The 140,217-nt window shown below is 31.6% G+C and overlaps 19 protein-coding genes, 2 long non-coding RNA genes and 2 other non-coding genes across 40 annotated transcripts; 11 read left to right on the top strand and 12 right to left on the bottom strand.

The window, feature by feature from the left end:
- Positions 1–28: 28 nt before the first annotated feature.
- Positions 29–99, bottom strand: TRNAG-CCC. The gene has a single exon. It is a non-coding gene; the product is annotated as a tRNA-Gly (tRNA).
- A 239-nt stretch (positions 100–338) lies between these two features.
- LOC8263491 lies at positions 339–1,019 on the top strand. The gene has a single exon (XM_002523269.4). It carries the CDS (start codon positions 534–536, stop codon positions 798–800), a length of 267 nt encoding a protein of 88 aa, XP_002523315.1. The 5' UTR covers positions 339–533; the 3' UTR covers positions 801–1,019.
- A 9,633-nt stretch (positions 1,020–10,652) lies between these two features.
- On the top strand, positions 10,653–13,487 carry LOC8263490 (laccase-6). Its single transcript, XM_002523268.4, has 6 exons — positions 10,653–11,096; positions 11,203–11,354; positions 11,488–11,732; positions 11,866–11,994; positions 12,148–13,089; positions 13,196–13,487. The coding sequence occupies exons 1-6, from the start codon at positions 10,977–10,979 to the stop codon at positions 13,324–13,326; spliced, it is 1,719 nt and encodes a 572-aa protein (XP_002523314.2). The 5' UTR covers positions 10,653–10,976; the 3' UTR covers positions 13,327–13,487.
- A 1,733-nt stretch (positions 13,488–15,220) lies between these two features.
- LOC8263489 (pyridoxine/pyridoxamine 5'-phosphate oxidase 2) lies at positions 15,221–19,405 on the bottom strand. 5 transcript variants are annotated; one of them, XM_048371871.1, is made up of 7 exons: positions 18,718–19,405; positions 18,590–18,639; positions 18,468–18,525; positions 18,010–18,042; positions 17,771–17,866; positions 16,737–16,904; positions 15,221–15,404 (listed from the first exon to the last, which is right to left on the bottom strand). In XM_048371871.1, exons 1-7 carry the CDS (start codon positions 18,865–18,867, stop codon positions 15,342–15,344), a joined length of 618 nt encoding a protein of 205 aa, XP_048227828.1. In that variant the 5' UTR covers positions 18,868–19,405; the 3' UTR covers positions 15,221–15,341. The 5 variants fall into 5 exon arrangements, with proteins under 5 accessions (XP_048227828.1, XP_048227835.1, XP_048227825.1 ...); XM_048371878.1 differs by lacking the exon at positions 15,221–15,404 and adding an exon at positions 15,436–15,957 and having other exon boundaries at positions 18,718–19,374; XM_048371868.1 differs by lacking the exon at positions 15,221–15,404 and adding an exon at positions 16,317–16,665 and having other exon boundaries at positions 18,468–18,507; positions 18,718–19,324.
- On the top strand, positions 16,950–17,325 carry LOC125369449. Its single transcript, XR_007215110.1, has 2 exons — positions 16,950–17,077; positions 17,182–17,325. It is a non-coding gene; the product is annotated as an uncharacterized LOC125369449 (long non-coding RNA).
- A 408-nt stretch (positions 19,406–19,813) lies between the features above and the next one.
- Positions 19,814–25,124, bottom strand: LOC8263487 (WD repeat-containing protein 44-like). 4 transcript variants are annotated; one of them, XR_007215106.1, is made up of 9 exons: positions 24,729–25,123; positions 22,981–24,211; positions 22,797–22,887; positions 22,518–22,675; positions 22,379–22,430; positions 21,836–21,915; positions 21,628–21,721; positions 20,623–21,465; positions 19,814–20,510 (listed from the first exon to the last, which is right to left on the bottom strand). XR_007215106.1 is itself a non-coding variant. In XM_048371859.1 (9 exons), coding segments are annotated over exons 2-9 (1,809 nt in total). In that variant the 5' UTR covers positions 24,166–24,211; positions 24,729–25,124; the 3' UTR covers positions 21,047–21,183. The 4 variants fall into 4 exon arrangements, 3 of the variants coding, with proteins under 3 accessions (XP_048227812.1, XP_002523311.3, XP_048227816.1); XM_048371859.1 differs by lacking the exon at positions 19,814–20,510 and having other exon boundaries at positions 21,047–21,185; positions 21,319–21,465; positions 24,729–25,124; XM_048371855.1 differs by having other exon boundaries at positions 19,814–21,465.
- Positions 25,125–38,367: 13,243 nt separating this feature from the next.
- On the top strand, positions 38,368–40,699 carry LOC8263485. Its single transcript, XM_002523263.4, has 3 exons — positions 38,368–38,844; positions 39,854–40,105; positions 40,260–40,699. Exons 1-3 carry the CDS (start codon positions 38,488–38,490, stop codon positions 40,542–40,544), a joined length of 894 nt encoding a protein of 297 aa, XP_002523309.1. The 5' UTR covers positions 38,368–38,487; the 3' UTR covers positions 40,545–40,699.
- A 699-nt stretch (positions 40,700–41,398) lies between these two features.
- On the top strand, positions 41,399–43,695 carry LOC125370874. 2 transcript variants are annotated; one of them, XR_007217067.1, is made up of 3 exons: positions 41,399–41,810; positions 42,180–43,148; positions 43,252–43,695. It is a non-coding gene; the product is annotated as an uncharacterized LOC125370874 (long non-coding RNA). The 2 variants fall into 2 exon arrangements; XR_007217066.1 differs by having other exon boundaries at positions 42,180–42,943; positions 43,067–43,694.
- A 6,859-nt stretch (positions 43,696–50,554) lies between these two features.
- Positions 50,555–52,924, top strand: LOC8263484 (dof zinc finger protein DOF2.5). Of its 6 annotated transcripts, XM_048370466.1 has the most exons (3): positions 50,568–50,870; positions 51,514–51,949; positions 52,070–52,924. In XM_048370466.1, the coding sequence occupies exons 1-3, from the start codon at positions 50,847–50,849 to the stop codon at positions 52,420–52,422; spliced, it is 813 nt and encodes a 270-aa protein (XP_048226423.1). In that variant the 5' UTR covers positions 50,568–50,846; the 3' UTR covers positions 52,423–52,924. The 6 variants fall into 6 exon arrangements, with proteins under 6 accessions (XP_048226418.1, XP_048226421.1, XP_048226420.1 ...); XM_048370461.1 differs by having other exon boundaries at positions 50,555–50,870; positions 51,514–52,924; XM_048370464.1 differs by having other exon boundaries at positions 50,556–50,755; positions 51,523–52,924.
- A 3,203-nt stretch (positions 52,925–56,127) lies between these two features.
- LOC8263483 (ORM1-like protein 2) lies at positions 56,128–59,734 on the bottom strand. Of its 2 annotated transcripts, none has more exons than XM_002523261.4 (3): positions 59,336–59,734; positions 57,739–57,887; positions 56,128–56,562 (listed from the first exon to the last, which is right to left on the bottom strand). In XM_002523261.4, exons 1-3 carry the CDS (start codon positions 59,519–59,521, stop codon positions 56,424–56,426), a joined length of 474 nt encoding a protein of 157 aa, XP_002523307.1. In that variant the 5' UTR covers positions 59,522–59,734; the 3' UTR covers positions 56,128–56,423. The 2 variants fall into 2 exon arrangements, with proteins under 2 accessions (XP_002523307.1, XP_015577387.1); XM_015721901.3 differs by lacking the exon at positions 59,336–59,734 and adding an exon at positions 58,883–59,281.
- A 4,021-nt stretch (positions 59,735–63,755) lies between these two features.
- On the top strand, positions 63,756–65,865 carry LOC8263482 (E3 ubiquitin-protein ligase PUB22). The gene has a single exon (XM_002523260.3). It carries the CDS (start codon positions 64,371–64,373, stop codon positions 65,592–65,594), a length of 1,224 nt encoding a protein of 407 aa, XP_002523306.1. The 5' UTR covers positions 63,756–64,370; the 3' UTR covers positions 65,595–65,865.
- Positions 65,866–74,085: 8,220 nt separating this feature from the next.
- LOC8263480 (protein LEAD-SENSITIVE 1) lies at positions 74,086–77,350 on the bottom strand. Its single transcript, XM_002523258.4, has 2 exons — positions 76,760–77,350; positions 74,086–75,053 (listed from the first exon to the last, which is right to left on the bottom strand). Exons 1-2 carry the CDS (start codon positions 76,851–76,853, stop codon positions 74,371–74,373), a joined length of 777 nt encoding a protein of 258 aa, XP_002523304.1. The 5' UTR covers positions 76,854–77,350; the 3' UTR covers positions 74,086–74,370.
- Positions 77,351–77,518: 168 nt separating this feature from the next.
- Positions 77,519–83,564, bottom strand: LOC8282132 (bifunctional fucokinase/fucose pyrophosphorylase). Its single transcript, XM_015721886.3, has 8 exons — positions 83,374–83,564; positions 82,817–83,242; positions 82,478–82,733; positions 82,013–82,377; positions 81,336–81,462; positions 80,227–81,240; positions 79,198–79,928; positions 77,519–78,125 (listed from the first exon to the last, which is right to left on the bottom strand). Exons 2-8 carry the CDS (start codon positions 83,135–83,137, stop codon positions 77,727–77,729), a joined length of 3,213 nt encoding a protein of 1,070 aa, XP_015577372.2. The 5' UTR covers positions 83,138–83,242; positions 83,374–83,564; the 3' UTR covers positions 77,519–77,726.
- On the bottom strand, positions 83,379–83,452 carry TRNAV-AAC. Its single transcript has one exon. It is a non-coding gene; the product is annotated as a tRNA-Val (tRNA).
- Positions 83,565–84,014: 450 nt separating the features above from the next.
- On the top strand, positions 84,015–88,704 carry LOC8263478 (probable serine/threonine-protein kinase WNK7). The gene is made up of 7 exons (XM_002523256.4): positions 84,015–85,489; positions 85,856–85,893; positions 85,982–86,209; positions 86,323–86,543; positions 86,630–86,787; positions 86,906–87,308; positions 87,390–88,704. The coding sequence occupies exons 1-7, from the start codon at positions 85,364–85,366 to the stop codon at positions 88,295–88,297; spliced, it is 2,082 nt and encodes a 693-aa protein (XP_002523302.1). The 5' UTR covers positions 84,015–85,363; the 3' UTR covers positions 88,298–88,704.
- Positions 88,705–91,488: 2,784 nt separating this feature from the next.
- LOC8263477 (protein yippee-like At4g27745) lies at positions 91,489–92,616 on the top strand. Its single transcript, XM_002523255.4, has 2 exons — positions 91,489–91,826; positions 92,021–92,616. Exons 1-2 carry the CDS (start codon positions 91,734–91,736, stop codon positions 92,243–92,245), a joined length of 318 nt encoding a protein of 105 aa, XP_002523301.1. The 5' UTR covers positions 91,489–91,733; the 3' UTR covers positions 92,246–92,616.
- A 3,096-nt stretch (positions 92,617–95,712) lies between these two features.
- Positions 95,713–96,422, top strand: LOC8263476 (calcium-binding protein KIC). The gene has a single exon (XM_015721875.3). It carries the CDS (start codon positions 95,952–95,954, stop codon positions 96,327–96,329), a length of 378 nt encoding a protein of 125 aa, XP_015577361.1. The 5' UTR covers positions 95,713–95,951; the 3' UTR covers positions 96,330–96,422.
- A 5,000-nt stretch (positions 96,423–101,422) lies between these two features.
- LOC8263475 (serine/arginine-rich splicing factor RS31) lies at positions 101,423–104,434 on the bottom strand. Of its 2 annotated transcripts, none has more exons than XM_015721857.3 (6): positions 104,277–104,434; positions 103,986–104,125; positions 102,564–102,676; positions 102,201–102,430; positions 101,828–102,082; positions 101,423–101,717 (listed from the first exon to the last, which is right to left on the bottom strand). In XM_015721857.3, exons 2-6 carry the CDS (start codon positions 104,092–104,094, stop codon positions 101,687–101,689), a joined length of 738 nt encoding a protein of 245 aa, XP_015577343.1. In that variant the 5' UTR covers positions 104,095–104,125; positions 104,277–104,434; the 3' UTR covers positions 101,423–101,686. The 2 variants fall into 2 exon arrangements, with proteins under 2 accessions (XP_015577343.1, XP_015577344.1); XM_015721858.3 differs by lacking the exon at positions 104,277–104,434 and adding an exon at positions 102,817–103,234 and having other exon boundaries at positions 103,986–104,123.
- An 11,044-nt stretch (positions 104,435–115,478) lies between these two features.
- On the top strand, positions 115,479–120,510 carry LOC8263473 (calcium-transporting ATPase, endoplasmic reticulum-type). Of its 2 annotated transcripts, none has more exons than XM_048376264.1 (8): positions 115,479–115,787; positions 116,233–117,780; positions 117,863–117,984; positions 118,182–118,460; positions 118,542–118,925; positions 119,223–119,332; positions 119,424–119,652; positions 119,759–120,510. In XM_048376264.1, exons 2-8 carry the CDS (start codon positions 116,310–116,312, stop codon positions 120,317–120,319), a joined length of 3,156 nt encoding a protein of 1,051 aa, XP_048232221.1. In that variant the 5' UTR covers positions 115,479–115,787; positions 116,233–116,309; the 3' UTR covers positions 120,320–120,510. The 2 variants fall into 2 exon arrangements, with proteins under 2 accessions (XP_048232221.1, XP_048232222.1); XM_048376265.1 differs by having other exon boundaries at positions 115,492–115,764.
- Positions 120,421–122,375, bottom strand: LOC8263472 (pentatricopeptide repeat-containing protein At5g08510). Its single transcript, XM_015721880.3, has 2 exons — positions 121,370–122,375; positions 120,421–121,256 (listed from the first exon to the last, which is right to left on the bottom strand). The coding sequence occupies exons 1-2, from the start codon at positions 122,297–122,299 to the stop codon at positions 120,648–120,650; spliced, it is 1,539 nt and encodes a 512-aa protein (XP_015577366.1). The 5' UTR covers positions 122,300–122,375; the 3' UTR covers positions 120,421–120,647.
- A 146-nt stretch (positions 122,376–122,521) lies between these two features.
- Positions 122,522–128,405, bottom strand: LOC8263471 (U-box domain-containing protein 24). Of its 2 annotated transcripts, none has more exons than XM_015721879.3 (6): positions 128,079–128,405; positions 127,681–127,802; positions 126,109–127,476; positions 125,372–125,675; positions 124,393–124,883; positions 122,522–124,047 (listed from the first exon to the last, which is right to left on the bottom strand). In XM_015721879.3, the coding sequence occupies exons 3-6, from the start codon at positions 127,339–127,341 to the stop codon at positions 123,052–123,054; spliced, it is 3,024 nt and encodes a 1,007-aa protein (XP_015577365.1). In that variant the 5' UTR covers positions 127,342–127,476; positions 127,681–127,802; positions 128,079–128,405; the 3' UTR covers positions 122,522–123,051. The 2 variants fall into 2 exon arrangements, with proteins under 2 accessions (XP_015577365.1, XP_025013880.1); XM_025158112.2 differs by having other exon boundaries at positions 127,681–127,797.
- A 1,649-nt stretch (positions 128,406–130,054) lies between these two features.
- Positions 130,055–133,040, bottom strand: LOC8263470 (pentatricopeptide repeat-containing protein At5g16420, mitochondrial). Its single transcript, XM_002523248.4, has one exon. It carries the CDS (start codon positions 132,498–132,500, stop codon positions 130,866–130,868), a length of 1,635 nt encoding a protein of 544 aa, XP_002523294.1. The 5' UTR covers positions 132,501–133,040; the 3' UTR covers positions 130,055–130,865.
- A 1,069-nt stretch (positions 133,041–134,109) lies between these two features.
- LOC8282133 (ATP synthase delta chain, chloroplastic) lies at positions 134,110–134,953 on the bottom strand. Its single transcript, XM_002523247.4, has one exon. The coding sequence runs from the start codon at positions 134,864–134,866 to the stop codon at positions 134,183–134,185; it is 684 nt and encodes a 227-aa protein (XP_002523293.1). The 5' UTR covers positions 134,867–134,953; the 3' UTR covers positions 134,110–134,182.
- Between the last annotated feature and the right edge of the window lie 5,264 nt (positions 134,954–140,217).

The raw sequence follows: 140,217 nt of genomic DNA, 5'->3' as shown, positions 1-140,217 counted from the left end.
CAGTTAAAAATATATATTAGGATAAAATTGCGCATCCGGGGAATCGAACCCCGGTCAGTACCGTGGGAGGGTACTATGATACCACTACACCAGATGCGCTAGATGGTAACAGGTCAACAAGGAAAAAAAATTAATTCTAATTAGGCTGTGTAATGACAAAGAAGTCTCTCGTCTGTTAAGAGATGGAAGGAATGAATTGTACACTAGCAAGACTGTAGGCAATACAGTTCAGAGGTAAAGTTCTGGTCACTACGTAATGGATAAATAGATAGGTCAAATTTCATTACCGCATAACACACCGTCAATCCACATTAACGGACAAATAACAACGGTCTGTTACGTAAAGAAACAAAACCCAAACTCAAAACGCGTGAAATATTCCGTTGAATGGGTCTTCTATCTGTTCCTTTTCCCCTTTTCCTTTAGCTATTGGTTTACACGATCCCTTTCTTTTCCTTTCCGTTTCATGATCTCTGGAACCCCATCACCAACAGATTCTAATCAAACCAAAACCTAAAGGAAACCAGAGAGAAATGGAAAACAAGAACAATAATAACTGCAGCTTGATTTCATGCGATAAGCTGGATCGGGTAGCCAGCTGGGTGGGGAGCAACGTAGCCTCCGCTTTTTTCGCTTCGTTGGAACGCTGCTCCTGCATCAACCTCAACACTGCCGACCCTGAAGATGACGACGAAGAGGCTAAGGACCGACCTCTCATGCTCTCCAAGCCCACCGTCCGCGACAACTCCGACTCCTATCACGCCACCACTGCCACCGCGGCCGTCACCGCTGCCCACTAGTTCGCCGTATAATAATGATAATTATGATTATCGTCATATTAGGGTTCGTTCCTTTTGTGCTTAGTTTTAACAAAACATCGTTTCCTGTACACAGATTTGGTGATATCGAAAGAATGTGTCATGGGTTGTATTTTTTTGTTTTTAATTAATCAACCAATCAAACAACGCATGTACGCTTTTACAGAAATTTGTGGGTTCTTAATGTAAACATTTCTCCTAGATTTTTCTCTGTTATTATTTGATTAATGGCTGTGTAGTTTTTTTTCTATTGCTTAGAATTTTGAGTCAGGGTTCTATAATTGACTGGTTTGCTTTAGTTATTATCAGAGTGATTTAGCCACAGATTGTTGGATTTTTCAGACTAACCTGTGTTGCTCCTTTTCTATCCACACTACTGCTGGATTAAGATATTTGAATTTTTAGTCACAAGTGATAATGATCATGAAAGGGAAGTAAGATTGCTATTAGATAGTTGACTGTATAAGAATCCTTTCCCTTAATTGTGAAATTTTCCTGTCAAATTGGGACAGAGCCTTTAGCTGACTTTGAGTGGCATTTGGATGGTGATAAAGAGTTGTGGATTTCATCTAATGCAACTATTTTCATTTCCTGAATCCCACATATCACCATTTAGCCCTGTCATCGTATATTGGTGAAGTGAATCCGCAATTGCATAATTAACTGAGTTGTTACTAAGCAACAAGGTGCCTTTATATTTCTGGTGTTCCCTTTCCCTTTCCCAATCTGAAAGTAACTCCTCGTTCTTTCCAGCTTAATGGAGTGTAAACTGAAGTTAGCCTTGTTTCCAATTTTCATAAGAAAAGTATTAGCGTTTGCTGGAGCTTGTATCTATCAATAAGAGGCTTCTTGTGCCATTAGGAAGATTGTCTTCTCGGTCATTGCAAGATGTTGTTTGTTAAACTATTTGCATCCTGAAGTAATTCTTTCTTCTGTTTTCTAACTTGATAGCTGAGTCGTTTTATGTAGTTCTGCAGCTTATTGCCTCATCTGTACGGACAGACAAGAGGAAATGGGGACATTGACATTAAGAGATCGTTTTCTGTTTGTGTAGCTCAAGGGTCCTGTGCTATGACTTTTGGTACTAATTGCCTCTGCTTGTGGATTCATAGACTTGACATGATTAATATGGTAGGTAGACTAGGATTCAGAGTCTTGTTCTTTCTGTATATAAATGCTATTCGAGTATTCATGATAACCATAGAGCACGGAATGCAGGCCCCAACCCATTTATGAGGGGACCGGAACTTCTAGTCTCATATAATTATTTTCCACGCGCAATGAACTCTAGACACCCAGTTTAAGGAGTGCTAGGAACACACATAATCGCATTCTCTGGGCAATATCCAGATCTTCTAAATTCTGAAAGACATGTCCACAATTAGATGTGGTTGAGACACGAAAACCAACCAAAAAAGGAAAGACGAAGAATAAATTAAGAACAGGTAGATAGGAAAGTTCATTTAAACAATATGATTGGACATAGTTAGAATTACTTGGCATAGATTGTTTTTAGGTGAGAAGTCATATCAAAAAAGCAACTAAAAAGAGCAGTAATCACTCGTCTCCACGGCGCTCTCTCCAGCAAATCAGCATCAGCACACAGCGTTTGATAATATAAAGCCTTGCTCGCTTCTCCTTCAGAATCCTATTTCGGACCTGAACTTTTGCTCGTCTTCGGGGTCTAAAGATCAGGCATCCCATGACGATGAGTTATTATTATTATTAAACCTTTTGAGGTTTCTTAGAGTTGCATTTATTTATAGAGGAGCTGATACTGTGCCTGTGCTTGCTATTAAACTATTCATTTTCATTTATTGATAGCATAGGTACGGTGGTATCTTTCTGACAAACATATAAGTTACTAAAGTTTGTTGCAAAATTTGTCTTGGGGCTAAGCATGTTGCAATTCACGGTTACGTTAATCTTAGTTTCGAAACCAGTGGCTTCCTCGGAAGCTCCGCAGAGGACCTTGAAGCTGGATTTCTTTTCTGCTATTCCATGGAGGCATTATAATGATCTGTCTCCTCAACTAACAACACAGGTGTTTGTGTACACCTGTTCTAATTAATGTTTCTTTGTCTGTTAGTACCATACCACATGGAACATGAGCAATCAGTATAGCATTATTCTTGACAGGGGACATTTTTTTCACAGGGGGAACTCCTGATTTGTTGATTTCCACTGCTGCTGCTGCTTATTATCTCCCCTTTTATTTCTTTAGTTTTCCTTTTTTCATCTTCAGTTTATTTTATTTTTTTGTTTGTTGCGGTCTTTTATCCTCAAAGAGATGATCTCATGAATCAAGATTTCTCAATGTCCAAGTAACTTAATAATAAAAATAAATAAATACATGAAAAATGTTTCAAAAGTAAATTCTAGCTGTCATCTTTTTATTCTCTCTTATGTTGCCGTGGGCGGCTCTTTTTTGTTGCCAACTCTTTACTCATTATTTTCTTTTAATTTTTTTTTTCTTCAGTAGTGTTTTCGGTCACAACAAAGAATCAAGCCATATTTTTATATGAATTAGTAAGGGTTTTATAGATTTAAATAGTAAAATCTAGTGAATTTATAAAAAGTAATGATAAAAAAATATATATGAGAAAAGATTTTATGTCTGCTAACGAATAACATTGGAAGATAAATTAAGATCCTTCAACATGGAAGATAAATTTACGAGGTAATTACTATTTGCTATCTGCTTCATGTGTTTCTTCATATTATATTCGTTATCCTCTAACATTTGAAAAATATATTGTTTAATTCTTTTAATTTTTAATTTTATATTAAAAACTCATTCTACTAGAATTTTTATTAAAAAATTGTTAATTAGAAATTTATATATTACACAAACAATCAAGAAGCAAATAGTATAAAATCAAACCTAATTAATGATTCTCTAATGTTAGTTCCGACGAAATGAATTTTTGATATAAAATTATAAAATATTATTAAAAAATATATTTTTTAAATATCACGAGATAACTAGTATAATATGAAAGATGTATGAGCTAAATAATAATTACTTTTAAATTTATTTAGTTAAAAATTTATTTAAGATCTTAGATTATATTTATTTATTAATTTTATTGATGAAATGTTATTAGTTTTTTTGTATTGTTTTCGTTGATGAGAGTTTATCTATTTTTCGTTACGGGAGTTAGAAGACTAATCAAATTCATATAGACTTGTAAAAGACAATGAAATCTATTTGGAGTTCAATAAATCCATCAAATAGAATATATTTCTTACCGATACACCAAACATAATTACTGTGTTGTATATAATTAATCTATCAACATGATCAATAAAACTCTAAGAAAAAATTTATTTTTATTTTGAAATTAAAATGTATTTTTTTGAATGTCTGTTATGAGTTGTACTTATAAATCATTATGAATAATTGACTCTTTTTATTGAAAAAGTTAAATAATTGACTCTTTTTATGGGAATACTATTGGGCTCAACCTACGGATGTTAATATTGGGCTTTAGTGTGTTCCATATAACTATTTACACTTTGAACTAAAATTTATTTTAGGTTTTGTAACTATTTTATATTTATTATTTATTTAACGACAGAATGTGATGCTATCCAACAAATCTAATAAAATTATGATTTACTTGTTTTAGGCGCTTTTGGAATGAAAACTTTAAAATCTAAGAAAATTTTGTTAAAATTAATGGATTATAAAAAATCTGATTTTTATAATTTTTAATTTTACGATATATTCTTATTTAGAAAATACATCAAATCAATGAATTTTAGGATAAATAAATCCTTATTCATTAATTAGAGATTTGACAAACGAAATTCACAAGTTTTGAGAAATTTCTCATTAAAAACCTTAAAACAAACCTTTTGGTGCTCCTTCAATTATGCTTCAAATTTGAAGGGAAAGCACCCAAGTGGTTTGTAGAAAGTGATGCAATCGTTTCGAGATTCTCGACCAGTAAAGTTTAGATTATTACTGCTCACTTCACTTCCGCTATGTTTATTTTAGGCTCAATTATCATTAAATTTTACACCAAAAACAAATATTTCTATCATTTCAATTTATTTTAAAGCACTCTTCACTACTAATTTTATAATTTTAAAATTAAAAAATGACTCGATGAATTGACTATAATTAAAAAAATATTCATAAATCAATAAAATCTTTATCGCTTCTAAATATAACATTACAAAAGAATATATATATAATGTTTATATTTTTCATAAGAACTTTTTACCCCATCATTTATTTCATCATGAAATTACAATAGTCACTAAAATAAGTATTTTTGACAAGAAATTGAAAATATAAATTTTCATTTTTAATTTTTGCAACAATTGAATAAAATTATAAAAATTATAAAATTTAGAAATTAAGTAGGCTTTTTATTTATATATTCTCCTTTAATTTCATATGTATACTCATATTCTTATTACCCAAATTAGAATGATACTTTAATTTGTAATTCTATAGGCAATCCATGAATAAATAATTTAAATATACAATCACTTGAAGAGAGAATTTATGAAATGACTTGATTTAGTTAAATAATTCTATAGGCGATACAATGACTTCATTTAACTATAAGCATGCATGCTATTGAAGAGAAAATGCTGTGAAATTAAAAAATAAAATTATTAGTTATTTATTTATACATTGTATGATCATTGTTATTTTTAATTATAGAATTAAGTTTATAAATTTAATATTTATTTAAAATATTTTAAAAATAACATGAAATTAAATTTTTTTAAATTTTTTAATATTTTAAAATATTATTAATGCAATAATATAAAATTATATGAGGATCTATTCCTTTCACTCGTATTAATGAGAATTTGATTCCATGAAAGATTGAACAAAAGGTAGTAGAATTGACCTATTTTTTGTCAAAATCCCAATTATGAAATCCCTTTTCTCCTATTTCATATTTCGGAATACATCATTCTTATACAGATACGTTTTCGCATCTTTTTAACCAAAAATGACCAGGAATAGAAAAAATTTCTTTTTAAAATACTATCGGAAACATATCCAGTAAAGATGTTAGAGTAACAATATTAATATAACTGTTATTACTATTTTTTGAAATTAGTATTATTATTTAACTAAAAATTAGTTTTTAGTGAATAAAATATTAAAGATATATATTTTTAAATTAATATTATTATATAACTAGATAATTAATTAATTAATATGTAATTTTTTAATATTAGAATATTATTTAATTAGAAATATAATTTATTAATTAACAAATTTTTTATATAAACTTAAACTTTATATATTAAAAAAGTATATATATATAAAATGAAAATTCTATGTGTAGCATAAGAATACATATAAACAAAAATTATGTTATATATATATATTTCGTTAGCTTTTGTTAAAATAAAAGAATATAGCAGGGTATTTATTAGTTAGAGCTTATAAAAATTGCAATTGCTAATGAAATTTAATTACGATTAGCCTTTACTAATTACAACCTTTTGAATCTTCAGATGGATTAATATATAGAGACAAAAAAAATTGCAATCCAAACCGCAACACAGAGATCTTGGCCGACATTCCAGATTAGTTAGGCCATAATTGGAGTTTATTTTAAATAAGTTCTGAGGTCATACACTTTAGCACCAAAAAAAATTGTCTGGATTATATATATACTAAAAAGAGCAATATTTATATTTTTATTTATTGGAAGCCAATAAATTATGGACTAAACAATAGAGTAATCATTTTCTTACACTCATCATAAAGACGACAATTCTCTTAGTGCAGAGAAGAATATTCAAACTCGATACCTCTCACTTCAAAAAACAAACACTTTTATCATTTAAATTAGTTTTCAGATATATTTTTATTTATTTATTTATCAATTATCATTCACAAAATAAATTTTATTCTCTATACAAAAAGGTGAACATCTTTAGTACACAGTTAGAATAATAATTTGTGAATCGTTATCATGTCAATGGACACAATCATCTACTTCCCCAATTATGGTCGACTGTGAATTTGGTTTTTGAGACTTTTCTTCATTTGGGAACTTCCGGTGAGAATTTTTTAAATTGTTTTTCTCTACATTAATTCACTAATGTATAATCCTTATTCGTTTATCTTTAAAGTTTTAGAGTTTTTAAGGCAGCTAAATCCCAAAAACTCCAATTAGAGATTTTAGTTAAACTATTAAAAACTCCTATAATCATATACCCATATGCTTCTAAATAGAATTCTTTAAATGTTCTAATCATCCTTTAATATATATGATTTTATCCCAATTGAACCAATTAGTGTCCCTTTGTTATAATTATTTATGATAATTTACGTTTTTTAATAATTGCGATTATCTAATTGATCAACTTATTAATTAATTGATTATAGAGATTTTTCTAGTTATTCCATATGTACTATACTTCATCATTAGAAGAATTAAGCGTAAAATAATCCTGCTAACTTAAATTTCTATTGTTTTCTGTTTCTTGATTTCTCTTACTTAAGTGTAAAACTAGATGAGGGACCACCTTTGAAGCGGATTAAATATTATTAAAATAATTTTAATATTTTATTTATATAGATATTAATAAAATATTAATAACTATATGTCATAAATTATCAATTATTAAGTTTTATTATAACTAGTGTTTTATGGATTATTGGAAATTCCAGTATTTGATAATTTCTCTTTGAGTAATATTTTTATTTAAATAAAATATTCAAAAAAATAAAAAAATTTAAAAACTTAAACTTGCATTATTAAAAGTGAATGAGATAATAATATGAATAAACTGATAAAGGTTTTAATTAAATCATTAAGAAAAAAATAAAAATAATATATTAAAAACACATAAATATCCTCAAATAATAGAAAAGGTGCTATGTGAGAAAAGAAAAATATTAAAATGTGCGATAATTTCTTTTTAAAAATATATTCAAATGTATAAAAATGACTTTAAAAGATAAAAAAAAAATATTTAAAAAGGAGAAATCGTCTCTTAAAATGCTCTTTTTATATAGAGAGATTCTTGATTTGAATTTAACTAATGTAGCATAGAAAAAGCAAAAAAAAAAAAAGATAAAAGATAAATTTATCTATTCATAGAAAAAAATTCATGATAAATATAAAAATAATGAAGAAAATTGAGTTAAAGAATATGACAGCAACTTGTGAATAAAATAAAATAAAATAAAAAATTAATCAGTAAAATATGAGAATTAAAAGTTTTTATTTTTCCTTAGAAATAGGAAAATAAGAGTTAAAAGAATAAAATCGATAAAAAATATATAAAAAATGCTAAATTTTTCCATGAGTTTCTAAGTAGCAAAATTTTATGAAGCCATATTATATTATTTTCTAATGAAAAAATGATATATGTCATATATTCATAAAAATATTAACTTATAAATATTAAAAAAAAATTATGTGATCTTAAAATGATTATAATAAATATAATAATTAGTAAAGGTATCTCATATTAATTATAAATTTTATTATCTTTCTAATAAAATATATGTTTATATATATATATATATATATATATATATATATACAAAAATTAATAAAATAGTAAAAGAATAGAAATTTATATTTTGGATCATAAAAATAACTAAAAGGAATTTGTGACATAATCCAATATAACAAATAAAAAAAAACTAATCTATATATATGTGATATCAAAATAATAATAATAATAGAAAATAAAGAGCAAAAGTTCTAACAATCTTATTTATTAAAGTAAGTATTATATAAATATATTAGAATTTATTAGCACAATAAAATAGATAAAGAGTTGAAATTAATAAGTATATAGTGCAATAAAATAGATAAAGAGTTAAAATTGATAAGTATATATATTTCTCATGTTTATTTACCTTATCATATACAAATAGAAAAATCTAATAATAATGTATTATAATTTTTATAAAATACTAATATATATATATAAACAAAAATATCATAAAATAAAATAAAATTTATTTAGATGAAATAAATTATTATACCTCATTTTAAGAGAAGAAAGAGAGAACTTAAGAGAAAAAAAGATAATCTATAAGAATAATTCGTATAAATAAAAAAATATCTTGAAAAATAGAGAAAAAAACCACGTAAAATATTCAAAATATTGCTTTTATATATGAATAGATATATAACATTTATGTAAATAGCAAATAATTCTCCTCTATTATTAAAGAAGAAAGGAAAAAGAAATACAAATAAAAAAACCATTCATGATTCTCACAATACATAAAATGGTGGCATGTGTTTGCTCTCAGAATTGGATAACACGCTATTATGTATGAGGTACAATTAAAAAGAATTAAGAATTTGTGCACATGATTGGCTTATAATTTTAGATGTTGGTGTCTTTTCGTCAATCAAGCGGAACCAGATTAGTGGATACTAATCACAAACTAATCCAGTCATATATATAATAGCATTTTAGTCCAGTGGAAGAGATTGGTCATATAAAATTGTTGAAGAAAAGGGCAGCAAACAGCAGAACAGAGAAGCATAGTTATTGGGTTAGAAAGTTGAGATTTTAGGGCTTTCAATTCCAATTCCAAAGCAAGATGTGGGGTTAGGAAGGCGTGCAGTGCACCCAACACTGTTTATGATTGTCTAAAAACACATGTCTTGAAAAAGCACAACCATCTAACCCTACGCTTACTCATTTTCTGCTATTCTTGGGTCCTGCTTCAAGTGTGAAGAGAGTAATTTCTTTTGGATTGTCTTGATTAATAAAAGGGGAAAAAGAGAGGCCCTTTTATTTCTCCTTTTAATCCTCTATTTGGCGTTTCATCATCTCTCTATTCTTGATCAACTTGGAAACAGTAATCTATTTGACTCTACAGAAAGGGAAAAAGAAAAACATTGGTTAGATAGATGTTCATGAAATACGGACACACGAGAAGCTAACAGAATCATTTAATTTTATCCAATCCCTTCTCTCTTTTTTGCTTCTCTACTACCCGGTGGGTATATTGCTTACATGTGTAGCTGAACGCATGCTGAGGCAACCTGCTCGATACTGCCTCTGGCGGACAAAGAATGTTGGACCCTTGTACCCTGATGACCACCAATAAAACCACGTTGGCAGGCATCATGCTACAGATCCTCGATTCAATATCTTCTGCTCACTTAGACTATGTAACAGATATTTGATTTTTGAAACATCGTATATTTGGCCTAAACAATTGTAGATATTTATATCTTTCGAGTGAATAATACATCGCATGTTTAGTAACTGATAATATGAAGAGATTAGATTAAATAAAAAAATACTAAATATTTTATCTTTATTTATTTCGACCATTACCCAGTATTTTAACAGTTTAATATATGTCATAAGAAGTGAATAAAAATTGAAAAATAAACAAAGATGTATTATGCAAAATTATTTAAATTAACAACCAAGCAGGAGTAGAGCCGCTATCTAGCTAGTTTCAATCAGAAAAGCAAAATAGAGCAAAACTCAGAATCAGAAACTGACTGAACCAGAGGCTTCACAGGTACATGGTTGGTGCTTTTCGCTTTGCAATTGAAATATACTGTATGCTGCAGTGAACTAAAGAGGCTTACCTGGCAACTGGCAAATGTAATGAATATAAAACACATATAAGATTAAGTGTGGGTAGCCGTTGCAGTGTGGGGTAAAGACATGGCATCCAGAAATAGCAGGGCTACTATACCTTATTTTTCCAGTCAAATGGAATGATTTCACTGAAAAATCATTTATAAATATACGTTACCAATCAAAAACCAACATAAAATCTTTATTCCTTTTATTTATTTCTCTTTTTTCCCAAAGGGCAAAAAGTGAAAGAAAGAAATAACTACATAATGGGTCATATTGAATAATCACGCCTCCAACACCTTATTATCATCAATCCATGTTAGAGGAATCATGAAAGCTGACAAACATGTTTATAACAACATTTCTAATCGATAAAATCTACTATACTATTCTTTTCCCTTCTTCTTCTTCTTTTGATTGTTTCTTTCTTTCTTTCTTTTCTTTTCCTTTTTACTTTTTCCCTTCCATATACATATATATGCTTCACTTGATCACTGTCTTGCTATTAGAAGGACACCCCATTTTATCCACTCTCTCTATAGCGTGCCTCCTCTTCAGCTCTAACTCTCTCTTTCTCTGTTTCTTTCTTAAAGCATGGCCAACCCTGTAGCCATTTCATTTATCATATGGTTAAGTCTAGTGTCCTATGCTTACATTGTTCATGCTAGACCACCTTGGCCTCGGGGGAGATCAACCAGGTTCTACGACTTCAAGGTCTCTTAAGACTTTTTATCTTTATATACTTGTATACTTTTATTTTTCTCACAATATATAGATATACCTATGCTAATATATATATATTTGCTTTGATTACAATCAGGTACACACCATGACGGTTAAAAAATTGTGCAACACTAAAGAAATCGTGGCTGTCAATAATATATATCCAGGGCCAGTTGTTTATGCCCAAGAAGGTGACCGAATAATAGTCAAAGTTACCAACGAGTCACCTTACAATGCTACCATCCACTGGTACAATAATGTTCCTACTTAATTTTCTTCAATAATTAAGATGATGGTCATATCCAAATTGGTTTTTCATATTATATTTTGTAGTTTTTTTATATCCTTATAGTAGTAATTAATTCGTGTTATTTTTTGCAAGGCATGGTGTACGGCAGATACTATCATGTTGGTTCGACGGACCTTCATATATAACTCAATGTCCAATTCAACCTGGGCAAAGTTTCACTTACGAGTTTACATTAGTGAAGCAAAAGGGCACTTTCTTTTGGCATGCTCATGTTTCTTGGCTTAGAGGAACTGTCTATGGTGCTATTGTTGTACATCCAAAGACTGGGGTGCCATACCCATTTCCTTTCCCTTACGAAGAGCATGTAATTCTTCTTGGTAAGTGATCACAGTCTGGAATTTTGTAAAGGAAAAGGAACTCAGTTATTACGAGACAAGCTCACTAGTGTGATAGTAAAATATAGCTTTACCTAAATACTTGCACTGACTCTTTTGTTTTTGATATGATTAGGGGAGTATTGGCTCCAGGATGTAATGCAACTTGAGAGGCAAATGCTAGCAAGCGGGGGAGCTCCTCCTCCTTCAAATGCCTATACCATCAATGGTCGCCCTGGCCCTAACTACAATTGCTCTGCTAACGGTACTGAAATGCAACTTCTCGTTTTGATTTTCTATCTTAATAAGGGTAAAGAAAATGTATTTTTCATTCTTAAAAAGCAACAGCTACAGGGTACTAAATAACTAAATTTTTATATTAGCTTATAATTTATTACTGTCGTTGTTGTTGTTTCAGATGTATATAAGATTGACGTGGTCCCTGGAAAGACCTATATGTTAAGGTTGATAAACGCAGGCTTAAACATGGAAAATTTCTTTGCAATTGCTAATCACAGATTAACAGTAGTAGAAGCCGATGCTGAGTACACAAAACCATTTACCACCAGCCGTGTTATGCTTGGACCGGGACAGACGATGAACGTCCTCGTCACTGCCGATCAGCCAATAGGAAAATACTCCATGGCCATGGGACCTTATATGTCAGCTCAGGGTGTTTCGTTCCAAAACATATCATCGATTGCCTACTTCCAATATGTGGGTGCTACCCCTAATAGCATATCGTTTCCAGCCAGATTACCCATTTTTAATGATAATTTAGCTGTTAAGACAATCATGGATGGACTGAAAGGCTTAAATACTTCGAATGTTCCAAAGGAGGTTGACAGGAACCTGTTTGTCACCATTGGATTAAATGTTAATAAGTGCAGGTCCAAGAAACCACAACGAAACTGCCAGGGTCGTAATAATGGTATCATGGCAGCTTCAATGAACAATATAAGTTTTATTAAGCCAACAGTTTCAGTTTTGGAAGCTTATTATAAGGGAATTAAGGGTCATTTCACTGACGACTTTCCTGGAGCACCTCTTAGATTCTATGACTTTGTCAATGGGGCACCTAACAATGCCCCAAATGACACAAACTCAATGACTGGGACTAGGACTAAGGTTCTTGAGTTTGGAACCAGGGTTCAGATCATCTTGCAAGACACTGGAACGGTCACAACTGAGAATCACCCAATTCACCTCCATGGCTATAGCTTCTATGTTGTGGGTTATGGCACCGGTAACTATAACCCGCAAACAGCAAATTTCAATCTGGTTGATCCACCATATATGAACACAATTGGAGTTCCAGTTGGGGGATGGGCAGCAATTCGCTTCGTAGCCGACAATCCAGGTAATTAACGTCCTAAAATCTTAATTTCTAAGTTAAGCTTAAATTGGATGATTAAACTTTTTAACATTATAATAATGTATAGCTGATGACATACATTTGGTTATAGGGGTTTGGTTTATGCATTGTCACTTCGATGTACACCAGTCGTGGGGGTTAGGAACAGTGCTTATAGTGAAGAATGGTAAAAGACACTTGGATACCTTGCCCCATCCTCCCTCGGATCTGCCAAGGTGCTAGGGACTCTTGGATCTTCATTTTTCAATAAAAATGGTTGTGAACTTTTGGGTCAAGAATTCTTTTGGCGCAAGTGTGTATTGTGGTCAATTTCTTTCAGCTCAGAAAATTTATGGGTGTAAAGAAGTAAAGATTGGGTTAATAAAACTGCAAATGTCCCTTCATTTCTTTGATTTGCAATTTTCATTAGTCAAGTGCACAAGTAGTAATCAACCTCCTTTTCTTTTAATCTGCCTAAGAAGAGCTGATGGACCTCCCACCCTTGAGACGTAAACTTTTGATGTTAAGTTAGGGGTCTACAAACTATAAAATGTATGCTATTACAATAGTAAATAGCAATCATAACAACAATAATAATGATAATACCATCAACAAGCTTGTAGAAACAGTAAATTATGAAAACCCAAGAAGCCATCAAAAGACACAAAATCATAGGTAGCTTTCAGAGAAGATTTTGTTTATGGATGTTACTGTAAAAAACTTCAAGAACGTGTTGTTAGGCTTTGGCTCCACCACTTCTCCTTGAAACGTGACGCGACTTGAGGGGAAGCAGATTCTCACACCCCTTGGAATATGGCCAGTGATCGTTGCTCTTTAAGACATATTTAAAACAGTAATTCAAATTCCTTCCACAATAATACTTTTATCAATCTACTATCAAATAAATAGTTCTTGATTAATTTTTATTATTATTAATTATGTAGCAGAATCTTATCTTGACAAATAGCCAAAAAAGAATCCATTATGGCTGTACCTAAACCATAAACCACGGCATAGCTTCTCCTTAAACTACCTAATATATAGATATAACCTTTTGTGGGGTTAACAATAACAATAATTGAACATGTCCAAAAACAAAAGATGAAATCAATAAATTGTGAAAAAGAATAGGCAACCATATTTTGTTCTGAAATAAGAGACTTCGTTTAGTTGAAGCAATTTTAACGAATGAAAATTCTGACACCCAATACAAAATTCCCTTTTTTTATTTTTGCTCATTCAAACTCTTGGAAGATAAGTGAGAGAAGAGGAACATTAGATGGAGCAGTAAACATTATTGTTGTGTTGGATTTATGGAATAGTCAAGGAATAAATCAAATAATTATTTCACTTTAATTTAAATCTGAAAGAAAATAATTATTTTATTTTTTTAATATATATATAATATATATATGTATATATTAGAAAATAACTATTTCCAATTTTAAGATATAACATATTTTTATTGTTATTTATCTTATCTTAAATTCAATATATTATATTTTATTATCATTATGGCTATCATTATTTTCCACCGGCTCATATTAATATATAAAATATATAATTATAATTTTATTTAAAATTAGCTAATCCAAATTGATGAGCTAAAATAACTATTCTACTTCTATTTATTTTATTCTTTTAGAAATTACTATTTTATTTCCTAACTATTCCACTCCATGAATTGAGGAATGATGGTAACAGTAATAATGATTATGATTCTGTGCATGGCCCGTGATCACTGTGAAAACAAGCTACACAGTAGATACTCATAGAACAATGCAACCACCGATCATCACGAAATCAGAAAGTCAAAAACTTAGATGGCCCTAAACTAAGCAAGCAACTACGATCCTTTGAAAGGTGGATAAAAGCATGTCACTTGGGGTCAATGGTACGTATGAGTATCATATTGCAGGGATATTATGGAACACTAACTGAGAGCAGAAATGGATGTCGCAGAGATTGAGAAGTGCCTCAACTAAAATTTCTTTCTCTAAATGCATCCATTTGCATTGGGATCCCACTTTCATACATAATCTGGGAAAAGCACTGCTATTTTGACGTTTCTGGAAACAAATCATAGAGAAATCCTTCGTAGAGTTTTAAGCAATACTGCTGAATGTATCGCTGTTGAAATACTCAAATAAGAATGATAGCCTTAATACAATTATACTGTCACATGAGGATAAATCTCACACAATGGATTTAGTAGTTAGCACAATCAGTCTCAATAGAATTACATGAAGTGGGAAACTTTAGTGCTCATAGAAATTCGTACTCCACTGGTAGTCCATAAACTTCATAAACTGCAATATTCGCTGTAGAATGAAACAGCAGTGTAGACCAGTAAACAAAATTTTACCATATCTACAACGATTCAATTCTGAGCATCAACTAAAAAACTTGTATTGAAGGAAATGTGCAATTAAACAAAAACTTGAAATATCCTCTCATTGTCAGCAATTGACATATGGTTACTGTTCGGAATTGGCTCAGAACTGGAACCGGAACCAAATGATAGGCAGACAGTTCAGTCCTAAACAAGACCAGACAATTTCAGTCGTGAAACTGGACTGTTGAAAATTAAATTTTCTTTTATAGCCGCCATGCAGCCCTCTTAGGCTGCCTGCATAAGGCTGCTTTTAGCCCTTTTTTTTTTCTCTCAGGTTGCAGCAACATTCATCTTTTATATTGAACGCGAACCGATGGGAGATTTCAGCTCAGGATTTAAAAGAAAAGGGAAACAATGACCCGGGCAATGGGACTAGAGTTGAAATTTGGGTTCCAGTTTTTGGCCGATCCAGTCCTGCTGATATCGGTCTGAACCAGGTGGTGGCTGCCTAGTCAGCATAAATGTTCAGCTACCAGCCCCTATATCACAAAGAGGAGACGTATGTGAAATTTAGTAATCCTTTGTAAGGCTGGTACAACAACCTCTCATACTCATCAAAGTTCTGGTAGATAAGGTGCAAAATAATATATAAGACCAATGCCTTTCATCCCAGAATAGCAGGGGAAGATTGGCATATGCCTCCCATAGGAAGGCCTCTTGCTCAAATGAGTATTCCACAATCTCAAAAGGAAACTAAGTTTCCTCTTTTAAGATTGTTACAATAGTTTACTGTCGTTTTCCCAGTACTCTTTTGACTGTTGAAATGGAAACTCATTTGGGCAAGATGCTTTGCATGGGAGGATAGCAAACATCCAGCATTGCATTGGCAGTCGCAGACTTCACATCAAAGCGGTAAGTATAAATATTACATAGATATAAATATACTTGTTTTCAGTGACAATGTTGAACTTAAATTTCTCACTAACGTTAACGGTTAATACATCTCTGCCGTCCTATTCTAGAATGTTAAAAGCACTGAACTTCTACTACATATTTAGAGGGAACATTAATTGGTAATTCATTTATTATCAGTTATAGTTATCAATAAAGGATTTTGAGAATAACAACTTATTTCTGTACAGAGGTCATGGATTGATACTCTCTGAATTCCAACTATTTTCTCCATTGACCCTTTGGCCAATGGTAAATATTGTTCTCTGGCTACTCTTCAAGTTCAAGTAATCAACCTGCAAATTCGAAAGTTATTATGGTAAGCAGGAATAATGCAACAATTTATAGATCGAAGAAGCCATCAGACCTGCTCTGGATCTAGGACTAGCAGGCAAAAGGCGGCGACTGGGCCTGAAGAAGGATCCAGAAAGAGTTCACTGGGATGTTGCTCGGTTAGACAAGGAAGACCAGGATTAGGACCGAGGTACTGAAGTCTTGATTTTATAGAACTAGCAAACCAAGATTTCTCTCTTAGCTGCATTGAAAAGACACATTTCTAGATTACATGCAATGTCATATTACCAAAATGCATATTAAAACTTCTAACTAAAATTAATTTCCATATGTTACTGCAGATTTCAACAACTCCATGACAAGTTAGTGCGATGAACAGACACATGGTACCAATGCAGAGAAAATAAAATTGAGGTTTGTGCCAATGCAGTGAAAATAAAATTTAGGATCTATTGAAGATTGATCTTAATCCTGAAGGATGAATTTGAAACTAAAAGATGGCTTTGTTCTATCTGCAGGCTCTTTTCACTATATATCTGCAGCCATCCGCAAAGCAACTGATAAGAAAAGGAGGCAAGGAGATAAAAATCTTTATATGTTTATCCCTTTCTCATGCTAGGTTTCAAAAGTCAAAATCCAAACCAAAGTCATCCTTCTCATTAGCCTAAGCATTTGATAAAGCTATCATCTCAATAATGTCATCTTTTCGCAAACTCATTTCGACACTCCTCATTCTTAAACAGATATGGTGATTAGCTGTAGTGAAGAAAGATGAGGGTTAAAATGCAATTTTAATCATGACCTTTACCGTATCAGTAGCCTAAGCATTTGACAAATATAATGTCATCTTTTCGCAAACTCATTTCGACACTCCTCATTCTTAAACAGATATGGTGATTAGCTGTAGTGAAGAAAGATGAGGGTTAAAATGCAATTTTAATCATGACCTTTACCGTATCAGTAGCCTAAGCATTTGACAAAGCTTAATCATATTGTCAACCACATTTAGGCAATAGAATGTTTAAGGCCCCAAGACATCTGTGGAAACTGTGATGAAATCAGATAAAACATGACACTGAATACTGAGCTAAATGCAGTTATAGGTACCTCAAGCTTCACTGGATCAGGATCTGAACCATCAATAACATCAACCCTTCCATTGATACGAAATTGCTCCCAAGAGTCCGTAAAATACCAACATATCTAGGAACAGTTAAGTTTAAAATACCCATTAAAGCCTATTACAAGTCAAAAACCATTCCACAACAACCTTTGAGTTAAAAAGTTGGTGCAATTCTAGAGCAACCATTAATAATAATAATAATATTAAAAAGTAGGTCTAATACCTCAGCAAATGAACATTGCTTAAGTTCTTCAGTCTGCATAGTGAAGCCAAAAGAAAAAATAAAAATTGTTATAAATCACTATCTAACTACAACTTGAATTCTATCAGATGATTTCTTGCTACAAGTCATAAGTCCTAGACACACTAGGTATCAATCTGACGCGCATAATAAACAGGATTAATTCAAATCTAAATCCTCTAATTTTGTTGATATCATGTTTCCTCTTTCCTTGCAAGTACATTTATCTTTCAATACTCTAAATTCACGAATTATCCAATAATACTAGCAAGTCCTGCTCTTTTTGATACTGTTTTGCAAAGCTCTTTTAAGTCTTTATTTTCATTTCTGTTTTGCCTTTAGACTTTCGCTTCAGCTTTTATTAGATTAAGCTTAAAAAATAATTCATAGAAATTTTTAACAAAATGTGAACAGTCTAATTGAAAATGAAACAATGTAACCTTGCGAGTTCTGGAATCAGTGTTGATTTGGATCTTATCGCTACGCTCTACAAAACCCCTGCAATTTTCAAACTTCTCATCCTTATAACCATTATCAAACAAACGCCAAATAGAGAGGGTACCTGAAAACAACGGTGCGGTTTGAAGGTCTTCCATCAGATCCAATTGTTGCCTGGAACCGTAACGACAACCTCAAGGACAATAATTGACCAATGAAAAACATGCTCGCGGAAATGATAAAGAGACGCACCAATTGAAAGAAGGAAGAGTGCCTCAGGTGTGAATTCGACTCTAACGCGCTTAACAGAAGCTGCTTCCATGGAGCCGTTGCGGTTACTGCCATAGTTTTTTCACTTTCGTTCCTGTTCTGCATTGCTGGTTGATCTTGCTGTGCTGCCATTTTAAATCATTTCTGGGCCGTTTGGGCCAGACCTGAATTTTCAGAAGGTACTAGCTGGGCGTCACTTTGGTCCCAAAAGGCTCTGTTTTGAAAATAATTTTAGCCGAATGGCTGCTGAATTTGTAGTGGGCTAGTGACATTCTTTTCGCTAGCAAAGCATAGAGGGACTATGATACCACTTTTCTCCAAGGAGGTTCAATTCTTCAATAATCTCCAAGCTCAAAATCCCTTCCTGTGACAGTTTCTGGTAAATAACATTAAAATTCTACAATGGAATTAGTAAATGAACTTTTAAATACTCTAGGTCATGAAATTAAAAGTAACAGGGAAAAAGGAAGAAGAAGAGACCAGCTAAAATTTCTTCGATATCCATCCAAAAGGATATCATTTCTTGGTCAAGAAAAAGAACTAAAACTAACAGGTTCTGAGAGATGGATCTTTATTGCCTTTTCTTGCTCTACTTAGATTTTGCTTTTGTAATGTTTCTTATAGCCTTGTGATTTTTTATTTTATATGTTTATTTTTGTTTGAGGAACACTCAGTTGTGCAATTTTTAAGAACTAACGAAACCTATTATTTTAGTCCCTCAGTTCTTCAGAATAACTGAAGTTTCAAATACTAGAATTTTACCTGCAAAAGAAAAGGCAAGCTAAGAAAATGTAATGATTGGTTGTGCACAAATCTTACAGAATAACTAATAAGGATTGATAATAATAATAATAATAATAATAATAAAACAAAATTAAACAGGATTGGATTCTACATGACGTGTTCTAAGACAATGGCAATAGCTTAATTTGGCTCCAGTTATGAGATGACAGAAATATCTCAGGACCTTTGTTTTGGACCTGGAATCATACTAGTATAACGTAGCAATTTCTGTCGAGTAACTGGAGTAAGCAATATCGTCAATCTTCCCCTTGCATTAAGAGAATAAAACAGTAAGTAAATCCACAAGTATAACATCTGAGAAATTTCGTTTATAAAGTATATTACACTTACAATGATGTATAAAATCTAATACATGTGTATTCTAGTTTCCTTTTTTTTTCTTTTCCTTTCCGTTTACATAGGAGAGGTAGACCAACTTTTTAAGATGCATCACCCATCCTGCCAAGCTTGTGGATGCAAAGGTTCGTTTTGGAATGAGCAATTGTGTACCAGCGCACCCAAAAGCCAAAGGAGAAAAAAGACTTTTGTTCCTGTTGAAACTAAGGAGGATTTGTTTTAAACCCAGAAAACACAAGCCGGAAGGAAGAACAAGTTACACAGTTATCATCATATCCTAGGCCAGGATACTCCAACCATGTCATTCCTAAGATACTTGATAAGACCGTCTGTTGGTCTAGACAGCTCATGGACGCCTCTTGCATAAGCAAGACCAGCCACAATGCTGCTCCATTTGCTTCACGATAAATACAAGCTTATAACCAATTCCCTGCTTTCTTGGCAAGGCCTGAGGGGCTTGAGATAAGCCAAATTCAAGCAACTTCCAACAAAGTAACCCTTAGAGAGGCATATGCAACTTGGATTAATGATGCTCAAATACATACAGTGATCATATGAAACAAGACTACGCTCCTCAAGTCAATATCCGGCGGCAAACAGTGGTTCCCCCTTCTCGGTAGGCGCGGGTGTAGAAACTGCCATTGCTAAGTAAATAAATTAAAGAATGGTATCTACACAAAATACTGAATCCAGCAAAATCTGAAAGCAATTGATGCTGAGCCAAAATACAAATCAAACTTTGCGCACCTAGAATCTTGCCAAAATAGCACCATCGTTAATTTAGCATCTTTGCCATTGATTATGCAAGCACACCATATGGCGCAAGACCTGTCGTGGCCATCGTACCCAAAGTTGATGCATTTTGCAAAATCATTCAAATTACCCATGTTGGTTGCATCCTCAATTGACAAGGTTGCAGACAAGATGATTAAATCATAAATCTTGCCAAAAATGCTGGGAAATTTCAAAGAATTCCTGCAAGATCTGCTGATTCTCAATATATCTAAGTGCAAAGTGGTAATCCATAGTTTTGAAACCATCTGATCCGTCCATCCCAGCCAGCCGTTACAATCACCAAACCTAATGCATGAGGAGAACCATGCATGCTCTGGATAGCCTTCAAAAACTTGTACTGGGATTTAGACATTGATATGCCCGATGAGCTTGAAGGAAGATTTTCCTCTGGCCAAGTTGCAGAACCCTTAGGCAATGACTCGGAGAAAAATCCATGTCTAGTTGGGAAATTATCAGGTGAAGAAAATGGTAGTTTGCGTCGTGAACTCTCGCCTGATTCTGAATGTATTGACATTCTGTCATCATTAGACAGTTCTGAGTTCATAGATGACAACATTGTTCCAGATATATTTATAGCAACAGAATTTCCATGTATTGTTCCAGGCCATGGAATAGCAACAGATGCATTGTTTGAGAAGAAATGCTCACATGCCCAAATGTTCTTTACCCGGGGCACAGGCCCTTCCTGCATAATATAGTTCCAGATATAGACATTGGAATCCTCACTAGCTGAAACTATATGTGTCCCATCTGAGGTGAAGGATGCAGATATCTGGCTTCCTGCATTATGAAGGCCTGTGCACAAAAATTAAATGTATTTAATATATATTAGAAAAAATGCAAAGTAAGAAACAATAGCAGACAAGCACTGGGATTGCAGAAAATGAAGTTAAATAAAAGATTATATAAGAAGAGGGAATACTAAGATCCAAAAGGTAAGGAAAAAAAAATGTGCACCTCGATATTTGCATATCACATCTACCCCATCAATGATACGGACTTGTGAATCAGCAGAAGTAACCATTAGTTTGGTTGGATCACTTGGGGAAAACTGCACAATGGCAAAATGAGAACGTTACGCACACATAGGAGAAAAAGGAGCCCAAGAACTTGGACAACGCAAATAAATAGGACAAGAATAAATGAAACAGATGAAAAAGATCACCTGAAAGCCAGTTATCCTCTTGAATGGTGACTTCTTCTTACCCTGTAAGCATATTTGTGCATATAGCTGTAGATGATTATCTGATCCATGCAAAATAGACCAGTTAGTGCTCACCAAAGCAATCCTCCTGCATCATTGTATAACATTCAAATCAACTTTGAAGTGCGCATCTATATCTTGCATCGACAACAGACAATACAATGGTACAAGTATAACAGACTAACAGGAGGCTGATATAGGTATTGCAGTGTGGTGGCATTTTTTCAAGAAAAAGGGGCTACAAAGCTTGGATTAGCCGCACAAAAGCAGAGGAATCTCATATCTAAGCTTGCAAAAACTAGCAAACGCCAAGCACAGGTGGTTGGCTTACAGCCTTGCACACAGACTAAGTTTTCAAAATATGCAGCAAAAGTTATGAAAGCATACATCACCAAGCGACCACAATACTGCAATAACTGTAAAAACATAGAATGCCTGGATTATGCTTAGATCTCCTACATATTATATGTGTTGGTGCAAATTAATTAAGAAATGAAATTATACCTGAGGCATCATAAAAACGACAATTGCCGGTCATGGAGCCAAGAACTAGACCCTGCATGAGAAAGAGGTTCAGTTAGAATTTCTTATACTTTCTGGCACCTGATTCTATTGAGAAACTAGCAGAAAAATCAAGCCAAACCTTTCCATCAGGGCGATAACAAACAGCTGTAACAATTTCAGTTATATCAATCCAGTCAATAACTTGACAGCCAGGAATTTCCCAGATGCGTACTTTCCCATCGATCGAACCACTGATGAAGGAATCATCATCCATGGGATTAAATTGAACACATGTAACTGTATCAGAGTAATGCAAAGACATCCATCAGAAAGGATACAATTAAAATGTCCAAATACATCAGTCAGTACTATCATAATCAAAAACAAGTAGAAGACCAATCAGAACTAAAGGACGCACCATAGTTATTGTGGGAGAAGATGTGAAGGCATTGGTTACATCCCACTTGCCACAAGCGAACAGTCTTATCAGTAGAAGACGACAGTAGACACTGCACAGAGTAAAATGGCAATCAGACATGGAGTCCAATGACTCCAATATCAAGACCTCAGAACAACTAAACTGCTCCTGAGCAATTACTCACATTTTTCTTTGACCATGAGAGATCTAATACCTCCCCATGGTGCCCATAAAATTCATGTACGGGCTTCTCTGATATTCCAAATACTTTCGGAGGGATTACAACACAAGCTGAGTCTGATCTTGTTCTCAGATTCTTGAGTTTACCCTTTTTCACTTTATCAGCATGAAGAGGAACTAACTCAGAAACATTATTAGCAGCCAAATATACAAATGATGGATCACCCTCAATCTCACTAAACTCATTTGATCTCTCTAAATCCAAAACATGCCAAATACGCACAATTCCATCTTCACCAGCACTTGCAAGGTACTGACCATCAGGACTGAACTTCATTGCCAAAATTGAACCTTCATGGGCCGCAATATCTTGTCCCATATAAAGAGCTGAAAATTCCTTGAACCGCTTCTTATATGACCGAGCTCTAACCATTTTAGCCCAATCCTTTGCAACTGGACAGTGACCATTGTATTTGGTACCCCCAGCTTCCACCTGCCGATCAATTATGCAAGCAACAGTACCTAATCTCCTTAACCATCCAATCTTTTCCCGCTTTCTTGCTGCCCTCAAATTGGACACATCTCTCCGCATCACTTTCTGAACCAAAGGGGATAACCGAAGACTCCTCTCAAACTCCGCAACAGTAAGTAACCGATTCGAGCCCACTTCACGAATTCTTCCCAAAACGCCATCCTGTCCAAGTTCATCAATAATATACTCTATCCCATCATCCAAATTCCTAATTCTACATTCAACATTTTCCTCCATCGCCCTATCTAACAACTCTAAAGTATCACTAGACCAACATGACATGGAAGAATGACTTGATGAAAATCTATCATCAAATGTGGATGATCTCAGAACCGCATTACTATGTTCAGTCACTCTATCAGTCTCAATTTTCCTATCCTCTGATGAAGTAGTATTACCAAAACCATTACTCGTAATTGAATCCACATTTAAACCCATCCATTTGAGAAATTTATTCCGCCGTTCACGAGGGCTTTCCAAGTTCTTAGTCCAAACCTCATAACTAAAACTACCAGGGAAGAAACCAACAGCACCACGGTCATCAGAATCCAATTTTTCTGCGCCGTCAGAGCTTGAATCAGACAGAGAGGTAATGTCCTCACGTGCTTCAAAGAATTGATCTTCTTCTGCACTGGAACTCCCCATGGTTGTTGGCATTAAATCATATGCAGCCAATCATCTCCCCAAAGCCCTAGGTAGTGACCTAAATAACCCATAATTAAAAATAACTCAATCCATGATCATAAAATTAAAAATTAATTAAGACGGGAAAAAGAAAGACACAAATCCCAATTCTAATCTAACAACTAAAAAAAAAAAAACTAGAAATGAGACAACATAGATAGAAGAAATGGATTCTCAAGAAAACTCTTAAACCTTAAAAAGAAAACTGAAGAATGAGACAATATATAGAAGAAATAGATTCTCAAGAAAACTCTTAAATCTAAAAAACAACACCGCACACCAGTACACAGACAGATCAGCGCACATAAATAAAAGCAATTAACCACATAGTACATTAACATGAGCAAGCAATAACGACACTACAAGGAAAGAAAGAAGTAAAGAAAAATAAGTAATAAGCAGCAAATGATGAAGAGATAGGGAAAAAACACCAACTATATAATGCATAAAATATAAATAAACAAATACATAGAAGGTAAAGACGGAAACAGACAAAAAAAGTGATTTGTGGGTGTGGGGCTTTAAGTTTAAGGCACCTGAGGTTTTATTCTGGATGAAAATTCCGTCCAATCCATCAACAAGCTATCGGTTCTTCATTTTCCCAGCTATGTCTTTGCATCTACTAGAGAGTGCTAAAGGGACTTCAATAAAAAATTTAAAAAAAAAATGAAATTGGAACTAGGGAAAAAAACAAAGAAAAAATGAAAAAGGAACAAGAGGATTGTGACAAGAATAGGGAGGAAGGGAAAATCTCGATAGGGGTGAAACTGAATATGGGTGAGCCCATATAGGAGAATCCGGTAGCTTACTGTATTTCTGTGCCTGCCTCTCTCTCTCTGTGTGTGGTACCCGATATCGATATACTGTGCGTTCTTTCGCGGCTTAATAAGTCTTTTGCTATTTAGCCCGATTCTCTTTCTTGCAAGTGTCATTACCAATGTACAATGTTAACTACCCGTGTCCAATTATTATTTTATTATTTTATTTTGTTTAAATAATTAAAGAAACATAAAGATCCCAGTTATTGATATTGCATCCCAATGATACTCCTTAAGCGTAGAGATAAAATTTATCTCGAACATAAATTCTTAATCCAATTTAAATAAAACCAGGATTATCCCTCCCTTGTTAATAAGGGGCATAGATGGGTTTAAGCAACTCCGCTTCATTTCCATTCTATGACCCACTCTAAAACATTTATATATTTTTTATTTATAAAATATAACTATGACTAATATATTTTTTAAAAATATATTAAATATTATTTAAATTTAAACTATATTTATTCAATTATATTTAGTAATAATTAAAATATTAAATAAATATATTTATAAATTTAATAAAAATATATTTTAGCATAAATATATATGAAATAAATATAGTAAGCATTATTTAAATCCGATCTGGTTTTACTTTAAAAAAGAAATTTTATTCTGTATCTGTCTCATTTTTTGATACGATGACAATGGAAAATGTCAAACTCACTCAATACATCTTGTTGTGATTCATATTTATATATTTTTTTTATTAAATTATTAATTTTAACTCTTTATATTATTTTATTTTAAAATGTGTGTATTTCAATAATATTTTTTTAATTTTAATTAACAAAATAAAAAATATATATAAAAAAGAGAATGTGATTCTTAAAAAATAATAAAATAAATTTAAAAGTCAATTTTTCTCTATTTAAATTTTTAATTTTAATGAAAAAAATTAATTTAGAAAAAGAGAATAAATTAGAATTTTTCTTAAGATTTTAATTTTTACATATATTTTTATAATAAAAAAATAATTAAAAGCTTATTAGAAATGCTTTTAAATAGAACTTTTTCTTGATAAGATAAGGTTTTACTATTAAAAAAAATTCCCCATCAAGAAAACATATATTTAGCTCCTGCCAAGAATGTATAACCATATTCATTTGCTTATTATTTGTAAACTTTTTTTATGTCAATATGATGTCCACAGATTTTTGACCATTGAGCCGTCAGTATTATTATCTTGGGATTGAGAACAAAACTTTAATTCAAATGCATAGTTGCTTAACAGTTTAAGAGTTATTATTATTATTGTTATAACCAATTATTTTGCTGCACCAGGAAAGACCAAACCCTGAAGAATTATTCCGGTGACGATATATTTACGAAAACTATTCGAACCAGAGCTGATAAACATAAACTCCAAAGGTTTCAGGAAGGTAATAAAACAGGAGGATTGAAATGATCAATATAGAGGGGCGTGACCAGGAAAAAGGCATCCTGAAACAGGCGGCTGCGTATTGCGTCTGACTGTATTGTCTAAGCGTCCAATCATTTAGATGGGATGGCTATTCTGTTATATAGGTACCCTGCTTGCCTGATAAATGGGCACCCGCACGCGCTCATTCTTTTCACTCCCATGTCCCTCACCCGCACCCCCCTCAAATATTTGTAATTGCTGCATTCAAACTAGAACTTTAACGCACGGACCACCCGCTTAATACTCCTATCCAAACTTAAAATATAATCATTTATAGATAGTAAACTTATTTAATGTATACATACTAATAATGTGAATAAAAATTAAATTAATAAAACATTGTTTTATAATAAAATAAAAATACTGATTAATTAATAAGATTTGTCAAATTTAAATCAATCAAATAAAATTTGATGATATGAATAAAATATTAATATTAAACTAATATTCATTGTCCACAAAATTAATCCTGAACTTACTATAAATATCAAAAATTAAATTTAAATATGTTCAAATCGAACTATATATTTTCTCAACTTATTTTATTAGTGTCGAGCAGCAATATATAAAAAAAGAATGTAAGTAGTTAAAATGTTATTGTGTAAAATGCATAATTGTAATCTTTTTATAAGTCGAGATTTGACTATGACTTCTAGATTTTAATAACTTTTTTTCCTCTAATTTCTTTTCGGTGGTTTTCTATAATTGCATAATATATATGATGTCCATAGATATGTTATTTTTATTTATTTTCTTATTTCATATTGTCACCGTCATTTCCATTTGGTGTAAATATTGTATTGAAATATCATGATTATTTTGTCCTAAGCATCTTAATTATATATATACTACTCTATATTGTTTGGCTAAGATTTAAGCATATATAAGAAATTTTATGTTATTTTAAATTTATTATATATGTTAGTTTACATAAAAGGAGAAAAAAAGCAAACATACGTGGCATGAAATTGATGACCGCCTCCGTCTATCAAAATAGCATTCTGGCTTTATAAAATCCATATATATATATATATATGTCAAAAAAAATTATAATTAAAATATTTATGAATATGACGTAATCGCTCCAGAGACTTTATGCTGAACAAAAATTTCATCCATAGGAATGAGCTTGAGAACTTTCATACACCAATCATAAGCAGACCGTAATATACCTTGTTTAAGGCTGTTGGAAATAGGGAAATCCCGCAGCTTTCTAATGCCTTTCCTTCCTCCTTGAACCCCAACCTGACACTGTTTCACATCCCAAAAAGATGGAGCTATATATAAATTAAACTTATCGATGAAAGTCTTCTTTTTCGATGATGAAGTAAGACCAAGCTCATAAGCTTATCCTAGGTCGGAACAAGTCGATAGGATTTCTTTTTTTCGTCCTCATGCCTCTTTCCACGTGGCGATATGGAGACGAGAAAAGAAAAGAGAGGGATAGAATTTCTCTAGCTTTTGGCATAGTGGGCTTCGACGGATTTATTGAAACCATTGAATTCAAAATATGATAAAATATATTAATATTATATATATATATATATATATATATTAATTTTTGAGACTTAAAATTCTTTTGATATATATATATTTCATTTTTGACATATAATTTTTTTAATATGTATGCTTATTTTTTACATATAGAATTCAAATGTATATGTAATTTTATAGTTTTTTCTATTAATTCATTGATTTATAAATTACATATCTAATTAGACATTGACTCTAATTCTAAAAAATAGTATATTAATTATATTTTAATATTATATTAACTAATAGATAGTTTCATAATCATAAATACAACTAATTTTATCTTAAAAAGAATTTTATATTAATTATATTATTTTCAAATAAAAGGAAAGAAATCGGTTTTCTTGAGATACAACTATGAATTTCTATTTTTTCGTTATTGCATTGACCACTGACCAATTCCTCTTTTATTGGGGAGTATACACTTGTAATTTTGAGCTTCATACTACTCCTCTCAAGAGACATATAAGATCTGAGGCCTCTCAAAATAAATGGGATGACAGTTTTTCATTTAATTAACTAATAAATTAGTTTTATAATTAGATGATAATTATAATTTTAGAAAAAAATATTTTAAAAAATATTTTAGATATTATATTCAACAACAAATTAATTTATAATTATATATAAATTCTTAATCTTAGAAATAGTAGTATCAATTATATTAATATATTAATTTATATAATATTAAAATTAATTAATAAATAATTTTAAAAATATCTTAATATTATTGAATTAATAAAATTTTTAATTTTAAATATTTAAAAAATTAAACCCTAAACATTAAGTTTTTTATTAAATTATGTATATCAATTTAATTTTATAATTAAAATAATAATAATAACAGTCATGCAGTGCATAATAAACAACTAGTTAATATAATTTTTGTTTGTTTACGTTTAATTTTTAAATTTATGAGCGTCATTTCCAGAGTAAGAATTTAAAATTTTGTAAAGACATGCCCATCCGAAGCCTAATGTTGGAAATTTAATTTTGTAGTTAGAGGATCGTAATCTTTTTCTAGATGACAAATATTCTGCATTTTATTTATTATTATCTTATACAGATATCATAAAATATTAACTATATATTACATGTGTAAATTATTACTATAAAATTATAATATAAAAATATTTAATTAAATAATAAATAATGTACTATTTATTAAACATATTTAATTATTTAATTATATCATAATTTTTTATTTTTTATTTAATAAGAATTCATGTATTATTATGTACTATACAAATTAAACTCTAAATAAATCTATATAAAATTATAAAATACTTAAATTTTTTCTTGGCTTTGATTTAATGATTCATCATTAATATTAAACTTTATACATTTATTTTATATATCAAAAAGAACTTTACACGATAGAAGAATCATATGCAGTTACAGTAAATATGCCATGTGTGCCCGGTCTTTTGGCTAGCTATCTACAAATCCAACTCCTCATATTTTATTTTGAACAATATCCAACATTTAAATAAATAATTTATTTTAGTAGTATAGTATGAGAACAATATCCAACATCCAAACAAAAATTATTTATTTTAATAGTATAGTATAATATATAGTAATTTATTAAATTAATTATAGGATTAGAATAGGGATATATGTGAAATTATAATAGCATTAGGACTGAAATAAGTTAAGGCTAATTAATTATATTAGAATTAAAAAATTAATTACTAATTAATTTTATTTTAATTATAGAATTAAATTAATTACATATAAACTTATGATAAAATAAGCTCAGTAATTATTAATTAATTATAAAATTATTTTAGTCAGTTTAAAAATTCTCAATTTCATACTTTTTATGTAATATAGATAAATTAATCATCAAACCAACTATTAAAATATTTTAAAATATGTGATGAATTTACTTCATAAATTATTTATTATTTTTAATAAAATTAAAATATCCTGAATTTAACATAATTAGTTATATAATAAATTACTAATAAATAATTTTATTATTAAAAATCAATATTTTACATCACATATTAAATTATAAATATCTTACAGTATTGATTGATAGGAGATTAAAATAGAAAAAGAATTCAATAAGATATATATTTATAAAGTAGAAATCACGGTTTTCTGAGTGAAAAAGAACTAATCTACAATACACAATCTTTTTTATACTTTTTCCAAATATGTGGCCATTTGGAGCAATAATTTGAAGGGTCTCTTGTAAAAGCATGACAGCATCCAATTACAGAAGTACCAAAAAGTGTAACCTCAACTCCTTAATCACATTAAAATGTTTATTACTACCGACTGTCTGCTGTCTGTTGTTGAAGCAACATTTCACCAGTACCGTAATCAAGCCTTTATATAGATGATTGTAGTGTAACAGGACCGTCTAATAACTTGTCATGAGTTCACATTTCAATACATTATCAAGCCTGTCAAAAATAAAAATAAAAAACTATAATTGATAGCACGGTCAACAAAAGCAAGCTACATAAAGATTTTCAAAGGCTAACTTTGATATTTAGAATATCTATAAAGAATGTTAGAAAGCCTCAGACATAATTGTCCGACCATTTACTCTAATGATAAAGTCAGTAATTTATAAAAGGATGGTTAAAGTATATAAAAGTATAAGATAGTATCTACCTGCAAGTGTGATGTCCTCATTTCTTATATAGACGTAAAGTCTTCTAGTCCTTTTAGAAAAGAAATTTCATATTTATGATCGTCCCAATCATATTAGGATTTGTATTCTTTATTAGCATAGTTTTAGGTCGGGTCGGATTATGACAAGAGTCCACCTAAGACACGATCACTTAGAATCCCTGTTATAGTGGGATACAATCTCTGGTCAACCCCGCCTTTCTCGGATGGGACATGTTGGCTTTATTGTACTCGGTTATTATTAGTTCCCCCTCTTTGTTTGAAAGATTAAGTTTGGTATTTCTTATTTTACTAGTGCTCGGTAATTCTTGCCCAGTATCGAACTTGGTGCTTTCAGAGCATTAGACTAACGTATTATGCTTAATTAAGTGAGAAATAGGAGGTAAGCTTGGCTACACTGCTTGAATTTCAAACGTCTATGACGTTTGGCAATGCTCACTGACGTTTCATGCATCGCGCAAACCATTTATCATTTATGTTTTGCTGAAGAACGGTTATATCCCAAATTTTTAGAATGTTCCTTCATGACTTTGAGGGGTATTATTGTCATTTAGTATCACTATAAATTTGGCATTTTCCTTTTCTAAAACACTTTTTGCCATTTTCGAGTTTCCTAGTAATTTTTCTTATATTTTCTTGTTTAGCATTTTTAGAATTGTTTTTTGCCCTGCAAGTCTCAGTTGTCATAAGTAAGTGCCTTTAATCTCTTTTGGTTCTTTTTTCTTTTTTTTTGTTGTAGATTTTTTTGTATTTTTTAATTGTTATGGAGCCATCCCAACCTTCTTCTCTTTACCCAGAATCTATGTATGTTGATAGAGATGAGTTTGTGCAAACTCGTTCTCAAAATATTCTGACCATCACCCCAATTCTCAAGAAGAGGTGGAGGGTCCTGAATCCTCCTTCAATGATGGGGAAAATGATCACCATCTCTACCCTTCCAAAATGGACCTGACCCGAATTGGGTATATCCAAGATTGGTATAAAATCCTGACCTCTTCTTATACTTTAAAAGAGGTCCCAAAAGACTTTCTAGGAAATAGTGTTCCTGAGGCTGGTCATATAGTCTTATACGAAGAGCATATTAAGGCCAGTTTAAGGCTTCTTTTAAATTCCTTCATCAGATCAGTCATTCTTGATATGAACGTATCCATAGCCCAATTACATCCGAATTCTATCCACCTTTTTGTTGCTTTTAAAAAACTTTGTAAAAATTTCAATATAATTTTGACTTCTTATTTTTTCTTTATTTTTTATCTGGTTACTCGGGCTTATAAGTGCCCTTTATATATTTGAGAGCTCGAACTGGATCCAAGCTTTTAAATGATCTTGTTTCCTCAGTCCATATCTCGCGTGACTATTTTTCCTGGTCGCCCATAAAATCGAATTTACTAACTTACCGAGGAGATGGCATGTGCCTCCCCTTAAAAACCCAACCAAACTTACCCTAAAGTCAGACCTCGTAAACAAACGAACTTTAATGAATATTCAGAAGAAAGGGACTACATTACCTGTTACTCTCTTAATCGAGCAATACCTTTCTGAGCTCGACACTACCGAACAAGGATCTGAGCTAGGTGTCAGCACTTCAGGTATACCTACTTGGTATTTCTTGTTCGGTATTTTTACTTTATCTTTGTCGTGTTATAGGCCTCTGATGTGATTTTCCTATATCTTGCTTTTGTAGTGATCGATTTGAAGTAGTTAAAGAAGATTAAACTTAATAAAAACAAAAGACATACCACCTCCTCTTCCACTCCTCCTTCAACTTCGGTTTCTAACGAAATATCCGAGGTCAACACGAATTTTGCTAACCCGACCTTGGGACTTAATTTTAGGGACCAATCCTTAGTATTACATTTGTTCCTTCTACTCAGAATTTAAGGAAGCGTCCTCGGTTGGTAGACAAGGATGATTGCTTAGAGGTTGATACTCCTGCTTTGGGACATTCGCTTGATCCTCAGTGTTATTTGGAAAAAAAGTATAGGGCAGGTCCAAGAGTACAAACCCCTCCCTTGGCAAAGGAGCTTGCCAGTCTCCTTTCTTTCAAGGCTGATGTTCAGGAGCTTGATAATATGCATCCTTTCGAATTTCATGCTCAGTAGATGTCCCTTATCCTTCAGTTAACATAGCTTCTTGCCGGTCTTATCTTAAGAGGTTATTTTTCTTGGGCGAGAATACTGATTCTTTTCTCGTAGGCAGTAATTCTAGGAAACGCTGAGAAGCATTATAAGAGGCAGCTGAGCGAGCAAGCTTCCCATGATCGGGTGAAGGCCGGGAATTTCGAATGTGTCCTTCAAAAACAAGCTGAAGAGTTTGCTAAGGAGCGAAATTGAGAGGACAAGCTTCAAGTAGCCAATGCTTAAGCAGAAAGTGCTACCACTCAACTTACCTTTATTGCAGTCGGGAAGAGGAATGTAAATCTCTGTATTTCTAGGCTGCAGCTGGAATATGCTATTATTACTTCGAGATTTACTGATCAAACCTTGGTTAGCAAGAAATTAGAGGCTAAGAAAGATAGGTTTTATTCGGAGATGTTGTTTCTTTTATCCAGCTATGGGGGGACTATTAAAGAGGTTCTGAAGGCTAAGTTTTTGGATTTTGATATATCTTTCTTGGAGGAACTAGACATCAAAGAGTTCGGCAACAAAGCCCGGGAAAGAGCTGTTGAAGAAACTGAGGATGGAGAGCAGGTGGGAGTTAAGGTTGCTATTGTAGTTTCTCCCTCGGGAGATGATCTTGATGTAGAGGGTGATCTCAACGAAGCTTGGGATATTGTAAACAAGTCCTGAACTTCGCCATTTTGTAACAATTTTAATGTTTCAATGAAATTTACTTTCTTCATCCTAACTTGACTTGCTCTCATTCCATTTGAACTTGATTATATTATTTCGCTAAGTATAGTAGCTCGGTAATATTAATGATATGACAAATCTTCCATATAAACATGTTAAAATATAATAGATCAATATTATTCAAAATGGGATAAACTTTTATACCTGAATCTAGATATTTTACTAAGTATGATAACTCGACCATTTTAATATATGTTCTTTGATTGCTTTGAGATGAACTCGTATGCCCGGGGTGATGTCTTTATGATAATGCATTGACATTGTGTAAAGTATTCTGAGACGAGCTTCTGAGATAAGCTCGGTGCGCCTAAAGTGGCGCCTTTAAGATATTGCACTAATATGTGCTAAGTGCTCTAAAATGAGCTCGCTACACCTGAAGTGTCATCTTTAAGATAATGCACTGATGATTTGCTTAGAGTGATGTACTTTATTAATGAGAAAAAAAAAATAGAAAATCAAAATTGCAAAATGAAATGTCAAAAACTTTAACCTTAAATTATGCCTTGTACTGTGTTATCCTCAGATGTTTATTGATAATACTTCTTGAGTACTCAGACATTCCATGACCAAGGAAGCTCTCTGCCTGCCATGTTAGCTATTTATATGCAGCTCATTTGAGTACTTTTACGATCTTATAGGATCCTTCACAGTTATGCTATAGTTCGCCCACACTAACTCCTCTTTTGCCAATATTGGCACTCCCTATTACTAGTTCGCCTAGGCAGAATGACCTAGGTCTAACTTTTTGATCATGGTACTTCGCCATTTTGTGCTTATAGGCTTCATTCTATATATTGGCTTCTGTTCTTCGCTCTTCCAGAAAATCTAGGCACAATCTCATATGCTTCTCATTCTTTTGTTCATCATAATATTGCACTCTTAAGATCGGCATTTCCATTTCTACTAGTATCACGGCTTCTGCTCCATAGGCTAATTTGAAAGGCGTCTTACCAGTTGTCGTTCTAGGTGTTGTTCTGTATGACCAAAGAACGTTGTGAAGCTCGTCAATCCATATGCCTTTTCTTTCATCTGATCTTCTTTTCAACCCTTGAAGGATTGTTTGGTTGTGACCTCGGTTATCCTATTGGACTAAGAATGAGCTACAACGGTGAACCTCAGGTTGATTTTCATATGAGTATAAAATCCTATAAACTCTTTTATTATCGAATTGCTTTCTGTTATACTGATGTATATATAGATGTACTTTCATTGATGATGAATTTTGTACAAAAGGGGCAAATTTAAATAAATATAATTTATCAGTTGCTAAATATGGAGAATGCCATTTTGACATCATCCAAAAGTAATTAAATATTGTTGAAACTCGTACATACCAAATTTGGTTCAAAACAATTTAGAAATATGATTATGCAGTCCTAAATATTATAAATTTATTAACAATATTATAAATTTATTAACAATATGGCTTAAATTTAATAATAATTATGTTCATTTACTAAGTGATTACTTAGTTTTCTTATGTTAATATCACAAAATTGTCTACAATTAATTAATTATATGATTAAATTATATTTAACGTCCGAATTGTAGTTATTTAATTAATTTAACACTCAATATAACTTAAAATATTTCTAAATTTATTTTCTATACTATTTTAATATCTTTTTATATATATCTTTATTTAATAGGTTCATATATAATATATGAAAGTATTTAAATATTATTAAATTTTAGATAAATATTAGATTAAATTAAAAATTAATTATTTTTATATAAAATAAAATAAAATTTAAATATTTATTAAGTTAAATAAAAAATTAAAATATTAAATTGATTGTTCATACAGTGGTTGAATAAGAATTTTCTCTTAATCCTTTAATCATGCATTTTCTCTTTCTTACGGCGCTCATAATTTCCATATGTAATATTCATGCGGCCCGCCAAGCTTGAATTTAGAACATAAACTCAAACAATAATACACGGCTTATATATATATATATATATATATATATATATATATAATATAAGTACATATATATAAAATACCTACTTATTTCTTCTTCTTTTTTCTGGTAACACTTACTTATTTTCAATTAGACAAATGACACCATTTCTTATGAGAAAGGCCAAAAAAGAAAAACTAAAGAGATTTGGCACTACTCTTTGGATGTGTTTACCTTCATTTTGAATAAATTGATAAATTGATTTGTTTTATTTCTTACAATCTTTCATTAAGTAAGAGGGAACATTTATAGAGGAAGGGATCAAACATTATACCGGAGAAATGACAGAAAAAATGGTAATATTTACAAAGGATAATTAAGCTGCCATGGCTATATATATATATCTCAAGCTTCTCCTATGATGCGATCTAGAGAGAGAAAACACACGACAGAGCATGTGCAGTGCATGCACATTCTTTGCACCCCTGTCCTCTTTCTCTATATACTTTGGATTCATCGCCGGTCATCTTTAGTGAATCATAATGAAAGTTTTACATTATATAAATGCTTTTATATTTTTTTTAAATAATTTTTATCACATTTTAATATATATATATTATAATTAATAAAAAATAAAAAATATTTTATATTTTAATATTAAATAATTAAAAAATATTTTATTATTTAAAATTAAATAATTAAAAATATTTTATTATTTAAAATTAATAAATATATATCATCTATTATTTGTTGTATAAATAGAGATATACAATAAGGGTAAATTAAAATCTCATATTTTTTATTTTGGAACAAAATTTTAGGATTCAGCTCTTCTATTTTGGAAATTGATTAATTTCTACTTTTCTCCTTAGGTTTGCTTTTCCATTTCCGTGTTTTCTGTTTTCGAGATCGAAATTTAAAAAAGAAAGAAAAGATAGAAATTGGCAAGTTATGGAGTTGCCCTGATTTTTCAACGGACAAAGACGAGTCCGGATTCACAATAAGAGAAAGGAGTTTTGAGGAAAGCAAATGGTGGAAATGAACAGGCTAAAATGGCGTCAGAAGTTTTAAGTGATTCTTGAAGCCTCTTTGTTCTCCATATGAATTAAAACTTACATTGGCTTTCCAGGACTCCTTTATTAGCTACAAAACTTGAAAAATTTCTCTCATACATAGCAATACAATCACAAATCTGGGATGTAGAGATTATCAATCACGCATACATATATTGATTGTTTAATTTGTATGCAAGCGATGTAATTAAGCAAACACTTGGGCACCATTTCTGGCTGTACTCAACCAAACTGCACAACTAGTTGTACTGATGCATGCAACCAACAAAATGAGAAGTCACATGGCTAAAACAGGCCTGGCCAAAAGATGTAGTTTGAGAAGTGACTACACTTCCTTACGAGTGATTAGCAGCTTGTATACGGAAAATACAAAAATAAAAAATAAAAAAAGAATCGCATTCTAATTTGGCAAAGGAAGGACTGTACATATGTAGATAACGATGTATGTGTTGATGGGATGTGCGGAGAAGGTAGCGAAGAATTGGATACATACAGAGTACCGAAATTCTGGCGTGAAGATGCCAAGGAAAGCCGGGCCGGAACTCCTTGTCTTGTGCCTTTCAACTGCATCGTCATGATGCTTGAATTAGCTACTTCGATTTGCTACAATTAAGAGATATATGCAATGAACGGGCGAGGCCTCTTCATGATTAACACATTATTGCATGCATGCACATAAGACCCAGCAATCTTATTGTACGTTCTTGTAAGGTACACATATATGTATGACAACCACAATTTTGGAGTCCTGTAGTGGAAGCTAATCTGTTCATCCAAAAAGTATGAGAAAGGTCTAGTTTATGTTAGGTTCTAGATTGGGTGTCAAGCAATAATTGGTTCGGATCAACCGGGCACATTTTTTTCTTATCTTTTCAAAATTAAATAATTCTGCAAAGAATTGGAGAATTGGAGCAGTCCAGGAATCTCCGAAGCTAGAGACAACTAGCTCTTCATTTACTAACAGTATAAACACACCAGAATTAGAAAACTCAAGCAGCACATGTTATCATAACATATGACTATGACCGGATCACCATCTGTTTAGAATATATTAAGTAAATCAACGGTATCGAGAAGATAGCTGAATATGCTCTATTTCGCCCAAACTTAGAAACTACTCTTTAGTACTTATTTCATTTGCAAGTTAATTTTATAAATATTTTCTCAAATCTCATTTGTCAATTAATCCAATTTTAATTTTTTATATATATATTTTACTTAAATTCTTACTCAAAATACTAATTTAAATATAAAAATAGTTTTTTAAATGCCATATCTGATTATTATAATTTATTTCTAATCTAGACTATATCAAAAGTGATACATATTTATAAGTAAATTATATTTTGAAATTAAATAATTTATATATAATAAATAATTTAAAAATAATAACGAATTATAATTAATTTTGTGTACAAGGAAGACATACATTTAGAAGAGATAAATTATTTGTATATTTTTGAAGAAAATACTATGAGTTTTAAATTGAAGTTTACATTAAAAGACAATTTTATAATTTTTTTACTTAATTAAGCTTCAATAGAATTAAAACTCGTGAATTTGAAAACACTCCATTAGTACTAGGCCAAAGTTTATAATTGGATTTATCTAATGCCGAAAGAGTGTTTAAAACATATTGATAAAACACAAAACATACAACTTATCCATTACGTACATACAGCAAGTCAGGTATTTGGCATGGCTCTGCATATTGCGGAGTAAAAGCTTGAAAATGAAGCACGCACCATTTCAAAGGAGAGTAATAGGTGTCTGAATGATAGCATTTTCAAATATCCAGGTGTTGTATGGTCCGCATTCAGAAGAGAAATCCATGCACAAGGACACGTAGCCTTCCTCCCCAAAAACGACATTTGTCTTTTCTCTCTTTCCATCGTACTGTTCCCATTATATCCATAAGCATCAATAGTGATAACAATACAACAGCTCTTATAATACGTACAAGCAAAGCTCCATTAATCCTTAATCTTTAATATCATAACGTTCTTGCATGTATATATATTTTGTATACACATACATATATAAATGGTGAAGCTAGCGTCAGCACGAGAGAGCAGAATGTACGGACCAAGACTGGGTAGAAATAGAGCGGAGTACATAAATGCAGGCCTTTATGTGTTTGCCACCATCGTGCTTCTTGGTGGGTTTGCGGCCTTATTCTCAATGGAGCCTAAGTCAGGTTTGGTTCTAATGTTCATAGCGTTAGGGCTTATTATGGCGGTCAATCTTCATGATCTATTTGCACATCTTGCCGGCATCGATTACCGGTTACCTTTGATGGGATTCGATGTGCAGCTTGCTCTTGTGGAGTTTGCAGTTCCTATTGTTCAAGCTTTGGGGGCTTTGCTTTTATTTTTGGGGATCTTTTTCCTTTTCCTTCAGGTATATATATACGTTCATTGATATTGTGTTTCCTGTATTTCTCTCCTTAATTAAGAATTGCCTTTCGAAGTTATGGCTTGATTATAATTTGTGACTGTAATTAATGCCACTATTACGAGATCCTGCTCTGTACGTATGAAGGCTTTGAATTATTGTTATAGACTAAGTTGCACCGAAATGGAAAATGCGAATTTCGGTAATGATAAGGAGTTATAAAAGATACGAAATTTAAAAAAAAAAAAAAGAAAAAAAAATGATATGCTAGAAAAATTATATATATATAAATGAAAGAAAAGTTTTAACAAATTATATATTTAAATATCGATAGTAGCAATTTAATATCAGAATTTTAGTTAAATGAAAGAGAAGTTTTAACAAATTAAATCCTATAAGTCATACTAATATCTTCAAGTAAATTTAAATAAGAAATAATTGTTTAAGAAAAATTGAAATATAGAGTTGCTGATCATCTATAAATAGGAAAAAGAATTAAAATTTTCTCAAAAGTAGAAAATGTAATATAAAATTTATCACTAAATAACAATAACAAGAAAAATCTTATCAGGAAGAATAAGAAGACAAATAAATAGAAAAGATTGAAAATCTTTCTCAAATAGGAAATAGGAAATCCAATGAAATTCAATGAAATAGAACAATGATTTCTAATTTCTTTTTTGAGATTTCCAATGATAAATAAACAAATATAACAAATAATAAGAAATTTTTTTGGAAGTTCTCGAGTCGTGTCTAAGCTTTCCGACTTAAAATTTTTGGATAGTTTTCGAATCGTAACTGAAAAATTTTAAAAAATTCTGTGTGGGCAAGGAAATGTTTTGCATTTTAAAGTTTTTTGTGCAACTTAGGTTATAGAAGAGTATTGGAGAATTCAAATCTTTTCATTTTCGTTGGGATTTTTGGAGATCTAATAAAAAAAATTTAGTTTGTCTGATATATTATAATTAGTGTTGCTATATTTGCTTGCGGGCTGTGACTCTTTCACCAACCGCAGGAAGAGAAAAGATATGGTTATTACAAATTGGAAAAACACTCCCTTAACATGCTTATTGCTGGACCCATTCTTTGGATTCTTGGATCAATCCACAACTCGTGCCAAATTTACGAGAGAGCTGATGGGCATGTCCAAATTTTGCAAGAAAGTGTCCACATCCCATTTCTAATGGGGAGTTTGCTGTTCCTGGTTGGTGCCATTCTCAACATTCAAGAGCAAGATGGGCTTGATCACCATGGTCTACAACTTCTGGTATGCTGTCACTCCTTTATTATGAATTTTGCTGGATCTCTGTATCTAAACATGACTACTCTTATGTTCTTATGAAACCGCATCAAATGATCGGATTAATTGGAAAAGCAAAATTTGTACCATACAACAAATTTAAGTTCTCTTGTAAATGCAGGGCAGAAGCTTGGTGTGGATGGGAATCTTTGGAACTTTATTGCTCTTTATCGGGGGTTTAACAAATGTAGTAAAAGTGTTCAAGATGCAACAAATTGATGGATTACGGCTGGAAAAACTGCGAGGAGGGGCTCAGGAACGCCTGATCCAGCAGAGAGAGGGGCAGCTGCCTCTTATTGCAGAAGAACATAGGAGAAGGAAAATGATTATAGAGGAAACAAAAGCTGTACCTGTTCCTGATCCTGTTCCAACTCCTTATAAGGATGTGCTTATTGGTCAGAGTTGATTGCTTCATATATTCATTTAGGAGTAATAATAACTGATCTTCCTGTTCTTTTGTACTATTAGTATCCGCTCTTCCCTGCCATTTGCCTGCATGTTTGCACATAGTGGAAAAATAGAGATGATATTCTTGTTTATAAAGGACAATTTTTCGTTTTAGTTCCATTCATACTTTATCTGGAATTATATATTTTATTTTCTCCTAAACATATTCAAGTTTTAAGGAAACCCACTAACGGAGGGATTAATTTAATCATGTTTTGGCTATTAAAATTAAGGAGAATTAAGGAGACGGAAATAGAAAGAAAATGATTCTTTTTATTTTGTTTTAAAAATTGAAATTAATTATATTGTTGGTAGAAAAAGTTTCAATTTTAGTTAATTACTATTATTATTTTTATGATTTTAGTAAAAATTAATATTTTTTTATTTTTAATAATTATTTTTATGTAGCTAAATACGAGAGGATAAAATTTCTTTTCTCTCTCTCTCTCTCTCTCTCTCAATTTTCATTCCGTTTTTTGAAATACTATTGAAAGTCTTATAATGCCAAACTGAAGACTCATTCTGTTTATTTCGAAACAAAATTGAATATTAGAACATTTAATTTTTATGGTTATATTTGGTTCATGTAGATTAGTTATTTTATAATTTGATTCAAGTTTGAACAAAAAGAAACTACAGAATAATCAAGGAAAGAGTTGTTTTATAATTTAGTTTAAATTTAGTAGAGAATGATTATTTCATAAAATTAATTACTTTTTAATATTGTAGAATTTTTTTATTTCATTGGTAAATTTAAAATGATTAATCTATATTATTTTAAGAAATAGTATTGTCTTAAATTTATATGTATTGTCTTTTTATTCATTAATTTAGAATCATTTAGAACGGGTGGGCTAATTAAGATTTTTGAAATGGTAAAAGTTTTACTATCTTAGAAGGTTTATTTAAAATTTAAATTTGATATTTTATTTATAATTTTTTAAAAATTATTATTATTATTTAATTATAGATCACTTAAGCAAATGATAAAAATTCTTACGACTGCATATTTAAAATTTAAAATTGTAGATATTTTATCTATATGTTTTTTTAAATTAAAATTATTAATACTTAATTACACTACTATTAAGATTGAATGGGATCGGATCAAAGTCATTAATGTTACTTGTCATCGACGAGATTTGAGGTGTCTTCGGAGGGGGGATAACACACCTCTTTTAGCTCCTTTCAACAAACTCAATTTTGACGCAGCAATTTGCAAGAGGTATTGAGAGGGTAATCTTTCTGTTGTTGGTATTAAGATTATGCTAGTTGTATCCATTTGATATTAAATTTTTAATTTATTTATTTTTAATATCCTATTTATTATTTTTGCTACATTCGAGAATATCAATTGAAAATTCAGTAATTTTTACTTAATCTGCGGCCGATAATTTATATAATACTTTAAAGAAAGCACACATCACAAGTCGTTGTGTACCACTAACCTTAGTCACTAAAGTATGTCTCATTACTTATAACTTTTACTTCCAACCCTAAATCGATTTTTACATACCACAAAATGACTCTTTTCCTTTTAATTTGTCCCTCATTAATCTGTGTAGTTTCTCAGTTTATGATATTGTTCTTGCAGGATAATTGACTGAGGCAATAGCGTCAATATTAGAATGGTTGGCCCCACTTGCTCACAACATGATAAGATGGCAATCAGAGCACAGCTTTGAGCACCATAACTTTATTTATAGGACAAATGTGCTCCTGGTACAAACTTTTACTTCTCGAATCTAGAGAAGACAGAAGTTACAATGACTAGCTTTTGGGTCTTAATTACATTTGGAGACTTGACCGAGAACTTAATGCAAAAGCGTCACAGGGGGTGTGATAGTGAAAGAATACTCGATGAGTATTTGGAACTAGAAGTTGGGGCAATCACTATCATGTTCAATATTCTCAATTTCACTCTCATTATTTTGTTGTGTATAAAAATTGATTTAGAGTTACAAATTAGGAGGTGATAGTTATGAGTTGTGGGATACACTTTAGTGACTATGATTAGTGATACTTGTCAGCATGTAATATGTGTTAGGTAAACTGTTGGCTGCCAACTAAGTAAAAATCCACTGGATTTTCAATTAGTATTTTTAGATGTAATAAAAATAACAAATGTGGTATTAAAAATAAATAAATTGAAAATTTGATATTAAATGAATACAATTATCATAGTTTTAGTACCAGCGAAACAATTAACCCGGCACGGAAGCCATTGTTATTGCTAGATTTCTTCTGCCCTTAACCTGTCGTCCTGCTGGAGTTAATGATCCTTGTCTTTTGGGAGCTTTGGATTTAAGGCTTGCTTCGCTGGTGGCTAAGGGTCGAGGTTGGCATCACATCAAAGTGGTGGGTTGTATTGATATGATGAATTGGGTCTCTCAAACTACGGCAGACATTCAAACGATGTCGCATTGCTTGCTGACAGTTTCCTTAATTTGCATTTTTTATTTATTTGTTTTCTGTTTGTAGGAGTTCAAAATGGACAGTCCACGGTCTAGGTAAGAAGGCCCTCTATTCTGACTATTTTTGCTCAAATGTTGCAGCCCAAATGGTACAGTTGTCTGACTTTTTAGCTATTTAATCTTTTCTTTTGAATGAATATTTATCTTTGACAAAGAAAAGAATATAGATGAGCAGTAGTAATTGCCATGCAGGACCACTCTAAAAATCAAAGTAGCTAGAGAGGGTTGCAGAGACATGGAAGTTGTCAATTGTGTTGTTAAAGGTGGTAACCTTAATGATGAGTGTGATATTGACAATAGAATCAAAGTTACTGAAATCATGCTACATTCAAGGCTTCCTTTCCTTTAGGTCATACATCAAAGTCCCCTCCCTCTCTCTCTCCTCTTTATAAGAGAGCATTATTATCATTATTATGTTCATTTGGGTTCAAATTGTATTGGCTCATTGTTCAGTCAGTAGGGCCAACCTCCCATCCACAAAATTCATAATTATGGTGTTATCGGCTATGCTCTAATTGATACATTTATCAAAATAAAATTTATTCATTTTCTTTAGAAAAAGACATTAATTTAGTTAAAAAAAATAGAACTAAAGTATAAACTCAATAATATTATATGAGAAGCCATTAGAATGTGATCTGTTGTATTATAGTTTATGTTTATTTAGATCTAAATATTGTTTTGTTAAAAAAGTGCATAAAAAGTGAAAGAATTTAACACGTTAGATTATGTATTTTAAAATTATAAATACGTTCACAAAATTTACTTATATATATATGTGCACAGATATAAATATGCCTGGATTCTTTTTGTTGCTATTTGCTATGGATTGATAAAATAATAGTTCGTTCATTAATTAATACATTGTGTAATTAATTTGTTTATTTTAAGACTATATATTATGATATTAGTAAGTTTGGAACATTAGGTAGTTTGGCTTAAGCAGCTTCATCTTTCCAACGTTGCAATTGAATCGGGTGATGATTTGTTGGTTGATGTTTTTTTTTAATATGGTGCGTTGATATTATATATAGGAGTAATTTCTATATAATTATAAATAAAATTTTCGGTCATAATTTATACAAGTTATAAATAGTTTTAAACTCTCCATTATAATAATCTATAAATTTCTTAAGTTCTGTTTCAAAAAATATTTATCTATAAAATGATATTTATATTTATAATTTTAAAAATATATGTTATATTATATTTTATTTTATTATAGTATTATTTTATTTCATCAATTTTGTTTATATAATATAACAATATATTAATATATTTTGTCAATAAAATTAAGTATTCAAATTAAAAAAATTAACACTTAAATTTTTATTAAATTATAACTTTCACATAATATTCAAGTGCAGCTCTATTATATTTTTTTTGAAAATTACTTTCTTAGCTTTGTTAAGAGACAAATAAACGAGATTACTCGTAGATCTGTTTAAGCGGCTCATTTCTAGAATCATCTCTTTTATTAGCAAGACTCCCTTGAGTCTATTAAAATTCTTTTATTTACTTCTTCTTAATGATAATTGATCAGAAGGTTTTATACCTTGCACACTTATCATATCATAATGTGATTCGGTCAGAATTCTGACATACACATCATATTCTGAGCGTGCTTCTTTTTTCAATTTATATTCATTAAATTACTATTAAATGATCATTAGTTTTTATTCATTAATTATGTAGTAAATGTTCATTGTTTAAACATTATATTTTCATTCTTTATTAACTTTTTATTTTATTAAAAAGATATTTGTACCACGATATAAATATTTGTAAGATAATTTTAGTTTGATATTTTCTTTATTTACTAATTGTAAAAGTAAATTAATAAATATCTATTAATAAACTAATGAATATTATGCCTATAAATGATGATTATTTATATGAATCACAAAATTGTTTCAATGTATCACAAAAAAAATCTAACTTTCATAAAAAATCAACATCATTTTCATCTGAAAATAAATATTTACATAGATTTGATATAGAATTTTATAATTACTAAATTAACAATAACAAAATAATGAACATATAAATCATAAATAATGAATATCATTCACTAAAATAATAAATATTTAAAATTGATTGAGTACAAAATGGACATCATTACATTAAATAATAAGATTTTATGAATGTTGAGTATTGATGTCCATTATGAAAAGGTATCACTTTTTATTATGAAATTATCAATTACATATTGAAAAAATATTTAAATTATGAAATATGTAAAAAAAATTAATTTCATTCATTAATAATATAAAAATTTTAGGTTATAAAAAGTTCCTAAAAATTATTTTATATTAGTTTTAATAGATAATTTATTTTATTATTTATCGAAAGTATATTAATTTTTAATTCTCCAAAGTACGACTAATTGAAAGTTAAAAAAATATACGTTATTAATTATGTTAATTTTAAATTTTATTTACCTATAATATATATATATTAAATCTTGAGATATAATTTTTTTTAATGTGTTACTATATTTTGACACATTTTAATATTTATATTATTTTTAACACATAAAATTTGAAGTTATATATAAAAAAATTAGTTAAACTTAAAATAATTATAAAAATTGTATAACACACAAATAAAGATTAATTTATGTAAATACAATATTAAATCTTAAAAAAAAAATAAAAAAAAATAAAAAACTAAAACAACTAAATGCAGAATACAGTCCCGCATGTACGTATCTACTTTCGGCCCACACTGCAAAGTGAACCGAGTGCAGGCATAAATTGCCAATGATGTTATCATTAAAGAAAAAAGTTTGGGCCATTTTTGGTTGGTTACTTGCATAAAATTAGGCTCGTTTTTTAGAATAATTTTTTAAAGAAAATTGAGTCTGGTATAATGTGTAATTTTTTTAAAAGTGGTTTTTCAGATATATTTTAAAATAAATAAAAATATCATTTTTACTGTATAATATTTTTAAATATATAATATTTTTATTTTTTAAAAATACAGTATTTTTTTATATACTATATTTTAATTTCTAAAAAATGTAATATAATTATTTTCGATTTTTTTATTGTTCTTTAGTTATTTTATCAAAAAAATCAAAAAATCAAAAAACAATTAAAAACCGTACTTTAAAAAAATAATTAAGAATTCCTTTTTGCTATTTTAATATAGTAAAGATAAAAAAATGAACACTATAATTTTGATAAAAAATAAAAAGATTATTTGTATTTTTTTATTTTTTCTTTTTTAAATGGAAAATCATTTTTCTACTTACTAAAAACAAAAGTATAATTGGCAAATATATTAAGCTAGTTTCTCAAAAGAAATTTCGTTTTTTTTTTTTTATCATTTTAATCCTACTCTAATTCTAGCATCATATATGAAAGACAAATTTTTAAACAGACTTAGTTTATCAGGAAATCTTGAGTTGTTACAATTTCATTGATTAGCTTTTAAACATAAGATGCTAATAGTAGTAAATAAATCAATCAATGCAAATACAACAAAATAACAAATAATATCACATTGTCATACAATTGATTTAGCTTGCAAATTATGCGATAAATTGAGTCTACCTAAATATTTATACAGATAAAATTCTTTTTTAATTATCTAATAATGGTTACCTTACAGAATAATTTACTTTGTAAACAACAAAAATAACATAATAACCCTCTTTAAATAGGCTCACTTTATTATTTCACAATCATATATATCACGTAAAAACTTTACCCATATTAAAACTAAAATTTTCTCGATTTATTTTAATAAAATTTACGTTTTAATTTATGGTAGTTTCACTATGGTCCTTGAAATTTGTAATGATTTATTATCAAAAGAAATCTTATAATAGAAAAAACAGTTAATTTTTGATAGAACGCAGTTGATGGCAAGTCATCAAATTATTGGGCCGATGTCAGGGAGCAAGAGGAATGGGTACGACATTTGTTCTTGGATACTTGGAGGCCCACAAAGAATGGCTGTCAAACACATTCCTCTATCTATCTCGTCCTTGCCCCGACCCGACCACCAACTCTCAAACATATGTTCTCAGCCATCTTATTGAGACAAGTATTTAATGTGTCCACATGCACGTGGACTCACATTCATTTAAAAGAAGAAAATCTCGTCTTTTTAATCCTGTTTTTGCGGAACCCAATTTTCAAATTTGCTTATAATTTGGATTGTACTGGGGTATTAGTAAATAAAATAAAATAAAATAATTATTGTTATTTTTTTTTCCAATCTATTATAATTATTTATTTGTGATATTTTTATGCCCTAAAATTAAATTTTGGGAATCTGGAATTGGTGGAGGGGAAGAGAAGAGCAGCACATTATTGACGTGCAATGCTTTAAGCTCTTGAATTGAGCGTAGCCTTGACATCGTTAATTTTTAATTTTTAAAAAGAAAAAGGAAAAGAAATGAAAGTGTAATGAGTCCAGTCCGTGTGGTTTCAGCTTTTCCCACGACTCAATGGAGTTTATTTGCCTTTTTTCTGATTGATGATTTTTGTCAAGAAAAAGGATAACAGAAAAAAGCATTCGGCATTCATTCATTTCCCTCTTTTGAAATTATTAATAGATCCATCCTTCACCACTACCAATCATTCTTCTTTCGAGAATTAGATTCAAATACATACTCTCCTCTTTTCTCTCTACACTCTAAAATCGTTTTCTTTCCTTTTTTAAATAATACTATCAATTCAGAACCACTTTCTATTTTCAATTTAAATTAAAGTTATGCATTATCAGCTTTATATAAAGTTTAAATTGCTTATTTCGATTTTTGTACGAGCATTTATGAATTATTTTGTATCTTTCAGTATTTTTGTATAATATATATAGAAATAAGACTTAATTTAACCTCTTAATTTATCATTCGAGCTTAGTTTAAATATTTCTAACTTTCTTCTGCGCTAATTAATGTCTCGTCTTTAACATTTTTAAGTTCAGGTAACTTTAAATTATAATAAAAAAAATCTAAAAATACTATAATTATTTATTAATTTAATTCAGAACAAACATGGATCCTGACAAGCTTTGCTTAATAATCACCATTAATCCTTTCCTCTCCCCTCTCGCTCCCGCCACTTCTCGTCCGCTAACACTCCTAGAACAATCGCGGTTATCCTTTGTGAATTCTCTTGTTCTTCTTATAGCTACAGATCTATCAGTTCTTTAATATATCATCTGACTCAATCATTATAAATCTACCAATTATTTATTGTCCTTCTTCATGATGTACATTTTTATGGCAAAAGAGCGGTGAATTATCTATCAAGTTGTGATGTATCTATACAAAATGGCATCATTCGATTGTTGAAAATAAAGGAGCTCGGTAGCGATCCAATTGGTTTATCGGTTAGGATCAAGGTCAGGTATAACAAGTGATGCTCCAAACGTGTTAGCCTTAGGAAGGTCCAAATTGCTTCAACATTTGATTTCCACAAGAAATTTGCCATTTTTTTCTATCATCCTGTTACGGAAAAATTATCCTTTTTGATAATGTGTGGACAGTGAATCAATATTTTAAATCTTTAATAGTTTTCCTTTTTTTCTTCTTTGAAAAAATAACCATAGTTATTTAAATAAAAATTGTTTGATTTTTCAATATATACTTTTTTTAAAACTAAATTCATGCACGCTCGAGAGTGTATTTCACATGTTGACTGAAGGAATTAATTAGAGCAAAAAATAAATAAACTTGTATAAAATCAGTCTTGGAAAAAGTAAAAAATGGAAACCAAATTAAATTCAATAAATAAATTGAGAGCCCGAATTGAAACTTTTAAACTTTAGCTAGACGGACGTTGAGTAAGAGAAATTATACTATATATCAGTTCTTTATATCAGGCATATATGACATCGAATGATAATTCAATATTAAAAAGAATATAATAAAAGAAATTAAAAAGAAAATTCACAGTAAGAAAAATGTAAGTAGCATATATTAATATTCTATTTGGTTGTCATATAATGTGAGATACGATATAAAAACAAAGCCTAAGAAGTGATTCTAGTTGCTAAGAGAAAAATGTATAAGCGTATGAGGAGATGAAAGAAAGGGGAAGGGGCAGGTAGAGTGAGATTGGATGGATGAGTCTGTCACTGGCCAATTTAGCGAACAAGAGATTGAAACCGAAGCTGTCAGCGTCAGATAAAAGAAATCCAAAGTAAGAATTGTTTTGTTCATCCTACCGCGCATTATTTGGGTCCCCCCCACTTTTGCTTTTGTCGGCTCCTGTCGGCTGCCCCTTTCCACTTTCCTATTTTAATTTCTTCAACTTCTACCCCTTCTTTCCCGTCGTTCTTCTTCTTCTTCTACTTCTGTGTTTTCTTCCTTTGTTTTCCTCTTTCTAATTATATTAATAATATCGTAGCTCTAGTTTCTTTGATGATTATGACAGTTGCTTTCTACTGTACCAAATGACTAAAGATATTAAACTTGATGAACGCCTTTAATTGCTGCTATCATATGCTCACTATATATATATATGCACATGCCTTTTCCATATAGTGCAAGAACAAAAATAGTTATGAAGAAGCAAAACAACATCAGCTAATGTGGTATTTCATTACATTAAAACAAATGAAATACTTTTGTTACTTCAAATATGTTGCATTGAAGGTGAATGAGTAGTAGTACATAGCATTAAAATAAAAATGAAAAATATTTCTTTTTTCCTCTAAATATGGCATTTTCATGCATAATATAATTTGTTATAAATTATTTTCAATTCTGTTTGTATTTTGTCGCATATATATCAAAATCGATAGATGGTTAACACATATTTTGTATAATGAAACATATATCAATTTATTAATATCAAAATATAAAATATTAATATATATATATTATTATTTGTATTTATCATGATATATACATCCAAGTCTATTTAAAGATTTCTTCATTTATAATTTCAAAGAGTTAAAATCTTTCAACTCGGAAAGGTAACTGTTGAAGGATTATACATATCTTTAAGTGAATAAAGGGATAATATTCACTCAAAAGATGTGCAAGAATCATGCATGTTAACCAATCTTCTATTGTGAATGTACAGTAACATGATTATACAACAGAAAAAGAAGAAATTGTTTAATTACTGAGGAAGCAAAGCATAGGAAGTTGCCTCCGAAAGCATGAAAAAGTTGCCATCTTGTGAGAAAGGATCTTTTGACAAATTGGAAAGAAGTTTAATTAAAGGGTAATAAAATCTTATCTTTTTGATAATAACCAAAAAGAAAACCCTGAACTTCTTCTTTTTTTATTTATCCTTTTGTTAAAATTTCATGAGTGGTCCTAAAGAAAACACTAAAAACAGGTGACAGGAGAAGAACAAGAATCAAAGACTTGTCCATTATAGAGTCAAAAAGTAGAAACCCACAAACACAGTACACACATACTCATAATTCCACCCACAATCAATAAAAAAATGTATTTGTATATATGCACTATGGAATATGGAATTTATATCAGACAAAAGTTCCCCACATTAAATGTGCCAACTAAAAATGTACATATTAATCCTTGTGTATGTTTAGTCAAAACAAACACATCTATTTCTTTATTTTATTTTGTTTTGGGTTTTCTCTTTTAATTTTCTCTTCTGATATACATACATCTTCATAAAGTGAGCCACCACATAAAGCCAGTGCACAACCAATCTAAAACATTCTTTCTTGCACTAAAGAGCAGCTGCAGACAAAGGAGGTGAATTCTTCCATCTCTCTTTATCTATCTCTCTCTCTCTTTCTCTTTCTGAAGTCATCACTTTCTTTTCTTTCTTGCTCTTTCTGAATTTATGGATGCTGCTCCATGGCCACAGGTGGGTAGTTTTTCTGTTCTTCTTTTTTGAAAAAAAAAAAGAATTTGGGGGCTAGCTGGTGTATTTTTCTATGTAGAATTGTGAATTTTATTGTTTAAAGCTAGCTTTTAGGGTTAACTAACATAACTTGGATCATGTTCTCCACTAGTTAATTAATTAGTTTTAAGAGATTGCAAGTTATTGCTTTTTGTTTCACTTTTAACTTGTTCTTTTTTTTTTTTAGAGATTTGTTCATGTGGAAAGGTGTATTTCCCCCACCTTGTATCTGAGCTTTGTTATTAGAAGGATAAAAGTTTAATTCTTTTGTTCTTGAAACATGAAAGCACTGCACTTTTGCTTTTCTTATCCTTTTTGCTTTGTGTGAGAACTGATAAAGGGATTGGAAAAGGTATAATTTGTTATTGTCATTTGTTCTTTTGTTTTTCTTTTTAAGAAACTCTTTTTCTTTCTTGTTTCTTATATTTCCTTTTTTCTAAAGTTCTGCTAAAGAGAAGCTTGGTTTTATATTGTTTGATCTGTTTTTTTGTTGTTGTTGTTTGTCTCTTGATTAAAACCTTGTTTAATTAAATTTAAGATTTGAGATTTTCGTGTTCCTGTAGCATGGATTTCGTTTCATTGTCTCTCTATTTATTACTAGCTTTAGGGTTTGCAGGATATTAAACTGGTTAAGTCCATGGAAGAAATATCATCTAATGCATGCTCAAGGCCAGTACAAGAGAGAAAATCAAGGCCTCAGGAGCAATTGAACTGTCCAAGATGCAATTCAACCAATACCAAATTTTGTTACTACAACAACTACAGTCTAACTCAACCAAGATACTTTTGCAAGACTTGCAGAAGGTATTGGACAGAAGGAGGATCTCTTAGAAATGTTCCTGTTGGAGGAGGTTCGAGAAAGAACAAGAGATCATCAACATCATCTTCTTCTTCAATAGTACCAGCATCATCATCAGCCTCAATATCTGAGCTTCCTGATCTAAACCCACCATGCATTTCACAGTTTTCCTCTCAAAACCCTAAGATTCATGAAGGGCAAGATCTTAATCTGGCTTTCTCTGCAGCTATGCCGGACAGTCAAGGTATATCTTATTTTCTTGAGGTACCCAGCACTGAAAACATGAACAACAACATCAACACTCAACATAACTCTTCTTCTTCTTCTTCTTCTTCTTCTTCTACTTCTTCTTCATATACTTCAGCTTTGGAGCTGCTAAGAACTGGAATTGCTTCAAGGGGTTTGAATTCTTTCATTCCATCACCGATGCCGGATTCAAACACACTGTACTCTTCAGGGTTTCCAATGCAAGAATTCAAGCCAACACTTAGTTTTGCGGTTGAAGGGCTTGGACTTGGGAATAGATACGGGGTCCGAGAAAACGATGGAAGAGTTTTCTTTCCTTTAGGAGAGTTAAAAAATCTTTCAAGCCCAAGTCATCATCACGAAGTTGATCAAAATAAGGGACAAGGGACTAGTGCTGCTGCTGCTACTACTACTACCTCTTCAACTGGATTTTGGAATGGAATGTTTGGCGGGGGTGGAGGATCGTGGTAAATAAATCAAAGATCAAGAAAGACAAGAAGACCAAGAAACTACTTTTGTATCTTCTTCTCTTTTCTCTTCTATTACCTTTTACTTTTACATGGTCGTTTACGTGTTGAAAGTTGTCCAGGACTAACAGATAGGGATTCTTCTCTTCTCTTCTCTTTCATTACTATTTTTGAGCAGTTGTAAAAAAATTTTGAAGCTCATTTGCTTTGGCTTCAAAAGGGTTTTCCTTTACACATTTATATATAATTGGTGTGAGAGTGAGAGATAGAAGAAGATGTGAATACAAGTCTAATGTGGGTTTTCTTTCATGGCAGCATAGCATGGACTGTATTCATAAATTCTTCTATCTGAATTAGATCAAGTACCTGCGCTCTTGTTGTATTTGGTTTCCACTTTCCAGAGTTGGGCCTCAGTTTATATTTTTGTTTATTCAATGCGAAACTGAGATTTCATATCACATCATATCAAACTTCGATTCAGCCAATGATATTCTTTCTTTACTTAACATACTTTACTATTCATATGTGGGTTAGTTAATGTGGCAATTCTTTGTTGACATTTTCTGATGTCTTGAACACATTTTCTTTAGATTGAGATATCTCTCTCTAGCCACTTAAAACATGCCTCCTATATACTTAAGTACTACGCTATATTTTTTAGAGGTAAATTACCCGCGGCTATTAAAGTATTTTCATCTTTATTCAAATGGTATCAATTATTTAATTTATTTTTTTAGTATCACTTATTCTTTTTATTTCAATTGATGATATTTATTGAAATTTCATTAATTTTTTTATTGATATGTTAATTAATGTTATGCTTAAGTAAACTTTCGATTGTCAAGTCAGTAAAAAATATATACTAAAAATCTAATAGGTATTAATGTCACTAAAAGTGCAAGATAATAACAATATGATTCATTTTGAGTAAAGGTTTAAAGGATAATATTTGAGGATTATATTAGCATTAGTTTTTTATTAGTCTTTTTACGTAAGTGTTTATAGGAGACATGCCAGTTATTTTCATTTATGGTATGGTCTTAAAAATCAGGAGTGTGAGTTCCAATTTTTTAGAAAGAAGTACTTTGTAGTTGCGCGAGATATGATTTTTCTATTGAGTATATTGAGTTCTTAACTTGGATAGAAATTTATCTTTTAGGTGAGTCTTCATCATCTATTATCAATTAAAAAAAATAATGAGTGTAGTATTAAAAGAATTGATATCATTTGAATATGAATATTCAAAATATTAATTCCAACGGACAACTTTCCCTATATTGATTCTAGTCATAGCATCCTTTATAGTATTTACCATTTCTAAGTTTAATATTGGATTAGCCACATTGTTTGTTCAATAAGGTTCTGAATTGAGACTATACATATGAGAAATAATGAGTTTATATAATGTGAAGAAGCTATTTCTGATAATAATTTTCTTAAGAAAGAAATAAATTATGTGATTATTTTAATAGATCACACTCAGTATTAAATGAGTGACATATATATCATAATAATAAATCAACAATATATATTTTAAAATTTCAAAATCATATTATATATACCACAAAGAAATACTACTACTAATAATAATAATAATAATAATACATTAAAAGTAGGTAAAAGATAATCTTATAAAAAGTTTAACCTTTCTGTAATTGGTGGATCTAACATGGATGTTTAGAGAGGCTTTTCCCAACCATAAAACGCAATTCAAGTGTAAGAAGACATCAGCTTAGAAGGCCCCCACGTACCTTTGTAGAAGAAGGGTTGCAAAAGCAAGCATGAGTTACCATAAAATCTGTTGCTAAGTGGGAAAATGAACAGAAAGAAAGCCAAATTGTACTTAGAAAACCAATTGAATTTGGAGATTAGAGATTACCTGCCCCAACTAAAAGCTCACGTAATAATATTTAGGCACCCACTAAAATTAGAGGACAATCCCTAACGTCACTTCAATTGATTACTATGAAAGATCATTATAACCGCGTATGATTTAAGCTCTTTATAATATAATAATAATAATAATAATATTGAATGACCAAGAAAAATGTGACAAAACCTTACCCACCTCACTCTGGTCTTTAAGAGGGACCCTCAAACATTCTTATAGTTATGGGCAAGCGTGCTCTGAAATAATCTCTTCTTCTACCTACTCAATAGTCATAGGTATCCTTTTTTGTTCTTATTTTATTATTATTATTACTATTATATTGTTTTGTTTTACATCTCATCGACGTGATTTTTGGGTAGAATTGAAAGCTAATTCATTCTACTCCGATACTATCATGGCAATTGGCAAACTCTTTATTTCCCCGTTCTAGGACCTCTTTTTTGTAGCTCATGCCCTTGTTATTATTTGGATCATATGTTCCCTGTTGATCCCAATCCAACTCTTTCTTTCTTTTTCTTTTGAACCTTTTCTTCTTTTCTTTTTGTGTCCTTTTTTTCTTTTTCCTTTGCCGCACAAAATCCTTTTCTCAAAGACAGCAGCAGTGGCAACGGGCATAATTTGGGACTTCCTATTTCGTATTGCTAAACACCTTTTCCGTTAATGCTTGGATAATCAACACATATTTTGGAAACCTTAGCATTTATCTTGCAGATCTTTTCTTAATTTGCATAAATATTTATGTGTTGAACCAATTCCAATTAACGGACTAAATATTAGTAATAAGGATTTTGAATTAGTTATAGACTCAAATGTGCGGGTGAGATAAAAGGATAATACTTTCTCTTTTGTATTTTACAACGTCGATAATGGATAATTGTTGATGATCACTGGTAACTTGTAGTTATTAATTAATATTAGATTGATTGTGATATTATCATCAACTTTCTGATTAAAGTCTAATTATATTTTATGACAAAATATATAGTAATTATATTTTTTTAAATAACATGTATATCTATAAAATAAAATAATTACTTTCAGTTGTAATACGAAGGAAGAAAAAGGTCCTATTTCCAAGCACCCATTTAAAATTACAGCCCTTCATTGCTCAGAATCTCATAGGATTTTTGGTCTTTTTTGGAGTTCGGGACAACAATAGAATACTGTGTGGCATAAGCCTATTATGCATGGACATATCCACTAAAGATTATCGGCTTAACGGGAGTAACAAGTTCAGTACTACTGAGCTAAGGTTGGTTGTTGTGGATTTTTACTTTCTATTTTATTTATACAGGAAAGTAACTTTCCTTTTCTTTCTGTGTCTTTCCAACAAATATAATTTAATGTTAAGATGGATCCACTGAGACCTTCTAACAAAGATTTCGAATGATCACATCTATAAACTATAGATAGGATCATCACATCAGTAAACTATATAGGAATGCATAACTATTAGCACAGTTTCTCAAGACATCATTGCAGTTAGGAATCCATTTTAAAATCTATATTTTTGTTTACTTACTTTTGACTTCTTATGTTTTACCTACAATTATTTAATATCTCTTCACGCAGGAGGAGGGTGGTGGAGTGAGTGGAGGCATTTCAACCTGGAGAAACAAAGTCATCGCACACTACCGGTGTCTCTTTCCCATAGGGCGGCCAGACGCTCCATAAGAAAAAAATAAATAGAGAAAAAGGTGACATGAAGAAAAAGAGTCAACTGTATGTTAATTAAAAAAAAAAAAAAAATCAAAACCAGGGCAGTTATGGATGCCCTTAATTGAGATCTATTGTACCTAAAAATTATAAAAATAAAAATAAAAATAAAAGTAGGTGTGACAATGATATAACTGATAAAATATGTAACAACCCAACCACAACAATGTAATAACCAAAGATACATATACTGTACAAAAAGATTAACTCAGATACATTTATTCTTTCTGTTATCTAGAGAGAGAACTTGTAAAAGTAGGCAGCAAAAAACATTACATGTGCAAATATCCTTCCAGTTCTGACTTCTATACAGAGATAACCTTTCAGCAGAGCAGAGGGGCGGATGGATCACTGGACAATGGCTTTTAAATGACAAACGATTTTAGCACAAGCCCAACTCACGTGTCTGCATTGATTCCAAAGATCCGAACCTTGTGCATATTTGGAAACTTGGCAATAACAAGCACTGCTACTGCAAGCGTGTTGAAAAAGAGCATTGGATGTTGATAGTCAGTTGTGTGCGAGGCAATCAAGTACCTGACGGAGGAAAAAAAATTGATACATGAGTGTAAACTTCAGATATAGCTTAAAAGATGAATGCAGAGAGTTGAAACTTTACAAGTCTAGGAAAAGACAAGCCATGAGAAACCATATACAATCAAGAATACGTTAAGTAGAAACAAGCACTAAGCACCAAATCAGAACTTCAACGCCAGAAAGATAATACATGAACAAAGTAAATCTGCAACATTGAAAGAAAACATACCAGAAACCTACAGTAAGAATCTAAACCTATTTTAATCCTCAAAGGAGGACCCAGGCAGCAAATTCTCACTTCCAATTAACCAAAAGTCTACCAACAAAGCCAACCCCTTATGCAGATGGTAACTCGAATACAAACTTTGAACAAGCCAATGCAAGAGGGAGTGATGCTAACAATGTACAGATTAGCAGGACATGAAGCTAAATGGCATGATTAATGTTGATTGACTAGTCTGTTCTAGTCTGGTTCACAAGAATTTGAATATTCCTAGTGATCCTCAAGAGTCATAATGTATCTTACCAGGAGTCTACTTTTAAAGCCAACCCATGTAAGACATAGTATCCTCCTCCAAAGCAATTCAAGCAACAAGATGAACATCTACCTTGGTGAGAATCAAAATATTGCATAAACTCTCACAATAAAGTTTTTTCTCTTCACAAGTGATTACCATTCAACAGAGATTTTACTGGACATATTTAACGAATAAGTCATATAATGTTCAAACCTTAACATGAAAAAGAAGTCTCTCAGGTATATGCAGTTAAGGAAAAGGATTTTCCAGTGCATAGCAACTCATGCATAGTAAAAGAACAAAGTGAAGATACATAATCAACCGAAAACTAATAAAAATAACAATTAGCAATTAAATAACCCACACCTGCCCAATAGCAGGCTTGTGATTTGAGGCCTCTCACTTAATCATCATCATAAATAATGCAATTAAAACATGAATTTCCTAATTAATTCAAACCTTGCTTAACAATGACTCATGTATTGATACAATCAGCCATTTGACATGTACATGGTCAATTAGCAACAATGAAAAAGGGAGAAAAAGGTAAAGCAAAACAGGGTAACGTTGCTCAACATGCATAACTATAAATAACCATGAATATCATGCTGGTGTACACAGTTCATGAAGGAGAAGAACTAGAAACTAGAAAACTTACAAGACCACAGGAACAACAGTTAAGAACTTTCTGTTGCGTGTGAGCTGCTTTCCACTGTCCATCTGTTCCCACCAAGTTAGCCTATTATAGATCCCCTGATCTTCTGCAAATGGCGTTCCTTTCTTCCAGTGAAAGAAGTGATAAGTTATCTACAAGGTGAAACATTCTAATCAACACGGTTCCTGTAACCATGAAACAACTTAAGATAGAACTATAAGACAGACATGCAAAGCAGAAAAACGAACATAAAAGAAATTGATCATACTGATAAGCAGCTTTTGCAGAAGGTTGAGGCCAACATATTTTCAATCCAAAGAAAATAAAGGAGAAAATCTAATGCCACAAAAAACAGCGTTGACTCTGCTTTAAAGATCGGGCAATTAGAGATGAATTACTACTAATGTTACATAAATATAAAGTACAGACCTTTACCATCATGAATACATGTTACTTCTAACACAGATCTGCAGCAAGTAAATACCTCCCTTTTCATAAGTTGATCCGTAGTGAGTACACACAGAACATAAGGACTTAACAGCAGAGTATATGGAAAAGCATGTCCAAGTGCAGAAATAAGTCAAGTTCTCCCATCTCGCAGCATAAACCTAGTTCAGTTTCCAAAATCTAATTTCCTGCTATGGAACCTATATGTAACAGAGTACTGAGTGACATGGAACGCAGTACTACAAACAGAGACAAATTAGAAAAACTATGGAGTGAAGGTTCTATCAAAATAGTGATGTTTTTTCCTCCTTATGATGCACCAATATTTTAAATATCGGATCTCAATGACAAAGCCCTATAAACAAGATGGTCTAATAACAAAACTCAAAACTGCTAATACATTTGAATCACCTCCTAGCACGCATTGAGTAGCAGGTAATAAGCCTAGCCCAAAAAGTCAATTAACAGTGAACAGTAAGTCTGGCATTGAATCCTACATATGACTTTATGCGGCCATATTAGTGAGCTTTGAGCACAACAGTGAAATTTAAGGAAGGACGAACATAAGCTCATGAACCCCACCCAACCAAGAAAATCAAACAGTAGAAATTAGAAATATAGTAAAGGTGACTGGGGGACAGCCCAAGCATTAGATCAAGCATGTATTGCTTTTAAATTAAAGGACATGCATTTCACCAACCATGCTTGTTAATGAATGTGACAATTTCAGATCTCCAGGAAAGTAAAGGCATGAAATAATCTGAATTAATTGAAAGAAAAAAAGGCTGATGCAAAAGCTTGGCATAAGTAATAGATGCATAATCAAACAACTCGCCCAACATGATAATCAAGATCAATGCCATTGGCAACTAATAAAACCACTTGTAAACCCTAAAACACAAAACTAGAAAAATCCAATTCCAGCTATCCAGCACCATAATAACCCACACACAGCATAAGAATCCAATTTAGCTATGAAACAACAAATAAGCATCCTCAATCGAAAAATCAACAGGATTTCCATATTCATTCAATAACAAATTAAACTAACAACCCTAAAAATGATCCAGAGTAGAACAAATAACAACATAGAAACGGATAAAAATTAATTTCTAATGCATGTAAAAATAAAATAAAAGAGAAAAAAGCGTACACAAAAATGGGCGAGATTAACGATGGTCCAGGCCATGCCAGGAGAGCAACCAAAAACTGAGAGAACGAGAAGCCATGAAAAGAACAAGATTAGTATGTATGTGGTCCATACACCTGGATACATGAACCACTCCGTGTTCCTGTTCAGATCCGCCGGTGGCACCGCCTTTACATACAGATTTGCCATAGCTGTATTTAAAAAAATAATAATTTGTATGTTAATTAAATATTATCTCCCTTCAACGAGACTTTGATGAAGGCGAAGACGAAAAAGGCGAAGAAATAAATCGCTGAACGAAGGGAATTTTTTATTTTTCTATTCCTCTTTCTTAAAATGGATGTGGTGATTTCTGACTCCAAATCAGTTGCTGTTTTGTGTTTTAGCCTTTATTGCTGAGTGACAATGGTGATAATGATGCCATATAAATCTTAATTCATTCATTAATAATAATAATAATAATCGCTGATATTTGTTATCCTCTTCCAACGATTTTTATCTTTATTAAAAACAGATACGACGCCGGTTTGAGATGCTGTGCGATTATTATTGAAAAAGCTACATACACCCGAATTGGGCACGTGAACGCCAATGGGGACAAATAGACCAATGGATAATTAGTAGAAATAAAATACCTCAATTCTATCCCACATTGATTCTCCATATTGAATTCCCAGAATTAGAAAATAATTTTTTTAATTAATTTCAATAATTGTTGTCACTTTTTTGAAATATTCATATTAAATATATTGCATAAGAATTATAATTCTAAAATTAGAAAAATACAAAAATCAATGATGTATTTTAATAATTTAAAAAAGAAATTTATGAAATTGAGACTCTGAAAATGACTAATAATAACTAAAAACTTTCAAGGACTCTCCTAACATATTTTAATACATACTATTTTTGGTAGATAGAAGAAGGATTGCCTTTCGGTGGCTTTAGCCATGGGTGTGTTCCTTTTGATTGATTTTGTATATATTCTATGTATTATTAGGTTTGTTTTATGTTAGAAAAATCAGAATCAATTTCATCATATAACAGTATCACGGAATTGAATTAAAAATAAATTTTTTTAGAATTCACACTAATATTCCTTTTGCTTTTTTCTTTTCATTTTCCTCTTTGTTTTTTTTATTATACTTCTTTTTCTCTTTTTTTTTAAAAAAAAAATATTTTTCCTTCCGTTTTTGCATTCTCATTGTTAAAAGGTAACTTTTGCTCATAGTTTCAGAATTCTAATTCCCAAGTTTTTTATTATTTAAAATATAATGCCACATACAAACAATAAAATCAATTAAAACAAATTCTATATTTATAAAAAAAATTAAAATTTTAATGGAAGAGATTAGTAAACCTGCTATTTTTTATTATACTATAAATTACTAATGGATCAATTATATTAAAATTAATTTGGCAACAAATCACTACTAAATAGTTTCATTATAAAATTTAGCAATGAAAAGAATTTATCACTAATGTACTAATGTTTTAACCGTCACTTTACTTACAATAAAGTGAAATTGGATAACCAACATTACTAATGAATATTTTGTTATTAATTTCTAATAAATCACCAACAAAATTATCGTTGCTAAATTCTTATTTCTTAGCAATAATTGATAGTTACTAAGGAATACTTTTATTGTTAATTTACGGAGAAGTTATTAATGGAATTTTTGTCCTTAAATTGTTATTTAAGAAAATAATAATTTACCAATAATTTTGCTATATTATCGGCAAATTTCTCCCACAATGAATTGATTATTTTTAAACTTAAGACATGGCCCCAAAATCTAGTTAATGCTGTTTAGACTATTTCTGTGTTCAGGGATGATATACTAAAGATTAATTATGGTGGCAAATGAGATATTTCTTACTCTAAAGATTTAGTCATAGTAAAAATTCTAAACCGATGGCAAAGTATGCACAAAGACATATTATGACATGCTGGAACAGTTATATTTCTTTTTGAAAAGCTATTAAGGAGAATGAATTTCATGATGAAGTTACTCACCTTTGTTGCAAATCATGACTATCTAGGTTTTTATTATGATTAAAGTTTAATAGGGTGTGGGTTTTAAAGATATGGAAAAAAATTTAATATGATTCTATTAGCCAAACAATATTGGAAATTAGTTGCTAATCCAGGTGATTTGTGGCCCACAATCATGAAAGATATTCATTTTCCTTGAGTAGCCTTCTTGGTCACTTGATAAGAATTTTAGTATGGAATTTATTTAGAAATTTTATTTATTTTATTAAAATCTAGTTTAATTATAATTAATTTCATACAAATTTGATTATGTAAAATTTTAAATTGACTTTCACCTAATTTAAAATTTATATATAAATTTTATAAATTTCAACATTTTATATTAAAAAAGTTGCAGCTATTGGAAAAGTTCCAATCGGCCCCATAGGCAGGAGAGATGATAGGTAGAATAAGGAGAGCTTACAAGAAAGATAGTCTATTATATAAAATTTGCATATCTCCTCATCATCAATTTGCAAAACTTGATGGTCCTTCACAAATTAATTAAATCTAGTTGCCATGCCAACCTTCCCCCAAATATTAAATTCTTTCTTTGGAGAGCTGTAATGAACTCACATGTAACTCAATTCAGATTATACCGAGGGAACATGAGTCCTTCACCTTTATGTCTAACATGCAGTGGAAATCAGGAAATACTACAACGTCTGCTCTTTTTTTGGATTGTCTTCTCAACTTATATCCAACGCTTAAATATATTTAATTTAATTTTTTTTTTAATAAATAGCTCTTTGAATTTATATTCTAATAGTGAAATACATCCAATTTAAATTTTTCAGTAGATAATTCCTTGAATTTGTATTTAAAAATCAAATACATCCAATTTAAGTTTTCTTAAAATAAAATAATATTAAATTTTTAAGTTTTGATTGAATTATAAAAACTTTAAAAAATATCTATTTCATTAATTTATTAATATAATATATAGTGATGCATTGTATATGAGCATATTTTAGCAAAATTTAAAATATGAATGGTTATTAATGAAATAAATATTAGTTCTAAATTTCACAATTCAATTAAAATCTAAAATTTTAATATTATTTGACTTTTAAAAGAAATTAAATTAGAGATGTATTTGACTCTTGGACACAAATTCAGATAGTTATTTACTGAAAAGTTTAAATTGATTGAATGTATTTGAGATGTATTTCGCTAGTATGAACTGTTATAATGATCAACAAGTTTTCATGAGCAAATTGGAGTTTCTTGTGCTGGCTTGCGGATATAGAAGAAGAGAAAATTGCTTCATCTTTGATGGGTTAATTCTAAATCCTATTCAATCTATTAATAGAGCCTTTTAACTTTCATGGAATATTAAAAGAGAAGAATTACTTTTTATAAAATGGTATTTATATAAAAATGAAAAATGATATATTTTTTAATAATCTTACATGATGAATTATGGTTAAATAATTCTCTTTATTTCAGCTTATATATATATATTACTCAACCATATATATGTTCATAGCCATAGGATTCCAGTTTTTCTAACCAGTTCTCCTACGATTGGAATTGGAAAATGCCAGATCTTGGTTCCTTACAATTTAAAATAGATGCGTCCTTCAAGTTCTCTCTTTGTGCAGGTATAGTAGCAGTTTGCAGAAACAATTATGGGATGCGGATAGATGGAGCCTTAGGAAAATCAAGACATGACCAGTTATTTTGCGGAAGCCATGTCCAAGTTAGGAGCAATCAAGCTGGCAAACCATCATGAATGCCACGCCACCGTTTGTATTTTTGGCTTTAGTCTTAAATAAGCTATCCTCCCTCAGTCTGTCCTTACGAGATGGATGCTATTCTAAGGAATAAAGATTTTTTATTTATTTATTTTTATACATTATATATATAGGATTAATTTAGAGCGTAACAGGAAGAACTCTTACGAGTGTTAAAATATTATTTCAAAAGATTTAATACAATTGTATATTTAAAATTCAAACTCAAAAAAACTTAATTAAAATAAAATAAAAAATACTTACAATCTTATCTACATATGTTTAGATTTGTTTTCGTGTTATTAATATAATAGAATTGATCATATCAAATATAATTTCATCGTGGAAAAGATGTGTATGCCCTGCATCAACAAAAGTATAAAAATATTTAAATATTCAATTGGATATTTAGAATGAAAATATTATATGCTTCAATATACATATGGAAGCTGTTATTGCGTATCTGAAAGCTTTTAACATATACTAAAAAATTACTTGACTTGAATGACAAAAACACCAGCTTGTTTAGTTTTTTAAATATTAGATTTTAGAATGTTTCAAAAGGCTCTAAATGATTTTGATTCAGAAATAAGATAAATATAATTGAGTTCAACAATCAACAATACTATGAAGCTGAGATTTAAACACATCCTAAGATGAGGAGTTTATAAAATCAATATTTTTCTAAAAAAATTAATTTGAACACAGCTTTCACTTTCACTAAATAAGAGATTATGCCAAGCTTAAGATCTTAATATTAGTATAAAAAAAAAAACTTCAAACTTGAACTCACTAATAATGAGGATTCCTAACCAAACTAAGGAAAAAAAGAAGAAGAAGAAGAAGAAAGAATTCAAAATCAGACATAGGCAAGTGTTGCTTGTGAGAAGTTGAAAACTTGTGGTTTCTTGTTGTTTGGGGCAAAACAGACATAGTCAAAAAGTTTTGTAAAGTCAAAAGGATAGAGCTCCATTGGATTTAATTGCAAGAGTGCTTTGCATCTCCTACTCCTTTCTTTCTTCTATTTCTATTTTAATTTTTTTAATTCTTTTTCTTCTTTCTTGAATTCCAATCTCTATCCGCCGCTATGTGCTCTTTTTGACCATTCAAATGTCAACTCCCAAAACAACCCATTAATTGTCCTATCCAACACAAACTTTGCTTCTTCTTCACTGCCTTTTGCTCTTGGTCTTTGGATATGATATAATCCCTATTCTTGATCTCCATTTTCCCAATAACACAGAAAGAAAATCTATCATATAGTATGGATAATCTTCAACTTGAATCTCTAGACGTACCATCCTTCTTTATCTGCCCTATCTCTCTTCAAATGATGAAAGATCCAGTTACCATCTGTACTGGCATGACCTTCGATCGCGAGAGCATCCAGAAATGGCTATTCTCTTACAATCACATCACTTGTCCCATTACTAAACAGCCCCTCTCTGACTTCTCTCTTATCCCAAACTCTAATCTTCTTCGCCTGATACAATCATGGCAGGTGCACGACTCATCTTATAGAAAGTCTATAGAGCAGCAACGACAGGCAAAGCACGACGCTTTCATTCCTCTTAGAGTGGTTCTTGAAGAGATCAAGCAACCCCATTTGCACGTAAAGTCTCTAAGAAAGATCAAGACACTAATCTGCGACCGGACTTTCTTCACGGGCGATGATGTTTTATATTCATCTGTAGCATCCCTTATTGTTAAATCTGAGTCCAGCATCACTGGTCATGATCATTCTTCGATACTTATCGATGAAGCAGTGTCTGTGCTGTGTCTTTTAAAGCCATCTGATGAGACATTAAAGATAGTCTCACAAAATGGAAATGGTCTTTTAATTGATTCGCTTTGTACAATAATGACAAAGTACCAATACGACCAACCTAGAACTCAAGCTGCTGTTATATTGAAATCCATATTTAAAGTGGTGGATGGGATTTACAAGGAAGGACTTAAAGCAGATTTCTTTGAGAGTATTGCGGAGATATTGAAGGATCAAAACTCGAAGCAAGGAAGCATGGCAGTCTTAACCATTTTAACGGAAGTTTTGCAGTTTGGGAAAAACAAAGAGAAAGCTATTAAAGGAGGACTGGTTCCGGTACTAGTTGAATTGCTTGCTGAGAAGAATGAAAAGCCGGCTTGTGAAATGATGTTGTTTGCACTTGAAAATCTTTGCAGGAAAGCTGAAGGGCGGGCGGCTTTTCTCGCCCATCCAATGGGCGTAGCAGCTGTGTTATCAAAGATTTTGAGGGTTTCCCATGTTGGAAATTATAAAGCAATAAGTTTGTTGTTATGGATTTTCAGGTTCTGTAAGAGCAATGAAATTGCAGAGGAATTTATGGAGGTGGGTGGCGTGGCTAAGGTTTTCATGCTGGTACAAACTGGATGCGATTCAAAGACTCAGGGTAAAGCTTGGGAACTTTTAGGGTTTCATAAGAAAATATGGGGCAAGTCTCCTTGCTTCCCCTCTTCAATCAGAGACTGATTATCACTTCTTCTTCTTTTTTTTCTTTTTTTTTTTCTTTTTTTTCCTTTTTCTTAATTTAAGGTTTGTTTATTAGTTTCTTGCTTTTGTTTCTGAATTTTTCGTTACCTTCAACTAGAAAGGTCCGTCTTCCCGTTTCAGGGTGATTTTGTGAAAGCTATGTGCCATAGAATTGTAAATCTCAAAACTGAAACATCTTGTAAGCTGCTTTACTTTTCTTGTTTAGAATTTCAATTTCATTGAAGGGTATGTAAAATGAAAATTATATCCATTTATATGTGAATCCACCGCAAACTACTTACTCCCTGTATTAAGATTTTCACTTGGAAGAGGTAGAAGCAAAAAATTTTAGAAAAAGAAAGGAAGAATGCTGAAAATTCCATCTGGTAATTACAGGAAAAAGAAGAAGTCATTTTGAAGAATTCAGAAGCTGACATACGGACGGATTATGTGTAATTTTTTTGGGTATATCAGGCTAATAGGATGATATTAGTAATTGAAATTTATATCAAAGATGCAGATGCAGACATATGCAATTGATAAAACTTATATGACCACCTATATATCAACTACCCTCTTTCAAACGAGAAACTGCCATTAACACGACGATAATAGCAGTTAAAGAACTTGCTTTGACCTACCTACTTACCATAATATGTATATATATTTAATTACTCGCTCTTAGTCAGACCACATGTGACGATTATAGCAGGTGCAAATATGTCTGTGTGAGAACTACTCTGAATGTCCTTATTGAAATAAAAAATAACACAACCCGTAGTTGTTTTGATTTTTCAGTGAATTATCTCTTTTTAAGGAAGATTAAGGAGAAGAAGGAATGAGAAATCTAGCGGTGGTAAAGGAAGGCATTTAAATCCCATACACCGATATGTTCTATGATTAATATATATTTAAAGTTTTATATAATAAATACGTGTCAATTATCTAATATTAAAATATAAAATATTTATAATATATGTCATTTTCATATTCATTATATAAATTTTTTTTAAAAAATAGATTAAAATATAAAATACAAGATCATAAGCTGAACCTCAATATTTTCATCGATTTTCAGATAATATATTAATTAAGAAGATTCTTGGCATGCATATTTGGTTAAATTGGAAAGCAGACAATGTCTAGGTACCGCATCCTATTAGTGACAATCTTTATTTAACTTTAGAATAACTAAATAAACTTTAGTGACAATGTTAAACTTTAAACTTAGAAATATATTTTAAAAGTAAAATAGACTCTCCAATTCTAAAGATGTGAATATAATTGTAATATTCAGCTTATAACGATGACAGAGATTAATTGGGAAATACAATTTCTTTAATTTTATACCTCAATAAAATTTGAATTAAATGCTACAGTTTTACAGATAATTCCAATATCAGAATGGTGAGTTAAACTTATTCAAAAAAGTATCCCGTTTAATTCGTTAGTTAAAAAATGATATAGTATATAGTCTATTTTAATTTATATTTATCTGATATGATATATAATATTTTTTATTTAATTTATTAAATAGTTTAATGAAAATATTATACATTACTTGGTACAAACTAATATTGATTAAAACATACCATGGAGACAAGTTGCTTGTACACTTGCTTCTTAGTCGCTGCAGAGAAACATGCAAGCCGTTTACTTATAGTTAGAGCTGAGGAATTTTATTCACACATACAAGTTGTAGGAATTAATACGAAATCAACTAAAAAAACAAGGTGCCCGCTTTGACTCCGTACGTGTCAAAATCAATTTCCACTCAATTCAGATCCCATTTAATTTTCGCAACTACATGTGTTAATGGTAAAGTCATATGTCCATAAGGACTTATTTATTTTACAAAAAAATTTATTAAATTATTTTATGATTTAATACATTTTTACTTTTGAATCTGTAAATATTTTATGAATATAATCGTTAGCAAATAGCAGTCAAATTATATAACACAGTTAAATTTTTTTAACTTCACATGCAATACCTACTATCTTTTTAACTATCATGTCAGTAACTTGCTAATAGTGAAGTGCGATTTAGCCGTTATTTACTAATGATAATATTCACATAATATAAAGTGATAAAAAATAAATCATAAATTTTAAAATAAAAATATGTTAAATTATAAAATAATTCACCATAATTTTTTATTTATTTTAATCTGTTGGTGCAATCATGCCAAACCGAATGTGGTTATCCTATTGTGGCTCTTAGGAATTCCTGAGAAATTACAAATCCATCAAATTCTCGATCAAAATATATAACATGAGAACTATACTTAACTTGCTCACTTTTAACAAAAAAATAAATAAATAAATACTGATAGACTATTAGATTGGTGCTAATTAAATAAAATGCCTTTAAGTGGGTCGATTTAGTTACAGAATTAAATAAAACATTTCTAAAAAAAATGAATAAGATATTTCTAAGTAAAACGGTTTAATATAATGAATAAAATGTCCCTAAATGAAATAGTTTAACCAAATGTATCAAGTGATCAATTTTCATATTGCATTCTTTTTCCTGTAAATTCATCCACCAATATATATTATCATGAACTTAACAACTAAATTAGAATATTGGAGACTGATTATAGAGGAGAAATCAATCACAAAGTTGACAAATATTAAATCACGACCTAGATTTGGGTACAATGATGTGCGACTTCTATTGGTACGTTGATGTGAACATAACTCAAATGGCCGAGACATCACATAATGACAGGGATAGTGAAAAGAAGAAATAATATGCCCAAAACCATTTGTAGCACTAAGGAAGAAGTCGTTTAACATTTTTGAACCAGCTTTAGGGCAAGCGCATTAAACTTAAACATAATCTAATTAATAATCTAATTAGGTCATTGTAGTATTCCGATTGGCGATGGACCTAAGATTATGCAAATGAGTGTCGCTTAAGAAAAAAAAAATATATTACAAATTAAGTGTCGTTTTAAGAAATCAATAAAGTATTAATTTTTTTTTTCAATTCTATTTTTATTTATTATGAATAAAGTATTAATAGAGTCAAAAAGAAAAATAAATACTTCTTATAAGGATACTTATATTTAGAATAGGGAGAGTACTTATTTAAAATTACTATAACGGTTGCCTTAAAAACTAGAAATTTAAATGCAACAACAGTTATATGCAAATGCTTCATGAATCTAAATGGTAGATAACCCGTTTTAGTTTCTTACGTTAGAATGTTATTTGATTATTGTTAATAATAATAATAATCTTAATTAACTAGTTTGCTATGTTCCATGTATCACTGTAGCATAGCACTTCTTCTGGTGCTTTAGACTAATTAATTTGTATCCTTTTCTACTATATATGAACATGTAGCATCAGGAAGAAGAATGGCAGGTGGGCTGAAGTGCTATATATAATTGCAATCCTAGGAGATCAATGGTAGTTAGAAATAAAGTCCAATTTACTCACTAATTTCATTGTTTATGTCCAGTTTAAATATTTTTAAAATTTTTGGACATTTTAAACCCAAATATTTATATATTTAGCTTAAATTAGTTATATTCTTTTTATAAAAATAAGAGAATGAGTTACGCACTTTCTAAAAAGTAAGTAGATAAAACGAAAAATAAAAAAAAATATTAATTTTTATACTAAATTATTTAAATTAAAAACTATTAATTGTTATACTAAATTATTTAAACTAAAACATATATAAAGATATTTAAACAAAACACAATAAAAAAATAAATATTCCTACAGTGTTCTTACTGTTCTTTTCTTAATAATGACATTGAAGGAGACAGTTATAGTAGTAGTGGTATCGAGAGCGATGGAGGTGAGAGCTGTTTCAACGAGAATAATGGTAGCAATAACTACTTGTTGCTTTATCACATTAATTGTACTAAAATTATAAAATTAAGATTAATTTAAAGTAAATATATAAAAGTTTAAATTAAAAAATTTATAAATTTAAAAAATAACTAAATTTAGCCCGTGAGGTTAGTGAACAAATTGCACTTTATTCCTTCTAATTTATAAGTTAGTTCCCCATTGTTGTAAAAATTTCAATTTCTTGTATTGTATTTTATAAGAATGTCTTTATATCTGTAAATCAATTATTTTCTTAAATAATATTTTACCACTTGTAAAGATTTAGCTTGAGACACTTTAAATTAATTATAGATTTAAATTAATTAGTTATTTACTCGTGCATTGCACCGTCCATTATATTATTTTAATTATAAAATTAAGTTGATAGATATAATTTAATAAAAAATTTAATTTTTAATATTATAAAATTTTAAAAAATAATAGGAAAATAACTATTTTTAGGTGTACTTAATTTCTTAAAGAATTTAAATTTTTATTAATGCAATAATATATAAAAATTAATTAATTAATTTTAATATCATATAAATTAATATATCAATATTTTTAGAATTAAAAATCTACTATATAATTAAAAAGTTAATTTATTATTAAATATAATATTAAAAATATAATTTAAGATGTTATTTTTAAAATTAAAAAATTAATTTATTAGTTAATAAATATTAAAATATAATGAATATGTTATTTCTTAGAATAGAATTAATAGTATTATCTGATTAGAAAACTATTTATTAGTTGATATAATATTATAATATAATTAATATGTTATTTTGAGAATAAAATTAGCATAATTATTTAATTATGAAACTATTTATTAGTTGATATAATATTAAAATATATATTTTTAAAATTAGAGTTAAATATTTAATTAGAAATGTAGCTTATAAACAAATAAACTAATAAAAAAAACTATAAAATTACACTTTAATATTTTATGGTTACACTTTAATCTTATATGTTATATTAAAATAAAAATTTATATATGAAAAGTTAACTATAACGTTTTAGAAATTAATGTATATATATCCGTCTTTTATATCTGGTTGCTTCTTATTCTTCTACTCATTTACGAAGGTGTCCAAGTTTCTTTTACAACCCTTTTACGTAGCTAGAAGGCAATCAATTTCCTTTGTCCGAACGTGTCGAAGGAAATGCAATATAATGTGGTTAAGTAAATCCATTACCAGAGCAATAGCACTTCCCTTATATTGGATCACTTGGTCCTGGCGTTCCTTGGGTTGCAAGTCAGTCTGGAGAGCTATGTATATTACTGGCATCTCTGTTTTCCTGTCAATTTAGTGAGTATGTTCTCTTTCATTTTTTTTTTCTCCTTCATGGGTTTTTTTTTCCTATACATATGAAGTTCCTATTCTTCTACATCTTTCACGCTTTGACAATCGTGCCTTGATCTTCATCCTCGCCTTCTTCTTAGTTTCTGTTTCTGATTATCGTGTGAATGAATTGTTTAACTTGGCTCACCATAGACTTGCGACAATTGTCATTGGGACCTCTTTGTGCATTCTCAGACGCAAGCTTTTCTGTCCCATCTGCTGCCACCGAGCTTCACTTCTCGATCCAACTGCAATCTTCTAAAACTTGCTGATCCTTTAGATGGTATATATGTTTTGACATCTGGCCATAGAAGTTGAAATCATCCTTTGCATTTAATTTTTTTTCTTTTGTTCAAATAATTGGTTTCAGTTCGGTTGCTGAGAATAAAATGGATTTCAGAATGTCTTGAATGGTACTTCACAAGCAATAGTGAAGAAGATTATTCCAGAAAATGGAAGGGTACAAATGTGCGCTTAATACAAAGGAAACAGAAGAATATATGATAAATTTATGAAAAATTCTTTAATTAGTCTATATCCACCAAAACAATAGAAAATGAATATATTATGATAAATTTATAATTAAATAATATTGTGCTCAAGCTTATATTGAGCACAATGAGAATAATATTTCTAAATATGTATTATTTTTTTTTAAATTAATGATCTAATATCAAATAATATGTTTAGATAAAACAATTGTACTTTAATCTAGAAGTTGCATAAGTGCTATTAACATCATATTCTATGCACTCTTTATATATATATATATATATATATATATATATATATATATCGAATTCTTTATTTTAAATAGTCATATCATAAAATGATACTTCAATGCACTCTATATTCTTTAAATATAAAGTAGAAAATTAATTTAGCTTTTTATATATGAAGAGCCAAACTTCATTTTCCACTTTATGAATAAATGCACTACAAATTTCTATACATTTGATATTTGTAATTTTTATTTTTTGATTTACTATGTTTAGTAATGATGTAATGGAAAATGCAATGAAATCACTGTTACATTACATGTCATTATTTTGTTTGGTTATTAAAATCTTTTTGATGTAATGTAATGATAAATTACACAATATAATCAATTATCCTTAATTTGATGTAATGCTTAACACAATATAAAAATTATGTATAATTATTTAGAATATATTTATATTCTTTTAACTTTTTTTATTTTTTATCAATATAATTTAAACACTTCTAACCACCACCATCTGGTGACCAGATTCTGACGATCGACGACTAAATTTCGGCAACCGATGACTGGATTCCAGTGATCAACGATAAAGTTCTGACGACTAATGACTGGATTAAATATTAAAATAAAAATTACGGTTACATTATATTATATTTATTTTTTTGTCATAACCAGACATGATAATAGAATGATGAATACATTGCATTCCATTACTTTTTTTATTTTTATTATTTAATTGATTACATTATATTTCATTACGCTTTACTGAACATAATAATTATGAAAATAAAAGTAGGATATAGAATAAAATATTGTATTTTTATATATAAATATTTTTTAAAATATTTTTAATTATAAAAATTATGCTCTTTAAACTACCTACCACCATTAAACATGGTGTAAATAGACCAATTTTGCAAGATGGAAACTTGCATATGTGGCTTCAGCTTCCGGCATCACCGGAAAAGAAATACCCTCAAAGTTGGGGCCTTGATTTTGTGGTGTTTAAGTGCATTAATTTTCCAACATCATAAAACGTAAATCTCATGGCATATGTAATTGTTTCAGTATTCATTCGCTAACCTCAACATCAACAACGTAAACCTCATGGTAACAGGCACCTGAGTATGTAAATAATTATCTAAAATATTATTGTATAGAATCGAGTTCTAATATATAATAATATATATATATAACCTGCCGTTTTTCTCTTCATGTTATGAAATCATATTAGATGTGGCTCTCATATGCCATATGTTTGTAGAAGTGTTAATTATAAATGTTTATAAAAAAATATTAGATGTGAACTTAAATACTAATAATAAATATATTAATAATTTATGACTTATTTAGAAGTAAGATTATTTATTCTTTTTCAAAAATATTACAATGGGTAGCTGCCATATATAATAATAATAATAATAATAATAATAATAATAATGATGATGATGATGATGATGATTGATGATGATAATAGTAATAATAATAATAATTTTTTTAATAAAATATATATTTATATATGTAAAATTAAAATAAAACATGAAAATTTCAGATTGGAACCATAAATTATGACATGTTGAATAATTTATTTATCGAATAAAAATAAATAAAGAAATAATTCTAATCTATGTGTATGTAAAAATTAAAATGTAATAATAATTAAAAATAAATAATAAGAATTCTAATATTTTGAATTATTAAAAATAGTTATTATATGAATATATGAAAACTTATTAGTGTAATGAAATAAATAAATATTAATATTTATACATATTTATTTTTCATATTTATTTATCTAAACATATAATAAATGCCAATTATAAATTAAATTTTAAAAAATAATATTTTTAATTTTTAAAATAAATTTTACATTTAAATTTTATATATTAATTTTTATATTTTATCGAAGAAATCAAAATTAATTTTTTTATATAAAAAGAGTATTTTTAAAAATAAAGAAAGTATGTGTATTTATTTTAAAAGTTAAAATGATCGAAATAAATTGTTAAAGAGTATACAATTCAGAATTTAAATTAGTAAATAAGTTTATAATAAATATAAAAATTTCATCAAATTTATTATATATTGATTAATATAAATGTAATTGTAAATATAAATAATATAAAAAAAGACTAAAAGTACAATTTTTATATTTTATTAATATAATCATAAAAGAATCAAATATCAATATATAAAATAAAAATCTATTATAGAAAATAAATGAAATGATGGTATGATAGGACGAAGAAATTGCTAGTGTTTCATATGTCCTGAAAGAATTGGGAATTACCGCCTAAAGAGAATTATAAAAGAACCTTCAGATTTTGTCAAATTACATATCTTGAGGTAAAAGCCGACTTTGGGCTTTGCTTGGTGAATCAAATTAGATTCTTTATTTTTTTTTTTCAAATTCCACTCTCAAATCTTCTGTTGTGATTGGTCCATCAGCACTCAGTTTCATGCCTTCTATCTATATACACATATATATGGAGTGCTGTCCACGTTGCATGTAAAGGTTCACTCACTGTCCTCTTTTCTGGGTCATCCAATTACAAGGGAAAAGAAAATAAAAAGATAACACTTCGGATGATGATTTGTACATCCAAGTACGTTTTCAATTTGTTGCCCGCAGCTTTTACAAACCACTCAAAGTATGAAGAACGGATTTCTGAAGTCAACAACACAGATGACAGAATAGACCACTCTGGGGAATATGCCCACTTTGCAGTTTATTACCAAAGTGAACCTGTTCCCCTAGCTCATGCTATATATAAAATAATGAGTTTCACGAACATTGACAAATTTTATCAATTGATACTAGCACTGTCCGCAAACAGCTTATGAAATTAATGTCACATGGCAATCAATCTGCGTGAAGCCTCGTTATCCTCACAGACTTCCTCATAAGAACCTGACCAGCCCAGGTTCACAGCCAGATCTTCCACAGCAACCTTGATCACATCACTCCGAACGCCTATATCAGTAGCATATCGGCTCATGCAGTACATTCCGGCTGTTACTGTAGCAACACCAACCGGACTTGGCATTAGCAACTTTAGAGGGGATGAGAGAAGAGCAGCCAATGGAGCACCAATGACGGAAGAAGCTTGACCGCTTCTTCCAACCCCCAACTTGTCCATTATCAAAAGACCTGTTTTGCAGTACATAGCAAAATCCTCACAGTTGTTCTGAAAAATGTCATAATTGCCAAACCCATTTTGAAGAAGATACATTGCTCGGTGAATAACTGCTTCTGGTGGGTCAGATGCTGCAGTGGTGCATGTCCCTCCACGTACTTTTGCTAAAAAGACAGAGGGGGGTACCCCATATTCAAAGGAGTAAAGGGAACCGTTTCGAAGAAAGCAGTCTAGGCAGGAGAGGACTACTCCGCTATTGGGTTGCCTGAACCCACAGTCAGGAAAGGTTTCACATGATGAGGCAATGCTCGAATCATAAAAATCAGAAGTATCAGAGCTTGAATTTGCATTCTGCCTGGGCCTGAAATGGACCACCTTGCTTCCACCAACAAAGATACCTGCATATTCGAATTTCATATGTAGTTCGTTCAATAATTTCAGCAACAAATATGAATTATTAAAATTGTAGCAAGACTGTCATCAGTTGTTCCAAACTTGTCTTTGACTATACTAGTATTCAGTAATAGAACAAAAGCAACAAGAGGAAGATGCATTTCCAGCTTCCTCCACTGCTATTCAGAAGTCACTTCAAAGAGTTCATACTTTGATACTCTTTTTGCAGGACTTTCCTCAATAGCTGCTGCATCTTTTACTTAAATAACCAGATGGGCCTAATACTTGTAAAGACAACAAATACTATAACATGGAAATTACTCGAACAGTTGTACAGTTAATCGAGTGAAAAGGATGACTGAGGGAAACACATCTGCATGATAGCTCTTAATTGCTTATATATCATCTTGCAGATATCATGAAAGAGGACCAAAGGAGTGGCAGAACAAAGCATATATCTAAGAGCTTAAAGTGCAGCTAAACTCATAAATACTTGCAATAGCTCTAAGATACTCGGGAAGATCAGTTTTTGATAGCAGTAGCACATGGATGAGAAGCACAGTAGAATCTCATGGTGCCAGAAAAGAAAGAAACAATTGCAGACACAACTACTGCATGTATAACTTGTTTATATCATTAGGTAAAACTTAGTAATATCATTATAAACAAGTATTATTACCCTTTACCAGACATCTTGAAGGTTCAACTAACTCTGACCAAGTCCAATGGTAGCAACCAAAGAGGTGAAAACATCATGCGAACACCCAAAATAAATAAATTTGATGGTCCTTTCTGCTTTGGATGCTATCAGGAATGAATAGGCAAAAGTCTTCCCTTGTGGAGGGTCAAGCACTATTTATGAAAGGTTTGATGAAACTTCTTGTTATGGTTACAGGCAGAGAATTAATGGTTAGCACAGAACCTTAATCAACAAGGTTATGAAACCCAACCTACATGATATTCCTACTAGCCATTTTATTTATGTTGCGAAACAAAATAACTCTTAATACAACTTTCCTTTTATGAAGTAGTTTGTGAATATTTAAATTATCCCTTGCTTTTAAAAACCAGCACCCAAAAAGAAAAACATAATCCTATTTGTAGTGGGTCTAATTACTCCAATGTCATCATGGCACCATCGTAAAAAGAACAGCAGGAAAAGGAAGAAACATGTGTTCACTCTCATCACTGTATGAAGTGGAAAAGCACTTTCATGATTACTACCATCATCGATCACCACACTGGAAAAATTGACAACAAAGCTGATAGAGAATTAAAGTTGCAGTGAGGACATTTATAAAGGCTAAAGCCCAATCAAAAAATCCAATATAAATATGAGAATTCCATTTAACAATTTTTCTGTATTCCACATCCCTCTGATCCATAAAATTAAAGAGGAATATGAAGTAATGACAATGTTAAAAGGCGACCGCAACAGAGATTGTAATCTTGTATTGAGTATTGAAAGCCAACGAATTCAAACTTGTTAACCTCAAAAGGATCGAAGGATCAGATAATTTGTAAAACATTATAACACAAGTTAATGGGAAGACATATCAAAGAAACAAAATTCAACCCAATGTAACATCCTCAGCACGGAATCTGAATTTACTGAGAGTTAAGGAAAATGCATTGGAAAGAGAATTAAACAAGAACCCAAATTGCAAAAAGGACAGAAAAAACAAGTCAAAACACAAAGAGAGAAAGATACCATGGTGAGAGTAAGTGAAGACCGCCCTGTAAGTGTAGATATGATCGCCTGGTTTGATTTCACTCCTTTCCACTCTATTGCTGAGCAGACCCATCTCTCTCTCTCTCTCTCTCTCTTAGTCAAGAGGAGACTTGCAAATTACACTAACCAACAATCGCACCGCTAATCATATATCTATTTTATATACTACTATAAGCGTAGAAAATCAGTCAATTTTAATAGGGTGAGCTGATATTGTACTTATAATGTGGCAAAAAATGATTGGCTAGTCATAGGAATTTGCTCAACAACCTTTACCCATACCCTTCATATAATAATTCTTGGATTTTGTGTTTATAATAAGCAGCCATCGTCAAGGCATTTTTTTTTTTCTTCTTCTTCTTCTTCTTTTGGGTTAGTGCTAATAATGATGGGTGATGCCGTGATGATGATGATGGATGATTCCCCCTTTTCCTTTTGCTCTCGACTTTTTATCTGCTTCCATCTCAAGGGTAAAACTGGAATTATGGTGTTTGTCTGTTGTTCCCTTCTATTCTTTCGATCAGATCCTTTCCTGAGACTCTAGGCATGTTTTCAGTGGAAGGCCATCCCGACAAAAGCGATACCATTTTCGTAGGGCCCAAAATAAACAGGGTTAAAAGCACTTTGGATTCTTTGCCTTCGGTGGCAAGTTATCCCTTGGTGGCTTGGTGCCTAGGCAGTTGAGCATCCAATGTCGTGCCTTGGAGATGGGTTGGTGCCCATCCACACATCAGCAAATTGCTGAATCTTATTAAGCTTTCATAATCAACAACAAATATTTCCCACTGTCCATAATACACATGTATAAAAAGGACATGTTGAACTTGTACATCAGATAATACCCTAGTAATGTAATACATGCATCATCTCTTTAAACCTATAGTAAAGAATTACAAGCCTCCCTCTAAAGAATAATATGAGCTATTTATAATGTATATCTATATTTCTATTTGTCTAAACAGATGCTCCAATTGTAAACTTTCACGTTGAAATCTGAACATTCTTCCAGTTTATGTCTCAGTTCCTTTCCAGAGTTAGCATTCTTGGCGAGTAACAAGGCAAAGCCCCCGCCACCAGCACCCACGAGCTTGTAGCCACAGCAGTAGGGGTCGGCAAATGCAAAAAGCCTATCCACCAATTCATTGCTGCAATATGGGTCAAGTTCTTGATGCAACCTCCAAGCCTCCAGCATTATCTCCCCTATTTCATCTATTTCACAGTTCATTAAAGCTTCCCTCCCAATTTTTGCAAGTTCAGCAAGGCGCTTAACACTCGACACAAGAAGGTTATCCCTCTGAAGATATCTAATAACTACCTTTTGTAGAACTTGATGTGCGAGTCGAACCTGCATAAGATTGTAGAATGCTGGATGTCAATTAATTCAGAGACATCCAACTGACAGGCTTCTAGAGCAAAATGATTATCTAAAGATCTGAAAAATACCAAAATTTTGCATCTCCTATCCAAATCTCCCATCAACATAATTCTTAGAAAAGGAGAAGACCATTATGAAACATAAATGGGCTGAGGGAATAGTAAATACTTCGGAAACTTCATATATTGTGCGTGTTCAAGTTGTGCCCATGTTAGGTTAGCAGCCATATCTATTTATGTGTATATCAATTTACAATCATACATCCAAAGCCCCTGATGTGTGGATAAGGGTTTCATATGTTTCTACATAACAGCCTAGCCCCTTTACAGTTCTGTTTAATGTAGCAGGTGTAAGAAATGGAAGATGAAATTGTCAGATGGAATATGATATCCCACACACCTGCAGAATCATCAACAGTTTTCAGGGATACAGGATACTCCTAACATGCTTCTGCAATTCCTATTGCCCACTGTTCACCCTTGGCTGCAACATTTCCTACTATCAATGCCTTTTCTAAACATATCACTAGTCTCTGGCAACAATTTTTCAGTCATCACTTCCCTTTCTAACAATGAAGCATTGCTACTTTCACCTACAAACTTTTACACAATTAACACAATGTCATCTCATGGTAAGGTTGACCCTAGAGAAATCCTACACATAAAGTAACTAGCTTTGGAGATTAAACAGAAGGTTCACAATAAAAGTATATTACTAGAATAATGACCCATTTTACAAGCACTTTAATGTCCCCTCTTATATTCAACAGAGAAATATCTTGTCAATAATATCAATAAAACCACATTTTACAATCTTAACAAATCAGGCATTTTTGTGCTTCTAAGACTTAATAAAACCAGAACTCAAAATCAGAGCAATTATGTCCAGAGGACTAACCACTCCCTGGTTCATTGTACTATAAGAAGATATTAAAACTTCTATTGTGCAATAGCAAAGTCCTTAAACTTTTAACAGATTTGCTTGGAATGAAACTTTAGAGGCAGGTTCAAAATAACAGTGAAAATAACAACTAAGAACTTACTTGACCAGTAAAGACCACAAGCAATCTCTGCTTTAATTCAATAATTAACTGAGAAGAAGCCAACAATGGAATGACTTGGAGCCGCAATGGTATTCCAGGGAAACTTGTAGTGAATTTGATACCAGGATACAAACCCCCAATTTGATCCTGCCACCCACCTCCTGTCCCCATGAGTTGTTCCAATACCAAAACCAGTCTAGCAACATTTTCATTGCTTTCATCTCCATCAGTTATCTGAAGAAGTCCTTTCACAACAGCAGCTGCTAGGATGCTAGAAGTCCCAAGGCCGCTACCACGGGGTACATTGGCCCATGTCCTGATTTGCAAGCCCATGGATACAAGAATGTTCTCATGAATAATGCCAGTAACAAGCAATGCAGATTTGACAAGCCGGAATGGATCATCAACGACAAATGGAGGAGCAATGGAGGTAAGATTATCAATGTATAACTGGTTTCCAGCATCATCATTAATCAACAATCCAGTCCTTTCTGTTGTCTCTATGATTGTGCCGATTGGAAGGCAACCTTCCAAACTTATTGCCATATTTAGAACACAACCAGCACGTTCTAAGCTCCATGGAGGAGTGTCACTCCATCCCCCAACAAAATCTACACGAACTGGTAATTCAACCTTTACCCTTCTAGCACAGAAAGTTTGGTTGACATGGCCATCAACCTGATTGTTCTTATGCGCTGCAGCAGGCACACTTGGAGAATCCAAGAGATGTTCTGCAGGGAAAAATAAATCTTTGTAAGCCATATTAATCTATTTGTAAACCATACTAATCTAAGTAAACCAAAAGAGGGAAATATATCCAACAAGGCAGTGTGATTCACAAAGAAACAAGTGTGTTAATGACGAGAAAGTGTAACAGATTCGCATAGGAAATGATAAAAAGAATTTGAGCCTTCATTCTAAGTTTTTTAAGGATCATACTATGAAGCATTACAAATGCTACTGTTTCTTGCAGTCAAATAGCGTGTTTTTAACCATCAAGATAATGCCTAACTCTCAAAATAACTCTACCTTTGAAACCATATCTCACTGCTGAAGCAGTTTCATCTGCCACTGCAGTCCAAACTTTTTGCTCTAACTGGCATGCAGTTTTTTCATCTCTGCATGCTCGAAGAAGATCGACTTGCACTTGGTATGCCCGACTTTTAGGAAGAACTTTAGAATTCCGCTCCTGAAGTTTGGGACATAGGTCTAGGAAGTCCTTACATATCTTGACTCCTGAAGTTTCCTTCTGTAGAATTTCTCGACACAATTGGGACAAGTTTCTTCCAAGCATGCCATAGTTAATGCAAGCCTTGGCAATTCCAGCTGCAAGATCAGCTTGATGATTACTTGAGCCTGTACACATTTTTGAAAAGTCAATTGATCTGTGCAATTCCTCCAAACTGACACGTGGTGAAATTTTCCATAAGGAAAGCAAACTTTTAGATTTTTGGTCAGTCAAACCCATCAACCATGAGGCCAAACTAAGCATCTCAAAGTAAGAAAGAATGGGGAATATTTTCGCAGTCCATAAGCATTTCTCCTGAGAGCCTACTGAACTCCATAGGTCACTTTCTTCAATGTCCAAATCATGCAAGACCTTCTTCCAAGGTTTCCCACAGAATGTCCCATCCTTAGAAAGGGAATTCTTTGGATTGTCGTGGAGGCCACAGTACACTAGGACTCTTTCTGTGCATTCCACTAAAGGAACCTCCCAAAGACAATTACGATCTGGGAGCGTAAATCTGAATGACTCTTCTGTCCTTCCACCAATGTCCACTGGGACGTTAACACCAACCACTACAGATAGGGAACCGATTTGCATTCCACCAGATATTGATGAATCATATATAAGAGAATCTTCCCCAATTGAGACCCCAGGTTCAATCTTGCTCGAAAGAACTACAGCAGATGCTGCAATATCAGATGCAGTCGTGGCTGGGATGGAACACAAATGCCTCCGGCCTACAAGTTCCGAGCTAGCCCCACTTAAGTGATCCAAAACCTCACTTGAGGTTCCAAAGTGCAAGAATAACAAATCATCTGCAAAATGGATTGAAACAGACATAATAACATTAGTAAGCCGTTCAATAAAAAGAATGAGAATGTTGTGTGTGCATTCTCTTTTCTAAACGTACCTGCACAGTAGCTAAACATATTTTGTCCGCCCAAACTTCCAACAAGTTCTTTGCCCATGGGCTGCAGTTGCAGCCAGTCATGTTTTGCAGGTACCCAAGCTGCTACCAGATCTTCATATAAACTCATCTGTGAAAAAGCCCAGGAAAGTGCACCATTTTCAGCATTATCAATATGCCGTCAACTTTTGAATGTTGAAAAGAGTCGAGTAAACTTTTAAATATCCACATATAACTCAAAAAAAGGTAACAGTTCCAAGAGATAGTTGGAATTGAAAAGTCTGACAAGAAGGTCTAAGCTTGAAAGTGAAACATAGCAAATAAGAAATCCATAAATGTAAATCATCAAAAAGAGTTTTGATTACCAAAAAGATGTCCAAACCTAAGGCTGTTATTATGCTGCAAAAATTTCCATAAGGGGGAAAATCAAAGCAGGCTCTGACCATAGACTTATAGCAAAATGGATGCACCAGAAGATACTTTTGTGTGCAGTATAAGCTTCGAGATTGCCCAACTGACTCATAGAGGATAAAACGCAAGTTGTACTTTGTAGCAGATAATGTTCGACAGCACATTCATAAATAAGGGTGTGATAGATAAATAAGTAGGACGGCATGAACAAAGGAATAAGAATTTATTAGAAAAAGATTTCGCGTGGATAAATGAAAATAGTAGCTGACCTCTTTTCTGTTCTCCAGAAGCTCTGTAATCATCGGTTGGCAGGAGCATGCGAGCATGACAAGCTCCTCCCATGCTTTTCCTTTAACTGCTATAATTCCGGTGTCGAGCAAAGTTCTTCCATCATCCAATAAAGCTTGATTCTTAACAAGTTCCTCCACACCGGGTTTCTGAAGGAGATTATCAACTAAACTGAGTGTATAACTTTCAGTTTGAATCCCATTTTTTGATGCTACAATAACGCCATGGTTAGAAGCAATATCAAGGGTGATGGGCACAGTGATGATGCAAGATGCATTATCAGGAATAACCAGGGCAGAGGCATCAAAACACGGGAGTACATCCCCAGTCATTGTCAATATTCCACCTGCAAAAAATTACAAATTCACGGGTAAATAAATAAAAGGTGTGTTCTTTCCTAGAGAACAATGGTAGTAAATATTCAACAGCATTGGATTATGATCAACCTTGATTCTTAAAAGCCTGTCTTGCACAAGAAGCAATTGCAAGTATATGATCAAAAAGCAGAGGAACTGGGCCATCAGGATCATCTGCTGCCAAATAAGGCAGTGGTAGGAAAACTTTACCCATAGGATTAGCCCATGGCACTCTTTTAGAGTCACCTCCAGCATGAAGCAATAGTATATGCTTTCTACCTACATATCTAACCATTTTCATAATAACCTCTTCATTGTCAAAACTTCCGTTCTCCGCATTTGCCACCTGTTCATTTAAAGATTTCTACAGTGATTCTTTTTTTTTTTTTTTTAAGTCACAGTATTATAACATTTTGTATACAGAACTACCTCGGGGGCAAGATGGAGATGATAATGTTGAGCGAGGGCATAAATGGCATTGAGTGTAGCGGCACCAGATCCGATCCGCTGGCCATGAGGGTCAGGAACAGCTAGAGTAACAGTAGAGGTAGCAATCCGGCCCATACGTTTGGCACGGTTGAGCTGCCACTCGTACAGCTGAGCTTGCTCGGGGCTGGCAGCTGTGAGCACAATTGCGTCCCAAGAAGGCACCCTAGAAGGATGCCTGACTGATAATCTCAAATGGTACCACGATTTTCGAAGAATTGTAGTCAAGTCCGGCTTCTGTTTGGCTCTTCTTCTGGATTCCATGTTTTCTAATGATACTGCTTTAGTAACCGCAAGATTCAAATGTTGTAGAGAAATTTAATAACTTGTGTTTTGTTTGTGTCGGTAGAGTGAGTGGACCAGTGGAGACTGGAGAATGAGATCAAAAAATCAAAATTAAAAAAAAAAAAATGAAAGAAGCATGGTTGACATCCAGATTTTAACTGAAATGGAAACTGAATCAGCCAGAAGTAAAGGATGCAAAACAAAATTAAAATTACAATAATGGAGTCGCCCGGAATCGAACCGGAGACCTTCAGTGTGTTAGACTGACGTGATAACCAACTACACCACGACACCGACGGTGATCTTTTCGTGTAGCATTCTTTTACTAGAAAATAAAAAATTCGTTTTCATTCATTTGGACGACAGTAAAAAGGGGAAAGAAAAGAAGAGAAATCAGGGGTGTTTAGTTATAGAAACTAAAGCCTGTTAAGAAAATTGAAGAAAGTATTTAGTTGAAAAAGAAATTCTCCAAATAAAAAATTATAAATGAGTTGTCTAAATTTTCATAAATTATATGTAGCTTCGGAGAACATAGAGACGGCCTTTTTTCCTTTTAATTTTGTCTTATTATTATCAATTCTACACATCTATAAGTTGTAATGTGTTCCCAAAATTTAGGAAGTCAGATTTAGATTAGTTGGTTTTGTGTTACTGGTTGAAGGAGGATGAATAAGGAACTCCAAAAAGTATACATAGAGATTGAATTAACTGCAATCTTCTTGCATAAGGCAGATACTTAAAAAAGACCAATCATTGGTTCTACTAGTTATTTTAGCAATCAAACTTTGACAATAGCTGGTAGAAAATCTAAAAGACACTAAAGGGACCCCAAGTTTCCCCTCCTGAAAGACCAGCCTTTGCAAAATGACAGATTTCAACGTACATCCACATTGCTAAAAGATATAGAACTCTTGTCAACATTAGCCTGCAGTCCAGAAGTGCCAAATAACAGCTTCAAACCTCTCACAACAGCATCAACAGAATTAGGATCACAATCACAGAAAATAAACAAGTCATCAACAAAACATAAATAACTTAATTTCAAACTCTTATACCCTGAATGATATTTGAAGCCATCTCAGCATACTTTGTCCAAGATCCTAGAGAAATATTCCATAGAAATCACAAAGAGGAGGAGGAAGGCAGTGGCTGCCTGCCTCACACCTAGAGAACTAGCAAATAAACCCACAACACATGGAAAGATAGATAAATTAAAGTGAAAATTTGAGATCAAAAAGCATCTCCTCAAGAAAGTCCCAGGATAGGGAACCATAAGCTTTCCTTAGATCCTCTTTCAAAGCACAGTTTGCAGCACCACCCTTCCTGTAGTAACCCCTCGCCAACTCATGTGCAAGCAAAATACTTTCTCTAATTTTCCTTTGTGCATAAAGGCACTTTTGGTTTAACTGAATGATCTTTGCCTAAACATTTACTTGTCTACACCAAAATAATATTGCCTTCATTTTTCTTTTCGTTTTCTTCATTTAATTTCTTTCTTTTTTCGCAGGGTAATTAAAGAATAACAGAAAAACAAATGAACTGAAGTGTTAGCATTACAGAGCTAAAGCTGGAGTGCTCTAGCGTGGCAGCAACATGGATTGCCCAAGCCAACGAAAATGGCAAATAAAGAAATTTAAAAGAGAACAGACAAGATGTTAGTTAGTACGTATACATTTATAGTAATTTTGGGGAATTCAAACAACCAGCCAATTGTGTATTCATAGCTATTTTCGCAGCTTCAATTCCAAAACTGCCCGACTTCATGCTTTCCTCCATATTTAGCCCAAACCCAATACATTATGTCGCCTTTTCCTTTTTCACATCAATTGCGTGACATCCGTGGATGATTCCATTCTAAGATCTTATCTTTAATGTTTTTGTTTTTGTTTTTTTTTACAAGGATGTTATTAGAGGAGTGGGTGGTGCAGGGACAAGCTTGATTATGAATAGGAGTTGCGGAGGCGGGAAACTTGAGGTTATGAATTATGCAGGTTCATTGCCTCAGGAAGAAAATGGTGCCGTCGGATGCCGATTCCATTTGAGATTATCGGCATCCAATTCTTTCTGCATTGCTTCCGAGGCCTTCTCATAGCAAATCAACACTAAAAAGAGTACCCATTAAAAAAAAAAACATTTGACCTCTGCGTTATAGAGATTTAATAATTAATTCGATTTTCTTTTTTTGCTCTTTGGTCATTTTCGAAAATGAGAAGCGGTGGTGGAGGAGGAACACTGGCATTGGCATCTAATAATGGAACCTATTCTGCATTGGAGCCTCCTGATGCAAAGGGTGATTTCGTAGAAACAGATCCTACCAGTAGATATGTTCGGGTAAATCAACGTCTTAATTAATCTGCATTCATTGGTATATCACAGCTTATTTTTATGAGAAAAAAAAAAAAGTAACTTAATGGTGTTGCAGATATGTAATTTGCTAGTCTTTTTCTGGTTCAATTAATGGTTCTCCAGTTTCTTAGTATTTAGTGTTGGCATTGATAAATAATAAAATAAACATTACCATAATATTCATGTCGTCTTCGCCATTGGCATTAAGAAAGAAGTGTTGTATTTAAATTTTAAATTCTTTCCTGCTGGAGGATAAATTCATGCATTAAGATACCAAGACTTTGATGATCATTAATGCGGCGCTCTGTGTTTTCTTTTTTTCTTTTTTTTTTTTTTTCCTTCTTGTTACAGTATGATGAGGTCTTGGGCAAGGGTGCTTTCAAGACTGTGTATGCTTCTTATACTTCAACTTGTTTTGTTTTTTCCTTTAGGGAAGAGGGTTTGTTTCAAGATTAATTTTCAATCTCGGTTTTGCAGTTACAAGGGATTTGATGAAGTAGATGGAATAGAGGTTGCTTGGAACCAAGTAAGGATTGCCGATGTCTTGCGGTCACCTAAAGATTTGGAAAAATTGCATTCTGAAGTTCATTTGCTGAGATCATTGAAACATGAAAATATCATGGAGTTGTGTAATTCGTGGGTGGATGATAAGAAAAAAACTATTAATATGATTACTGAGCTCTTCACATCTGGGAATCTCAGGCAGTATGTCCCCCGGGATATTTCTTTTGTATTTTTTTTTTTTTTTCCTTTTTTCTTTTTGTTCTAACCTTTAACTCTATTATGTGCAGTTAAAATAATTGTCTTTTGATCATCAGATATCGTAAGAAGCATAAGAATGTCGATATGAAGGCAATAAAGAACTGGGCAAGGCAAATTCTCCAAGGTTTAGTCTATCTCCATGGCCATAATCCACCTATCATCCACAGGGATTTAAAATGTGATAACATCTTTGTTAATGGACACAACGGAGTAGTTAAAATTGGAGACCTCGGATTAGCCATTATTATGCAGCAACCTACTGCTACAAGTGTCATTGGTAATGCACACTAATGCTTTCAATTCTTATACTTTGCTAAAACTGACTTTATCAATGGTGCTGACTACTTTGCTCCTTCACATCAGGAACTCCTGAATTTATGGCTACAGAACTTTATGAAGAGGAATATAATGAACTCATTGACATATACTCTTTCGGGATGTGCATGCTAGAAATGGTTACCTTTGAGTACCCATACAGCGAATGCAGAAATCCAGCTCAAATTTACAAGAAGGTTACGTCTGTAAGTTCAAGAATCACAAGCTTAATTATAATCATATACTATCTATTGCACATTGATATTTTAATGTTTATTTGTACTTATGTGCTTTATATGTTGATGTCCGCTTATCATATTATAGGGCATTAAACCTGCTTCCCTTGGTAATGTGAGTGATCCACAAGTTAAGGAGTTTATTCTGAAATGTTTGGTTCCAGCATCTGAGCGATTGTCTGCTAAAGAACTTCTCAAAGACCCATTCCTTCAACCTCAGAATCTAGTAGAACCAGTGCGTGATCCCTTGCTCTTACCAAACCAGTACCCTAAATCGTCAAGTGCAACCAAGTCGGGACCTCTGTCAATGGATATAGATGCTGACTATAAGCAGATTTCTTCAAGCACTTGTACTGGTAGCAACAATGAAGGTACAAGATTTCCGGTGCCGGAATATCAGAGAGAACATAAGAATAAGGTGTTCAAGTTAAAAGGAAAAGAAAGTGATGATAATTCTGTTTCATTGACGTTGAGAATTGCCGACTCTTCTGGTAAGTGAAATGGCATTTGTAGCATTGACTTTATTCTGATTTCTAGATATGATAACCTGAAGTCATCCTGCTTGCTTGTAGGTCGAGTCTGGAATATTCATTTCCTCTTCTACCTTGATAGTGATACTGCACTATCCGTGGCAAGCGAGATGGTTGATCAGCTAGAGTTGGCAGATCATGATGTCGCCTTCATTGCTGAGTTCATCGATCATTTGATTATGAAACTTAGTCCTGGTTGGAAGCTATCATCCAATTATTCCTTGAATGAACTGACGAGCTTTTACACAGCGTCCGCAGCCCTTGAAAACTCAGTAGCTTGCCCCTGGGATTCAGTACTTACTACAGTTCTTTCTCAGCCAGCGGTTGAGCAGGAGGCTCTCTCTGGAATGACCACAACTCCTCCAGAAGGTAGCTTACAAGCTGATGACTTCAATTATAATGACAACCGTGATGGTGCTGTTTTTCATATCAACTATCACTCTTCTCCAAGTTTTGGTTACATGGAAGATCAAGATTCACAAACATCAGGTGTTTCAGAGATACTGGTTGAAGATGTTTCCTCAAAAGATGACAGAATATCCGAACTCCCTGATTACAATACCGATGGAAATTGTAAATACCTAAATGGATATACCTCTGAACCAGAACTTAGAGACTCGTATTCTCTTCGCAAATTGGAAAGAAATGATAGCGGTGTTGGAGAATGCATTCCAATGAATGAAAATGCGAAAGTTTCTGAAACGCCATTTCCTAAGCTTAGTGGGGCGCCTAATGATATGAGCATGACAAGCAGCAGTTCTTCATCTTTGTACCTAGTTGGCAAAAGCATGGATACCGAGCTAAAGCTGGAGCTTGATGCAATTGAAGCGCAGTACCAGAACTGGTTTCGGGATCTTTCTAGGAGGAGGGAGGAGGCATTGGAATCTACCAAAAAGCGATGGACAGCAAAGAAGAAGTTGCCTGTTCATTTAACAAGTACATTATTCTAGACCAAGTGTGGATCCAAGTTTAATAATTTCGTCGATAATATTGACTTAAGGATTGTTGAAGGATGGGAATTCGGGATGTTTTGAATCTAGTCTTCCAACTGTGATTATGGCTCTTTTTTAATTTTTTTTTTCAGAAGCAGCCTCGATCCTCTCAAATCTAATCTGTGTTAATTTCTTTTGGAAATAAGTGCATGTATATAATTGTTAATTTTGCATAATCTCAGACATGGTTCTGCATTTCCATTCTTTTTATCCATGGGCACTGCATGAATAACAGGTCACATACATGTCTTTCCATTTTCTAACGGTTGGAAAGAAGATAATGAAAATTAAGATCTTTTAACTAGATGAGCTAGCTACCATGTCCAAGGAGAGCTTATAGATCCATAGCATCGTGTTCCAGCAGAGAGTCGTCAAATTTTAAGTAAATGAATAAATAAATAAACTTCGGTTTCAGAACCCCCTTCATCATGTCATCCAGGGTAAGCACTGGCTCAATTTCCTTTTTAAATCTGCTGCTGCTTTATTAGCCTATGTTGTTTTTGTACCAAATTCATAGATAATTTACATAGTTTTATTAATTTTAAGTAATAAAGTATGTGTCAATCATCTAATATTAAAATATAATGCACTCATACATACGTGTTATTCTTTTATTAGTTATGATGTATATACCAAATTTATGTAAGAATTTCCTAACATAGCAATCGATAAAAGTAAAATATCCTACTTTTCAAAGAACAAACAAGGGACAAGTTTAATAATTGGCAAATAATTATTTGTTTTGTTATGCTTTTGCTTTGAAGGGTTGAGGGCTCTCCAATAAAAAAGAAAAGATACATATAAAAATTTCTGAAGAATGTTTTAGTAAATTTAAGGGATTTTTACACATAATTTTAAAAATAGAATCATATATATTACTGTGGAAATGAAATACTTTAGCAAAATTGAAAAAGAAAAATATTGGTGTGGTCATATGTTCAGATATTGAAAGAGAAGAAGAAACATACGTTAATTCAATGCAATTTTCTAATGTTATCCAAGTAAAATGGGATGGAGGAAATCCACTAGTGGCGGCGTTCTCATATCAATTGGTTAATAAGTGGTGATCGTAATATTAAGTTCTTCTTTACTTCTACTGTTCAAAGGCGACAAGAGAATCAATTAATGTGTTTAAAAGATGATATAGGCAGATGGATGGATAGTGAAGGGGAGATTAAATTGGTGGTTATCTATTGGTTCAAAGATCTGTCTTCTATGGGATGTGTTTCAAATTTAGAGGAGGTAGTTGGAGCTATTGATCTAGTGGTTCTTAACCTTCTCTCAATCAATCTATTGAACTTATTTCTTGTTATGCAGAAAGAAATTAAGGCGGCGGTATCAACTTTTCAAAAATTCTCTTAAAATTTTACTGTCAAATAAAATTACAAATTTAAATTTATTTATATTTTCTTATAAGACTAAGAACAAATTCAAGTATTTTTTTTTAAAGCTAACTCTAACCCAAGTATTTTTCTAGGCTTATACTCTACCCCACTCTAAGATTTTCAATCTTAGTTACAAGAGTTTTTAATCTTTTATCCAAACACTCAATTTCACCTTTTGAGCTTTAAATATAAAAGTTAAATATCCAACTACTAAAAGACTTAATCCCAATCTTGAATCTTTAATACAAGATAAAAAGATAAAGATTTAAAGTTATCGAGAGTAAATGCACAAAAGATGTTCAAAATAAATGCTCTTGCTTGACTTAGAACACTTGGAAATAATGTTTAAATGCTTCTAAATGAAATAAAGACACCCTCATTAAATATAAAAATAGTAGTTTCAACAGCCTTTATAAATACAGTTTCATGGACATAAAGCATCAGTGGGAAAAGTATATTTGAAAAGTTGGAACCTGTCATGGCCCTGAATAATTATTTACGGCCGTAAAAATTGCTTTCATAACTGGAAACTTAGATTTCACAATTTGAAAACTTTGGCCGTGAACTCTTCAGTAATTTCTTGAAGATTTAGAGAGTTATCATCATTTACGAGCATGGACATTTTCTTCACGGCTGGAAAGATTTGTTCACGGTTGGAAACTCTTGTTCACGGCTTGGAAACTTTTTTCGTGAACTCTTATGTGGTTTCTTTAAGTTTTAGAAGGAAAAATCTTCACGAGATGTGAATAATTCTTCACAGCCATAAATTCTCGTTTTTACGGTGGAGAATGATGTCATGAACGGTACTGTCCTTTTTGATGTTCGAGACCAAAATTATTCATAGCTGGAAAACTGAAGTTTCACGAGCATAAATCTGCTCTGTCTTAGAAGAACCAATTTTCTTTTCTTGCACACAAACACTCAAACATAAAATTAGTTATTCTTAATTATTTATAACTATCAAAACAAAATTAATAATTCTTAAGATTCAACACCATCCCATGTGATGGCCTGCTTTAAACTCTTTAATTCTTTCTGTAAGAGAATTAACTAGCTTATCTCATCTTTTTGGTGGGTGCTGATCTTAGAAAAAAAGGAGATTATGACCCGCTCAAAGTTTAGATGTGGCATATGGGGTTTTGAGACATGGAGCTTTTTAATATCTAAATTTGGTCCAAATTAATTTTGGGGTAACCTATTACTAAAAGTTATGCGTTTTACCTGATTAGCACTTTTTAACTATTTTAATTAATTCTTTTACTTTTTATAAAAAGTATCTGAACTTTCAATTTCTTTTTAAAATTACTTTCTAATGGCGTAAAGTAAGTATTTTTTTTTTTAATTATTTTTCACGTAAGAATCAAATATCCTTCTGAGTTAAAATTCTGCCATCAGAGAGTTATTCTGAATTTTTATAATGAAAGATTTTTGTCTAAGTTGATAAAATCTAAACATTTGGGAAGATTTTTGTAAAAATGGAGAAGTTAAAATTGTTAAAAAAGTAGAGGGTGTTTTGGTAATTAGGCCTACAATTTTTCACTAATAATATAAGGAAGATGAAGATAAACCTAGGTTCCTCAAAAAAAAAAAAAAAAGGATTAAAGTAGACTTTTTAATCTTTAACCCTACATTTTTCTGCTTTCTCTCGCTGGTATGTGATTATGTAGTGGTCGTTTGCTTTTGCGCTTTTCATCTTTTTGACCTTTTGGCCCCGGCTAATATAGTCATCTACCATTGGTGTCATTGTCAAACCTATTATTTCATTCAATTTAATATGGCTTCTTGTATGGAATCTTCACTCAAATATATTTCTTAATAATTAAAATTATGTTTTGATTAAAGTACTACGCAATCATTGATTGCAATGTTTAACAAGCAATATATCTGGTTTTCAAGGGAATGGATAAACATTTTGAGCTCTTGCAAAGATATTCTTACTGTTTACTGATTCCAGTTTCTTTTTTTCTTTTGCCGTTTTTCTTGTAAAGCAGTAAATTGTAAATTCGTCAATGGAGGATGCGATTGGAGCACGGCTGTATAGCTGCTATAGGTGCCGGAACCTGGTGTCTCGTCATGATGATATTATCTCAAAGGGTTTTCAGGTGAGTTTTCTTGATCATTCTCTCAAGGTTTTTTTTTTATATTAAGTTCAATATTTTCTTAAGCTCTGTCAAATTGATGATCAAGTCTAAATTGCAAAGTTGAAAATGCAAAAAGTTGGTGCTCTGGGTACAAATTTTGCTACTGTTGAAAAACTAAGTTCTAAAACAAAAAAAGAATGGAGCTATTTCCTTAGGCAAGCAATGGCAGAGCCTTTCTCTTCTCCCATGCAATGAACATTATTTTAGGGCGTAAAGAGGATCGGCAGCTGATTACCGGGCTCCACACCGTTGCTGATATCTACTGCTCCGATTGCGGGGAGTTGCTAGGTTGGAAGTACGAGAGGGCTTATGAAGAATCGCAGAAGTACAAAGAAGGGAAATTTGTAATAGAGAAATTCAAGATTGTCAAGGAGAACTAGTAGCCATTCATTTTCATAATGAATTATAAAAAGTCTCGGCCGGTACCGGCCAAAGGAAGAAAATGAATCCATTTAAAATTGATTGTTTGGTGTCATTATTATTGTGTACAGAATTTGATCATAGACCTTATGACAATTGTAAATAATGGTATCTTTAAGCAACTTCTGAAATTGTGCGTTTGTGATATGAAATTGGAAAACCAAACCCATGATGTCAACCGCTTTAGCTCAAAGGAACTTGAAAAGGACTGAGAGGAAAACTCTAATGGCTTGGTATGCAAATGATTGTCCTTTTGAATAATTTCCAGGCAGTTTCCTGTGAAGTTCCTTGTAGTCTCTGTGGCTTGAAAGATTATCACATGTTATTAGTACGTTTGTGCAGCTAAATGCATATGCCATGACGCCCATTCTTTTGGCAGCCTACTGCATCACCCTTCCCATGTCTTTGCCCCCTGGCCCTTCAGTTACTGTCTGGTACTGAAATCGGCTTTTGAATCTTAGTTGATCTGTTTTAGCCATGTAGAAGAAAAGAGGTAAATTAAAATGATGGGGATATTGGGAAGTTTAGAGGGCCCAATTGAAAAAAGAAAAAATAAATAAATATTTTTCCAATTTATTCCAACTAAAACTGCAATTCATGCGGTGAAGTTGGTATAGCAACAATTCGTCCGGTAATTTACCTTACGTATTGACTCAAATCCCAAATGACTCGAGACACTAACAATTATTCCTGCCTTAGAACAAACAAATATATAATTACAAATTGAATATTTGTATTAGAAGTTATAATTAACCGAATTGTGCCATAAAATCTGATCGGAAGAGTTTGTTTTATAGATCTTTGTACCAAAAATCAAATTGGGAAAACAAAAAATTTTGATCCAAATTAAACTAAAAGTTGTAATCAAAAGTTTGAATTTTTTAAAAGGAAAACTGAAATTATATGTACAATTTAACCAAACTAATGACTTTTTCAAACTGTAGTTAAAAGTTCAACTTAAAAAAGAAATGAAATTAAATGGACAGATTTATTTAAGTGATTTTTCTATTTGAACTTATTTTTATAACCCCTAATTTTAATGATGGAATTAACCAAATCCAAATAAAAATAGAAATTTAAAAAAATGTCAAATTCCACCTAAATAATTCTAACTTCTTTTCTGACTTAACCAGTGGTTAAACAATTCCATTCAATACTCTTTTAATATGTTTTACAGATATTTTAAAACAACGGCTGCTGGCCAAAAGAATTTGGTAATTTATTGATCTTATTAATAATGTTTGTGAATTTTATTCTAACAATCTAAATATCGAATAACAGAAAGAAAAAGAAAAAAGAGCCAATAAGCAAATCAAACTTCCTCTCAGAGAAGAAAAAGAAATAAAAGCAAATCAAGATATACGGGATCCTCTTTCTTTCTTTTTACTTAAAATTCTTTTTATTTATCAAATACGGGTAACGGAATCCATATTTTCATTCATGATTTATGTATATAACTTTACAAATAAATAATCTAAATAGCAGATTTTTGAGAGAAGAATTAAAGAGAAAATATCTCAGCATTTTCCACTGTTTTGGTTTCTCATTATTTCAAACCTTAAGAAGGTTGCAGAACTTAATTAAAGACTGACATGGCTACTCTAACAATAATTACTCATTGTGGTAATTTCCTTTCTTTTTCTTTTTCATGAATCCATTTTCTCTTTTTGCATTAACAAATCATTACATTTTTCTTGCCCTTTTTTTTTTAGTAGAGTGGCGAATTTATTAGCTCTAATTGATTTCTTCAATGGCGATTTGGGTTTGCCACAAGTGTGCTGCTGCTTCATATGTGGAAATCATGTCTGCTTCCATGATGACACTATATACCTGTGTTTGGTGGAGGTTGCTTTTTCAATATTAATTTTTATTTTATATTAAAATTGCTTTTACAAAAAGCATATTAAAATTGTTTAATACCGAGATCAATTCCAAACAAACTCTATATTAGATAAGCTGACACTCCTTGTAAGACTAATCATATCTAAAATCTTGAATTAAGTTGATTCTAATTTGATATTGAAATCATCTCCTTTCTTGATTTTGTTTCTACCAATTTTTTCTGATTTGATGAACATAATGTTGAATGCATGTAGCATTTCAAAAAGGTGTTTTGGACTGAAATACTTTTATTAATTTACATCTAAACTCTTTTATTTAGTTTTATTTTCTAAAGAGCTTCGCGGGACCATTAGCTCGCACCCATGAGAATTAGACTAAAAGTTCAATTTCAATATTAAAATTCATTTTTTATCGAGTCGAAGTTTCTATCAGATATTTATGCAATTTTAAAAAATAAAATAAAAAAATTATTTTAAAAAATAGATATTGCTATTTATATCTCTCATGCTTCTTTGCTGGGTTCTCTACAATTTAATTTTTTGTTCTTCTTGTTGCCTAATATTACTAAAAAATTAGAAGGAGAAATACCTTGTAAATCCTTAAAAGGTTCCTCTTATTTTGCATTGATTAATAACTGCTATGGTAACAAAGTCCGGTTCATTAAAACTAGGGGCTTCACTCTTCTTCTTCCTATTAGGGTTTTAAACACTAACTTTTTAAAGTTTTTACTGTTAAGTTTCTGATTTTACTACACTTGGCACAGCTCCTATGCATGTATTACTATTGCCAATCACTGCTGGGTTATTTCACCCTTTTCTTCTAGGCACAAACAATATAACTATTGCGTAATTTTGTTTAAAGTAGACAAGTATCATTAGTTCTTCCACTAACTATTTTAACATCCTTGAATTTAATCCAATTATATTACTACGTATTCTTATTTTTAATAATTAATTGAATATTAGTTATTTCCATTAGTCAATGTTGTTTTTATTAAAAATACCAAATCTCTTAAGTTTTATCAAATTATAATAACGGATTTTTGAGGTTTTTAATAATTAATTTTGATATTTCTCAACAATATTATAAAATAATTAACAAAAATTTAATTTAATTTATTTCTCAACAATATTCTTATATGTTTTTTGAAATAACTTAGACGGCAGAGTGTAATGTAATGGATACAAAACAAAACAAAACGCAAGAATCCAAATATCAATTGAATAGAGAAAGGCGCAGAGAGAAAGAGAGAGAGAGATATAACAGGAACCTCCATAGAAGCTACATGGGATAATTTTAGCTTTTTCCTTTTTTTTCCTTCTCTTTTCGTCAATTATCAAGATTGTGCAATGCAGAAGATCCCCCTTATTCTCCTCCTTACTCCTTAGGCACCTTCCTAGAAACCATCCATTCCGGAATAAAATAAAACAAAAATCAATACCCATCCAAAAGAATTTTTTGGTTTTTTCTTTTAAAAGGATTCCTTTAATATGCTAAAACCAATGTGATTGCTACTGTGCCTAAATCACACACCATCATCATCTACTTGAGTCTTAACTTATTAATCAGACCGTTCATATCCCAGTTGTTCTTGTAGAAAGTTAGAAACTGCCCATATAGTTCTGAACCATGTAGCTCCAAATACTATAATAAAACTTTCTATTGTCCTTTTTCTTTTCTTTTTTCTTTTGAACTGCAATTTTCTACTGTCGTTGACCGCTCCAAAACTCCTATATATATCCATCACCTTACAGGACACTAGTTCCGTGCCCAAATTCAATACTATTTAACCATTTTCCTTTCATATTATCTTAGCAAATTGAAATGGAAAAGGATCAAATTGGCACTAAAACTGCAACAAGCAGGGTGTATGAGGATTTGTTACCAGTGATGGCAGAGAAGCTTGATGTCGATTCCTTTGTGTCAGAGTTATGCGGTGGCTTTCGGCTCCTGGCAGACCCTGAGAAAAGATTGATAACATCAGAGAGCCTGAGGAGAAATTCAGCACTTCTAGGTATGGAAGGGATGAGCAAAGAAGACTCAGAGGAGATGGTACGAGAGGGAGATCTTGATGGGGATGGAGCACTCAATGAAACGGAATTTTGCATCCTGATGGTCAGACTTAGCCCTGAAATGATGGAGGATGCTGAAGACTGGCTTCAGAAGGCGATTGATCATGAGTTGGGGAAGTCGTCACCTTGATCTCTTTCTGTATTTCTTTTACTTGTTCGGTAAATCATTGTATCGCTTTGATAAATATGTTAAGGAATGAGTATTGATCATATTGATTAAAAATATTGCGGGTTATGGAAAAATGGGAGCTTCCAACTTGATGAAAGATGAGCCCTTGGTTATTTAAACTAACTGTATACTGCAAAGCAAAACGTCCCCACAGCCTGACTCGAGAAGCTATGTTGATGATTAAACAAGTCTTTCTTCATCGCCCAGCCTCCCCTCACAATCTAAGAAGCAATAAAAAAAGAATTGCAGATACCGATATAAATACAATTACAATATGTTATAAGCACGTCAACAGTTAATTTTTAAGAATTTTATTAGTGTTTTAGATAGGCGACTATACATCTCATCTAGTTTTCATTTCAGAATACAAAAGGTAGAACGAGACCTCTGCCTCCTAAAAAAACCTTTCACCAAATCAGCTTGACCTCAATTGGTATTAGTTACTATGTTCAAATTCAAACAATATAATAAAAGATAATATATTTCATATAAATAAAATTTAATTTTTTATAACATCATTTATAAATCTTTTCTAATTTAAAAAAATTACAAACGTATATATTTATTTTAACTTGACAAGTTATTATACTTTTAATGAAACTTGATTATATTTGTAAATATTATAAACTAATTAGATTAAGAAACTAATTTTAGAACTTATTATCAAATTGCCTACAGTAAGTATCAAAACGATTCGGATTCTAGAAGTATCCAAACCATATTATTAAAACAAGTCTTAGTTGCCCCTATTATGCGATTAGCGGAAATGAAAGTGATGATACTTTAAAGTATTCTTTCATTTCGTCTCTTCCAGAAGAACTTCAGCCTGAAATTCATTCCTCCATCAATGCAACTAAAAGAGCTGTAAATGCTATAACTTTTGGAGAAATATGGCAATTTACATTGGCAGTACTCAAAAGACTGTGTGAGTTACAAAAATTCTTCAAGTCATTGCAGTCTCAAGGTACTCTTACAAAGCAGGCATGTAATAGAGATCATCTAAAAATCAAGTACAAATCTTCAAATTGCACATGTTCAAGGTGTTTCAGTACGAAAAAGTACAAATCCTCTTCCAAACATTACAAAGAAAGCAAGAAGATGAACAAGACTCATTCTAAGAAGTTTCGTTACTTCAGAAAAAAGAAAGATAAAAGCACCAAGTCCTCCAGATGCTACGTTTGCAAGAAGAAAGGACAGTTTGCAAAAAATTGTCCTAAAAACCCAGATAAGGCAGCTAAGATGGTCCAGCATGTAAGCATGACATTGTCATTGCCAGAAGATTTCGAAGAAGATATCGAGTCTCTCCTCTCCGAACAAGACGTCCCCACTAGTGATAATCTTTTTGGAGTAGAAATACATCAAGATTCTAGTTCATCGGAAGATGATTCTTCTTCAGGATCAGAAGAAATTCCAGTTCTAATGAGGGATTTACAGATGGAAAGTATTGATACCATCCTAGCGGATGTAATGCAGTACCCATAATCTCCCAGCTTGGCTCCTGAGTCTACCCAATTTGCAGCTCAACCAGAGCCTCCCATTCTTTATGTGCCTGTTCAGGTCTTGCCTTCAAAATATGTCAAGCCAGCGATAGTAATTGCTTTCTTTGACACTGGGGCATAAAAAAGCATAATGAACTAGTCAATTATTCCATCACAAGAATGTTGGTGATACCTAGAGAATAGATTTAAGACCGCTAATGGAGAGATTTTTAGGACAATCCTGATTACAAAACAACGGATAGGTATACAGTTTTTCCCAAATTGTGTTATCTGGACGCATGTTATTATATCAGAATTGCCAAACAATGACCTCTTGATCGGATTTGACATTTATCATCAGGCTGCAAAGTTACAAATCCTCCCTACAGGTATTAAATTCAAGAGGCAATTCCGTCCATATACAGATACCAGTAATCTGTTTGCTATCTCAGATGTAGAAGGACCTTTCCTAGAATACAGGGAAAAGTTCTTATCATTTTGTTCTAAATCACATGCTCATTTTCAGTATCCTCAGCCACTCTGGAAGAACCCACAATTTTTCATTAAGCTACCTTTCAAGCTAAATGAAGATGTGAATCCTACTAGGGCGACCCACCCTAGAATGTCTCCATCAAATTTAGCATTTGACAGATCATAATGCTTAGCGCTCCTTCAGCAAGGTCTTATTCAACCCACAACATCTTAGTGGGCTTGCCAAGCATTTTATGTTGAAAAAAGATCAGAGAGAATTAGAGGAAAAAAGCGGTTTGTTATTAATTACAAGCCTCTAAACTATTTTCTACAGGATAACAAATTTCCTCTTTCAAGGATCTCAAACCTCAAAGTCCACATCCAGAAAGCCCGATACTATTCAAAGTTTGATTTAAAGGCAGGCTTCTGGCAATTAGGCATAAACCCAGCTGACAGGCATAAAACAGCATTCTGCATTCCGAATGCCCAATATCAGTGGACGGTCATGCCATTTGGGCTCAAAATAGCCCTATCACTGTTCTAAAAGACCATGGTGCAAGTATTTCAACCCATCTTACATTCGGCCCTGATTTATATTTATGACATATTACTATTTTCAGAAACAGATGATGCTCATCATGAACTTCTACAGCATTTTTTGGCAATTGTCCAAAAATATGGAATCATGCTTTCTGAAAAGAAGAGCATTATTGGACAGAGGAAAATTGAATTTCTTGGCATGAATTTCAAAGATGGATAATACACTTATGGTGTCCATCTCACTGAAGAATTGAAAAATTTTCCTGACGAGAATCTTTCAGTAAAGCAGATCCAACAATTTCTCAAGATTCTTAACTATGTCAGAGATGCCCTGCCCTATTTGTCCATATATACATGTCATCTCTCAAAAATGCTAAAGAATGATCCTCCTCCATGGTCTGTAGAGCAAACTATAGCTGTCAAGAAATTAAAAGAACTGGCCCGGGATCCGCCTACACTGACGATACCCTCAACAGGAAAATTAATACTCCAAACAGATGCATCTGACTACGCATGGGGAGCAATATTGCTCGAGAATCTTGACGAAAAGGAAAGGTTGTGTGGATATGCATCAGGAACCTTTTCTAAAGCAAAGACACATTACCATTCAGCATACAAGGAGATTCTTGCAGTCAAATACAGCATAAAAAAATTTGAATTCTTTCTCATCAGCCAACATTTCACTGTAAGGATGGACAACTCCTTTTTTCCAAAGATTCTTGAATTCAATCAGAAAACTATTCCTGAAGCACAGTTGCTGAGATTGAAGTCATGGTTCATCAAATATGACTTTGAAGTCCAGCATATAAAAGGGACCAAGAATGTGATTCCGGATTTCTTATCCAGACTCTCTAAGCCTAGTCCCCAGCCAGTGATTCACCTGACGTCCACTTTTGATCTTCCAATCATCTTCATAGCCTCACTCAAAAACAAAGGATCATCTTCATCCATGCCAACTCAGCCACCATCTCCTCCAACCCTACCTCCAGGACTGACTTCAAAACAAGTAAGTAATTTTACCAGAAATATGATGTTCCATTACCTCTCCGTCATTCAACAAACTTTCAAAATCCTAATGAGTCCACATTTCTTTTACCCTAATCACCCATGGAGATTGGTTTATCACCTCACCCCCTCACATCCTCAGATACCAGAAGAACTTTGGTTCTTATGGTGCATCTCTACCCTCTGTTATCATGCAATTGAAGTTCCTCTTATAGACCTCCTGTACTTCCTTAATCTTGACACTAATAACGGAACATTACCATGGCAGTATCTTACCTGGTTTCAGACTGAATATCAGTGGAAGGTTGACCTGTTAAAATTAATCCACGAAAATAAACTTTTCACTGATAACAATGCTCGGGCATCAGAATACCGAGTAATTTTCATTATCCACAGGCCCTATTTTCAAGTCATTCAATGAGTATATGCCACTCAAAATATATGTTACCATTGGAAAACCATTGATCGGCCTCTGCATCAGGCACCACTTGTTATGGCAGAACTGGATCTTACACTCGGAATTAGGAACCATAAGGAAAACATGGTCATTTCCACTCCACTCATCTGCACACAGCAATGGATGGATGTTGTGTCACAATCTCCCACATTGCCGACACCCCGGGATGACCCCACACTCTGTCAAGAACAGCAGAATGCACTAATGCAAGATTCCCAGCCACTGGAAGATAATGAAAAGCTAGACGACATCAACACTGGTCCATGGTACAGACATCTTTATTAAGTGTTGTCGTGTCTCAGTTACAGCTGTCAAAAGTTGGGGTAAAATTATGTATTGTCATAGTCTGATCATAGTCTTTATATATTGTCATAGTCTTTATGTATTGTCATAATCTTTTGTCATAGTCTTTATATATGTCCTGAAAGCCAATCACGTGGTGCGAACAGTTAGGCTTCCTTGAAATGTATACTATACAAGCCCTGTCACTTAGTGTTTTGGGTGAGCTTCAAGTCTCTATTTAAAGAGGCCCTAGTTGTAATGAGGGGGCAAACTTCCTTCCCTCTTCTGATAAATAAAATCTCTATGTTCTAATACTTATAGCTGTCTAAGCTCTCTCTCTCTTCTCTGATCCTGCTAAATTACAATCTGTTTATGCTCGAATACAAAAAGGTTAGCTTAGCTCATCGGGAATTTAAAGAATAAAAGACCCCCAGACTAGGTGTGCCGTCTTAGTCGTAGTTTGCGATCCTTATCCGGCCTCGAACTTACAGCATGAGTATCTGGAAATAAACAATAAAAATAATAAAATATTTATAACAAGCATCAGGAGCGTCCGGAGCGTCCATATCTGCAGTGTTATCAAAGACGGATACTTTTACCTTTCAACCTTTCAAAAATGCTGGTACCTCTTATAGCTCTCAATAGTCCAAAACCAGCATGAACTGCATGTATTGATTTAAAAAGCAAATATTTACCGAGCTAGAAGTACAATAGCTCAACACAACTGCATCACTCAACCGCTGAACAAGAAGCATATCATACAAATTTGTTAACGAACATTCACCTTTGCAAGGGAATAGAATTTTGCTAAAGCACAGTAATTTTAGTAAGGAAGCTCATTCATAACAAATTGAAAAGAATTCAAAGTACACTTTCATTATCTACTGAACTCGGTATGAATGTAAAGATTAATTATATCTACTAATGCCATTCAAACATTTCAACTCCTACTCTAATCCAAAGCCCTTTTGTCTGCATACAAAAAAGGAAAAAATCTAGAGTACTATTGCCAAATTGTTGCTCTCCACATGACAGATAGAATTGCACATAGAACCAGCACACTTCTTCAGTAAGGTGGTGCCTCCTCATGTTCGTGATCTTCGAACTGGTGATCGACTGTTACACAAGAATTCAGGAAACTTTAAAAAGTAGAAAACAAAATTTGTTTAAACAATATTAAAAAAAAAAAAAAAGGGTTAATCATATATAGTCACCAATAACTCTACCTGCGGTATCTACCATACTCAGGACTCTGATCCCTACCATATTCAGGACTTCTACGCCTGTCATAAGATGGGCCATTGTACTTATCATACACTGGGCTGCGAGCCCTACCATAGTCTGGACTAGGTCGCCTGCGATACACAGGACTTGGAGACCTCCCATAATGACTTCCTCTTCTGGGGCTATCAGATTTATCTCCCCTCTCACTGTCATCCCTCAAAGCATACTCAACAGAAACAACCCTGTCCAATATCTTGCTGCAAAAACACGACAGATGTGGAGTTCTTTTAATCAAATGAACAGAATAAGATAAAAGTACAAAAAAAATGTAAGAACACAGTTTTAGCTAAACAGTACAAAAAGAAGTCTACTTACGTCATGTGTGTACACTCGAGAGCTTTGGTAGCATCTTCCTGTGTCTCAAACTGCACAAATGCAAAGTTCCTCCGAATTCTGACATGAAGAACCTCTCCATATCGCTCAAAATGTCTCTTTATATCTTCAACCCTTGTGTGAATAGGATCAAAATTAATTACAAAGAGGGTCTTAGTTGGCCTTTGGTTTGCCATTGATCTGGATCCATCACGATGCCGACCACGTTCACCCTAGATTGTTAACAAGAACACCAACCTTTAGGATGCAGCCTTGTCAGACCACTTATGACCCAGAATAATTACATTTTAAAGGAATTGAACACGACTGTTAAGTTCAAAACAAACAAAAATAATAATAATATACCCTAGCCCACTCCACTGACAACTTGCGCCTGTCATATCCAAATGATATGTTGTCAAGTCCACGTATGGCATCTGCTGCATCACGTTCATCCTCAAAATAAACAAACGCAAAACCTGCAATGATATTTATACAAATATATGTATAAGAGATCGTATTGATTATGTATGAATTAGGAACCATATCCACTCAATTTGAGTACATCAGCCAACTCAAGGTATTTTTCCCCTAAAAAGAGCTTAAAATTATACAACACCTGCATAAACTTGATGGCTGATGCACATAAGGATGTAGAAGCGTTGCATGATGAACTAAATCAACATGTTGACAATTTAGAGTTTTAAATCCAAAGTTTCAGGTCTGAGATGTCAGTGCTAAGCATGCTTCGCCATTCATACAGCACAAGTTCAGAAATGGAAGGCATGGCAAGACAGATTTCATTGATCCCCCTATTATCAGTAGTGGTAGACATGGCATAATAAATTGATTGATCCCCCCACGACCATTCTTGAGAAATGGCAACTTTGGGCGGTGTAGTGGGTGAGTGACGGATGGTCATGTGAAGAAAATGCAGAATACTTCCATCTGTGAGTGGAAGGAGAGCAGGCAAGCAAGAAATGTTTTGCAGAGAAGTTGACGAGCCAAGATAGAAGCTCAATTTTCCTTAGAAGTTCCTGCGTCAAAACAAACACTTAATATGGAGGTGCTCGCCAGAGAAACTGCTATCTTGCAGCTGCCATTTCATTTTCTGACTGGACAATGTAATCAGAGATTATCACTACCTAAGTAGTGTATATCTGAACCCAACAAATTGATTTCTAGCATACATTTTTTTATCTAGCCAATAAAAATTACTACCAATTGACATAATAATTAATAATTCCAAGGACAAAAACTCAAGCTACTTGGCTTGAAACTCATCATTCACGACAGGTACAAGGCATAACGAAAGTAGTGTGAACTTTTGCTAATATTCTGTTAAGCAAATAAAAACAAAAGGACATGTATCCCACTTTTTTGACAAGATTACTTGACCTTATTCCTTAGGAGGAAGTAAATATGGGAGTTACAATGAAGTTATATACTAACAAGACCATACATAATACAGAAATACTTAACCTTTATATGACATGAAAATATTATCAGATTTCATAAAAAAACAAGAAAAGCAAAATGCTGCAACTTAATAACCAAAATCTGTACAGTATAGAGGTAAAAGAAAATAATCAACGTACAGGAATGTCACACCAATACATACATCACAACCACATCTGCGTACACACTCAAAGTATAACCAACACAATTAACCAAAATTTGTCCACAAGACTAACAATCGTCGCCTCGAAGGATATAGTAACGAAACTACTCATATTTCAAAGATTTGGAATATAAAACAAAACAAAAGAATAAATAAATAAAAGATACCAGATTTCATGTCGACTCGCTCCACTCGTCCGTACTTGCTGAAGAGGCGTTCCAACTCAGATTGGCGAGTCTCGAACTCAAAGTTTCCAACAAAAATCGGCCGTGCCATTGTTGCCAGAGAAAATGCCTCTCTTTAAACCCTAAAACAAAACACCATAAACAACAAATCAAAATCAAATCCCAAACCAAACAAATAAACGATATGCATATAAAGAAAATAAGTGTAAGGTTTCCTATTCTTTTACTTTATCTGCAATCGAGCAGACAGATCGAAAAGGTTAGATATAATACCCGATTAAAGCTTTAATTTTGTTATTGCAGAAAACCCTAGATATTTTTTTGTGAACAGAGAGGAAACCCTAAATTGTGAAATAACGTATGTTTTTAGACGAAAGCGCGTGAAAGTGTTTATATAGTCAAAATCAAGGGATGGTTTGACATAGCTCTTTCTCTTTGCCGTCTGATCAGACTTACGTGGTCAGATCTTGACCGTTGGGATATGTTGGGCTTCTGTAAGGGGCTACGGGTATGGGTTTTGAAGTAGACTTCTTCGAGTTAAATGACTAAAATTCGAATTTAAAACTTAAGTTGAGATATGATTTATTATAAGACTAAATTAAGCATGTGGATATCAAATGATATCTTATTGTATGAATTTTATGCGACACGATTTTTCCCCAAATTATGAGATGGATTTCAGCCTATATAGCTTTGTGGACTCAGGGTTTATCCGATATCGTTTTAGTTGTACGAAAATGTTCATTGTTTATTGACTCAATTTTATTAAAAATATATATATACTACAGTATAAATATTTATAGTATAGGTTTAGCTTAGTTTTTTATTATTTATTAACTGTATAAAGATAATTTATATTATGTCTATAATATAAATATTTATTTAAATGAATTAGTGGTATAATTCTTATTAATGGCGAATATATATTGATAAATTAGTGAATATAATGCCTATAAATGATAAATATTTATATAAATTATAAAAAGATTTCAACATGTATCACAAAAATAATAAATTTTTTTATAAACAATTAATATTTTTATTTGAGAATATTGATAAACATTATAGATACAAATAATAAATATTATAATACCAGATAATAAACATTAATATTAACATTGATAAATAATTCATCAAATAAAATAAATATGAATATTAAATTCACAGATAATGGATATTTCAATACGAAAAAAAATTATTATAAAATATTACATCTAATGGACATATATATATATATATATATATATATATATATATATATATATATATATATATATATAAATGAATATTTTAGTACATGTAAATGAATAAAAATATTAATATGTACATAGTCCAATAAAAAAATTTTGACATATGTTAACTATCTTTTGACACATATATAATTTTTAATTTTGACGCATGTATTTATTACTAACACGTGGAATTCAAATTTATGTATAATTTTTAATATGATATTAATTTATATATTTATTTTATCATTAATTTAAAAAAATTAAAAATAATAAAGAAGCGGTGACTACATTTTAGAAGTATAATGCACCACCCATTTTGGAAATAATGTACCATAACATAAATATTTATAGTATAATTTTAGCTTGATTTTTTTTTACCAACTATGTAAGGACGATTTATGTTATGTCTATATTATATATATATTCATTTGAATGGATTAGTAGGTATGATTCTCATCAATGGCGAATATCCATTGACAAACTAATGAATAGTAGGCTTAAAAATTATAAATATTTATATCAATTATAAAAAAATTTCAATATGCATCACAAAAATAATAAAAAATTTCATAAATAATCAATATTTCTATTTGAAAATATTGATGAAAATTATATATACAGATAATAAATATTGCAGTACCAGATAATGACCATTAATATTAATACTAATGAATAATACATTAAACAAAATAAACATGAACATTAACCGTAATGAATATTTAGTCCATAGTTAATAAATATTTAAATACAAAGAAAGTTAATTATTATAAAATATTATATCTAATGGATATTATACATAGAGAAAATAAATATTTTAGTAATATGTAAACGAACAAAAAAATATTAATATATATCTAGTCTAAGACTTTTTGACATGTGTTATTATACTCTAACATATATGATTTTTAATTTTGACATGTATACTTGTTATTCACACGTAGAATTTAAGTTTATGTGTAATTTTATAGTTTTTCTATTATTTTTTTATATTTTTTATATTTTTGTATTAATAATAACTTAAAATATAAAAAAACTAATAAAGATGTTAAAAATATTGAATTTATGATTATTTTTAAATATTAAAATATCTATTTAATTTTTATATAATATTATTATTTATAATCAAAATAATTACGACGGTCGTACAATGGTGGGTAAATGACTAGCTTTAATATATATATATATATATATATATATATATTTAAGAATATTATTTTTAATATAATATTGATTTTAAAATCAATTTATTATAATTTTTAAAAATAAAAATTATATTCTTAAAAATAAATACACATGTTAAAATAAAAATTTTGAAATATTAACAGTAAAATAATTACAACAAATAAATGACTCACTTTTTTAAATATATAAAAATTTATTTAATATAGAATTTTTAATTTAATATAAACTTTTATAAATTTATTTTAATATAATTTAAAAAAAAAAAAAAAAAAGAACATGCACATGCCTACAACTTCACGCTAAAGCACATACCAAAATAAAAACAAACTGGTTGGATATCTTATTGTCTAATGCCTAACCAAAGATATGTTCCCGCATTTTTTAATTTAAAAAGAAGTGAAGTGTGGCTCCCTCCCCACACGTATGTAAAAGACTCTAGTTCATATAAATTCATGTACCAGGGTCCATATGTTATAAGCATTGCGATTTTTTTAAAAGAAATTAATTTTACGATTTCTTTTTAATGGTTCTCAAAAAAAACTTATTTATATAATATTTTATTTTGAAAAGAAAGGAAAAGCGATTCCCGTAGTAGCGGCGAGCGAAATGGGAGCAGCCAGAAAATAGATTTATGGATGGAATCAAATATGCAGTATTTACGGACAAAAGTACTCGGTTATTGGGGAAAAATCAATATACTTTTAATGTCGAATCAGGATCAACTAGGACAGAAATAAAGCATTGGGTCGAACTCTTCTTTGGTGTCAAGGTAATAGATATGAATAGCCATCGACGAATATTTATTTTTAAATAGAGTTATAGGATTAGGGGCGGATGTAGCCAAGTGGATCAAGGCAGTGGATTGTGAATCCATCAGACTTCACCGAATAATAAGAAGCTTAGGACCTCCGTACGTAAACTTGCTAGTCGAAAAAAAATCTTCGTCTTTAGATATTCTTAAGGTAAAGCGCCGCGGTTCTCTCCATCCGATCGATAGTAAGAGCCAATACCTTCATGTGCCTTTACTGTTCGTCCTGGAGCAGCACTGAAGAACAAACATAAAAAAGGGGATAAAGTCAAATAGTCTTCTTACCAATATACATATTATGACTAGAAATGCGGTACAAATAATTCAAAACATCTGGTATAAAAAAATTTTAAATTTTTAAAAAGCAAAGAGCTGCCAACGAATGGATCCTTACCCTCTCTAGTGAACCGATACACCAAGCGCTCTGCAAGGGCTATAGGACCGGGGCCAGCTGGGAACACAGGGGGATCCGGCATATCCCAGAGGTCATCTCCGGACTCGACCGATCCCTTTTGATTGTACAAGAATATGTGGAGCTCAGTATGTCTGGAAGCACAGGAGGACGTTCTTTTGCTGATATTATTACCAGTATTCGATATTGGGTCATTCGTAGCATTACTATACATTCCCTATTCATTGCAGGTTGGTTATTCGTCAGTACGGGTTTATTTATGAGAAAAATATATTAAAAATATATCTTAAAATATTAAACAATTATTTTAACTTATATTGTAGTAAAAATAAGGTAGATTTGTCATTTTTATTTTGTATTTTTGTGTTTGACATTTATGAATTAAATGATATTATCTATTTTCTTATAGCAATTAGTGTATTTCAATGACATGAGATACGTGTTTCAAAAAATATATATAAATATCAAAATATATTTTAAAATACATAAAGATATAATTAAAATAAAACTAAAAAAATTATTTAAGGGTGCCAATGAAAATAATAGTTTTATATTACAGCAACTATTTGAAAGATAAAAATGATCATATGATATTGAAATAATATCTATAAAATATAGAAACATATTATAATATAGTTTTTAAAAAAAAATCATATAAATAAAAAAATTTCACATATTAAGTCATAAAAAGAAAATTAGACAGTAAATTTACAGCTCATTTTCCATGTATTTATAAAAGATCCTAGTCTATATTTATATTAAGAGAATTAAACATTGTACAAAAATTTCTAAGACTTCTTCTGATTTACATTAATTAAAGAATTTATAAACAAAATCTTATTCGTCAAAGCATCCTTATATTTTATATATTAAATAACAATAATAAATTTACTCCAAATAAAATAAATTTAAAATCTTAATAATCTATTTAGTCAAAGAATTCCTTTTAAGTGTATTATATTTCTTTTACCTTTTTGCTTCAAAATTCTCATTATTATGTTAATGAAAGTGTGATCATTTAAAATTCAAATCAATATTTGCCAATATTGTGAAATTCAGTTGCTCACTCGAAATTGAAAATTCTCATTAAATTATGCTATTATCTTGAAAGTAAAATATTCAAAACATAATGGAAATTATAATTTTAATATAGAAAAGAATATTTATATTTACAAATAATTTACTTTTAGTTATATAATAATTTTAATTCTAAAAAATAGTAATATCAATTATATTGATAACATTAATTTACACAATATAGAATTAATTAATTAATTTTTATAATAAAATTTTAAAATATTAAAAAAATTAAAAATATCTAATTTACTGTTATTTTTAAAATATGATAAATAAATATGAAGTATTAAAAATTCTATAAAATTTTACTTATAAACTTGATTGTATAATCATATAATAATAACAGACATGTAACGTATGGATAAACAATTAGTAAATTTTTTAATTGATAGCCTAATTACTAATATTCTAAAGTTTTGAAATTTTTATGATTTAAACTAATTATTTTAATTTTTTTAAATTTGTGAAGTTATTAATATTTTCAATATCCAGCAAAAAAGATGAAAACTACATATTGGAATTGGAATAAGAATTTAATGATGGGTGTAAAAAGAATTAATGAGAGTCGACTGGGATTGAATGTAGTGTTTTAAAGAGAGGGTGAGTGATGGTGCTGGGGTTCAAACCAACAGAGGAACCCAACTTAATTTTTCTTTTATATTATTTTTTAAATCTTAAGAAATATATATATATAGAAATTGTTATTTTTCTTAAAATAGATTTATAAAGATATTTAACAAAAAATATAAATAAGTGAAATAAAAATTAACAAATTTATTTTATTTAGAAGAAAAAACATGAAAGCAAGTAAAATAAAAATAATAAAATTGAAAAAAATATTTAAATATTATAGAATATATTAACATACTAATATGAAATTTATATAGAAATTATATTTATTTAATTAGAATTAGTTTGATTATAATTAATTCCACACAAATTTGATTGTTCTACTTCATACAAAACATATAAATTTTAAATTTATAAATAAATTCTAAAAATTTCAATTAAATATAATGTTAATTAATTTTGAAAATTAGAATACATTAACTAGTGTTCTATTTAATACATTTTTCTCAATTCTTCTTATCCTAGTTTCAAAATCAAAAGAGCTAAAAAACATTTTCGCCGCAAAAGGCAACAATCACCTTTCAACGAGGTAAATACATTGTTTGTATCTCAAGCTCTGAAATGGAGTTGTCCTCTTCTTTGGTACACACATGCATACTGCTCAGGTTGCATTTGAAAGTGGAGTAATTTGAAACCCAGCTGATTATACATTCTAATGATTCCAATTAACATGTGTCTGTCTGCATATCTCACTAGTGTGGACTGCACGCCTAAAATACAAATATGGTTAGCATATGATTGTTACATTGTACTCATATGTGATGGACAAATGAGAAGGAATAGTCTCTGATCCAAAATATGGTATCAGCGCATAGAAAAGCTAAATTTGCAAGATTTCACATACAAATAGAGGAGGTTTTGAAATTGAAATCTTAATCCCGACACTAAGTGTTGGGCTACGAGACCCAAGTATGTGGCCTAGACATGTGAATAAAGAGGAAGAATCTTTGATGACCAGAACAGCATTGCCAAGGTAGGAAGAGACATAGTTTGAACAATTTAAGGGCAGCCTGCAACATCAGATTCTGTTATAATCTGGTTCAACCACTCCATTTAAGAAGCAAGATCAAGCCAAGCTGAAAAGCCATATAGATTCAGCAACATCAATCTCATAAACAGTATTACATTTCTTTAGTGTAGCAGCTAGGATGTTCCCTTGTGAATTCCTAATGACAGCTCCAAACCTGCTTCAATCCCAGTTTGGAAAAGTTTTGAGGAGCTATCAGTACTTTGCGAAGAATATTTATGAGTTGGTGTCTGTTGATAATATGATAAAAAAATTATAAACGTTAGAATTTAGTTTAATTATAATTAATTTAATGAATTTAATTAAAATATGAAATTTGAATTTTTGGATATTTTTTTTAAAAAATTATAGAATTTATTTATACTAAACACATTGTAAACACCTTTTTTTTGTCTTGGTAATTCCTTTTAGATTTATGTATTTCTTTTTTTTAAAGTGAATGATATAGAACACAACAGCAAATATAAATGGAATTTATCTCTAAAATTCTTATATCATTCTTTTAACTAAAATTTGAATAATATTTTCTTTCTGAAACCAGAAGTCAACTTCATTAAGAAATGTTATCAGCTAACAAAACTCCCTCAATACACTGAGGTGGAAACATAGAATAAAAAGGACAAGCAAGAACATAAGACTCTGTAGCCAAAACATGAGCAGCCTTATTGGCTTGTCTTCTGGCAAAGAAACACAGAATCTTGGATAGCCATTCCAAACTCCGAATCATCAGTTTTCCTTGAATAAAATGCATCAACTATCTTGGCAGCCAGCTGAAAAACGACAGATGAAACTCCCATCCCCAGCACCCCCATTGGATAGCTTCACGCAACCCGGAAACTTGAGCATCTCTAGCCGACAATATATTTGAGTAATTTAAGAATGAGAATTCTAAAATTGATAACTTTTGAACTCTATTTTATATTAATATTATCTTCAATTCAGTTTGATTTATTTGTTCAAGCTTGATTTTAATTTTTTTAGGCACTTCAAAGATAAAACATATCAATGAGTCAGATGGAATCGAAAAGCATGAGAATCGAGTAAATGAAAAGTATATTTATCTAAAAATCTGTCTAACATAGGAAGCCACTCGAGCATGTGACATTTCCATGTGAGTTGTGAAAAAATGTCAGATAGCATGAAAGGTCGAAGTTAGATATTGTGTAATTTATTTCTGTTTGAGTCAGTCTCAGTGTTTGAGACTTATCTAGAACTACAAATGTCTAGTTGAAACGATTCAATCCTAAAATGAACTAATTTTCAAAAAGCTGCAACTTTGATGAAAAAGTAAACCTCAATTCGAAGTATATGCTTTAAATAAAGTGATTTAGTTCATTCTTAAGAAAAAAATATTTTGTTTGGTTAAAATCTATAAATATTATAGAATTTATTTGCAAATTCAAAGTATATGTTTTAAATAAAGTATGAGTTGATTTATAATTCTATATATTCAAATTTGTATGAAACTGACTATAAATAGACTAAATTCTACTAAAATATATCGAATTTTTAAATGAATTTCATTTTAATTTGTTAATGCATTGCATAACACCAAAATATCTCTTTCAACTTTATTATTTTTATTTTACTTTATCTCTCATATATTTTTTTCAAACGAAATAAATTTTTTAATAAATTTTATTTAAAATTTTATTTAAAAAATATTATTCTATTTTTAATTCTGAACCATATTAGACGATTTGTTTTAGAATCAAAATTTTTATTTATTTTAATATAACTATGAAATCTTTAGTGACAAAAATACTGAATTGAATAATTTTTGTTAAGAGCAATTTAAAAAAGGATGGAATACCTAAAAGATATAATAGCTTTTTCATATAGAATAGCTCTTTCAATATTTTATTTATTAAAATAAAGAATAAATAAATATTTCAAGTTATTTCAATTGGTTCAAGTTTAAATTAAAAAGTAATTATTTCATATAATTATTAATTTCTAATTTTATAAAATCCATTGAACTAAAGATGACTATTTTACATTTTAAAAATATATTTTTTTAATTATATATTTTAAATTTAACTTCATATTATCTTTTCATTATCCGCTAACGATTCCATTTCTATCCACCATAATTTATATTGCCACTACTATCACCACTAGCGTTACCACGGGCCAAAATCACTACGACTTATACATGTTAATATATATGATATTTAATTAAGATTTTATACAAAATTAACTAATTCAATCCTATAAATCAAAAGGTTAACAAAAACTATTTACAAGTAATTATTTTATTTCTATTTTCTTTAACTTTTTTGAAAATTCTAAGTCCACACCATACATACATAGCTTTAAAATATACAAGAAGAGTTTTATTAGATTTTCTATTAATTAATATATGTGGGTATAAAATGTCAATCATTATTAGTTTTTGTATACCTTTTCACCAAATCGATTGACTAATAATTTCGTGCGTAGAAAGCAATATAAAAGTATAGATATTAGAAGTGGATCAGAATTTTTAATTTTTTTTTAAATACTGAATAAACTTGCTCTACAAATTGGCAAAGGGAAACTTCAAACAAATAAATGAGGAGCCAAACGTTCGCCTGCAAATTTGGTTCTTTCCGAAATTTAACACGCAATTGAATCATATATAGCCTTTGAATTCCACAAGAGCCACCTTTTTAATTCAAACTTTGAATTTGCAATAGCAAAAGAAAAGAAAAGAAAACGTACAAGAGCTGCTTGGCAGCATTATTTCCTCCACCTCAATAGTGCGCCTGAAGGAAAACTTTTCCTTGAAAAAGATCTTCACTTTCTCTTACATATTTTGAGGAGGGGAGAAGAAAAAGGAAAAGAAAAAAAAAAGAAGAAGAAAAGATAAAGATAAAGAGGCAGTGAAAATGAAGTATGTGTACTTGTTAGTTCTTCACCACTTTTGGTCGTGAGATATAATTACGGTGAATTACTGCTATGATTGTGATGGTTTAATTTCAATTGGATTTTGGAAAGCTTTTTCAATAAGCCTGGAAAATAATGGAAATAGGTGGAAAAAGAAGAGGACCAAGTAATATCAAACAAGGTGACAAAAAGCATGAGTTGCTTTTATGTATTTTATTTTATAAGAAAAGGATTATATATATATATAGAGAGAGAGAGTAGCTTACTTAATTAATAAAGTGAAAGTAGCTTTCGCTGAAATTAGTTTCCAAAAAGGATTTCTCAACAAATCCAGATTTTTCCAGGTTTGATTATTGTTGGGAGTGCATTAACTGTTTCCAATTAGGTCAGACAACCAAAGCAAGTATCTGCAAAGTCATGTTTCCCGCAGGAGGAAAGTAAATGGGCGCATACACATTAACATCTGCTATCTGAGGGTTTTGTTGGTTAGCTGAAAAAACTTGCAGAACAGAACAGTTTTATTTTTGGAATTACTATTTGCATTTTTTAAGAAAAAAATAAAATTATTATTTATGAATGCCTATTTTTGAAATTCAGTATTTTTAAAAAAATTAAGAGCATAATTTAAACAGCAGAAACTTCATGGATAATAGAAATTAAATTAATTAAAAATCCAAGCGAATCTTTTAGTACTTCTTTCCTTTGTTATTAAAAGAATCGATTTAAAGAGATAGCTTTCAGCAATCACCAAGAAGAAGAAGAAGGAAATCCATCGAGGAACCCAACAACGGAAAGAAAAGAAAAGAAAAGAAAAATAAATAAAAAAATAAAAGAAAGAAATGAAAGAGACAGAAGAATAGGTAGAAAGTCATAAACAGCTGGAAAGTTGGCAGACATTAATTTATAAATTACTCTTTGTTAGTATATAAATTAATGTAATGAAAGTGCTTAAGAAAAAGTGACCTAACGAAGGTCCCATGCTTCCTGAACAGTTCTGACACTCCACAAATTCGAGTGCCTGTGCAGGTAAACGCTCAGGAACTTTCCTGGAATGTGGGTTTTCTCTTTAAATAATTCCTTCTGTTTATGATTACTCCCACAAACCCAGAAAGATCGATCATCCTGACAATTGCACAAATATAATTTTATTTCTTTAATAAGCAATATGCTTTTGGTTACGGGGCAACATTTTCGTCAGTCAGTCTGTGTACATTGAAGAGTTATTTATCATTACAATTGCAGCTGTGCATGTTTCAAACTAATCTAACAATTCTAAATTTTATATTCTAATAAAAGAGGGATGGCAGAGAAATGTATTTGTAGATTCCTGCTAATTATTTTCATTGGTATGTACTAACATATGGATTAAATTTAATAATTTGTTTTATAGTATTTACAATGTTTATTAGCAAACATAAATTGGAATAATTCGTATATGACAATTGACTTTGTTTTTCATAATAATAAATCATCACTTTTTTTGAGAATAAATAAACCACCACTTACAAAAAGGACAACTAAAATATTTGAGTTGGAGCATATAGTATATTTTTTTTGATTTTGAGGGTCATTTGATTTAGAATTTTATAATAAATCATTTAACAAGACTTAATAAAATAGATTATCTCATTTATTTTTTTAACAATTTTCACAACAGCCATTAATTTGGAAGGTAGAAGGCAGGACAATCAACTTCTAATGTACTATTTCATTAAAATAAATAAAAACAAGCTAAAGTCTACTTCCCATATAAATCTACATTGTAAATCCAAAGAAAAATTACAAAAATTATTTTTCTTTTTCCTTACGTATTATTATTATTATTGAGAGAATAGAAAAGTTTAGTAATATTAATCAGTAGTGTTTTAGAAGAAGAAACAAGGGCTGTCATGTTTGGCTGTGGCGGGTACAAGTACAACTACTCTACAATTCACAAATTCAACCAGTCACGGATGCTGCATGATCGTACGTACAGAAAGACATCTTATGCGACATAATTGCAGATTAGTCAAATACCATTGTACAAATTTCATGTTAATAATTATCAAACATGTTCCAAGACCCCATAAATAAAATGATAAATGTTTTTTTCAGTTTAGACAGATTTAAAATATTATTAAATAAAAAATAATATTAAGGGTATTTCAGTAAACACAGTCTCTTTTTTGAAAAATTAGAACCGTCCGGAAAAATTATTTATTTTTGTTTTTTAGAAGAAAAAGAGAATATGCTATAAATTTCGAAAGGCAGAAAAACGCCATGCTTGTTCAAAAAAGCAGAGAGCCTTACAAGATCAAAAGACTGACCAGTCTAAATCTATTTCTTTAACTTTTTATTTTTGGAATAACATATTTTTATATATTTCTTCTGTTGGTCGTCACTGAGAAGAGAACCAAAGAATTTTCTTTGGCTTTTGCTTTGTCTGTCTCTTAGCCAACTTTTATTTTCTTTTGCCTGCTTCTTCTTCTTATTCTTCTCAATTTATTTTCTTTTTTCATAGGCATTATTGGAAGATTTACATGCAAGTAAGTTTCGAGTTCGTTCATTGGTAAGAATCAGAGATTTATGGTTTGAGTATGATGGTTCTATTTCTTTTCGTTTAATTAATGCAAAATATGCACTTTTGTTGTTTTGATTTTGTTGAGTCTTTATTATGATAATTGCTCCCTTTTTATTTTTGGTGGGTGGTCATGTATCAGTTATTAGTGGTGGTTGGTCATTTTTTTTGAGATGTATGGTTATTTTCATTAACTGCTCTCTATCTCTCTGGCTATGATAGTAGTTATGGTGGTTGTGATTTGTGAAGAAACAGAGTATATTTACTTGGACATAGGAACTAATTGGGTTTATCCATTTACGTCCTTAATTACTTTGTACTAGATAAAGTTGAATTCTTCTTTATTTGGCTTAATTCTTAACTACGTGATGAGTACTTAGAAACTGTAAAAATTTATGCTTCAAGTCCGCTGATTATGGATGCAACTGTTTTGTAGGATTATGATATGATTTGGAGAGAATTTCATTCAAAACTTGTGTTTGGAGTAGAATTTTGAATTCCAAGATAACTGCAATGGAGGAAAAACCATTCCCTGCATGGTCATGGTCTGTTGAGCAGTGTTTGAAAGAGTACAATGTCAAGTTGGATAAGGGTCTGAGCTCATATGAAGTTGAGAAGAGGCGTGAGAGATATGGCTGGAATGAACTTGCCAAAGAGAAGGGCAAGCCTTTATGGCGGCTTGTATTGGAACAATTTGATGACACGCTTGTGAAAATTCTTCTGGTTGCTGCCTTTATATCTTTTATTTTAGCTTATTTGCATGGAAGTGAATTCAGCGATGAGTCTGGGTTTGAAGCCTACGTGGAACCATTTGTGATAGTTTTGATTTTAGTCCTTAATGCTATTGTTGGAGTGTGGCAAGAGAGTAATGCTGAAAGGGCACTTGAAGCTCTCAAGGAGATGCAATGTGAATCAGGAAAGGTTCTAAGGGAGGGCTATTGGGTTCCGGACATGCCAGCAAGGGAGATTGTTCCTGGAGATATAGTGGAATTACAGGTTGGGGACAAAGTGCCTGCGGATATGAGAGTTGCAGTTCTGAGGACATCGACATTGAGAGTTGAACAGAGCTCATTGACTGGAGAGGCTATGCCTGTTTCGAAATGCACTGCTTCCATATTCATTGAGGACTGCGAGTTGCAGGCTAAGGAAAATATGGTATTTGCAGGCACAACTGTTGTGAATGGGAGTTGTGTTTGTATTGCTATAAGCACTGGCATGAACACTGAGATCGGAAAGATACAGAAGCAAATACATGAGGCTTCTTTGGAGGAAAGCGATACCCCTTTGAAGAAGAAGCTGGATGAATTTGGGGGCAGGCTTACAACTGCAATTGGGCTTGTTTGTCTTGTTGTATGGATCATTAATTACAAAAATTTCCTCTCATGGGACATTGTGGATGGATGGCCTGCAAATGTCCGATTCTCTTTTGAGAAGTGCACTTACTACTTCAAGATTGCTGTTGCCCTGGCTGTAGCGGCTATTCCTGAAGGCCTTCCTGCTGTAATCACCACTTGTTTAGCTCTTGGTACTAGGAAAATGGCACAAAAGAATGCATTCGTAAGAAAGCTTCCAAGTGTAGAAACCTTGGGATGTACTACTGTGATTTGTTCAGATAAAACTGGGACTTTAACCACAAACCAGATGTCTGTGGCAGAATTCTTCACTTTAGGTGGGAAAACTACCTCATCTAGAATTTTCCATGTGGAAGGAACAACTTATGACCCTAAGGACGGAGGAATTGTTGATTGGACTTGCTACAATATGGATGCTAATTTGCAAGCCATGGCAGAAATATGTGCAATTTGCAATGATGCTGGCATCTTTTGTGATGGGCGTCTGTTCCGAGCTACAGGTTTGCCTACTGAGGCAGCTCTTAAGGTTTTGGTTGAGAAGATGGGAGTACCAGATGTCAAGGCGAGGAATAAAATTCGTGACACTGAACTTGCTGCAAATTATTTGATTGATCGTAGCACTGTGAAATTAGGTGAAGAACCTGATATTTGTGTACAACGCAAGTTCAAGTAGTTAATATGCTTTTAGTCTCATTAACCTTCTGCTTATTGTAGGGAGTTGTGAGTGGTGGATCAAAAGATCGAAAAGGGTTGCCACATTGGAGTTTGATCGCATTCGGAAGGCAATGAGTGTGATAGTCAGGGAACCCAATGGATGCAATCGACTTCTTGTCAAGGTGATCATCGATGCTGCTTGCCATATTTAGTCAACCTTGTTTATCACTAAAGGAAAGAAAAAGGATTAACAGAAGAAATTTAAAGAAAGGAATTGTGTTGTTATGTCTGTGCTGCCTGTGTCCTAGTTTTTAGCATGCTTTGTTAATTGATTTCTGTGCTGGTTCCTGGCGATGAATGTGGCTTTTGGGTTCTGCAGGGAGCTGTTGAGAGCATAGTGGAGCGCAGTTCATATGTGCAACTTGCAGATGGATCTCTTATTCCCATTGATGAGCCTTGCAGGCAACTGTTGCTTTTGAGACTTTTGGATATGAGCTCTAAAGGATTACGGTGCCTGGGATTGGCATACAAGGATGAACTGGGAGAATTTTCAGACTACTATACTGATAATCATCCTGCACATAAAAAATTGCTTGATCCGGCTTGCTACTCCACCATCGAAAGTGATTTGATCTTTGTAGGAGTTGTTGGTCTGAGGGTGAGTAAATGTTACAATGTCCTGGTTTATGTCAGTTAACTGCGTGATACTATTAGCTTAGAAGACTTTCATTTTGAACAGGATCCTCCACGTGCTGAAGTTCACAAAGCAATCGAGGATTGTAGAGGTGCTGGTATCAGAATTATGGTGATAACTGGAGATAATAAGTCTACTGCTGAAGCAATCTGTAAAGACATCAAGTTATTTTATAAAGATGAAGATGTCAGAGGAAGAAGTTTCACTGGTAAAGAGTTCATAGCTCTTTCCCCTTCACTACAAATGGAAATCTTGTCTAGACCTGGAGGTAAGGTGTTCTCGCGTGCTGAGCCCAGGCATAAGCAAGAAATAGTACGAATGCTGAAGGAGATGGGTGAAATTGTTGCAATGACTGGAGATGGTGTTAATGATGCACCTGCTCTAAAACTTGCTGACATTGGGATAGCCATGGGTATAACAGGAACTGAGGTGAGCTAAGGAAACATTTTTCTAATTGTGATTCATCCCATCCTGTTTGCCTTAGCTAGTGGGTTTGCGCACACTCCTGCAAATTTGTCTGCTTTATTCAGGAATAACTTTAGGATAAAAAATTTCATTCATGGAATTCTCATGGACTTTGGCCACTTCATACCATGATGCATCCATGATATGGCATTCCCCATTAACTTCTGCACCTTTAATTTTAAAAAGTGCGAAATTTGTCTAACCTTGAACTTGGGAGGATAATATCTTCAGAACTTGTAGTAATACATTCAACGTTTGCAGGTGGCTAAAGAAGCTTCAGATATGGTTTTGGCAGATGATAACTTTAGTACAATTGTTTCAGCAGTTGCTGAAGGTCGTTCTATTTACAACAACATGAAAGCTTTTATTAGGTACATGACTCATTTCCTTGTTAGTTATTTTTTCCTTTTGAATAGTGGCCGTTAAATGTTAACAGAATGCATCTATGTCCTCAATCTGCAGGTACATGATATCATCTAATGTTGGAGAGGTCATATCCATTTTCTTAACTGCTGCACTGGGCATACCAGAGTGTATGATACCTGTGCAGCTTTTATGGGTGAATTTGGTTACTGATGGCCCTCCTGCAACAGCCCTTGGATTTAACCCTGCTGATGTTGACGTAATGCAGAAACCACCCCGCAAAAGCAACGATGCCCTTATAAATTCCTGGGTTCTCTTTCGATATCTGGTATCTTATCATCAGTACTCTTGACTCCATTTTGAAACATAGGATGATTACTTTTGTTAGAAAAGAAAAGGTATCAGTCCCTCACATTTCATTTTGTGCAATGCAGGTAATTGGTTCTTATGTAGGCCTTGCAACAGTTGGGATATTCATCTTATGGTACACTCAAGCTTCTTTTCTGGGTATCAATCTTGTTAGTGATGGGCATACACTTGTCGAATTCTCTCAGCTTCGCAATTGGGGGGAGTGTTCCAAATGGTCAAATTTCTGTGTGGCTCCGTATTCAATTGGTGGAGGACGCATGATTGCCTTTTCAAACCCTTGTGACTATTTCTCTGTTGGTAAAGTGAAGGCAATGACTCTTTCCCTCTCTGTACTGGTAGCAATTGAGATGTTCAATTCCCTGAATGCACTTTCTGAAGACAACAGCTTGGTTACAATGCCACCTTGGAGGAATCCTTGGCTTTTAGTTGCCATGTCAGTGTCATTTGGACTCCATTGCCTCATACTTTATGTCCCATTCCTGGCTGATGTATTTGGGGTTGTCCCGTTGAGCCTGAATGAGTGGCTTCTCGTCATCTTGGTTTCAGCTCCTGTAATTCTAATTGACGAGGTTCTAAAATTTGGGGGAAGGAGTCAAAGATATAGAGCGAAAGAAAAGACAGCTTAAAGTGGTTTGAAAACACATCAAATGGGTGGAGGGTTCTGCTGATTTTTTAAAATCATTCTTTTGACACATTAATTTATTTTGTTTCTTTGACATTTACGTCCTTACGAAGGAAAAATATAACTCATTTTGTGTATCTCAATGAATAGAAATGGTAAGTAACGAATTTCGTTGCTTACTTTACACTTCCTTAATGTCCGACCTTAAGTCCAAGTTGAGTTCAGTTTATCTAAATAACACAAATGATCATTTTTTTCGTATGCATGTTGAATTATGCAAGGGGCACTGTGTTTATCGCATTGATCATAAGAGCAAATAGAGCAGAACTATTCTACTCCATTAAGCATAATCCTTCAAGGTCAGGTTCAAAATTATCCGCACTTTGTTGCTTCATCTTAGTTGAAATTTCATTCAGTAAAGTGTATATTTCATCAGACCTCGGGTGTGACAAATCTTCCACAATAAACTTTTCGATTTTACCACCACCTTCAATGAAACTATATCCTGCTGTCTTCGTTATTTGGCCACCCTTCATCAGCTTTCTAAGTTTTGCAACCCCATCCCATCGGCCTACTGATGCGTATATATTGGAAAGAATTACATAATTTCCTGGATTCCAGGGTTCTAGTTCAAAGAGAGACCCAGCTGCTATCTCTGCATACTCAACATTCTTATGGAAACTACAAGCTCCGAGTAGCGCCCCCCAAATTACAGAATCTGGCTTCATAGGCATACTCTTTATGAGATTATAAGCTTCTTGGAGTTCTCCAGCACGCCCCAGGAGATCAACCATGCAACCATAGTGTTCCAATTTGGGAGCGATCCTGAACTTTCTTTCCATTGATTGAAAAAGTTGTCGGCCTTTTACAAGCATGCCACCATGAGTACATGCTAATAGAATTCCAACAAATGTGACATCGTCGGGAGCAATTCCTTCTATCTGTATTACCATCAAATTATACTAAAAATAGTTACTAACAATATAAAATTTGCTTCCACAAAACATTTCCAATATCCACTGAAACAAAGCTTATAAAAGACCAAATAACTCACCAGCATTCGATTGTAAAGATGAAGGGCATCATGGCTTCTCCCATGGATAGCCAAACCCATGATCATCGAATTCCAAGAGCACAAGTTTCTCCTCTTGCCAATAATCTTATCAAACACTTTCCTCGCCATGTCAATTTTGCCACACCTTGCATACATTTCCAGTAACGCATTGCTCACATATAAATTCCTCAATAGCCCATTTTCTCTGGCATATGTTTCAATCCTGTCACCAACTTCTAATGCCCCTAGATTTGCACAAGCTGGAAGTATGCTAGCAATAGTCACCTCGTTAGGTCTTAAACCATTCTCCTTCTCCATCTTCAAAAATAATTCTAATGCCTTAGCATACCGTCCATTCTGCGAGTACCCAGATATCATCGCAGTCCACGAAACCACGTTCCTATCGGGCATCAGTTTGAAAATTTTTAACGCTCCCTCCATATCCCCACACCTTGAATAACCAGCAATTAACGCATTCCAAGTTGGTATATCCCTAACAGGTATTTCATCAAACACTCGGTGTGCAAATGCTACCATGCCCAATTTACAATACATGTCAACTAAAGCGGTCAAGGCAATTACATCAGATTCGAAACCCGACTTTTTAAAATGGGTGTGAAGCATTTGGGCATGGAGAGGAGAGAAAAAAGAGGCACACGCGGCGAAGAGGAATGTGAAAGTGTGTTGGTTTCCCGTGCAGTTTCTGGAGCGCATTTGGGAGTAGATTGAGAAGCATTGGTGGAGTTGGTTTTGAAAGGAGTAAGCTTGAATAAGCTTGTTGTAAAGGAAGACATTTGGGCTGGGAATAAGATCGATCAGCTTATGGGCATAAGGAACGTTTGGGATTTGGATGAGCCTTTCAGTGAGAGTTTTATTATAGTCTATGCCATTTCGAAGAGTATAGGCGTGAATTTGCTTTAATTGGTTCATATCAGATGAGAAAGAATTTTTGGCACTACTCCACTGCTAATATCAACAATAACATTTACAAAGCAAAAGAAAAAGGATGACCCGTAAATTAAAAAAGTACTTGTCAGTAAAATTATATGTCCAGTCAATAAATAAACATACTCCATCAGCAAATAGTATGTCACGTCACAATAATTGACAGTGTCATAGTAATATACTAAAGAAGCAAATTAAATACACTGATTTGTTGAAAAATCACGTATTTAAAATTAAAAAATTGCTAAACCACATACATTCTTTTTATGATTGTCCCTAAAAGTACGACTAAAGAACTCAATTCAAACATCTACTTTTTTAAAATGAAGAGTGTGGCTAACTAGTCTGAGAATGGTGACTCGCAAATGTGTAGCGGAAGAGAACTATACAGAACAATTTCTGTGGCATTGAAAAATATGAACCACCTCTACAACAACAACAGAACATAACATAGATATGCTTCGAATCTGAGGGCTCAATAGCTAAGCTGTTTCTAGCAGAACAGGAGCATGCTCTTCTACTGCAGCTTCGCCCTATGTTCTGAAGGGTCAGTCGCATGCCTAATCATAAGAGTCAGATTGCACCTTTTGATGCAAGAGCATTGAGATGAGAAATGTGCCTAATTATGAAACTGCCAGCACAAGATTAAATCCATACAATTGTGTGCCTGAACCCATACTTATCTTCGGCTTGTCCATCATTGACCAAATGCGTCAAAACCAGGCCGTTAAGATTGTCTAGAAGTAAGAGGATTGATCATGAAGGAGATTCAGGTGAGCGAGTATTCTGGCTGATAGAGACTTCATGCTGCCGTTCCCCCTCTGCGTTAAATCAACTAAAGGCATTTGAGCAGAGGGGCCATACTTCTGTTTGAACTCTGGTAGTCGAAATATCCTTTCTAAAGCATTTAGAGCCTTCTCCTGCAATGTTGGAGAGGAAGAACAAAGAAGTTTTATAATCGATGGGATTGCATTTGCTTCTGAAAGCAACTTGCTACCACTTTGAAGCCTTTCAGCTTCAATTAAGGTTAGTAGTGCATCTAAAGAAGCCTCACGGACTCCAGAATCAGGATCTTCAAGAACTCTCACAAGGGGTACTATTGCATCAGCCTCCACAAGGCAAAATGATGACTGAACATCACAGAGTCCCCCATGAACCATGCAGCCAGTTTCTTGTGGAGCAGAGATACACCAAAACCCCTTATGTTTAGATATTGCCCGACTCAGCCTCGGTGAACTCTCTGAAAAATGAGTAAGAGAAATTGCCGCATACTTCCTAGTCAAGGCAGTCCCAACATCTAGCAGCTGTACTAGCAAAGGTATAATCCCAGCTTCTGCTGCTCTCTTTTGCCATTCCAACTTTGCTGGAACAGTGAAACGGCATAAGGCTCCAACAGCATTTTCAACTAACTGATTCTTATGGGGGTCATATTGCATGCTGTTCGGGAGAAACTTGACAATCTTTTGAAGTGCACCTGCATCAAGAAGCAACTGAGTGATCTGGGGATTTTCTGGGAAATTAGCAATAATGCCCATTGCTGAAGCAATCTCTTCCACGTCATTAGAAGATTGGATGATCCTGAGCAAGGTGGTAAGGCATTTGTGATCCACATGCTCCAGGATCGCGGCTTCATCACCATCTTCTACCAAGCAACAGAGCAGCTTTATAGCATTTGGTCGTACATTTAGATTCTCATGCTCACATAACTGAACCAATACTTGCATAGCTCGATACTGTTCATGATTAAGCAAGTTAGAGTCCATATAAGGATATCCATCAACAATAGGTTATACAGAAACATAGACTAGGAGGCATACTAAGTGGAGGGATCAAGAAAACTGAGGACAACGAAGAAGGGCTGATAACACCAAACTAAGTAACTAGATGTGTAGAATAACCTTTGACAGTTTAGACACTGTTATTGCATGTATTAGCTTAGCTTATGCAAACTGACTTTTTATTAACAGCATATTTAGTAACTAAATGTGTAAAATAACCTTTGGCATGCCCAATAACAGGCAGCAGTTTTCTTCCTATAGCTGGAGAATATAAAGAAGCATGCACGACCACTTTTATACCTCATTCAGTCTGGTCTTAATATTTGAAGCTGAGGGCGATTGGCACAGTGCATAAAAGATGCGGAGAATGTTTTGTTGCACATCAGGGCCAGTGAAGTTTATCAAAGAGAAGAGCGTCAAAGTATCTTTATCAGACTCTAACAACGAAATTGGTGCTCGACTGGATCCTTGAGATACTGTTGATTCAGCCAGATGCATGATTGTGGCAGAGACCTGTTCACGCAAACCTGAAGACGGCGTGATGTGCCGGAAAAGAAGGTCAAGAAGTGGGCGGGCTGCACCTTCTCTAATCATCTGCAGGCCATTTGCTGGTAAACTTGAGATGTTTCGAACAGCCTTGATGGCCACCATTTTCATCCCATCATCACCATCTGAGACCAACTGAAGTAGTGGACCCAGCACGCCTCCTTCAAATAAAGAAGCTTTATTGTGGTCAGTTAACTCCATATCTGCCAAAGTCGTCGCCATGGCCATTTTCACATCATCCGGTCCTGAAAAAGCAAACGAGAAGTGCTTTTTGAAATATAGTTCAATTATTACATTTTTGAAGTATCCTTCAACTATTACAACCGTAAACTGCATAAAATAGACAAAATACAAATTAAAGGTGGTTGGTAGAACCACTGTAGACACCTGGTTAAATTGTTGAAACACTGTGTATCAACTTAGATGTTTATGCAGGTAAACTATTTCTGAAAGACTCAGAAATTAATCGTTATACTAATTAACCACATTCTAGAGGAGAGCATATGTCTCACCATAAGTTATTAGCATATTTTAACTTTATTACTCGCACCAAATAATTGCTGCTTATTTTACTGAAGGTTGAAGCTAATTCAAATAGATTCGGCATCAACTCACCCCATGAGAAAAAAGAGAAAATAAAAATAAAGAGGCAAGCAACAAGCCTTGACAAATCAAATCAAACCGAAAGCTTCATCAAGAAGATAAAATAGGTTATCGCATGCAAGAAAATCACCTGTACATAGACGCTGCAGCAAATGTTTAAAATAGTTGGCCTTTGCCATTAGTATGATGTTCTTATCTGAGTATGAGAGGTTCTCCAACAGCTCTTGAGCATCTTTGGCAGCTTGGCTGTCATCACTGCTTGACATAGTCACCAGGAGGAGGATGCAACCTTGAACCTTTCCTATACAATCCTTTACCAGAGTACATTTTGATAATTCTATCAGTAATACCACTGCTAACTTCCTTTCCCCAATTCGACGCCCAAGAGATTTAACTATAGATTCAATTGCATTGTCAACCTTTGCAATTCTTTCCTGCAATAGATAGCAGAGACTAAGTTAAGACGCACCATATAGCTTCTGCAGATTATTTCCTAGAATGCCAAAGAGTATTTCACACTAAATCTATAAGTTATGAGTCAATAAGATGAATTACTATAGGACTATGAAACCAGAATTTAGTTGAACAAAAGAAGGTAACAGGAATATACTCTTCCATGGAATATCCGTCAAAGTAGATCAATGCAGTAATTACACTGGACAGTATGATGAAAAACGAAACAACAAAAAAGCAGCGACAAGAAATTACAATTCAGATTTGCCGGATTCATGCAAAATGCATCTATAATTAATACTATCTGGAAAAAGGAAAAAAATAATCATGTTCGCTATGATTCTAGGAACTTTGTATTGCTTCATAAGAAAAGGAACTATAGGAAAGCACTAATGAACATCAAATAAAAGTTACCTTGGCATCATCACTATCTTTCGCCAGAATGCAGAGGATGACCAGAGCATGATTCCTTATATCACGATTTCTTGCACCGAGAAGTTGAATTAGAATTGGTATATAGTTCTCCAACAGAACCCATTCCCGATGCTGGTCTCTTTGTTCACACAGATCCTCTAATTGTCCCAGGCACTGAAGCACTTCTTCCTCCTCTTCAGACATAAGTTTTGATTTTAAAGAAGTAATTGTGATCATCGTGTTCCTATCCTTCCATTCTTCTATTGATTGCCTCAAAGTTCTATTAGGCCGCAAAACTGAAGTGTCTATCGGTGTCATGGTCAGAGGACATATGTTGTTCCCATCTGCAAGCCATTTTTCTATTGCACTTCTCTCAAATGTTTGTCCTGAAGAGGTCTCCACAGGATTCACCATCACATCCTGAGTGATCGGGCAATAAAATGACCGGAGGGGTTCCAGTAGTTGACTACCCAAACACTTCCTTTTAGTGAAATGCTTCATCTCCTTCTCCTTTGGAGAGGAAGCAGCATCTGCTCTTTCTAGCAAAGCAATTATTTGAGCCATTTGTATAGCTTCAGCTTGGTTCTTTCTCAGCTGGGTATTCTCTATCTCACTCTTGAATTCTTCGACTTCTTTCTTTATTGTGGCTCTATCAGTTGAAATACCAACAGCCTCAGCTATGCTAGCCACCAGGTTATTGGCATAACTACGGTCAACATTCCTCTCCTGTATTGCCGTCTCAATTTTCTCCAATATCTCTTCCTCTGTTTTAGCTGCCCTGAATTCAGCTCTTTGCATACTATCAGAAAGTTTCACAACCTCTTCTATTATACCAGATGAAAGACCAAGAGAAGCTAGAGGAAGAATATCTAGGGCACGGCTCATTTCCCTCGTGATATCCTCTAAGTTCTTAGCGATAGTCCGGCAATTCATCAATAGATATACTTTATTTCTTTTGGTGCAGTCGACAGTCAGCTGCTTTGCAGCTTTAACCTCTCGATTGAGAATCTCAATTGCTTTGCTTAAACCCTCAGAATGGCCCATATCTTTCTTATTTAACTCTTTTAAGATGGGAATAATCCTGTCCATGTAAATGGTAAGTTCCTTAAAATTCTCTTTCTTAATGAGAACGTTGTTGGCAGCATATGTGATCTCAATCATGCCCTCTACAACCTGGGAAAGGAATTCTGCAGCCGGAACAGATGAGGCACCAGCAAGCACATCTAATACCATCTTGTCGCTAGCTAGAAAGTAAAACTGCCTACGTCCATTCAATAAAAGCACAGCTGCAAGGAGACTAAATGGACACTTTGATCTAGATCAGAGTTCACAGCAGCATGATCCCTCCAGTTTTACTCCATAAAAAGCCTAATATTCAATTCTAATTTTGAGTATCCACTTGAAACTTTGAAATGCCAAATTGATAATAAACTCCAAAATATAATCAGTATACACACAGATAGGATTAAGCCTCCTTGTGTGCGCTAAGCATGTTAACAAATTAAAGACTGCAGATAAAAACTAAAATCACAAGTTAAAATTTTGTTTATATAATTGGCTGTTTCGCCTTACCTTATTCATAATTCTCCCCCATTGAGAACTAAGGACAAAACTCTGATGACAGTTCAACAGTCACTAAGCATGGCAATTTGGAAGTTAATTTTCCTTTATATTATCTGCTCCTTATCCCTGCACTTTCTCACCGGCAAAACAAGAATGAACAGAATTATTATACAGTTTTAACTCATAAAAGACATCATAGTTGAACCGGGAAGTAAGAAAAATCAACGAAATGAATTCTACAATCAAATTCTAAACTAGAAATGCAACATAAAAACAGAAAACCAAAACAATCAAACTAGAAGTAAGACCAAAGAGAAACATAGTCAACTGCCGATCGTAAAAGTTGAATTTCAATATAACCAAAGTTCTAATATTATGTGAGGCCAGAAAGAGAAAGAGTGGCCAACCTGTACAGACAGTAAACGTCCGCTTAAATAGGAAGGTGCACAGAATTTGCCTGGAGATTTTCCAGGAAAATGCGACAAGAATTTGCAATGAAGCCGCCGGACCAAAATGATCCAAAATAAAAGTTTTAAATAACAAGAAAAAGATATACAAGGTTGAAGTCAAATAAAGTAATTAAGCAGTGAGTGAAACCAAATTTAATATTCCTTTTTCATTTCCATTCAATGATTTTTTATTCTGATAGAAAATTGGTTCAGAGAAAAGCAGCATACATCCGTGTGTTTGTTTATTCATTTCTGAAACTAAAGACGAAGACTTTTTTTTATTATTATTTTTAGATGAAATTGAAGTCTTCCCATATTTTCCTTTATTTTGTTTTTGCCTTTTCTCATATTTCAAAGGTTTTCTCAGTTTTGGACTTTTTGGTTGACTTTACAATTTCGATCATATCTCTTTTTCTTTTTCTTTTTCCTTTTCTTTTGTAAGACAAATAATTTGGCACCACATATTCCTAGTTTTGTTAGATCTAGCAATTGATTAATTATACCTTATAATAAAATTAATAACCAAAATTTTTATCAATAAACTTTGTTTTAATAGTGTTGAAATTGTGTTACAGTTTTAGAATTTGGAATTTGAATTTCATTATAAATTTAATTTTGAAACAATATCAAACTTCACATTTCTTTTTTTCTTTTTATCTTTTATCCTTCCCAATATGAGAGGAAAATCATTTTTTCCGACTATTTTCACTTTCTTTTTTTTTTTGGTTTCCTTCCCTCTATTTATTTATTTATTTTAAGTCAAAATACAGAGTGTAAGATTGAAAGCTTTGGTAGGGTGTGTGGTGCTGCTTCGTGCTTCGAATCGTCGTTTTCTTTTCATTGCTTTCTTTGCGATTTTAATTAAGTGCCATTTGCTAAAATGAGCTAATCGCTAACCATTACCAAACTTAAAATAGCATTTTGTTTTTAACAAATTATTGCATTTTGTTGCCGTATGATGCAATAATAATGATGCTTACGGACCAGCGATTTCTGATATAGTATGAACTAAAAAAGCCTTAAAATGTACCATGGTTACTGATTATTTTGATTATCAACTGTCTTTTATGTATATATTTTCCGGTTTCATTGCTATCGCGTGCTTTACACAATCGATCGGATCATATAAATATCTCAACATAGGTTATTGAAAAAATCTCGAAAATCCACCAAAATACGAAAGCCATAATCTTTTAGAAAATGAATTCCTATTTTAAAAATACATAACATCATGGATAAACTAATACTATCTTGTCAATTTGAAATTCAATTTGGGATTATATATATATAATACATGAAAATAATTTTAAATACATGCTGACTTGGCAATTATGAAGGAATTGTTAATGTGAGTGGACGAAAGTCAAAATCTTTCAGAAAATGAATTCCTATTTTAAAAATACATAACAGCATGGATAAACTAGTATTATCTCGTTAATTTGAGATTCAATTTGGGATTATATATATATATATAATACATGAAAATAATTTTAAATACATGCTGACTTGGCAATTATGAAGGAATTGTCAATGTTAGTGGACCATAAATATCCATAGAATTGGCTACTAATATTTTTCTTTCCACGGGACCATGACTGAATTGATTAATTCAACTGAGAAAAAAAAAACAAAGAAAACAAACTTCTTCTTCTCTTGATCTTTTACAACTTGGAATTTGAGCAAACAATTTAGGAAAATAATTACTAGCGGCAATGCATGCTGTGATCGAATTGAATAGGTCAATGCATTCACAAAGAAGAGCAAATGTCGAGTGCCAGTGATTAAAAGACTCGGTGATGGCTTATTTAAAAAAATTCAGTTAAAGAAAATACAAATAATTAACAACTAAAACACACGTTGAGGTCAAAAAATGAATAATCTAAATGCAATCTAACATATAATAAAAAAAGGGTTAGTGGAGGACTGGGAAACCATAAAATTATACAAAGGGTCTCCGTTGATGGTTCTACTGCAAATTATAATCCAAATAAGCCTTCCATTCTGTTTAGGGTATGTAATTTCCTGTAACTGCAGTCATACTCCACATGCACAGGTACAGAGATAAGTCTAAGAATTTATGTTGCATAAGATCTCTCAAGTCTTGACAGCAATTTCACAAACACCGATTGCCAAATTCCAGCCTCTATTTTCTTTTACTTGTAACAAGAGGAGCTACAGCTTGCTATGAATATATTATATTCGAACTTTAACTAAAGCTTTACAACCTAAAGAAAATACATAATCTTGGACCGCAGAAATTTCAGATTCAGGTTAGCCTCTTAACCCTGCTCACTTTCATTTCTATCGCTGGCACACTTAAAATCTGGTAACTTATATAATGATGCTACCTGAGCCTTTTAGGAATCAATAAATTCATTGGTAATGGTGCATGCTCTTAGGAACCAGCAATGAGTGCAAACTCCTTACTTTTCTGCCTCAAGGTTCAGCAGGCAATGGAAGCTTGAACACAAGAATTCCATAGACATTTGTTGCAACTTGCGTCAAGACTAACTACCAATTCGTATCTTATTTGAGAGAGTGAAATTTCAAGCTCAAAGTAGCAATTCATGTGATAATTTGTCGGGGAGCATCACTAGCCAGTTCTCTTCAATTAATCAATACATCAGTCCATTGACGCCTGAAACAGAACCATCAATCCATAGGAAAGCCAGGTAGTACCATGGAGCATTCACATGGGCAGAAGGATAGAGCTTTTGGTTCTCCACTGAAGTCTATAAGGGATCTCTACTGGGCGTTCTCCTTGAAAAAGCTATCAAGAGCTTTTGACCCTCTATCCAGATTACCTACAGCCTTATTTAAAAAGAGGTCCCAAGAATCGCTATCAACTCCTCCACTTGCCATAGCCATTGAAACAACTTTATCTACTTCTCCTTCCATCCCCATTTTGCATAACTCCTCTATCAAAATAGCATAGGTTGACTTATTAGGCATGCATCTATTATCCAACATTTCCTCAAGAATCCTAATCCCCTCCTTAGCATTACCAATCTTAGAAAACCCTTTAATCAGCATATTATAAGTAAAAGCGTTAGGCTTGTAACCTTTCTCCATCATATCATCCCAAAGCTTCCCCGCCTCGCTCAATTCTCCTTTCTCGCACATCCCTGCGATGAGTGTATTATATGTCAGAAGACTTGGTATTGCACCCCGCTCAAACTCACCAAACAACTTCCTTGCTTCCCATACCTTCCCCTCCTTACAAAGCCAATGTATAAGTGTGCTCATTATTGCATTATCCGGCATGCAGTTCTTCTTTAACATCCTCTTCCATAACTCACAAGCTTCCTCAATCTTACCAGCTTCGCATAACACATCAATAACCTTACAACAAAGAGCTGAACTTGGTACATACTGTCTCTCAAGCATATCGTCAAGCAGGTTACGTGCTTCACCAGCTTTTTTCTCTTTACAATATGCCTCTACCATCACACCATAAGTAACTTCATTTGGCTCAACTCCATTCTCTCCCATATCATCCATAAGCTTAATAGCATCAGCCAACCTTCCTTGCTCGCAATACCCATTCATCAAGATCGTATACGTCGTGGCATCAGGCAACCACCCTCTATCAAAAAGCTCACCAAAAACCTTGTTAGCATTAACCATATCACCACGCGAAGAATACCCACCTAAAATCGTTGTATAAGTAACAACATTTGGGATCATACCCATTGCAGGCATTTCATCTAGCACCTTGACTGCACTTTCAACATCATTCTTTTTACAAAGCGCTTTAATCAAAATGTTACAAGTAAAAACATTAGGCAAAACTCCGTACTTACTCCTACAATTCTTGAACATAGCATGTACTAAATCATACCTTTTGTTTTGTACAAAAGCATTCAATAGTGTGTTCAGCGATCTCACAGAACGCTGCACGTTAAAATCTTGGATACGAATAAAAGTTCTAAGAGCGAAATCAGGCTTTCCTGCAAGGCCATAGTTGCGAATGACATTGATGAATATATTTTCTCCGCATTTTATTTGGGATTTATGCAGGTCAGAGAGCAAGAGTTCCACGGGGCCAAATACGCGAGCTCGAGAAAGCTTGTGGATAATTGAGTCGTAGGTATCGTAATTGTGTGAGAAGTTCGGTTGATATTTGCCTGCGTATTCGAAGATTTGGAGGGCAAGATCTAGATTTTGTTGGCGGGTGATCATGGAGACTAGGCGTTTAGGGTAGAGGCGTTGTGGCCAAGGCTTGATTGGGGGGGTCACAGTGTATGATTCGGGGAGAGGGTTGTTTGGACTACCGGTGCTGTTTGAGTGGAGGAGCGCGACGGCTGTTGTTTTTGGACGGTGGCGAGATTGAGTGCTGCATAACATTGTTGTGCGCCCAGTCACTGAGAGGGAGGGCATTTTGTTGTGCCTAGAGTTCTAATGACTGTCAAATTGCCGGCATTATGACTAAAAGTGACTGTTTTAATTCTTAGATGGTCCAAAAAGAAAATCAATACGAGAATTTGTGGTGACTATGTCCAGTGCTACTGCCCACAAATAAACCGGAATTCAGAAAACTTGGAACCGTGAACACGTCCGTAAGTAACTAAGCAAACAAAGTTTTTTTTCTTTTTTTTTAATTACCAGAAATGAAACACTTGAATTAAGAGTCCGAAAAGGACGCAGTCTTGATACAAAGGGGCCCTCAATTTGGTGGAGGATCGGCGACCCAATACACTGGAAGTCTAAGGCCAGGAGCAGCCAAGTTAACAAAATCCGCAACAGTATTATAGCAGCGATTGATACAAAAGGGCTCTCACTGTTTGGACGGAGGATCAGTGACCCAAACCCATTCTTTAATTGTCAGATAGGCAATCTACAAAACAAATGGGAAAGGTTATTCAGATATCATGAAATGCATGAGAAATAAGCAAGGAGATGAGTCGGCAGATATTTTGTTTTTATTTCTTTGACAGAAAGAGGGTTAAACCCTTTGAAAAACAATATTCACTAGTATTTTTATTTAATAAATATTACTTGGAAAATAAATATTCAGATACCCTTTTATCTTTATATTTTTAAATGAAACTGGATACCTATTTAATACTTTGTAAGAAGATTATATTTTATTATATACTTGTAAATATGTAAAAAGAAAAGATGTATACCTTAAAAACAATAAATAAATAATAATAGAGAAAAAAAAGATCATCTTTACGGAGATGTAGAAAGACTTTTGTGTTAGCTCAATAATGAATGGTTTTGCTCTAAGAATGTTAGGTTAATGGCAAAAGTAGCTAAGATGTTGTTAGAATCTATATGAATTAGTGTATGAAACTTTCATTCATGCAAGATAACACCATATCCATCACTTTTCTTTTTCTTAAAGCTCTTTCTTTAAGTTCCTGATACTAATTAATATTCTGCATCTTTTACATTGACTCTTAAGTTATAAATCTAAATATTGACTATACATATGTATAAATAGCTTTATGACATCCTATGTCAATAGGTTTTTCCTTCAGAATTCAATTTAGTAATTTGAAGTATTACCGTACTTCCATGGTATATTAGTATTTTTTCCTAATTAATTTTTGTCTTTTTTATTATTACTATTTAGTATTTACATTTTCATAGTTAACTTTATCTTAATTTTCTGCTAGTTTTCTATTTTTCTTTTTCCAATATCAGCTAGGTTTATTTTATTCAATTGAATTCTAAAATTTTGTTTTATTGTTTTAACTATTGAAGCTTTTCTCATTATAAAAAGAATGAATTTTTTTCTCAATGCACTTTTTTTTTTTTTTTAGAACATGAAACTGTCATGTTTAGTAACTTGGCAGCAGAAAAGTTCAAATATGGCGAATGGGCACCGAATGGGAAACCATTTTAGGCTCATCAGCAAGTTCTAGTATCTAGTTAATGAGCGCTAGTCTAGTGGCAAGCTCACCAATACTTTTACGGAAAAAAACAAAAGAAGAAGATTTAAGCATATAATGATCAGCCAGAAAAGGTCAGCAGTCCATAATCACATCTCAAACGTATCCAGATCTGATTTTTTTATTAATATATTGAATCTTAACATTGAAAAGGAGCTTCAATTACACAGCAGACGATGGTAACTTTTCATCAACCAAGTTCCTTACCTTCACCTTCACAGCCCCACTAAACTTTTGCACACTTTGAGCAATCCGAAACAGTGCATCTTCCTCCATCTTCTTCTTAGAAGAGACCAATACTACCTTTGTTCCGCTCAACTCATCAAATATCCTTTGGAATTCAACCAACACCTCATTCACTATCATTATCTTATTTCTCTCTATTAGCATCGTCAATAATCTCACCAGTATGCTGTTGAATTTACCCTTCTTTCCCACTTCTTTCAGTACTAGTCCTTTCTCTTTGTCACCCACTAGAGGGTTAATCAAGATACACTGAATTTGTTCATTTCGTAGCAGCTTTGACAGTCTCTTCACATCCTTCTCCACAGTTTCGAGGGAATTGTTGAATTGGGCTATGTCTAGAAGTGCTGCAGCGTAGCCAGTTGCTGGGTTTTGGTGGGTGTTGGGAGGTGGCTTGAGAAATGATGGAGAATTGGTAAGACTTTTGAGGGATAAGATCTGGATATTGGTGTTTCTGTTGGAGATTGAGTTGGGTTTTGTGGTGAAGTGAGTAGGAGGGAGTTGTTGAGATGCGGAGGGAGTCTTGAAATGGTAGAACTGACGAGGTTTTGAGTGAAGGGCAGGGAGCTTGAGGGTTGAAACAGAGTTTGAGAGGGTGTCCATTGGAGACGATGGAGGACAAGGTCGTGTTGGGAACTTGGTGGTGGTGGATACATGATTTCAAATGTTTGTTTTCTTGTGGGGAGAAATGTTGGATAAATTTTACACACGTTTCCCAGTGAAACACCAAAAGAAATAAAGAAAAAACAAATAAGTAATTTATATATATTAATTTTAAAATTTATTTTTTTTTAATATATATGTTTAATATTTAATATGTCTATTTTTATTTTAATATGTGTATTAATTTTGTCATATATTAAAGTTTATACGTAATTTTATAATTTTTTTATTAATTTATTTATTAATAAGTTACATTTCTAATTAAACACTAAACACTGATTTTAATCTTAAATAATATTATTTATTATATTTTAATACTGTATTAACTAACAAATAATTTTTAAAATTTATAAAAAGAGTAAATAATTTTCTAATCAGATAATTATATTAATTCTATCCTAAATAATAGTACATTAATTATATTCTAACATTATACTAATTAATAAATAATTTTTTAATCAAATAATGATACTAATTTTATTCTAAAAAATTATATTAATTATATTTTAATATTATATTAACTAATAAATTAATTATTTTAATTGGATAATAATTTTAATAGTAAAAATTAGCATTTTAAATTATATTTTTAATATTATATTTAATAATAATTAATTTTTAATTATATAATAAAATCTTAAAATCTTAAAATAGTAATATCAATTATAGTATTAAGTTATATAATACTAAAATTAATTAACAAATATTTTTAAAATTATTTTTATATTATTACATTAATAAAGTTTTAAAATTTTAGAATTAAAAATATTTAAAATTAATTAGTTTACTATTATGTATCAACTTAATTTTATTATAAAAATAATAATAACGGTCATGCAACGCACAGGTAAAAAACTAGTATATATTAATTTTAAAATTTAAATTTTTTTAATATTTGTGTTTAACTTTTTATATATAAAAATTTTATTTTGACACATAGAATTCAAGTTTATATGTAATTTTATAATTTTTTAATTAATCAAGTTACCTTCCTAATTAAACACTAATTCTAATTCTAAAAAATAACATTTAAATAACACATTAGTTTTCTAATTAGATAATGACTATTTTTCTAATTAGATAATAATTACTCTAAAAATAGCATATTAACTGTATTTTAATACCATATTAACTAATAAATTAATTTCTTAATTAGATAATAATTTTAATAAGATTTTAAATATTAGTATTCACTAATAAATAAACTTTTAATTATATAGTAATTTTTAATTTTAAAAAATAATTATATCAATTATATTGATAGTGTTAATTTATCTAATATTAGAATTAATTAATAAATATTTTTAAAATAATTTTTATATTATTACACTAATAATGTTTTAAGAAAAATTAAGAATATTTAAAAATAGTTAGTTTGTTATTATTTTTTAAAATATTACGAATTAAAACTAAATATAAAAAAATTTATTAAATTATATCTATGAACTTGATTTTATAATCAAAATAATAATAACGGTCATGCAACGTACGGGTAAACGACTAGTATATATTTATTTCTTAGACCTAAATTGTTTTTTATATGGGTGCTTAATTTTTTACACATAAAATTTTTATTTTGACATATGAAATTTAAATTTATGTGTAATTTATAGCTTTTTCTATTAATTAATTGATTCATAAGTTATAATTTTTTTCTATTAATTTATTGATTCATTAGTTACATTTCTAATTAAGCACTAACTTTAATCCTAATAAATAGTATATTAATTATATTGTAATATTGTACTTAATAATAAATTGATTTTTAATTATATAACAAATTTTTAGTTCTAAAAAATAGTAATTAATATTAATTATATTATTATATTAATTTATATAATATTAAATTAATTATTTTAAAATAATTTAATATTATTGTATTAATAATATTTTAGACATTTAAAATAATTAAGGACATCTAAATATAGTTAGTTTTATTATTATTTTTTAAAAAATTTATAAATTAATATTAAATATTAAAAGTTGTATTCAATTGTATCTATTAATTTAATTTTATAATTAATATAACAACAATAGTTGTACAACACATGAGTAAACGACCAATAGAAAATAAATTCAAACCAGAATTATAAGATTCAAGATTTCAAATTAGAAAATCACTATAACTTTTATTTAGTTGATTTTTGTCATAAAATCTTAAGTTTTTTTTTTCATTCACCTTCAATCTTAGTTATAATTTAATTATATTGATGACAAAAATTAATATATATTATATTTTTAATTATTTTCTTTTCATTAGCTATTTTTATTGCATTTTAATTTTTTATTTGTAGAGTAACTAATTTTTGAAATACAATTAAGTTAAATGATTAAAATAAACTAATTAAAATTTTTATGATCAAAATAAAATCAAGCATAAAAATTTATTGATTAATTATCTCATTATTTATAATAAAAGGACTTTTCTATTCTTTTTATCTATGAATTAATTAGTCTTATCATTACTATTTATTTTTTATTAAAAAATAAAAGGTAAAATAAATATTTTATTCTGAATATATATTTTTATTTATATATTAAATTAATTTATAAATAATATAATATTAAAATATATATTCCTTAAGATTATAATCAATATTTATTAAAAAAATAATTCTAAATCAATAAATTAATAGAAAAAATTATAAAATTACGCATAAATTGAATTTTATGTGCTAAAAATAAATATATATGTCAAAATAAAAATCTTATATGTTAAAGTTAAATATACATAAATTTAATTCTCAGAAATTAATAGTATATATGAGTATAATTCTATTTAGACTTTATTTGGAAGAGTATATTCTAAAAAAATTAATAATTTAGTTTAATTGATCACATAATTAAGAATATAGATAATTAAATTATATAATAGTAAGAGTAAATTTTTTATTTTATTTAAAAAATATGAATATTCTTAAGCCTCTATAATTAAAAATCATCTATTCATAATTGTAAATCATGGGATGTAAATTCAAACAAGTTTGAATAAATAAATAAATAAATAAATAAGGGCATTACAGTAATGAGAGGATGGTCGCGGACAAAGTCGAGAAAAGAAAGGGTACAACCACATCGGCCCATGGAGAGCGATTAGTAGCTTTATGAGCAGATGCTCTCCAAATCAATGGCTCACTTTAGTCTATTATTTTACGTGCGATGCAAACTCCATTAATTATCATTTTCTTTTTCTCTTTATATATGCCTTCCCTCTTTATTAGTAATAATTCCTTCATTCGCGTTTTGCTCATTAATTGCTTGCCTTTCTGTAATTTGGCCACTTTGAAAGCTTGGTTTTCAAGTTTCCTTAACCTTTAATTTTAAGGGCAGCTTTAAATTATTGTTGGGGTGTGCCTTTTTAATTTAATTTAATTAGTTTTTCAATCTTCCTTTGTAAATTTCTTTTCAATTTTTGTTTTAAAAAATATCAATTACCTATTTTAAAAAAATAATTATAAAAATCAAAAAGATTTTTTCTTTTCTTTTCTTTTCTATAGAAAGAAATGTTTCTCATAATCATGATGCCAAAGGCTTTCTCCACAACTATGAGTTGTTCTTTCACAGATCATTTGATTTCCTTAAAAGAAAATAAAATTATTAGACTCACTAATAACAAATAATTCTAAACTCTATATATGAAATACACAAATTATAGGATAGATAGCCACTAAATTTTATATTAATTATAGAATTTTTATTTATTTCACTTACAATTAAATTTTACTAATTGTTTACTATTGCGTTGCACGATTATTATTATTATTATTTTAATTATAAAAATAAATTTATAAATATAATTTAATAAATTTTTATTTTTTAATATTAATTTGAAATACTTTTAAAAATAATAGCAAACTAATTATTTTTAAATATCTTTAATTTTTAAAAATTTTATTAGTGAAATATTATAAAAATTAAAACTATTTATTGATTAGTTCTAATATTATTCAAATTATCAGTATAATTAATACTACTATTCTTTTATTTAAAAATTAATTTATTAGTGAATATAATATTTAAAAATATTATTTTATATAACTAAAAATATTATTTAAATAAAAATTATTTTATTATTAATATATTATATTTTAGAATTAGAATGAGTGTTTAATTAAAAATTTAACTTATAAAATCAACAAATTAATTTAAAATTTCATAAAATTATACACTAACTTGAATTTCATATGTTAAAAATAGTACACCTGTCAAAATAAATATTTTATTTATTAAAAATTAAATACGCGTGTCAAAGAAATTTTAAATTTTATAAATTAATAAATAATAATCTTTTATCTTAAGTTACATGACCGTTATTATTATTTCAATTATAAAATTAAATTTATCGATTTAATTTAATAAATTGTTCAATATTTAATATTAATTTATAATATTTTAAAACATAATAACAAACTAACTATTTTTAGATATTTTTTATTTTTTAAATTTTTTATTAGTATAATAATATAAGACTATTTTAAAAATATTTATTTATTAAATTTTAAATATTATATAAATTAATACTATTAATTTAATTAATATTACTAGTTTTTAAAATAAATAATTATTACATCATTAAAAATTAATTTATTAGTAATATAATATTTAAAAAATATTAATTTTTATAATTAGAATCATTATTTAATTAAAAAATTAATTTATTATTGTAATATTCTATTTTATAGTATAACTATTATTTAATTAAAAAATTAATTATTATTTATTTAGAAAATGAATTTATTATTAATATATTATTTTTTAGAATTAGAATGAGTGATTAATTAGAAATGTAACTTATTAATTATAATAAATTAATAGAAAAATTATAAAATTATATATAAGTTTAAATATTATATTTTAAAAATAACTATACGAATTAATATTAAAAATTTATATTTTAAAAATTAAATATATATATTAAAAAAGTTAAATTTTAGAAATTAATATATATATATATATATATATATATATATATATATATATATATAATATTTCTGGGGACATCATGTTTTTTTGGTACGTTCTAGCCCATGACTGATTAGTGGAGTATTAGTTCCCTCGAGAGATGCGAAGCTCAATCATTCATCATTCTTAAGAATGTCACTGTCCCAAACTTTTGTCGGTGCAAAACATTTCAATTTTACACCTCGGATTTTAACCAGTAAACATATAACCCAATTTCGAAGTTTCGGAAATGTTTATATGTACAAATTTAGATAATTTGGTAATTTTAATACTATAATTTTTAATTTAATCAGATAAACACTTCAATTTATATTATTTATAATATATAT

This window comes from Ricinus communis, chromosome 1, assembly GCF_019578655.1.
Source record: "Ricinus communis isolate WT05 ecotype wild-type chromosome 1, ASM1957865v1, whole genome shotgun sequence".
Lineage (NCBI taxonomy): Eukaryota > Viridiplantae > Streptophyta > Magnoliopsida > Malpighiales > Euphorbiaceae > Ricinus > Ricinus communis.
This window is presented reverse-complemented; position numbering and strand designations above follow the sequence as displayed.

What these genes read in the sequence shown, in the direction of transcription:
- LOC8263491 (XM_002523269.4), top strand. Translation starts at nt 534, where the DNA reads ATGGAAAACAAGAACAATAATAACTGCAGCTTGATTTCATGCGATAAG.
- LOC8263490 (XM_002523268.4), top strand. Translation starts at nt 10,977, where the DNA reads ATGGCCAACCCTGTAGCCATTTCATTTATCATATGGTTAAGTCTAGTG. An exon ending in TACAATGCTACCATCCACTG is followed by an intron (nt 11,355 to 11,487) that starts GTACAATAATGT and finishes ATTTTTTGCAAG; the next exon opens with GCATGGTGTACGGCAGATAC. An exon ending in CTACAATTGCTCTGCTAACG is followed by an intron (nt 11,995 to 12,147) that starts GTACTGAAATGC and finishes TTGTTGTTTCAG; the next exon opens with ATGTATATAAGATTGACGTG.
- LOC8263489 (XM_048371865.1), bottom strand. Translation starts at nt 18,867, where the DNA reads ATGGCAGCACAGCAAGATCAACCAGCAATGCAGAACAGGAACGAAAGT. An exon ending in CTGATTCCAGAACTCGCAAG is followed by an intron (nt 18,043 to 18,467) that starts GTTACATTGTTT and finishes TTCACTATGCAG; the next exon opens with ACTGAAGAACTTAAGCAATG. An exon ending in AGCAATGTTCATTTGCTGAG is followed by an intron (nt 17,867 to 18,009) that starts GTATTAGACCTA and finishes AACTGTTCCTAG; the next exon opens with ATATGTTGGTATTTTACGGA.
- LOC8263487 (XM_048371855.1), bottom strand. Translation starts at nt 24,165, where the DNA reads ATGCCAACAACCATGGGGAGTTCCAGTGCAGAAGAAGATCAATTCTTT. An exon ending in AGAGGATAACTGGCTTTCAG is followed by an intron (nt 21,722 to 21,835) that starts GTGATCTTTTTC and finishes GCCATTGTGCAG; the next exon opens with TTTTCCCCAAGTGATCCAAC. An exon ending in TGTGATATGCAAATATCGAG is followed by an intron (nt 21,466 to 21,627) that starts GTGCACATTTTT and finishes TTTTGTGCACAG; the next exon opens with GCCTTCATAATGCAGGAAGC.
- LOC8263485 (XM_002523263.4), top strand. Translation starts at nt 38,488, where the DNA reads ATGGTGAAGCTAGCGTCAGCACGAGAGAGCAGAATGTACGGACCAAGA. An exon ending in TCTTTTTCCTTTTCCTTCAG is followed by an intron (nt 38,845 to 39,853) that starts GTATATATATAC and finishes CACCAACCGCAG; the next exon opens with GAAGAGAAAAGATATGGTTA. An exon ending in ACCATGGTCTACAACTTCTG is followed by an intron (nt 40,106 to 40,259) that starts GTATGCTGTCAC and finishes TTGTAAATGCAG; the next exon opens with GGCAGAAGCTTGGTGTGGAT.
- LOC8263484 (XM_048370461.1), top strand. Translation starts at nt 50,847, where the DNA reads ATGGATGCTGCTCCATGGCCACAG. An exon ending in ATGCTGCTCCATGGCCACAG is followed by an intron (nt 50,871 to 51,513) that starts GTGGGTAGTTTT and finishes TACTAGCTTTAG; the next exon opens with GGTTTGCAGGATATTAAACT.
- LOC8263483 (XM_002523261.4), bottom strand. Translation starts at nt 59,521, where the DNA reads ATGGCAAATCTGTATGTAAAGGCGGTGCCACCGGCGGATCTGAACAGG. An exon ending in TTAATCTCGCCCATTTTTGT is followed by an intron (nt 57,888 to 59,335) that starts GTACGCTTTTTT and finishes TTCACCTTGTAG; the next exon opens with ATAACTTATCACTTCTTTCA. An exon ending in ACTGTTGTTCCTGTGGTCTT is followed by an intron (nt 56,563 to 57,738) that starts GTAAGTTTTCTA and finishes TTCCTCCGTCAG; the next exon opens with GTACTTGATTGCCTCGCACA.
- LOC8263482 (XM_002523260.3), top strand. Translation starts at nt 64,371, where the DNA reads ATGGATAATCTTCAACTTGAATCTCTAGACGTACCATCCTTCTTTATC.
- LOC8263480 (XM_002523258.4), bottom strand. Translation starts at nt 76,853, where the DNA reads ATGGGTCTGCTCAGCAATAGAGTGGAAAGGAGTGAAATCAAACCAGGC. An exon ending in CTTCACTTACTCTCACCATG is followed by an intron (nt 75,054 to 76,759) that starts GTATCTTTCTCT and finishes TCGAATATGCAG; the next exon opens with GTATCTTTGTTGGTGGAAGC.
- LOC8282132 (XM_015721886.3), bottom strand. Translation starts at nt 83,137, where the DNA reads ATGGAATCCAGAAGAAGAGCCAAACAGAAGCCGGACTTGACTACAATT. An exon ending in ATCTCCATCTTGCCCCCGAG is followed by an intron (nt 82,734 to 82,816) that starts GTAGTTCTGTAT and finishes TTAAATGAACAG; the next exon opens with GTGGCAAATGCGGAGAACGG. An exon ending in ACAGGCTTTTAAGAATCAAG is followed by an intron (nt 82,378 to 82,477) that starts GTTGATCATAAT and finishes AATTTTTTGCAG; the next exon opens with GTGGAATATTGACAATGACT.
- LOC8263478 (XM_002523256.4), top strand. Translation starts at nt 85,364, where the DNA reads ATGAGAAGCGGTGGTGGAGGAGGAACACTGGCATTGGCATCTAATAAT. An exon ending in ACATCTGGGAATCTCAGGCA is followed by an intron (nt 86,210 to 86,322) that starts GTATGTCCCCCG and finishes TTTGATCATCAG; the next exon opens with ATATCGTAAGAAGCATAAGA. An exon ending in TACTGCTACAAGTGTCATTG is followed by an intron (nt 86,544 to 86,629) that starts GTAATGCACACT and finishes CCTTCACATCAG; the next exon opens with GAACTCCTGAATTTATGGCT.
- LOC8263477 (XM_002523255.4), top strand. Translation starts at nt 91,734, where the DNA reads ATGGAGGATGCGATTGGAGCACGGCTGTATAGCTGCTATAGGTGCCGG. An exon ending in TTATCTCAAAGGGTTTTCAG is followed by an intron (nt 91,827 to 92,020) that starts GTGAGTTTTCTT and finishes CTATTTCCTTAG; the next exon opens with GCAAGCAATGGCAGAGCCTT.
- LOC8263476 (XM_015721875.3), top strand. Translation starts at nt 95,952, where the DNA reads ATGGAAAAGGATCAAATTGGCACTAAAACTGCAACAAGCAGGGTGTAT.
- LOC8263475 (XM_015721857.3), bottom strand. Translation starts at nt 104,094, where the DNA reads ATGGCACGGCCGATTTTTGTTGGAAACTTTGAGTTCGAGACTCGCCAA. An exon ending in CTCGAGTGTACACACATGAC is followed by an intron (nt 102,083 to 102,200) that starts GTAAGTAGACTT and finishes GTGTTTTTGCAG; the next exon opens with CAAGATATTGGACAGGGTTG. An exon ending in GAGTATGGTAGATACCGCAG is followed by an intron (nt 101,718 to 101,827) that starts GTAGAGTTATTG and finishes CTTGTGTAACAG; the next exon opens with TCGATCACCAGTTCGAAGAT.
- LOC8263473 (XM_048376264.1), top strand. Translation starts at nt 116,310, where the DNA reads ATGGAGGAAAAACCATTCCCTGCATGGTCATGGTCTGTTGAGCAGTGT. An exon ending in GCAATCGACTTCTTGTCAAG is followed by an intron (nt 117,985 to 118,181) that starts GTGATCATCGAT and finishes TGGGTTCTGCAG; the next exon opens with GGAGCTGTTGAGAGCATAGT. An exon ending in GGGTTCTCTTTCGATATCTG is followed by an intron (nt 119,653 to 119,758) that starts GTATCTTATCAT and finishes TGTGCAATGCAG; the next exon opens with GTAATTGGTTCTTATGTAGG.
- LOC8263472 (XM_015721880.3), bottom strand. Translation starts at nt 122,299, where the DNA reads ATGAACCAATTAAAGCAAATTCACGCCTATACTCTTCGAAATGGCATA. An exon ending in ATCTTTACAATCGAATGCTG is followed by an intron (nt 121,257 to 121,369) that starts GTGAGTTATTTG and finishes ATGGTAATACAG; the next exon opens with ATAGAAGGAATTGCTCCCGA.
- LOC8263471 (XM_015721879.3), bottom strand. Translation starts at nt 127,341, where the DNA reads ATGGTATTAGATGTGCTTGCTGGTGCCTCATCTGTTCCGGCTGCAGAA. An exon ending in AAGATAGTGATGATGCCAAG is followed by an intron (nt 125,676 to 126,108) that starts GTAACTTTTATT and finishes TATCTATTGCAG; the next exon opens with GAAAGAATTGCAAAGGTTGA. An exon ending in GCTGCAGCGTCTATGTACAG is followed by an intron (nt 124,884 to 125,371) that starts GTGATTTTCTTG and finishes TTGCTTTTTCAG; the next exon opens with GACCGGATGATGTGAAAATG.
- LOC8263470 (XM_002523248.4), bottom strand. Translation starts at nt 132,500, where the DNA reads ATGCCCTCCCTCTCAGTGACTGGGCGCACAACAATGTTATGCAGCACT.
- LOC8282133 (XM_002523247.4), bottom strand. Translation starts at nt 134,866, where the DNA reads ATGGACACCCTCTCAAACTCTGTTTCAACCCTCAAGCTCCCTGCCCTT.